The sequence below is a fragment of the Pinus tabuliformis genome, chromosome 9 (assembly GCF_031772625.1).
Source record: "Pinus tabuliformis cultivar Carrire ecotype Pingquan chromosome 9, CPIR1, whole genome shotgun sequence".
Taxonomy (NCBI): Eukaryota; Viridiplantae; Streptophyta; class Pinopsida; order Pinales; family Pinaceae; genus Pinus; species Pinus tabuliformis.
This window is the reverse complement of record NC_142307.1, coordinates 860,142,904-860,287,082: the sequence shown is the minus strand read 5'-3', so window position 1 is coordinate 860,287,082 and position 144,179 is coordinate 860,142,904.

Here is a 144,179-nt window from a genome sequence, read left to right as displayed (position 1 = left end):
GAAGAAACATTATGATGCGGGAATGAAAAATTTTAGTAGAATAAATATTTGTGATAGCCATAAACAAAATACATAGAAAATTTTAGGGGCGAATGTTCGCCCTTTGGCGAAATTAAGGGGTTTTAAATTTTTAGTGGGCGAATATTTTGTATCATAGTACATTTTTACAAATCACCTCAAATAGCCCACCTTATTTTAAGGGAGAGGGTAAAAAAGGTAAATTTAGCCCTTGAAATTAGGAGTTAAAACCTTCCATTCCCCATTTTCAAGAATAGATTTTATTTAAGTGAATCCATTAGCCCATTTTCAAGAATAAGTTTTATTTAAGTGAATCCTATGGGCCAAATACCATATTTATAAAAGAGGTATAGTAAATTAATAAAAATATAAATAAAAGAGAGATATGGTAAATAAATAAAACATTTTTTATATTTACTCCATAAGTCATCTTATATACATGCAAGGGTGTAAACAAATAAAAATATAAGTAAAGTGGAGGTATGGTAAATAAATAAAATGTCTTTTTATACCTACTCAAAATGTATGGTAAATAAATAAAAATATAAATAAACTAGACGTATGGTAAATAAATAAAAGCTCTTTTTATATTTAGTCCATAACCCTCATTCTATTTATGAAGGCTCAAGAAAGAGGTTTTATTTAAGTGAATCATATGGGCCAAATACCATATTTGTAAAAGAGGTATGGTAAATTAATAAAAATATAAATAAACGAGAGGTATGGTAAACAAATAAAACATTTTTTTATATTTACTCCATAAGTCACCTTATATTTTTGAACACTCAAAAAATGCATTATATTTAGGTGAAATCTATGGGCAAAATACTATGGGACAAATACCATGGACTAGATTGTTATTAATACCATGCAAAAAAACATTATTAACCGTAATATTAGTATTAATAAAAATAAAAATAGCACATGGTATTGACCCATGGTATTCACCAAAATGGCACATGGTATTGACCCATGGTATTCACCTGGAATGTAGCCTATTTAAATGGGGGAATTAAACCAGCATAGATCCATCTTTACTCTAGATCTACTAACCCCCGAGAGGTATCAAATATCGTGATATGCAAACTAGCATAGAGTGAAAAAATATTTGATCCCTCTCGGAGTGGATCAAGAGTAAAAATGGATGTTGTAATTTAATGTATGTTAAACATTTTAGCTTGGTTAAAATAAAAAATAAAAAATAAAATAAAAATCAACTATTAATTTTATTATTTTTTATAAATTACTAATAATAATTTTTAAGCTCCAGGCTTATGATAACCCATGGTATTGACCCATGGTAATACCAAGATCTTACAAGATTTTATAATTGAGTAAAATATTCGCCATGCCTGGTGAGAGATTCGCCAAAAAATTATATATACATATTATATTATTGATAAAATCGCCTTCCATTTTTCCTATATACCATGGAGATTCGCCCATTTATTATATATATAAATTTAGGGGGGGTTCTTAAAATTTTCCCTGACAAAATATGATCCAAGCATCAAAATTTCCAATGGCCAAGTGAGAACGTCAACATCCTTATTGAGGAATTCATATGGGAACCTCATAGAATTGGATATGTCATAGATGTATGAGAGGAATTTTTATTGAGTTTCGTATTTGGGTTTTTCTATGCCACAAAGAGAAAAATATTTCCCATTTGCTTTGTTTTGAGTTGAAACCTATCTTAGATCACGAGTCTACAATCTTTAAATATGGAATACCACTTATCACATTTCAGTGATTTTTTATCAAAGGTCGGGATCATGAGAGCATTGATTAGTTTACAATATGTGTAGTTTGTAGGATTTTTTTTTGGACAAACTTGAGAATATGAATAATGGAAATTAGATATAAGAAATTATGCTATAAAATTTTAGGTAATCTAAGATATCATGTCATTCCAATATATGAGGATATATTCCTATAATATATTAGAGGATCCTATTTTCCCCTCACAGAAAATGTTGAGTTGTTTTTTCTTTAACATATGACAAAGTGTTACATTGCAAATTGAAAAGATTGAATAAATATTTATCATTACTCTCTTTTTCCTTAGAATCTCGTGGGATATAATGTCTGCTATGGTTCAAATGTAAGTTTTGGTGTAATGGTGGATTTTTTAATGGGCCATATCATATGATTATACATTTTCAGTTCTCTATCCTATTAGCCTTTTGCCTCAATCCAAATGCAAGCTTAGTAGAATATATCAATATACTAGCTTACAAACATTATAATTTTATGGAAAGAATACACAATGTAGTTGTAAGGAGAGAGTGTATCCATTTCACTATGAAAATTAGTTGTAAGGTGATGTTGTAACGGCTACACCCACCATCCAAAAATTTTCCTTAGCTTCGTTTTGGAGCCTCCCTACCAACCATCCTCGGCAGCATGTCTTGCACTGTCATGTACACGAGCTTCAATGGTTTTCTAGTAGATTGCCAACGTGTTGATGATAGCTTGTTGCATCTCCCTCACAGGTTGTTTCTCAGTAATTGATCCAGCTGCAGGCTGTACAGCTCCCTCAATAAATTGCGCAATTCTAGAGGGTAACGAGCCTTCCCTCCAGAAATTGTGCAATCTTGTCTGCCAGCCTAATGGGCTCCAGAATCGCACAATTCTGCCAACCAACCTTCACTGGAAAAACTACACAATCTGACCCAGCAGGACTGCTCAACCCAAAAATTACACAATTCTAGGAAGCAGTTAGCTTCTCAGCCCAGAAATTGCACAATCCTTTTGGGCAGCCAGCCCAAGTCCCTCCCAAAAATGCGAAATTTTTTCCCTCAATCAAGCAGGCTGTTGCATGTGCCATTGGGTTGACTGGTTCCACCCGGGACCTAGAAAACTTGACTTGCATGCATGGGCTGCTTTTTCCTGAAATAAATAAATAAATAAATATGAAAAAAGGCATCCCTGGATTTTAGGGAGCTATTTTTAGCAGCTGGGGGTTATATGCAAAGATCGTTTTAGAACCTTTCCTCCAAGTGTCACATTTTCCTAGATTTGTGGCATGCGTGTCATGAGCCTCAAACTTATTTATTTGACACTTTAGAGCTCACTTATTTACATCGATCTTGGAGCTATGATATCCCACAACACATCCAGGAGTCTTTGACACATCCAACTCAACTATTTTCGGGTAAGTCTTCTTAACTTGTCTTTTGCAACATTTATGTCGCTTTTTGTGTTTTTGCTTGTGTGAGTGTTGTTTTCTTGATTTCTGTGAACACTTGTTGTCATTTACATGCAAATTATCTTGTACTAATACCATTTCAGTTTTGATTAGCATCTCACTATTGTCGCATGCATGAAACAATTTTTCACAAACGGTTGCTAATTCGGAAACTCAATTCACCGACATGCATGTTGTTCCATTTTCTGAATCTTTCATTCAATGTTTGCATGAACAATCATTCACTCCTACTTACATTTAGTATCACCATGAATTCACATTCACATTTGCTTTCAGTTGCTCGTCAGCGGGTTTGGGAAGCCTTGGCCCAAACTCTACCTCATTAAGACAACCTTACATAATCCTGAGAGGGAAGGCCCTACCTTACTCTCAGAAAATGCGCTTTTCTTGCCAATGACCCTCCTCCAATCTTCTATTATCCAATTCTAAGGGGCAGTGACTGCTGGCCCAGAAAATTGCACAATTCAATCATTGGGCCTGCAACCCTTGCCAACAAGCCAGTCTGGATTGTGCATTGCACAATTCCAGTAGCCAAGTAGCCTCCCAGTAGTCCGAACTACCTTTTTCATAGTTCTGGCAACCAGTCACCTTAGCCTCCAAAAAGAAATTATGCAATCCTTGCCAGTCAATCCCTAGGTATGTTGCATGTCATTCCTCAAGTTTGCTTTGGTTTTATCTGATAGATTTCTTGTCATGCATGTCACTATGTCTCTAGATCTTACAGGTGTTCATTTACCTCTCAATAGTTCAGGATCAATGGCCTTGAAGAGAGTGGGATCAAAGGACACTGACGGAAGTGCAACTGGAGTAACAGTTGAGCGAGTGTCTACAAGTTTGTCGATCTATGAAGAAAACAAGCTAATTATAGAGAAGGAAATCAAGTTGAAATTGCAAGAGGTCAATGATTCATTTGCAGGCACATTTGGGGAAGACCTTGAAGACCGCCAAGTCTATGTGAACATTCACAAGTTCGTCTTGTATTGGATTGCTTGCAGGTACCCCGTGCTCCCATTTGCAGACATGATACATTGGATCGTCTCACACACTGATCCCGAGACGATGACATTGAACACTGTCAGTGGGATGAAGATTTCTACCTTCAAGGCATAGGATTATGAATAGATATATCATATGTCGAAGCCTGTGATCACCACGGAGACACCCTTCAGCATACCCAGCAACAATGTCAACTCCAAAGATATCTTGAATAACTAGGTGTAGGAGCTAGCTAAATTCAGGATGACACCCAACCAGGTCTACAAGACAAAGATACTGCATAAGGCATCTTAATACTTGGTCATCTTTGCATGTCATGTATATGGTCAAGAGAGCATGAAAACCTTCCCATAGATTTGGGTGATTGCATTGGACCAATTGGCCAGAGAAGGAAAAGCATGCAATTGGTCTGACTTGTTGGCTCACCGGCTAAAGGAACAGGTAGCAAGAGCTCTACAACTACCCAAAGGTATGAAATCAGAAATATGCATGTCTGCCTACATCTTGGATGTAGTCTGTTCCTGTCAGGGTTTCCCGGGCATGAAGTGGGCATGGACATCGACGGAGATCTCTGTGAACACTTATTGTAAGATGTTGTCCGAATGCAACTTCCAAGGAGTTATCACACAACTGTCTGATCATTTTGTCACCCTGGTGTACAAGATGATATTTGAACAGGATCCACCTTGCATGTCGAAGGCAGCAATGGAGGCACCGATCGACATAGCTGATTGGTATGCATCACCATTCAGCTCCTTCATATAGATGTAAAACGTGGAGAAGCCTCTGCATGTTATACTGAAGTTTTCCTTGGACAAGCTCATCATGTAGGAAGTATCATGCCACATCTCGGCAGGATTGTCAGCTAGGCTGCACCAAAAGAAGAAGGCACCTTGGCCCCCTCTTCCATTGTGGATCAGGTTATACGAGATGTGAAATTTGAAGCATGCGGATGTCGATGTAGAAGAGATAAAGAAATATCCATTCGACGCCCAAAGTTACAACCTGTATGACCCGCATTGTCTTGTGAAAGACCACTACACGAGAGTATAGTTTACTTGGATCCATGGGGAATTTCATTGGGTGGAGGAGGACCCATTAAGATATTATCACAACTTCTCTAGACCTAATGAAACGGTTGGCATCACTGTAGAATGGTTAGCAAAGCATCATGAAGCAACATCCCGGAGAGTACCACCAGTAGTAGTAGTAGAGGTAAACATTCCAGTGTGCGACAAGGGCAAGAGGAATATTATCGACACCCTAGAGGAGGAAAAAAGCTGCAAGTTCCGAGCAGACCCACTTATGTAGAAAGTAGCTTTGGCAATAGAGCCAAAGAGGAAACAATGTGACAAGAGGAATGCAAAAAGGCAGAGAGAAAAATGGAGACTGGAGGAAACATAGAAGGAGTTTCATGAGTTGAAGGAGAAACTCTGAAAGGAATAGGAGCTACGAAGACACAAGAAGGAATCAGAGTAGGAATAGGTACAGCAGGGGGTGCAACATGTACAAACAGATGAAACTACACCCGTACAGGTAGTAGACTCATTAGAGTAGCTGACATTAGGTAGACAGGGTGAGCAGTTGAAGGAGCAAGACTTCGCTCAAGAGATAGAAAAATCACTTGAACAAATGGATACGTATATGGAGCAATAGGAGTTAGATAAAGACATCAACCTCATGCCTCATCACCAAGAGGTCAACCTACCAGATTCACTGCATCCGGAAGAGGATAAAGTCCTAAGTGACCAAGGAGACACTCAAATCCTTAGAGACAATTTGGAGGGAGAGATTCACAACATCTCATTCGATGAGTCCCAACATAGAGTTGTGCAATATCATAGAATGTCGACTCTGAATGATCATACATCTCCTGCGTAGTTTGAGGAATGAGTGATCGTGTCTGACATGCACCAACATCTAGCAGCATTTTTCGATGCCACCGGAGCATATGCCGAAGCCACTAGCTCGAGTGTTCGCTTCCTGCTAGTTGAGAATGAGCGAATAGCTAAGGAGCTACAGATGGACAAGGAGGGAAGAGAATTGGTTACAGAATTTTCCCGAGCAGATTTGAAGAAGGAAATATTATATGAAGTGTTGTCCCTTGACATAGTCATGTGGGCGTTGTATTCCAATTTTCGTACTATGCATAAGGTAGCTGTCCATCTCAATGGTTGGCAGCAATGATGTGCTAGGAGAGTACGTATCTTGTGAAACGTGCATACTGATGTTGATTACATGAAAACATGGACAATGAGATACAAGGGATCCCCACTACACTTGCCTAAGATGATGAAGCCCAGAGCAGTCGATCTGAAGGCACATGTTTGGAGCTAGATCCAGAACTATGAAGATCTCATGCATCTCATCACTAGTCTGCAGGCTTCCCATGCATGGGTATTCACGAGTGTGGATGTTGTTGCACATGCACATGCGATCCCATCTATTGGAACACTCAACTAGGCAAAAACAAAGGCACAGGTCCAGCTAGAGCTTGACTCATACTTTGATGAGTTGATGCACATAGCCACCAGCCCAGACTTGGTGATCAGTGCAGACACCATGCACAAGTATTTTGTTGGTCTGGAAAAACTTAGGACAATGATGTGCATGCTATCATATGATTTCGATAGAGGATGTCAAGCAGTGTACCTAGATGCCATGGAGGCAAGAGTTCGTTTGTAGAAAGATGTCACCTTAGAGTACACGGACACCATTGCAAACTACCGAACTTGGCATTAGTTAGCTACTGTCAACCACCATGAGGATGTTGAAGAGGTGGTCTTCCAACAATTTTCTGAGTTATAGTGATATCTTGCATGGCTTTCTCAAGCCTATTTTGTCTCGTATGGGTACATGTGCAGATTGTATGTAAGGTCTTGTCATGTGTAAGTTCAAGTGTCGATAGTTGGATGTAAAAGTCACAGAGTAGATGAAGAGTCATGAGGGTAGATGAACTGTCACAAAGGGGAATGTCAACAAGCACCCCACCCTTTGCTATATATAGTGCCTCATCACTCATTGTAGAGGCTTTCGGTCAACCAAGCTTCTGATAGAAGTATCTTAGAGAAAGCTTGGATAGTATTGTAACGAGCCTTGGGTTCTCCACTATGCAGAGCTAGTATATCTCTTTGGAGGAGCAGGTGGTTGTGACTATAACGTTCTGCTATTGGAACTAGTGGTTGGACATGGATGTATTGTATGACTGGAACTTATACTTCTTAATATAACATAGCCAACATGTTTCATGCATATGTCGTATTGTATTCTAGCTATCTTGTTTACTCTAAATGATATATGTATTTGTTAACTTACACATGCATGTATGGACTATTCTATATAAGTATGTATGAATCTTACTGAAATGTGTTGATTGGTTTAACCATCACTTTGGATTGCTCGCTAACCTACTTTCCAGTTTGTGATGCATCTTCGCTCATGCGTTCCCTTCCAAGCCGCGTACTATTATAGGTTTCCAAGGGGCGCACTCACCCCACTTTCCTTGTGTTAGAACAGTTCATACACCTTCTTTGACTCACCATAGCTATCACACACTTGCTACCAACAGGGACATCTTACTTGCTTCTGTGCGAAACCGCGGTCAAGGTGATACCATACGACCCACTGTTGGGACTACTATACCAAACAGTTTGAGGTGTAATTTGGAATTCTTACTGGGGAGACCCCCAGACATTTTGGCAAGTCCAACACTGTCAACAGGTGAGAATGTATCCATTTCACTATCAACATCTTGCCTTCTTGTAGATTTTTTTTAGTAAAAGAAATACATGGGAAAGCATATTCAAGAAAAATATAAAGCACTTCACTTCCTTTACCAAATTGAGAATATTTCTCAAAACTTGTATACAAGATACTACTAGGGAGAATAACTGTAATGATAGCAATATAGGATGTTGATTTTTGAAGTGAAAAATATAAAATAACTTATTTTTTAAACTTGATAATTACTTCCAATGATGTGGATGATTATTCATCACTTCAATGTATCATTAAGTAATTACACATTCATAAATTCAACCATAAGAAGAGTGAAGTATTAGAGATCATAATGCACAAGAGAGACACAAGATTTTTACCCTAGGAAAACCCACTTGGGGGAAAAACCAACAACCTTCTTCTTAGAGAAATATCTATTTCAATAAGAGATACATCAAATTCATAGACAAACTGACCAACATAGTAGCAAGATCATCATTCACCAAGTGCCAAGACAACCATTCAATATCGAAGGCAGAATACCCTTCAATTATGTCCACAAAAGCATATGCAATAAGATCTGTCATAGGTCTTCGAGAGGGCCAATTTTTTTTGTTTGTTTCAACCTCAGAATCTAGATGATGCCACAAAATTAGTGCCTTAGAACTTCATATCTACCCCAAAAGCTTGTGCCACAAATAATTTGTATTAGCCAGAGAAAATATGCTTCATATTTCTAAACAAAACTCGATTTCCTCAGTCCACAATAGCAAAGTATAGAAGATAAGATATATGCTTATGTTTTAGGCATCCAATTATCCTTGACTTCTTCACATAGAATAGAGATGATAAGATGATTCAATATGTTCCTTGAAGGGATATGAATAGGATACTTATAGCCTTCCAATCATGTATATGGGTGTCTCTCATGGGCATACCAACATGTCTCTTGTAGGGCCAAATTGGTCATCTTGGGGACACAAATTTACTCTTTAAAAAATTAAATTTTCTTCTTTTTTAAAGGTTTTAAAGAACATGCATTTCATACTTTTCTTTTGATTTCTTTTATCACAATCATGAATAACATACATAATATAATATTTATTTTTTCACAAAATATAGTTTGTATTTTACAAATACAAATTGTACATTATGAATACCGACCATAACTACAAAACTCAACACTACCTCGTAGCTAGGGAGGTATTCACAATGACTATCCAGATGTTCTTTATTGAAGTATTTCTCTAAGAAACAGAACAACTGATAATATCATCATCTAAGATAACACTCTTGACCTAAATTAGCGTCATCATTATACAATAAATACCACAACCTATGTTAGCACTTTCTAACTAATGATACTCACTCAACTAGTCACCATGATGCGGTGAGCACCTCACCTCATGGTTCTCTCACTAGTCCAGGGTTACCATCACTAACGGTGACACCCATTCCGCAACTCCAAATGCCTCACTCTAAGCTATGATGCTAAAAAGGAACTTACTCCATTGAGTTTTCGAGCCTCGGGGACCATTCCTCTTAATAATGTTCGTCCCTCATGTTATCTCACCAACAACCTAGGCAACGCTCTTGTTTTCTAATCATCAACAATTTAGGTTGTGATCCTATTGTCACTAATTCACTGAGCAATGCCCCTATTGTCCACTAGTCAAAAATTTGGGCCATGCTCCTATTGTCACTAATACTCTGAGCCATGCCCTAGTTGGTGTCACATCATTACTCCATATCACTAATAGAGGGGTTCTCCACAGGTCCAAGCTTGTCCCTAAAGTATACAAACTTCACATGGGATATAGGTTTTTTCATCATATCAGTTATCTTCTTATCAGTGGAGATATAATCGAGCTTCACTACTCTCTTCTTGTACCATGTATTGGTACTAGATCTCAAAGTGTCTTGACATGTCATTAAGTTTTCATTTGCACTTAATTACACAAAACGATGGAGCCATACTACTTCTCAACTTTCCAATCACTTTGCAATATACTCAGCCACTGAGTGTAACAAATGTCCGCTTCATCCAAAATATCATAATGGAGCCCAAATTGAAGTAGTATACAAACACTCTCTAACTTCAACAATCCTTTCCCAATGTAAATTTTTATAGTTGTACTCCTATATTTGAGACATCTTTCAAACCATAAATGACTATGCCATGACTAATTGTACCATGATGATACTTCAAAACATGTTGAGCTACATTTCTTGGCTCAACCATAAATTTATCTACTTACTCCACTTGATCAATCATCTTGGTTACATCAATTACCCTAATTGGATATTCTTTCTTAAATAGATCATGTCATGGTGACGCTGATTTTTCTCCCTCTACAATTGATGATATCAACTCTCTAGACAAGATATTTCATCTAGAATTTTAAGTTCAACTCCCTCTAAAGCTAATACAAGGGTTGGCGAAAGGCTTTACTTCTCCCTCTAGAGCAAATTTTCCAGTCAACACAACTCCTTCTGACACATAAGCTTTTCTTCTTTAATTAGAAAACAGATTATATAGGATCAACCTTGATCCATAAATCCAACAGGAGTATGTACAAGCCTTTCCTTCTTCTTACAAGCACAAGATTTCTTCATATACCTCACAAGCTTTAGGTAGCTCTTACATACACTTATTCTTTCTTCAAAGAAGATGATCTCTACATCCATCAGATGTAGTAACAAAAACCATAATGGTAATAAAATTTTAATAGAAATGTAACTGACAAAAATGTCCTTTCATAGTGCTCTCCCTCTTACTAAGGTAATTCTTTGTTTTGTACTTAACTTAAGTTCCCATCATGTTGGAAGTCATCACTGACTTCTTCTCAGCATAGATCAAGAAACATTTGAATCTTGTTGATATGTTTGTTCCCTCTAAACCCAAATCCAAACTAGGAAAATATCTCTCAACACAAATCCCTATTTCTGGAAAAATCCTCTTATCAGAATTTTGCTTTGTTCTTCATCTACTACCATGGACTAGGTAGATGACAATATTCATTAGGAGGCAATGGAAGAACAATTACAATCAAGTGAAATATAAAAGGACAAGAGAATACTAGTAAACATAAAAAACAATAATAATAATTAAGAAATAGAGATATAAAATAATTTTCTTTGAGAGGAATGTTGGCTCCCTCTTGATCTTTGGTCTTCCTTCATCCATCTGCAACTTTTCTAGCTTCATCCACATTGTTATGATTTCATTCGTTTCTTGCCAAAACTAGGGTTTTTTCTTTCAACAGAAACAACCAAACCTAGGGTTTGTTCCTAAACCCTTTTTACTTGCTATGGTTTACTAATCCTAGAAGTCCAAATGTTTAAAACCTTAGACTATTTTTTATAGTCAATACTTCTAAACCCTATATTTTCACTTTACATCTTCATATGACCAAAAACCTAGATTATCCTTGATGCCTGTAAACCAAGAAATATTGTAGCAATAGCAATATTTAATCTTTTGTCTACTTTACTCTTAATCTCAAAGTGCAGAAAATGGATTCCATCATTCTAGACTGAATATTTGTTCTCAGAAACCAAATGTCCACAACAGTAGGTGCCTAAAACAAATATGTTCTAGAAGTTTAGTATTTAGCTTCAATTCGTTTCATTCAATATTCATTTTTATCAAGGAATCTTTCGAGCTTCTCACAATTGAACAGGGGGATAATCTTCACAATACCAACTTCTAGTTCCAAAATCCTTTTTAACTCCCTCTTGCTTAGAGATGAGTGATGTCCATTTTACATAACTATATCATTCAAGTGATGGCACCGAGGGTCTTATAGTTCAATGATGGAGGTTATTACTCAGTCATATTATTAGAGGCAGGTTACAACCAATGAATCTTAATCTAGGATGCAACTATTTTATTTTATGAAATGGATTTCCCGAAACCCTAATCACATTTCTTCCCATATATGAAATGGATCTTAATGCAACTTTTTCAAGGAAGATCACAACTTCAATATTTGAATAGGGTCACATCTTTTCTACATGTAGCCATGATTTTCCTTCAGAATTTGTTGTAGCTTAGATCCCTGGATTTCTAGTACTTATCATTGTAATGAGTTCACTTGAAAAACAAGATTGTTTGTTTGGATTGGAAAATATTACATAACATATCTATGAGGACCATAAAACACATTCACAATTACCAAGACACCATTTGAAAAAAAAAAAGTCACTTAGCTTGCTTGCACACAGAGATCCTTTCTTCCTTTAAAGAGACATTATTTTGGCTCCTTGAAATGCATCTTAGCTTTGTGATCACAAAAATCAATCTTCGTTGGATTATTTGAATAGCTTATCACTATACAAATGCTCACTTAAAGCTTCAATCTTGGCACTTGAAAAAAAAACCTTGGCCTTTTGAGATTGCTTTGTTGACTTAATGAAACTTTGAGACCATGGAATTTTTCTGAGATTTTAAACTTCATCCTTTATACACTGAGCTCTGAGGTCTTACCACAAAGCTTCAATCAATCAACCTTACACAGACTCGACTCCTTAGGATTTTTCCAGAGAGTGTCTTTCGCATAGAGCATAACTCATTCCTTTGTATGGTTATTCCTGCTTTTTACTTTGGCCTGAGTAGAGCACAACTTATTCATAGGAGTATATCCAACTATAGAATTGTTTTAGATATGAGCTTACTCTTCACAAGATTATTAGTATCTCCTAAAGAATTATTTATTTTTTCTCATCCTTGATGACTTCTTTTAATGAACAAAATGTACACTTATTTTTAGATAGAGACACTTTGAGATTCTTTTGGATTGCTTCTTCCATAGTGACATTAGTTTTCCTTTGCGATTTGGACCCACAACCTTCTAAGGAAATTGCTTAAGACTAATTTTAGATTCTCGAACCGTTGAACCCTCTGAGATATCTTTCATCTTAGGATCAAAGCTTCAACCTAGGGAAATAAGCTTTGAGCATTACAAACCTTCCTACTAAAGAAAATTTCAAGCTTTATTTATTCTATCTTCAATATGAGACTTCAACCTTCTTCAAACAAAATTTAGACCTTCAAACTTAAGAATGATTCCTGGTTCTTCGAGATCTAAAACCTTCATTTCATTAAGAAGGAATACTTTCTAGACTTACTGATATTTGGTCTTTGACCTCGGAAATAGGTCTTATGTCCTCTTTATTTTGAAATTGAGTGAGGCTTCATATTTCGACCTTAAATTGAAATCATTTTATACTTGAAATTTTGATCCTAGCCTTGAGATTTCAACAATAAGAAGATCACTGACTAGGGTTTCTAGAGATAACACGACCAAATAAACCTTAGGGAATATGATGAATTCAATCAGGGATACTCTTTTGCCCACACGATGATACCATGTTGATTTTTCAAGTGCAAAAGATATGAGCACTTATTTTTTAAGATTGATAATTAGTTCTAATCATGTAGATGACTATTTAGCACATTAATGTATCATTAAAAAATTACACATTAAAAAATTCAATCATAAGAACAATGAAGGAGTACAGATCACAATGCACAAGAGAGACACGAGATTTTCACCGTGGGAAAACCCACTCGGAGGAAAAACCCAACAATTCTCTTCTTAAAAAAATGTCTATTTAATCAAGAGATACATCAATTTCATAGACAAATTGACTAGCACATTAGAAAGATGACCATTCACCAAGTGCCAAGCCAACCCTCCAAAATCCAAGACCAAATGCCCTTCAATTCTATCCACACAAATATCTGCAATAAGATATCTCATAAGTCTTCAAGAGGGTTGAAATTTGTTATTGGTCTCAGCCTCGAAATTAAGATGATGCCATATAATTGTTTATAACTTCATATCTACCACAAAACTTGTGCCACGGACTGTTCATATTAGCCACAAAAAAATATGCCTTAAACTTCTACCAAAACTAAACTTCCTTTGTCCACAAGGGTGAAGTATAGAAGTTGGGATAAAGACTTTTGTTTTTAGCCTCCAAGTGTCCTTGGCTTCTTTGCATAGAATAGAGATGATAAGATGATTCTCTGTGCTCCTTGAAATGATACTAATAGGCTACTTATAGCCTTCCAATCATGTGAATGGGTGTCTCTAATGGGAAGGCCAAGATGTCTCTTAGAGGGCCGACTAGGTCATCTTGTGGACACAAATTTACTCTTTAAAAAGTAAAGTTTTCTTATTTTGCAAAGGCTATGAAGAACATGGCTTTCATATTTTTCTTTTGACAACTATATATATATATATATATATATATATATATATAATATCACAAGCGTGAGGAACATGTTAAATATAATTTTTATTTGTCACAAAATATAATTTATATTTTGCAAGTACAAATGGCACATTATGAAGACCGACCATAATTACAAAATTCAACATAGCTACATATCTATCAATATTTGGGTTGAGAGTTTACGGTCCATTATAAATGATATGATCTGGGTACTATAATTTGGGTTGAAAAATAGGTGTTAATGTCTAGAAGGGTAGAGTTTATTTCTCCATGCCTATATAGCTGTTAAGGTCCAGATCGGTACAAGTTCATGTCTTGTATTATACTAGGGTGTCTAGACTGAAGGATATTGCCTATTTGAGAAATAAGCACAATATTTAGAAATTAACTAAATTATAAAGAAAATTGCAGTGTATCTTTGCACCTTTAAATATAATTGCTAATTATAATTCAATAACATTTTAACTTTACTTTTAATTAAGACAAAGTGATTTAACATTACCTTAATTTAATTTAATAGATATATTTTTTTAATAAAATGTTTTTTTTATAAAGTGATTATATGATATTTATATTATAGTTTAATATTTTTTTTGTCATCTTCATAATTAGTATTCATAAAAATTATAATTAATTTATAAAATTTTAAAAGGATAAAAAATTATTTAAATTCTTTTAAAATTATATATATATATAGAGAGAGAGAGAGTCTGCATCGTAATAAATATTTGGAAATTGAATTGTAATTTAGTTTGAAAATTATTAATAAAATAAATATTTAAAAAATTATTGTTAAAAAATTGTAAAAGTTTAATTAAAACTAAAAAATAAAATTATGAGTCATATGAAATTAGAATATTGTATAGCATTAAATATATTATAAAAATTATTATCAAATTTTAATATGATATTATATAAAAAAAATATTGTTCAAGATAAATTAGGAAAGCAGTGAAATTTCCAAAAAAAACACTAATTTCTCATTATTCCTAAAAATGATTTGCCTAAATTTTATAATATAAAATTATTTTTCCTTCTAAATATCTTAGTCAAATAATTTACAATTTATATATTAAAAAAAACAAAAATTCACTAAAATTTCTAAACGTTAAAATATTTTTTTATCACCAAAACTAATTAAGAATTTAAAAATATTATTTAATAGAAAAGTAGTGTTCCATAATTCGAGGTTTTTAATATTTATTTCCAATACATAAGTATTCAAAAGCAAACGGAGAAATAACATAAAACACTAACATCTTCAACCTTAATATAATATGATTTTTAAATTTACAAATTAATTATGAAAAGCTTTGTATTTTTTTAAATTTATATATATTTTTTAAAAATGAAACTACTTTTAATTAATAAAAATGTTATCCATCAAAAAGCAATGTGCTAATATAATAAACCAACATTGTAGAGTGATAACGTGCCAATATTATAATAAAACAATTTTGTGTATTCTTTTTGGGCAGATTATTTTTAATTATTTTAAATTTATTTTTCAGACAGATTACAAATTTAGCAACAAATATCAAACTAGGTAATTTATAAAAAATTAAAAATATTAGAGTAAATTAAATTTGATACTGAAAATTTTCACATAATGTTATTCAGAATATTTTGAAATGAATTATATCTCTATGTTTGAATTTTTAACATACATAATTAATAATATTAAAAAATTTGTTACTTCTAAGTTCAAAGGAAAAATGTTTAGCAACTAAAAGAAAATTAAGATATTATAAGGAGGTCATCAACCCTACCTTAGAAGATCAAAAGTATCTCTCTGTTTTAACTAGCTAAAAGAAGAAAATTAATATAGTCAAAGATTATAACGAACTCTCATGAGCTCCAGAGTGAAACGGGTAGTTGGGCAGTTCCTAAAACACCATGGATGGAAAGGATCTACTATCTTTCTGAGAATATGAACATCGATGATGAAAATCACTTTCCTCTTAGAGTGCCATGCGTATAATCACATTAGATTGAGCTTCATAATCTTTGTTGCAACACTAACATACTAATCACATTAGATTGAGCTTCATAATCTTTGCTGCAACACTGACATACTGACAACTAAATCTTAAATCTTAATCCAAGCTTTTTGAGCATAGGAATAAAATCTTAAATGAAACTAAATAATTCATTTTTTAGGTTTAATAGATCAAAGTTTGGTCTTAGTGGATGTTAACCATCAACATCATCATCATTAAATAAATTAAATTTCAAATATATACAAATTGAATTTCTATTATAAATAAATTTGTAAAATAGGTTATTAATATTAAAAAAAAAAATTAATATATTTATTAATAAACAAAATAGTATAAAAAATATATTGGATTTTAAAATTAACTGAAATAAAGTCGTAAACTATATTTTTTCTTTTAAAATATATATTATCCAGAAAATGGCATTGTATAATTTTGCATTTTCAAAATATATAACAATCAACAAATTGATTTGGAGAGGCACTTTAAAATTCAAATTCCAAGCCGATGTCTGAGTCCATGTTAAGCGATAAGGTCCACCGACCCGTCCCATGTTGTAACACCTGTCACAGTCGGTTAAGTGTAAATGCATGAATTTTGTGGAGTAATTGTCAATGCAACATACATCCCACACTTTTTCCTCTGGAAATGTCAATGTCCAGCATTAATGTCCAAATAGGAAGCTACGCCTTATATCACAGCGTCATTGTCAATGCAAATAAGGATGCAAATCAATATAAGGTCGTCCAACTTTTATTGAATTTAGGTTATCAGATTTCTAAAATATATCAGACTTTTAAAGTCACGAAAAATTAACTAATTAATCTCTTTTAATTATTAGATTATGAGATATTATTTAAATATACAATCCACATAAAAATGCCATACTTTTCCTAGAATTAGCGTTCAAACTCGAATCTCTGCCTGTATGTTATAATAAATTCCTCGTATTATTGTCAATGCAATATACTTCCCGGACTTTTCCTCGAATGTCGATGTCTGCCATTAACGTTCAAATAGGAAACTATGATCATTGCCCCGTAACAAAACAAGGGTTTGTTGAATACTGTACATCCCGGACTTTTCCTCGAATGTTGATGTCTGCCATTAACGTTCAAATAGGAAACTATGATCATTGCCCCATATGAAAACAAGGGTTTGTTGAATACTGTACAGGAATGACAAAACACAAACATGATTTTCATTGTCTTGTAAGTACTAGTTACGTTTACGATACTCTGATGGAGACAAACGATACTTCATCCATTGACTGTTATCACGCGCTTCTAAGCACCAATCAAAGGATAACAATGGAAACGTACACGCGTTGTCCAGTTCAATCCAAGTAGAATTCCCTCATCTTCTCCGCAAAACCCAAAGCAAACGGATAGGAACTCGCGTTTTTCTTTATTCGATCACATCAAGAAATCAAAGTCCGCGGACTTTGAGAGCAGTTCTCAGATTGCCCATCACATTAAATAATGCTTTGCCTTTCTGGAGTTTTTTTAGCCGAATCTAAAATATAAAGTTTTACTCTAATCATTTAAACTATATTTCTGAGTGCACATATATAACTTTTTTTTAGTCCAAAAAAAAATTGTTTTAAAAAATATCTGTTAGTTATTTTACATTAAAAAAATAATTTCTATTTTACTTATTTTACATTAAAATTTAATATGATTTGAATTATTTTAAATATAAAATTTAAGGCAAAATTGTTTGAGATAAAAATATTTTAAGAAAATTTTATATTTAAAACAAAATACAAAAAAATTATTTTAAGACAAAATTAAGATTAGAGACAAAAATATTTTAAGACAACTTTATATTTAAGACGAAAGAATTTGAGACAAAAATATTTTAAGGCAAAACTTTACTGCCTAAAGCTTTTTATTTCAGCTTAATGTCCATGAGGATATGTTGACTTTTTTAGTGTATCACAAAGTTTGTTAGGTTGCATTGACTTTTAATAAATTTAAATTAATTACAATAAGATGTGTAATTAGTTTGTTAGGTTGCATTGACTGTTAATAAATTTAAAGTAAATTACTCAATGATAAGTTCCTCATTATTATTTATAACATTTATTTATATATAAGAAAAATGGTCCATTATAAAATGTGTAATTCCTTTTCTCTCTTAAGTTAAAGTTGATCCATAACATTTTTATACATAGTTAATCATGTAAATGTGTGCATTGGTAAGACATTCTTCGTGTTTCAACATTTTTTCTTGTTATATTTATGAAGCCTTTGGCTATATCAACTACATTATTATTTTTAATGTGGTTGCACTAGTAGTTAAGACAATGGTACAATGACAATTAACACAAAACTATATCAATTTAAGACAATATTATGTAACACCACAAAATTGACTCTGACAGTATGCCCTAAGTCCATAGTATGCATGTTGTGGCACGTACGTTGTTATTTCATTTGTCATTCACATTATCTTATATAAAAAGCAATGATTTGCTGGTTCATTTATCATTCACATTATATTATATAAAAACAAAGATTATCTTATATCAAAACAATGATTTGCAGGCTATCAGGCCTACACCAACGCTGTTATTTCATTTATCATTCACGTTATCTTATATAAAATCAATGATTTGTAAGTTGGCATGCCTACACCTAGGTTGTTATTTCATTTATCATTCATGTTATCTTATATAAAAATAATGATTTGGTGGCCTCTCTGAATAAAGAGACAACTTTTCCTGGCAAGATTTTCGGACATCAATTCCTCTTTGTCCCTTCGATGTCTATTGATACTATTAGAGACAACTTGTCTGTGGAAAAATTGCATAGAGTTTCCATAAGTGAATATCACTGTTGATACTATTAGAGGCAACTTGTTTGTGGGAAAATTGTATAGAATTTCGATAAGTGAATCTACGATAATTATATTTATAATTTTTGAAAATAGATATTCAAACCAAATGAAATTTAACCATATCAATTTCTTTCTTTCTTTTATATTATATTTTTCGTTTTCCATTAATCATCTTTAATTAAATATAAAATTAGAATATGTGAATTATATTAATTTTTTAATTAATTGTAAAATTAAAATAGAACATTTTGAAAAGGTAGAATATTTTTAACTTATTTTTAAGTATTTAATTTAATGTATATTTATTTGAAAATTATTTTAAAAATTACATAAAAGTAATAAATTAAAGATAAATTGATTACGCCGAGAGGTGCTCAACAACCCAGTATGGGACAACCCAGTATGGGAGTAGATCTCGTGTAAACACGCAAACATGTAAACGTTTAACATGTCATGTTTAACATTTGACACTTTTAATCTAATATCGGCCCTATTTAAAAATCAAATTAATTATTATTATATATAAACATAATATAAATTTAAAATATAAATAAACTAGAGGTATAGTAAATAAATAAAACATATTTTTATATTTACTCCATAAGCCTCTATATATTTACAAAAACTCAAAAAGAGGTCTTATTTAGGTGAAGCCTATGGACCAAATACCATTGGACAAATTATTATTAATCCCATGAGCCAAATATCATATTTATAAAAGAGATATGGTAAATAAATGAATATAAAAGAGGTAATCAACATCTAATTATATACTAAGCCTATGGGCCAAATACCATGGTAAATAAAAGAGATATGAAAAAATAAACAAAAATATAAATAAACGAGAGGTATTCTAAATAAATAAAACATGTTTTTATATTTACTTCATAAACCTCATTATACTTAAAAACACTCAAAAAAGAGGTTTTATTTAGGTCAAGCCTGTGGGCCAAATACCATGGGCCAAGTTATTATTAATACCATGAAAAAAACATTATTAAGCCTAATATTATTATTAAAAGATTAATATTATTATATTATTAAACATAATATTCATATTAATGTATTTTTTTTTTTTTTTTTTACAAAATCGGGTGCTTGTTATATTCAAAAAAGATGGAGGAGTCTAAGCTCCGGTTTTACAATAGAAAGAGTTACAGAAGTAACTAGATACTGGATTTCATTGTGGCAGTACACATGAATACCTTTACTGCTTGCTTGTAAGGTCCTAGAGCAAGTATATATTCTTACAAATTGGGACAATAGAAAACTGGTTTTGCTGTACATTTAGACAATTATGAGATCTGAGTAGTCAATCCGCTGAGGCCTCTGGTTGGCTGTAAGAATCACAAGTTCTGCTGAAAAGTACATTTAGATAGGAATTGCTGCAAGAAGGAGGTTTGATCAAACTCCTTGACATTAGAATCACAGTCATATGGATAGAAAACTCCTTGGAATTTGGCGCTGTCATGTGGATCAAGGGATGAATTGGATCAGGCTCGCTTGATTGCATAAGAGGCTTCCTTTTTCCCGAGAACAGGCATGGCTAGCTCTTTTGTCCGCTTCCTGGTTGCTGGATCGAAGGACATGAAAAAATTGGCACTTTAAATTCTGAGACAGCATATTTTTACAGCGGCTTATGATTTGATGGAGGAAGAGATTGGATGCTTGTCTGTTGCTGTTCATTAGGCTGACTATTATGGCCGAGTCGCCAAAGACAAGGGCTTTATTGATCCCTTGGTTCTGAAGCTGCAAGAGGCCTTGAAACAGTCCCAGAGCTTCAGCTCGATTGTTACTCAATCTTCCCAGACCCCATTCAAAAGAGGACACTATTACACCTGAAGGATCCATAATGATGCCCCCTGCACCTGCGGCTCCCGGATTAGATTTGGAAGCTCCGTCAAAAAATAAAGAGTGTGCATTCTTTGAAAGAAGCCATTTACCGAACTCATCTTTTGAAAGGCGGATTTTCCATTCTAGATTGTCAGATTTGCCAATGAGTTTACGCATCTTTGTTGCTGGTATGATGCTGGACCTGTCTATCAAATTCGAAATGAAGTTCCTCTCCTCTGTCCATAAACTGTTGGGGTCGATTCTCTGAGTTAGCTTGACAGCGATTGTTTCCGTTGCTAGACTGGTGGCTTTAAGAATTACGTGTCTAGTTGTGGTGGCTTTATCGCGGAAGATCAAGCTGTTCCGGGCGATCCAGATGCGCCACAGAAGAGCGAACGGGATGGCGTTCCACACTCTTCTTGCTGGATTTTGGTTCGCTATGTGCCAGGGATAGCTTCTTCTCCAAATGTTTAAGATGTCGACAATAGAATGATGTGGTTTCCAGATGGAGGGGGCGGTAGGAGCGATATTGTTCCAGCAGTAGGCAGCGAAGGGACAGGATATAAACAAATGCTGTAGGGATTCCTCCGCCGATTGACAGTTGGGACACCTGGAGGGACCGAAGATACCTCTCTTCCTGAGGTTCTCAGCAGTTAAGGTTTTTCCATGGAGAAGAGTCCACATAAAAAATTTGACCTTTGGAATTGCTTCAGCTCTTTTTAGAATCTTCCTCTGAGCCCAGACTGCGGTGGGGAATTCCTTGCTGCTCAGATAGCTGTAACCTGCTTTGATGGAGTAATTTGTTCCTGAAGGGTCCCAGCGAAACTCATCCTTTGCGCCTTTGATGGTGGGAGCTATGCTGTGTAAGCTGCTACAGAGAGAGCCAAAACTGTCTTTGAGATGATGGGGTATGGGTGGGAATTCCCATTGAACCCAGGCTTTAGTTGAATCATTCCATTGGGAGATTTGGCTCAGATTGGTTATGCCTTTGCTATGAAGATAACGAAGAATGGGATCGATATCTGGGAGGTTGTTTATGGGAGGATTCCCCATAATTTTGTCCGAGCCTATGTTCACCGTTTCACCTCCTTTTGGCACTTTAGAGACATTTTGCGCCATGAAGACTATGGCTTTTTTGCAGAATTTCCATATCTGTGTACAGTGCCGGTTAGGGATTTCAGCATTGAGGATTTGCGATCTTGGCTGGCTGAGATATTTTGATTCTAGGACATTTTTCCACCACGCTGGTTGATTGTCCATAAGTCTCCAGATCAGCTTCCCACCGAATGCTAGATTCATAAGAGATGGGGACCTGATGCCCAGTCCTCCATTCTCAGGACATTGAGTGACCTGTTTCCAATTTACTAAGTTGAACTTTTTCTTTTCATTCTTGCCTCCTTGCCAGAGAAAGAATCTGAGAATACTATCCATTTTTCGATGGAAAGATGCTGGAGCATGGGCAAGAGAGAACTGGTATAAGGGGAGGGAAGAGAGCCCAGATTTTAGGAGAACCTGTCGCCCAGCTGGATTGAGCCACTGAGTTCCCCATCTCTGAAGTTTCCTTTTCATTTTATCCAGTGTTAAATCCCAGACTCCAGTCTTTGCTTTCCCTATGGTTACCGGCATTCCCAAATAGCTGAAGCTGTCCCAATCTAACTTGCAGGGGACACCAAAAGTGTTAGCAATATTATGTAACATTTGGGCCGAGACATTCCAACCATAAATGCAGCTCTTAAGATAATTTATTTTTCCTCCTGAGTATTTCATGAACTTGTCAAGCAGAGACTTAAATCTTCTTGCAATGATGGTGGTCGCCCCCCCTAGCAATAGGGTATCATCTGCAAATTGAGAATGATTTATATTTTTGATGCCATTTTCAAACTTGATGCCCGTAATGAGGCCTGACTGCCTCTTTTGATCAAGAGCACTGCTAAATGATTCTGCCATAAGGATGAAGAGATAAGGGGATAAGGGGCAACCTTGCCTTAATCCTCTTGAGGATTGGAAGGAAGGACCTGGTCTTCCGTTAATGAGGGGGGCGATCCAAGGCCCAGAGATACAGCATCTGATGACATTAATAAAGAGAGATGAGAACCCCATCCTTTGGAGTACTGCAAATAAAAAAGAATGCCTTACCCTGTCAAAGGCATTGGCTAGGTCTAGTTTTAGGATGAAGCCTTTCTCATTCCTTACATGACTTGAATGTATGGCCTCTTGAACTAAAAGAATGGAATCTGAAATTTGTCTGTTTGCTATAAAGCCTCCTTGGTTATCTGAGATCAGCATCGGTAGAAGAGGTTTAAGCCGAGAGGCTATGATTTTAGAGAAGATTTTATATGATGAGTTGCATAAGGATATGGGCCTGAAGCGAGAAAAATTGGATGGCCGATTCTCCTTCGGGATAAGGGCCAAATGGGTAGCATTTGTGTATCCACCTATTTTACCTTTTTTTTGAATCCACTTGAGGTATTTTATGAGGTCTTTCTTTATCAACTCCCAGTAATCCCTATAAAAGCTAATAGGGAACCCATCTGGACCAGGAGCCTTGTTGGGATGAAGGGTCCAGATTGCTTCAACAATTTCTTCCTCTTTTATTTCAGCTGTCAACATTTCGTTTAGGTCATCTGTGATTTTAGGATGCAAATGCTGTAATAAGTCTTCATACGTTTCTTCCTCTGGCACCTCAGTTAACAGGTCCTTGAAGTGCTCTGTTGCTGCTTCTTTAATATCTGCTTGCTCCACATGGTTTGTCCCTGCGCTGTCCGAGATAGCAGTGATGGTATTTCTGACTTGTCTAGCAGTGGCTTGCTTGTGGAAGAATGAAGTATTCTTGTCCCCACTTTCCAACCATACTTGTCTTGATTTGGTGCGCCATTTTTCTTCCTCCTGCCTTTTAATTTTGCTCAGTTTGTTGTACAGCTCTTCTTCTTGGAGTTTTTTGCTGTGGCAGTAATCATTTTGCTCAATTGCGCTCTGGAGTTCAGCAATTTGTAACTTTAGCTCATGCTTTACCTGTTCTGGCTCCTTGTAGTACATTTTGGCCCATTGTCTAAGCGCTCTTTGCACGTTTTTCAGTTTGCTCTCCCATATGTATCCTGGGGATCCTTCAACATGCTGCCTCCAGGTGAGCTGAATGATATTTCGGGCTGCTTGTTGATCGCTCCAATTCTGATTAAATTTAAAAGGCAGCGGACCAAGGGCGCAGTGGGTGATCAAATCGAGGGTGATTGGATAGTGGTCTGAGGCAGCAAAAGGCAAAATGGCGGAGTTAACAGATGAAAAGGTAGACAAAAGAGAAATGTTCACCAAGAATCTATCCAATCTCTCCATGATATTGTGACTGCCCAGTCTTCGGTTGTTCCATGTGAACTTGCGGTTTTTAGGAGTTATGTCTATCAGGTCACCAATGTGCATTACATTTTCCATTTGGTTCCTGAATGGGTCTGGCAGAAAATTCCCCCCTCGCTTTTCATTTGCATGGAGGATTAAGTTGAAGTCACCGCCTACGATGGTGTTGTTGCTGTCTCCTTCCAGAATGTGGTTACTTAGAGTTTCCCAGCAATTTCCTTTATCCCTGTAGTGATTGGGGACATATACGTTGAAGATGACAATCTGCTGATGGCTGTTATTGTTCCTCAGGACTGATTTTATCCAATGCTGATCGACTATCTTAGATTCACATTGCCAATCATTCTGATTCCATATTGTAGTAATGCCTCCCGAAGCTCCTCGCGCTTCACATATGCTTCCTTTGTAATTTTTATACTTTCCAATGATTTTTCTGATTTCTGTTTCTCTTTGTTTCGTTTCCTGAAGTAAAATGATGGATGGTTTCTCCTGCACTATAAGGTCTGTTAGAGCATTGATTTTAGCGGGGTGCCCAAGTCCCCTGCTGTTCCATGAGAGAATTTTGATCATTTCAAACCAATATTTCGAGAAGGTGCTCTGCCTCCTTTGTCTTTGCTGGCTACTTCTTGGTCTTTTGTGGCCTGAATGTAGGATTCTATTGGATTCTGCAGGCCTAGAGCTATGTCTTTTTGCGCGTTTTCATCCCTGTGCTGCTTTATAGTCTTTCTTCCCGGCTTCTTTTGACCATCAAAGGAGGAGCCCTGATCCTTAGAGTTGCTACGGGTAATTCTAGGAGGGAGAGGTTCAGATAGGAGAGGGGGGTGGGCACACGAATGTGGGGAGGAGGACTGATCAGGAGGGGAGGAGGGATGGGCAGAGGGATTCGAGGGGAGAGGGATCGAGGGGGAAGGATCATCTTCAGGGAGGGAAAGAACATGGAAAGGGTTAGTGGATGGAGGAGAATGAAGGGGATTTTCAAGAATGGGGGAATGAGATTGATGAGGAGGGGGAGGCGGTGGAGACTGGATGTGGGCAGAGGTATTAAGAGATGAGGGACCAGGTTCAATGGGTGCAGAGGGGCTGGGGGCAGATTTTTTTTTTTTTACAACTTCCCATTGCTGATCTTGAGTATTATTATCCACATTAATAATCTTAGTGCAGCGATTGGCAAAATGACCATACTCATGACATACCTTACATTTGAAGGGGATCTGTTCGTAGTCGAGCTGTTGTATGTGTGACCATTCATCGACTTTGATCTTGATAGCTTCTGGAAGTCCTTTGCCCAGATCAACCTCGACGCAGATACGAGCACAGGCTTGCATATTGTCTCTTGGTTCGCTTCTGTCAATATATTTGCCGACTGCGTTTCCAATGGCTCTTACAGAGTCATCTCCCCAGCAGTGTAATGGGAGATGTGGGAGACGAACCCAAACAGGAACTGCATTAGGAATGTCGAGCTCTGGGTCGAAATCTGGAGTCCACTTGTTTAGGTACAGGCCTCTGGAGTCCATAAAATATGGTCCGTTGCGAAATATCAGATCCTTGTCATTCTTTGTCTCGAAATGAAAGGTAAAGTAGCCTTTCCCGCAGAATCTAATGGCAATTTTTCCTTGTGTTTTGTCCAGCCAGTTTCTTTCCACCCACCTCTGAACAGTTTTAGGTGAGGGCCAAAGTCCAGTGAATTGTCCGATCAAACCTTTCTCGGCCAGAGCTAGAGCAGCCAATCTAGGCACAGAAGGAGGAAGGGAGACCTCCTGAAGTCCTTCTAGTTTTTTAACAAATTTGGAGAGAGATGGACGATCACGTTGAGGCGGCAGAGAGCTGACGAGAGCCGAAAAGGCCTGTTGCTGGGCGGCCTCCTCCGGCGGAGTCACCGGAGAAGCCATCGGGGGGAGAGCGCAGACCAGAAGGTCGAAGGCGGCAGGCTGCGCGCGCTAGGGTTCACCGCAGAGCGAAAAATTCAATTGAAATGTTTGGAGCCAAAAAAAAAAAAAAAAAATCATATTAATGTGTTATAATATTAATATTATTAAATTTAATAACTTTGGATTAATACAATATTAATTTTTTATATTATAATATATATTAATATATCTTGATATATATTAACTATAGATATATATGGGAGGGAAGAACAAAGATATAGAGTGATAGAGGTGGAGAGATATTAGGAGTGACAAGGGAGAGATGGAGATAAACTGAAGGAGAGGGGAGAGGGGTAATGAAGAGAGAGAGGAGGAGCGAAGTGAGAGAGGTAGAGAAGGGTAAGAGAGGGAGAGGGAGACAAAAAGACAGACGGGGAGTGGGGGGGAGGCAGAGAGAGAGGGAGAGAGGAAGTGAGATAGTGACATGATTGGAGGGCAGAGAGAGAGAGAGATGGGGAATAGGGAGGGAGGTAGGAGAGAAAGGGAGGGAGAGGAAGCATGAGAGAGAGGACTTGAGAGAGAGGAGTAGAGAGGAAGGGATAGAGAGATGGAGTTGGAGGGGGTGGGTATGGGGGTCGAGGGATGAAGAAAGACATAGAGAGTGCAAAGTGGAGATAGAGAGGGAGAGGCAAGGGAGAGATGGAGAGAGAGGGAGTGTATGTTTAGAGGTGAGATAACGAGACAAAGAAGGAGAGATGGAGAGAAGTGGGTGAGAAGCAAAAAGGTAGGGGTATGGTAACATAGTTGGAGAGAGAGAGAGAATAAGGACGAGAGATGGGACCTGAGAGAGAGGAGGGGAGTGACAGGGGAAGAGAGAGGATTGGAGAGATAGACAGACGGACAGGGGAAGAGAGAGGGGCATAGGAGAGAAAGCGAGAGAGAGGAAGTATGAGAGAGAAGAGGAGAGAGGGAGGGAGAGCGGAGGAGAGAGGGAGGGAGAGGGGGAGAGAGGGAGTGATAGAGAGATGGAGTCGGAGGGGGAGAGAGGGAGGGAAGATGAAAGACATAAAGAGTGACAAGTGGAGAGAGAGATGGAGTTTGAGGGGGCAAAGAGGGAGGGAAGAAGAAAGACATAGAGAGTTACAAGTGCAGAGAGAGAGGGAGTGACAAGGGAGAGCTGGAGAAAGAGTGTGCATGTTTGGGGTGAGATAGAAACACAAAGAAGGAGAGATGGAGAGAATGGGGGAGATAAGGAGAGAGAGGGAGAGAGGTATGGATATAGTAGCTATGTGAGAGAGGGAGAGAGAGAGAGAGAGAGAGAGAGAGAGAGTTGGAAAGGGAGAGAGGGGGAGGTAAGAAGAAATAAATAGAGAGAGAGAGGGAGGGAGATGAGGAGGGGCGGATATATAGATAGATTGGAGAAAGAGAGTGTATGTTTTGGCGGCGATATAGATAGACAAAGGGAGATAGAGATATATATGGAAGGTGAAGAGAGAGATGGAGAGAGGGATGGAGGGACAGAGATATTGAGAGATATGGAGTGAGAGAACATGTGTGTTTGGGGGGCTGAGATAGAGAGAAAAAGAATGAGAGATGGAGGGAGACATAGATATAGATGGAGGGGGGAGAGGGAAGAAGATTTACTAAACTAGATGCATTAATTTTAGTGTAGATGGTGATTTCTAATCCTATTTGATTGCTTGCACTAAATGCATTAATTTTAGTGTAGTTGTTGATTTCTAATGATATTTGATTACTTGCACCTGATGTATTGATTCTAATGTAGATTATTTCTAATCCTATTTTATTTCTTGAACTAAATGCATTGATTTCACTGTAGATAGTGATTTCTAATCCTATTTGATTAGTTTCACTAAATGTATTGATTTCAATGTAGATGTTGATTTCTAATAATAATTGATTTCTTCCACTAGATGCATTGATTTCAATGTAGATGATTTCTAATCATATTTGATTGCTTACACTAAATGCATTGATTTTGGTGTAGATAGTGATTTTTAATCCTATTTTATTTCTTGCACTATATTCATTGATTTCAGTGTAGATGTTGGTTTTTAATCATATTTGCTTACTTGCAGTAGATGCATTGATTTGAGTGTATATGTTAATTTATAATCCTATTTGATTGCTTGCATTAGATGCATTGATTAAAGTGTAAAGATTGTTTTCTAATCTTATTTGATTGCTTGCATTAGATTCATTGATTTCAGTGTAGATGTTAACTTCTGATTTGATGTAATTGGATGTATGATGGTACATTAATTTTAAAGTGATTGGATTAACATTGCACATTGATTTTAGTGTAAGCACAAAAAATTATTAACCTTGCACAATGATTTTTGTGTTATAGTAATTCAACCTATTAATATTGGAGACAAAGAGAGACAAGGTATGTTGTTTAACAGAACAACTCGGGCTAAAGATTTAAATGGTTTACGATTTCAACTGCCTTTTTCATATAATTGATACGAAATGAAAACAAAAGTAACAAAGGTGACAATAAGAATAGAAAAAGAAAATAGTTTTAGATTCATCACAATGAAGACTATTTGTAATTTGGTGCATTCTTATTATTCACATTTTATATCATTCAACACTATTAAATTGTCACTTTGCATTCAAAATTTTTATTTCATCATTTTTAATCATTAAAGTTATTAACAACATTTATCACTTCAACAAACTGAGGTAACTAAGCAAATTTAAAATTAAAATGACGAGATTAATCTCAAACATATTAAGCATATTTTAAATTATTATATTAATACTAGATGTATTTACATATTATTGATAAAATTAATCATATCTTCGATAGATTTTCCTTAGCTGGGCACGAATGAAACCAATCTAGATCCATTTTAACTCTGGATCTATCAAGCATCGAGAGGGATGAAATCTCTCAAGGTGCAAACTTTTTCTCAATTTTTGCGCTTAAAAAAGAGGTTTTCACCTCAAGAGATTTGATCCCCCTTGGTCCTTGATAGATTCAGAGTGAAGATGGATCTAGGCTGGTTTTAAAACAATTAGAATATACATACCACATTCTAAACATATAATAAAAAATAGGTAAAATTTATTTTTTTTGGTTGGCCTAATTTATAGGGATTTGAACTTTGAATCTCATGCTTTTACATAATACTTCATAATAATATGATTGTAAATTGAGTTATACTCCATGAGCTATTTTATTTTTTTTTAATTATGTGAAAAATTTAAATTACTTCAACTAAAACTTTGATATAAATTTGCAAGAAATTAGATACAATATAACGATTAAAAAAAATAAAATTACTCTCTCTCTCTCTCTCTATATATATATATATATATATTCTCTCTCTCTCTCTCTCTCTCTCTCTCTCTCTCTCTCTCTCTCTATATATATATATATATATATATATATATATATATATATATAGAGAGAGAGAGAGAGAGAGAGAGATATCTCTCTCTCTCTCTCTCTCTCTCTCTCTCTCTCTCTCTCTCTCTCTCTATATATATATATATATATATATATCTCAAAACTATGCATAAATAAATCCAAAGAAATTAAAATACAAAATGTAGTTTAGTATTTTTTGATATTAATTCATTTTTAGGTATTAAGGTTTTGGTAAAGATTTTGATCTAGTAAGTAGAAAACCATGAACGCATTATTAAGAAACCAAGTAATACTAGTAATTTATATCATTTGAAAGTAGGGAATAATGACTACATGATTTATCTTCCTCAGTTAATAGAGATGTATATAAGTAAATTATGAACGAGGCAAAAAGAGTACCTCTAACATAAACATTAATTTAACCTAAAAAGCCATTTTCATGCCCCTATAGTCACCCACATTGGAGGCTGACATAGTGCACCTAGATGACCCATCACTATAGGTTTTTGGTGCATCGTGACTCATTTCATCTAATCAATTTTCTCAATCTAAAACTACATGATTCCATACTACACCTCTCTTTTATATTTCAAAATTATTAAAGTTCATAATTTTAGCACTTATTTGAAGTATGTAGATAATCATTCCATAAAATTATGCCTTAATGTAACCAATATGAAATTGATATGAATGAAAGTAATCTTATAGAATCAAGAACCCAACTGGCCTAACAATTGTCAAATATTCAAATGTGTTACAACCAAGTGAAATCTAGTCTCATATACAAATTTAAAAATTATAAGAGCACACAATTCATACAAACCTATCCCCAAATTTCCTATTTAATTTACTACCATCAATCACAACTTTGTCACAGATCAAAATTGTTCCACTTTAGTGAGCACTCTCATATGCATGCAATGTAAGAAGAGTTAAGTGAACCGAAGGAAAACAAGCTAAGTCTAATATTATATTTCAAGTGAGATAGAGTTAAAATGTTGATGCCTTGTCAAGAAAAGCTAAGTTAAGGAAAAGAAAAATGTTTCTTTATGTTAAAATAAAGTTAGAAAAGTTTAGTTAAAGTGTCAAGTCATAATTTGCATGAGGAAAAGAAAGTTAGCGTTTGCATGATTCCATATTTAGAAATTTTAGTGCTTATATATTCATGGTTGGGTCATTGTAATGTGAGGTAAGAAGAGAGAATAGCAGAAACTTGGTGGATGTATATGGGAGAATAATTAATGAATATAACTTATTTATTGAAGAAAAAGCTTGTGTACTTATTTGTCTTGTGTTTTCATGTGTATATATGCCTCTAAATAACAAGTGGTATTAGAGCAAGGTTTAGTAAGGTTTCAAAGAACAAAAGGAGTTAAAAAGGTCGTGAGATACTTCCACTAAGAGCCTTGGTTATTGTGAGTAGCCCACAAATTGAAGTTTGCATCCATTGGTCCATAAGTATAATCTAGATCTCGTTGAGATTTTGTAAACCCAACTACTAAAATATTAGGGTGAGTATCCTACAGAGCCACCACAATATCAAGAGGAAAGAGTCATTGCCACTAACCAAAGAGGGAGTCTCCACCATAAGCTATAGCCATGAGCCTCCATAAGAATCTATGTAGAAGAGGTCAACAATGTTGCTAGTAGTTGTTGAGAGCCACCGTTAAGGTGAAGTTTAAATTTTTTAGTTTTAAAGATAATCAAGTGTATGCGACGTTCAATTCGAGAAGGTTGACACAATAAGGAAAGAATACAAAAGATAAAGGAAATAAAGTAGTCATGGGTCACAAAGCAAGACTGAAGAAAACTGAGAAAAGAAATCCAAAAGAAGAGCTAAAGTATTTCTAAGATATTATAGAGGTTCTCGCCATAGTCAGGGCATCTAAAAGACAAGTAGATGAAAGAGAAAAATTTTAGGATTAATGGATCAGGATAGATATGGTAACACTTCCAAAATTTACTTGTACAAATTTTAATTATTGGGAACTGTCAAAATTAAAACTTTTCTTTGATGTAAAGAGTTGATTGAGTATAGGTCTAATAAGCCATATAATGAATTGTGTGATGCCTTACTATCGGATATTATAAAACATGCATTGGACGATAAGTCTTTGTGCAAGGTAGTAAAAGCTACATCTTCCTAGGGTGCATGGAAGACCCTGGAAGTAGAATTTGGTATAAAGGAAAGTGACATAAAGCAAAAAATTATTTTACACTTTTTTGAATAATCAATAGAAAGTCAACTATAGGTCTGAGAGTAAATGAGCAAGACTCAAGGAGGAAAACATTGCTTGGAAAATCACACTCAAATGTGGATGGTGTCCAAAAAGACTATAAAAGTAACCACATGCACAATGTTTCATGGGTGTGGTTGTGGTGTTAAGCATGTGAAAATGAGTTCCAAGTTAGGGACTAATCAATAGGGGTGGTTATCAGGATGTTGAGTGATCTAGAGTCCTTGAAGGGTGGTAGTATGTGTTTTGATTTGTTGGCCCCATTTCCATAGCTGAAACTTGGAGGTCGAGTCATATCATATCAGAACTCAGCTCATGTTTACCCTAAAGAGACTGTAAAAGTGGGTAAATGTGGGAGGAAGTGTTACATAAATCGGGAAAACGTTATGGATAGTAGTGAACTTATCAACCCAACTGAAATCCATGATAGATCTGTTTTAGTAAAATTTAACCCAAAGAGAGAGATAAGTGGATTTAAGTGTTTGGGATTTTATAGTTCATACAAACAACATTGGATCATTTTGGGAGAGTGATAGAGTTTCTCAAGTCACCAAGGTTGCAATGAGAAAAATTGCAAGTAGTTAAACTGTGATTTGGCTTGCGTGGATTTCTGAAGCCATGATCTTGCACCTCCCAAGCCATGTTCCTACAGCCTCCAATCCATGTAGTGAACATGGATGTCTAATAAGCATGGATTTATGTTTGAACCTTGAACTACATCTGACCAAAATCAAAAGGGCATATGGATTTTGAGATAAATCCTAATGTTACATTAGTTTAAATCTCGTTTTCAAAGATTATGAGCTAAAGGGTAGTCTTTTGTGGTGTTAAGAAAATTGGTGTCATAAAATTTTGGTAATTTTGTACCTTTCTATGGTTTGTTCGTGAGATCCCTAAAGGTGTATAAAATGGTTTTTAAGGCTTTTACAAAAGAAGAGATCTAGGATGAAAATTTATGTTAATTTTCCCAATAAATTTTGGTGGGGAATGGTTTGATTATGTTGGAAGTGCAATTTCTAATATGGTTTTTTTTTTTTTTGTAGTTTAGTGCAACATGATAGTAGTAACAATAAACACTAGTTTTACCCAGTCATAAATGTTTAAGACTAAGAATGATATTGGAGGGAATACAAAGGATGGTTAGTAATGATTCTTGATCTATTTAATTATCATGTAGCAGTTGCATCCATGGTCACACCCTTTGTTCCTTCACCTAGATTTGATCATGTTAGCTACTCAAATCTAATTGGAGACTGATGGGGTCACCTAGAACCTTGGAGAAAATAAGGGATTCATCATGGATTGGAGTGAAAAATTGAACTTATGGAATATGGTTTTGTTTGGATCGAATGGGAAGTGGACTTCTCCTAGCACAATCCATTAGTAATGCTTAGAAGGGTAGAAAGTTTCTTATAGGTAGTGGTCATGGAAATACAGGCACATCGATATCTCACTCCCCTACTTCAACCCCTCATAATAGTGGAGACTTTAGCTCAAGCATGTGTCCTTAGTAATATTACTACTGCTTGTGGTGAACTCTATTGTTCAAGGAGAAAGAAAGTGCAGTGATCTTATGGTATAATTGGAAATGCGACATGTTACCTACATGGAGGATGTTTCATTGTTTGTAGCCTTGTCAATGATAGTCGATCTAAGCATGGATGCATGCCATATTTTCTCCGAGGGTTGAAGAAACATAATGATGCAGGAATAAAAAAATTTAGAGGAATAAATATTTGTGATAGCCATAAACAAAATATGATCCAAGAATCAAACATTCCAAGGGAAAAGTGACAACATTGGCATCCTTATTGAGGAATTCATATGGTAACCTCATAGAATTGGATATGTCTTAGATGTATCAGAGAATTTTTTATTGAGTTTCGTATTTGGGGTTTTCTATGCCACAAAGAGAAGAATATTTCCCATTTTCTTGGCTTTGAGGTGCAACCTATCTTAGATAATGAGTCTACAATCTTTAAAGATAAAGTACCACTTGTCACATTTCAGTGGTTTTTGTCATAGGTCGGGATCATGAGAGCATTGACTAGTTTACAAGATGTGTAGTTTGTAGGATATTTTTTTGGACAAACTTGAGCATATGAATAATGGAAATTAGATATAAGAAGTTATGCTATAAAATTTTAGGCCACCTAAAATAGCATGCCATTGTGATATATGAGGATATATTCCTGTAATATATTAGAGGCTCTTATTTTCCCCTGACATAAATGTTTGAGTTGTTTATGCTTTAACATATGACAAAGTGTTACATTGCAAATTGAAAAGATTGAATAAATATTTATCATTACTCTATTATTTCTCAGAATCTCATGGGATATAATGTCCGCTATGGTTCAAATGTAAGGTTTGGTGTAATGGTGGATTTTTTAATGGGCCATATGATATGATTATACATTTTCAGTTCTCTAGCCTATTAGTCTTTTGCCTCAATTCAAATGTAATATTAGTAGCATATATCAATATACTAGCTTACAAACATTATAATTTTATGGAAAGAATACATAATGTAGTTGTAAGGAGAGAGTGTATCCATTTCACTATGAAAATTAGTTGTAAGGTGAGAATGTATCCATTTCTCTATCAACATATTGCCTTCTTGTATATTTTTTTTAGTATCCATAAACTTCTAAGCATGTTTCAGTAAAAGAAATACATGGAAAAGTATATTCAAGAAAAATATAAAGCACTACACTTCCCTACCAAATTGAGAATATTTCTCAAAACTTGTATACAAGATACTATAGGGGAGAATCACTGCAGTGATAGCAGTATAGGATGTTGAATTTTTAAGTGAAAAACATGCAAGAACTTATTTTTTTAACTTGATAATTACTTCCAATGATGTGGATGATTATTTATCAATTCAATGTATCAACAAGTAATTACACATTCATAAATTCAACCATAAGAAGAATGAAGTATTAAATATCGCAATGCACAAGGGAGACACAAGATTTTTACCCTAGGAAAACCCACTTGCGGGAAAAAACCAACAACCTTCTTCTTAGAGAAATATCTAGTTCAATATGAGATACATCAAATTCATAAACAAACTGACCAACATAGTAGCAAGATGATCACTCACCAAGTTCCAAGGCAAGTGTTCAATAGCCAAGACATAATACCCTTCAATTATGTCCACACAAATATCTACAATCAGATCTATCATGGCTCTTCAAGAGGGCCAAATTTTTTTGTTTGTCTCAACCTCAGAATCCAGATGATGCCACAAAATTAGTGCCTTATAACTTCATATCTACCCCAAAAACTTGGGCCACAAATAATTTGTATTAGCCAGAGAAAATATGCCTCATACTTCTTAATAGAACTTGAGTTCCTCAGTGCAGAAGAGCGAAGTATAGAAGATAAGATATATGCTTATGTTTTAGGCATCCAATTATCCTTGAATTCTTCACATAGAATATAGATGATAAGATGATTCAATGTGTTCCTTGAAGGGAAACAAATATGATACTTATAGCCTTCCATTCATGTGAATGGTTGTCTCTCATGGGCATAACAACATGTCTCTTGTAGGGCCAAATTGGTCATCTTGGGGACACAAATTTACTCTTTAAAAAAACAAGTTTTCTTATTTTTTAAAGTTTTTAAAGAACATGTCTTTCATACTTTTCTTTTGACAACAATAAATAAATTTTATTTTATCACAAGCATGAAGAACATGCTTAATATAATATTTCTTTTTTCACAAAATATAGTTTATATTTTACAAATACCAATTGTACATTATGAAGACCGACCATAACTGCAAAACTCAACACTGTCTCTTAGCTAGGGAGGTATTCATAATGACTATCCAGATGTTCTTTATTGAAGTATTTCCTTAAGAAACAAAAAAAAACTAGTAGAATCATCATCTAAGTTAGCACTCTTAACCTAAATTAGCATCATCATTATCCAATAACTACCACAACCTATGTTAGTACTTTCTAACTAATGGAACTCACTCAACTAGTCACCATGATCCGGTGAGAACCTCACCTCATGGTTCTCTCACTAGTCCATGGTTACCATCACTAATGGTCAAACCCTAGGGACACCCAATCCCCAACTCCAAATCCCTCAGTCTCATCTATGATGCTAAAAGAGAATGTACTCCATTGAGTCTTTAAGCCTCAAGGACCATTCCTCTTCAGAATGTTCGTCCCTCGTGCTATCTCACCAACAACCTAGGCAACACTCTTGTTTTTCAATCATCAACAATTTGGGTTGTGCTCCTATTGTCCCTAATTGTCTGAGTGATGTCCCTGTTGTCCACTCATCAACAATTTGGGCCATGCTCCTATTTTCACTAATAGTCTGAGCCATGTCCTAGTTTATGTCACATCATTACTACATATCACTAATAGAGGGGTTCTCCACAGGTCCAAGCTTGTCCCTAATGTATACAAAATTCACATGGGATAGAGGTTTTTTCATCATATCAGTGGAGATATACTCGAGCTTCACTACTCTCTTCTTATACCATGTATTGGTACTATATCTCAATGTGTCTTGACATGTCATTAAGTTGTCATTTGCACTTAATTACACAAAAAGCCATAATACTTCTCAACTTTCCAATCACTTTGCAATATACTCAGCCTCTGAGTGTAAAAAATGTCTACTTCATCCAAAATATCATAATGGAGCCCGAATTGAAGCAGTATACAAACTCTCTCTATATCCAACAATCCTTTCCCAATGTAAATTTTTGCAGTTATACTCCTATATTTGAGACATCTTTCAAACCATAACTGACTATGCCATGACTAATTGTACCATGGTCATACTTCAAAACACATTGAGATGCATTTCTTGGCTCAACCATAAATTGATCTACTTCCTCCACTTGATCAATCATCTTGGTTACATCAATTACCCTAATTGGATATTCTTTCTTAAATAGATCATGTCATGACGACCCTGATTTTTCTCTCTCTACCATTGATGATATCAGTTATCTAGGAAAGATATTTCATCTAGAATTTAAAGTTCAACTCTATCTAAAGCTAAGACAAGGGTTGGAGAAGCCTTGACTTCTCCCTCTAGAGAAAATTTTCCAGTCAATACAACTCCTTCTGACACATAAGCTCTTTTGGTTTCATCAGAAAACAGATTATATAGGATGAAGCTTCATCCATCAATCCAACATGAGTATGTACAAGCCCTTCCTTCTTCTTAAAAGCACAATATTTCTTCATATACCTCACAAGATTGAGGTAGCTCTTACTACACTTATTCTTTCATCAAAGAAGATGATCTCTACATCCATCAGATGCAGTAACAAAAATCATAAACATCATAAACTTTTAACAGAAATGTAACTGACAAAAATGTCCTTTCATAGTGTTCTCCCTCTTACGAAGGTAATTCTTTTTTTGTACTTAGCTTAAGTTTCCATCACGTTGGAAGTCATCACTCACTTCTTCTCAACATAGATCAATCAATATTTGAATCTCGTTGATATGTTTGTTCCATTTGAACCCAAATCCCAACTAGGAAAATATCTCTCAACACAAATCCCTATTTCTGGGAAAATCCTCTTGTCAAAACTTTTCTTTGTTCTTCCATCTACTGCCATGGAATAGGTAGATGACAATATTCATTAGGAGGCAATGGAAGAACAATTACAATCAAGTGAAAAAGAAAAGGAAAAGAGAATACTAGTAAACATAAAAGCAATAATAATAATCAAGAAAGAGAGATATAAAATAATTGTCTTTGAGAGGAATGTCAGCTTCCCCTTGATCTTTGGTCTTCTTGCATCCATATGCAACTTTTTTTAGCTTCATCCACATCGTTATTATTTAATTCCTTTCCTTCCAAAACTAAGGGTTTTCCTTTTAGCGGAAACAACCAAACCTAGGGTTTGTTCCTAAACCCTCTTTACTTGCTATGGTTTACTAACCCTACAAGTCCAAATGTTTAAAACCTTAGACTATTTTTTATAGTCAATACTTCCAAACCCCATATTTTCACTTTACATCTTCATATGACCAAAAACCTAGATTATCCTTGACGCCTGTAGACTAAGAAATATTGTAGCAGCAGAAATATTTATTCTTTTAGCTACTTTTCTCTTAATCTCAATGTGCAAAGAATGGATTTCGTCATTCTAGACTAAATATTTGTTCTCAGAAATCAAAAGTCCACAACAGTAGGTGCCAAAAAAAAAATGTTCAAGAAGTGTAGTATTTATCTTCAATTGCTTTCATTCAGTATTCATTTTTCTCAAGGAAGCTTTCAAGATTCTCATAATTGAACAAGGGGATAGTCTTCACAATACTGATTTCTAGTTCCAACGTCCTTTTTAACTCCCTCTTGCTCAGAGAGGAGTGATGACCATTTTACATAACTCTATCATTCAAGTGATGGCACCGAGGGTCTTATAGTTCACTGATTGAGCTTATTACTCAGTCATATAATTAGAGGCAGGTTACAACCAATGAATCTTAATCTAGGATGCAACTATTTCTATTTTATGCAATGGATTTCCCGAAACCCTAATCACGTTTCTTCCCATATATGAAATGGATCTTAATGCAATCTTTTCAAGGAATATCACAACTTCAATCTTTCAGTAGGGTCACATCTTTTCTGCATGTAGCCATGATTTTCCTTCATAATTTATTGTAGATCAGATCCCTGGATTTCCAGTCCTTATCATTGTAATGAGCTCACTTGGAAAACAATATTGTTTGTTTGGATTTGAAAATAATACATAACATATATATCAGGACTATAAAACACACTCACCATTACCAAGACATTGTTTGAGAAAAAAAGGTCACTTAGCTTGCTTGTAGACAGATATACTTTCTTCCTTTAAAGAGACATTATTTCAGCTCCTTGAAATGGATATTAGCTTTGTGATCGTAGGCATCAGTCTTTGTTGGATTCTTTGACTAACTTATCACTATAAAAATGCTCGCTTAAAGCTTCAATCTTTCCACTTCAAAACACAACCTTGGCCTTTTGAGATTGCTTTGTTGACTTAATGAAACTTTGAGACCCTGGAAATTTTCTGAGATTTTAAACTTCATTCTTTATGCACTGAGCTCTGAGGTCTTACCACAAAGCTTCAATGAATCAACCTTACAAAAAATCGACTCATTAGGATTTTACAGAGGTTGCCTTTCACATAGATCATAGTTCACTCCTTTGTGTGGTTATTCCTCCGTTTTACTTTGGCCCGGCCCGAGTAGAGCACAAATTAGTCATAGGAGTATATCCAACTGTAGAATTGTTTTAATGATGAGATTACTCCTCAAAAGATTATTAGTATCTCCTAAAGCTTTATTCATTTTTTCTCGTCCTTGATGACTTATTTTAATGAACAAAATGTACACTTATTTTTAGATGGAGACACTTTGAGATTCTTTTGGATTGTTTCTTCCATAGTGACATTAGTTTGGATTTACGATTTGGACCCTTGACCTTCTAAGGAAATTGTTTAAGACTAATTTTAGATTCTTAGACCTTTGAACACTCTGAGATATCTTTTATCTTAGGATCAAAGCTTTGAGCTAGGTAAATAAGCTCTGAGCATTACAAGCCTTCCTACTGAAGAAAATTTGAAGCTTTATTCAATCTAACTTGAATATTAGACTTCAACCTTCTTTAAACAAAATTTAGACCTTTAAACTTAAGAATGATTCCTGGTTATTCGAGATCTGAAACCTTCATTTCATTAATATGAATACTTTCTAGACTTATTGATATTTGGTCTTTGACCTTGGAAATAAGTTTTACGTCCTCTTTATTTTGAAATGGAATGAGGCTTCATATTTCGACCTTAAATTAAAATCATTTTATACTTGAACTTTTGATCCTAGCATTGAGATTTCAACAATAGGAAGATCACTTACTAGGGTTTTTAGAGATAACATGACCAAATAAACCTTAGGGAATATGATGAATTCAATTAGGGCTACTCTTTTACCTACACGATGGTACCATGTAGATTTCGAGTGGAAAATATATTAGAACTTATTTTTGAAGCTTGATAATTAGTTCTAATGGTGTAGATGATTATTTAGCACTTCAATGTATCACTAAAAAATTACACATTAAAAAATTCAACCATAAGAACAATGAAGCAATAGAGATCACAATGCACAAGAGAGACACAAGATTTTCACCGTGGGAAAACCCACTGGGAGGAAAAACCCAACCTTATTCTTACAAAAATGTCCATTTAATCAAGAGATACATCAAATTCATAGAAAAATTGACTAGCAAAGTATAAATATGACCATTTACCAAGTGCCAAGCCAACCCTCCAAGATCCAAGACAAAATACCCTTCAATTCTATCCACACAAATCTCTGCAATAAGATATGTCACAGGTCTTCAAGAGGGCCAAAATTTGTTATTTTTCTCAGCCTCAAAATTCAGATGATGCCATATAATTATTTAGAACATCATATCTACCATAAAAACTTGTGCCATAGACTGTTCATATTAGCCACAAAAAATATGCCTCAGACTTCTAACAAAACTCAACTTCCTTTGTCCACAAGAGCGAAGTAATAAGTTGGGATATAGACTTTTTGGATTTCAGAGATCTGTGGTTTGAGTTTTTTGAATTTTTGACCGGAGAACCCACAGTACTGGAATTTTTACACCAACGTTTCGAATCCCAAATGGGATCCATCATCAGGGTAAGAGAAAGAGGATCGAATATGATAAAAAGAAGAGCCAGAAGGAAGAAATAAATACTAATGAGGGAAAAATATATAAAGGACCAGCACATGTCGGCAAGAGAGAAATTAAAAAGAAACCTAAAATTAATTTTAATAATTAGGAATTAATATTCGTTATTTTATTTTATAATTATGAATTAATATTCATTATTTTTAATTATATAAATTAATATTAATTAATTAATCTTTATAAATTACCATCAAATAATTAATGTTAATAAATTAATATCAATTAAATAATCTTTAAGAATTAATATAGACTTTTGTTTTTTTCCTCCAAGTGTCCTTGGCTTCTTTCCATAGAATAGAGATGATAAGATGATTCTCTGTGCTCCTTGAAATGATATTAATAGGCTACTTATAGCCTTCCAATCATGTGAATGGGTGTCTCTAATGGGAAGGCCGAGATGTCTCTTGGAGAGCCGACTTGGTCATCTTGTGGACACAAATTTACTATTTAAAAAACAAAATTTTCTTATTTTGCAAAGGCTATGAAGAACATGCCTTTCATATTTTTCTTTTGACAACTATATATATATATATATATATATATATATATATATATATATATATATATATATGTATGTATAGATATAGATATAGATATACACATTATCACAAGCAAGAGGAATATGTTAAATATAATTTTTATTTTTGTCACAAAATATAATTTATATTTTACAAGTACAAATTGTACATAATGAAGACAGATCTCGGTACTATAATTTGGGTTGAAAAAAAGGGTTGAGTTTATTTCTCCATGCCTTATATAGTTGTTAAGGTCCAGTAATTTGGGCTTTGGGTTGAAAAATAGGGTTGAGTTTATTTCTCCATGCCTTATATAGTTGTTAAGGTCCAGTAATCTGAAAAATAGGTGTTAACGTCTAGAATTGAGTTTATTTCTCCATGCCTTATATAGTTGTTAAGGTCCAGATCGATACAAATTTATTGTCTCATGTCTTGTATTATATTAAGGTGTCTAGAGTGAAGGATATTACCTATTTTAGCAATAAGCACAATATTTAGAAATTAACTAAATTATAAGGAAAATTGCAGTGTATCTTTGTACCTCTAGATATAATTGCTAATTATAATTCAATAACATTTCAACTTTACTTTTAATTAAGACAAAATGATTTAACATTAACTTAATTTAATTTAATAGATATATATTTTCTAATAAAATGGATTTTTTTTATACAGTTATTATATGATATTTATATTATAGTTTAATATTTTTTTTGTTATCCTCATAATTAATATTCATAAAAGTTATAATTAATTTATAGAATTTTAAAAGGATGAACAGTTATTTAAATTCTTTTAAAATTATATATATATATATATATATAGCAGTAATCTAAAATAAAAAAGTCTGCATCGTAATAAATATTTGGAAATTGAATTGTAATTTAGTTTGAAAATTATTAATAAAATAAATATTAAAAAAATTACTGTTAAAAAAATTGTAATATTTTAATTAAAAAGAAAAAATAAAATTATTAGTCATATGAAATTAGAATATTGTATAGTGTTGAATATATTATAAAAATTACTATCAAATTTTAGTATAGAGTTATATAAAAAATTATGTTTAAGATAAATTAACAAATAGAGAAAATGTTAGAGGTTAAAATTAACAAGTAGATTAATTTTCCATGTTTTTTTCTTTAAAAAATTACTAATTTCTCATTATTTATAAAAATGATTTGTCTAAATTTTATAGTATAAAGTTATTTTTTTTACGAATATTTTAATTAATATTAAAAAAAATTCACTAAAATTTCTAAACGTTAAAATAAATTTTTATCACCAAAACTAATTACGAATTTCAAAAATTATTTAATAAGAAAATAATGTTTCATAATTCGAGGTTTTTAATTTTTATCTCCAATACCGTAGGTATTCAAAAGCAAAGGGAAAAATAACATAAAACACTAACAAGCTTAATATAATATGATTTTTAAATTTACAAATTAATTATGAAAAGCTTTGCATTTTTTTATATTTATATATATTTTTAAAATGAAACTACTTTTAATTAATAAAAATATTATCCATCAAAAAGCAATGTGCTAATATAATAAACCAACATTGTAGTGTGATAACGTGCCAATATTATAATAAAACATTTTTGTAGATTCTTTTTGGGCAGATTATTGTTAATTATTTTAAATTTATTTTTTACACAGATTACAGATTTACTAACAAATATCAAATTAAACTACTATTATTATTATATATATAATTAATCAAAAAGCAATGTGCTAATATAATAAGCCAATGGTATAGGATAATAATGTGGTAATACTATAAAAATTTCTAAGGGTTAGTTTAATGGGTCAAATCATTGCCTCAATTTCATCTCTTTCTTCATTGATGTACAAATTATATTCTCTTCCACGTCCGAGTTGCTTTCAACTTGGTTGCTAGAATCCATGGCCATGAGATTCTTCTTCTTGTTATATTTCTTATTTTTCTTTCAGGTATATCTTTGGATGCAACTTTCAACACTTCTCCTCTATATTTCCATCAATCTTGCAGTGGTTACATTGGTTGCTAGGATCTTTCTACTAGTGTGTTGTGGCTACTGCCTTTTTATCTTTTACCCATTTTTCTTCTCCTCCCCTTCCTTAGAATCTTCGTGTTGTCCCTTCTTCTTTAATCCACTTGATTGCGCTCTTTTCAGACCTATTTTTTCTAGGTATTGTTCCTGTACACAAGCCTCATACACTAATTTGGGCTTGAAAAACATCACGTGCTCACGCAAATGGCGGTGTAGACCTCCCAAATACTTTAGGAGTACATCTGGGTTTTTTGGAGCAATACCCAACATTATAGCCATCTTATTGAATTTTATGGTGTACTCATGCATGCTTTGGCCTGAATTTTTCCTGAAGTAATGCCACTAGATCTACTGGTCCTCTACATACCCAATGGCATAAAATTGTGACTTAATGAGGGTTTTGAAATCCTCCCACTTAGTCATTGGAGGTTCTCCCTCCAACCTCAGGGTTTCCATGTGGCTCTCCCACCAAGACAGTGCATGGCCCTCTAATTTTAGTCAAGCGAATGAGATATTTTGCCCTTCCTCGATATGATGAATAGTGAAATAAACTTCCAGTCACTGCAACCAGTGGTTCAGCTTCAAAGCATCAATCTCACCATGGTACGACTTGATATCGACTTTTTCTTGACGACACTGGAACTAGGTTGATATTTTATAAGTTCTTTCTTCAGCTGATTTTTTGTGTCTTATTGATCTCCTGATCCACCTTCTGATTTGTTTTTTAGATTCGAACCCCCATATTCTCCAAACATCCCCATCTTATTTCTTAGGGCTTCCATGAGGAGGTTTGCATTGCGGTTTATATCGTAACTTGCTTCTTGAGCTATGAAAACCTCACCTCTATAGGATCACACGGTTCATTTACAGATTCATTTGCCATGATTAGGGTTTTACAATTTTGGACCCCGTCTACCTAGATCCCCTGCAAATATCCACAAATACCCAAAGAAACCTACTTTGATACCAAACAATCCATAAACTATCGTCGATATTCCACTAGACAGTTCATCACAACAGATCTGAAAATATTATGTTAAAAATATGATATTCTACACTATTACAGTTTTTTTTTAACTTGAAGATCTGTAAACTTAAAGATAATTAGTGCATGTATGTGAAAGGTCTTCATTTTTTGTAAATAATCTATCTCAGTCTGGAAAAGGGTTAAACTTATACTAAGTGGATGTATTTTCATTTACTTTAACGAGTTTGAAAAGACAAAGTGCTTGACATTTTTTTCATGTTTAGGGAGTCTGAAAAGAGTTGAAAGAGAACTTCTCCTGGAGGAATAGTGTTATAAAGGATAGCAACTAGTTTAGATCATGATGGAACTTCTCAAAACATGCAAAGGTCAAAATATTGGCTAATAAGATCACTCATCGCTGTTGTTCCTCAAGAAAGGTTAAAACAACTAAGTGAAAGTGTATGATCTGCGAAGAAAGTGGTGACGATGGAACGAGAAAACCAAGCCTCATCTAGAAGAATCAGGTTGATAAAAATGGCAATCGAGAGAGGTAAAATGAAAATGGTTTCATTTTTACACAGGCTTGAAACATGTGGAAACTATTCTTGAGAATACTTTAGCATGGTTTCATTTTTTCACAAGCTTGAAACAGGGGAAAAATTGTGCTTGAGAGTGGTTTCATTTTTACACAAGATTGAAACATAGAAAAACAATGCTTGAAATAAGTTTGCATGCCACCAACATAATGACTCAATTCCAGGCACAGGCCCCCCATGGTTCATTTCATTCACCTAAGTAGACTATTGGTTACTAATAGGAGGATGGAATGAACATTCATTTATGAGATCAAGTGAAATATTTGAATGGGAATTTACAAGATCCAATAAAAAAAATGAATTGAAACGGGATCTATTTAATTTTTTAATGAGCTTGACAAAGGAAAAGAACTATGCTCACTCAAACCTTGTTTCATTTTTTAAGGATCTTGACACAAGACAAGGATCTCTACTTTGGGAACCTTGTTTCATTTTTTTAGGAGATTGACACAAGAAAAGAAATTATACTCCAGGACCTTGTTTCATTATTTTGGATCTTGACACAAGAAAAGGAGCTCTTCTCCGGGAACCCTGTTTCATTTTTTAAGGAGCATGACACAAGAAAAGGAACTCTATTGCAAGACCTTGTTTCATTTTTTAAGGAGCTTGACATAAGAAAAGGAACTATGCTCTAGGACCTTGATCATGACCTATAGAAGGCCATGGATTCCAAGAGGTTCCCATCAAAAGGGAGACAAATGTTTTGGAAGGGATACATATCAAGGGATCCAAGGGAAAGATTAGGCATGAGTGCTCCCAGTACATTATGCACTACATCACCTAGTAGATCATCAGTAGATGTGGGCATGGAATAGGTTACCACATAATTAATCTATGGGAGGTGAGATACCTCTTACATATAATGAATGTATAGGGAAGTTGGATGATTGGAAGTAAAATCAAGACCAACAAATGAAACTTGATCAATGGTCACAATTCTCCCATCATGCGAGAAACACATCACTAGAAAGAGTGTGGACATGAAAATGTTCATTGCATAAACATAGTCTCGCCCCAGGAGAAAATTGAAATCCAAGGGGTCTGTGACTACAATAACATTAATACATATAGTTTTTCCTGCAAAAGTAATAGGACAACGAGGAAGGATCCCTAAAGGTTGACTGCCTCTTCTATTGAAAGCCAACAAATTATGGGTAACAAGAACAAGTTGCGAAGAACTGAAAGCTTGCCAAGTGTTTGAGGACAGAATACTAATAGATTCACCTTCATCTATGACTATGCTAGGTATGGGCACATTATAATCTTTTACTATGATCTAGAATGGCGCATAAGGAGGAAGACGATATCCTACCAATCAACTCCATTCAACGGAGGTGACCATACTACTTGGAGGGGGTGACATGGGAACGGGGAACTGCCCCTTTATGTTATGGGAATTGGAGAAATTCTCCCCTGTGCTATGGGAATCAGAGGATTTCCCCTTTGTGTCATGGGAACAAAAGGCCTTTTTCCCTGTGGCATTATAAAGAGAAAATTCCCTCCCAATTCATTAGAACATGAAGAAACGAGCAAAACCTAAGTGGTATGAGACTCACTCTATACCAGAAATGCATGATCAACAGATGATGGAATTGAGTCAACCATGTTCTCTACCAATAGTTTGTCAAGAAAATACTTATGGGATTCACATTCAGAGAGAGTGAGATTGGCTGGATTCAGATTATCATCAATCACTTCATCAACTAGTGGAGGATTGGGAGACAACTTCTAATAACCAGCCGGAAGACGAGGTTGAGAATTTGTAAGATTTTCCAACACTTTTGAGGCTTCATCCATATAAGGCCAAAGGTGAATGGGATGATTCGCTTCACATAAATTATGGGGAAACTTAAATTTACCCTTCTTCCCATTTACCTTACTATCACTATTTGGTGGTTTATCACTACCATGATCTCCATAGGCTAATGACAAAGGCTGATGTGATCCTGTGGAGAAAACTTTTAACACTTATGGAATATGAGGACAGTCTCTTAGAAGGTGATCACCCTTACAAATCATGCAAGTGAATTTCACTTTACGAGTTTTTGAAGGTTTATCAACATCAGTTGCATCAGTAGAAATGGTTTCTTAGTTGTCCCTTTGCTTATTTTGCTTCTTCTTAATCTTCTTATCCACCTGGTTACTAACTTTGATGATTTCACTAGATGAAGAGGAAGAAGGTCGAATAAATGAAGAAGGCAAAGGGTCAACGTTAGGATCAACTTGTTCAAGTGGAGGATTACTCTATTGAGAAGTGGTTTGGACATTTAGAACTAAGGAGGTTGAAAATAACCAAAATTGTAAACCAATGGTAAATCCGGGGAGTAGCACCAATATTTCGAAAAGGAGAACAAGAAACAGGATGCTTGTCAGATAGGTTTCCTTGAGTAGTGGACTCGAGAACCATCGTCACTAGTCTCAACCTAAGATCCACTAAGGAGTTGTTCCATGGGGAGGATGTTATTCCATGTTCAATTAAATGATCTTAGAAATTAAAGACACAAATTAAAAATAAAAACAGGGGTAACTAGGCAAAATGGTTTACCAAGTAACTGTGAACTATAATATACCACCTTGGTGAACCAAGGATTTACATATGGGTAGACAATCCCCATGAATGTTGTGTTTGATGTATCACAATGACAAGGTGGACTACTAGGTTACCTATGGCGGGATATAAACATATAGGAGACTTCTAAAATATACCCGAAGGTATGTGGAAGTACAGTCCATAGTAGTGTTATCTAATGAATAACCATTCGATGAGACTGTTTCCATATACTTGTCATGCGTGGAGTGCCATTCATTATACCTGAAGGTACGTGGAGAACGATCCTATAAACTTACCTATGTGGAACAAGATATCACCCTCAGATTTTAACACTAAAAAGAAACGGTAACTCCTACATTTAAAGACTGCAGAACACATCTCTAGCATAGACCTCAAGATGTGTGCCATTAAGTTTCAAATGCTCCTTAGGTTAATTGAGTGAATTTTATAAGTTTATGTTGCATTATGTTTTGTTTCAAGGCTCAAAGCACGATGTCACCTAAACACACCTATGATGCAACTAATATGATAAAAAATTCTTTTCATTTTCCTTTTAACAATGAAAGCCCTAAATAAGTAAGGGAAGAAGAAATCAATCAACAAAGCATAAGCAATTGATGCAAAAATCGATTTCCTCAACTTCACTATTCCAGTCAAAATCAAATCCATATATGCAATGAAAATAAATGTTTTTCTTTTTTTTTAATGTTTCAAATGCAATGAAAAAATCAGATGAAACAAGATTATTGATAAAAGAAATCATACAGAATATGAATATAATATAAATTTCTTCAATTCAATCAACAATCAAGTTCAATGTTTACAAATGAACTAATTGATAAGAAGAAAAGAAACAAAAGAAATTCTTACCAAAGGGAAATAAAATAAAATGCGAATATTAAGATGGATTTTAAGAGACACTGACAAAATCAAAAGACTCAAGAAAACATTTTGGACTAAAGAAGATAAAAGAGAAAGGAAAGGAATGCAATTTTTTTCATATTATTGGATCAATGCAGGTGCAAAATAGGAGACAATGCGTTGTAGTGCAGGTGCATAACCAAAGAAAGTGCACTGTAGTGCAGATACACTATATCAGCGCAGGTGCAAAATAAGATAAGGCACGCTCCAATGAAGATAACACTATATTAGTATAGATGTAGAATAGGGTAAATTGCACTACAATGTGGGTACAAAGAAGGCTCAGGTGTGTTGGGGCACTCTGCCTCAAAACAAAGAGATGCGTTGGGGAAGTTTCGGTTAAAACATGACACAAAAAATCAAATCAAGCTCAAAGAAAGGTTTTCCTAAGGTCAATAAACATCCAAATGAGCCAATGAAATTCCCTTTAAGAGGTAGAGAAGGTGATAAGGTCAAGGAAGTCATTAAGGGAAGAAATTATCCTTAATGGAGTCACCAATTTGTTATGCGGAATTTACGATTGCTGACAAAGGTGAATTCGCTAGACTTAGTGGCCTAGCATAGAACAACAAAAGGAAAAGAACATAAAGTTTTCCATAGAGAGATTAGAGTATGGAATGAATCCTACCTCTAATCTATAGAAAGCTTCCCTTTCCTCCTCATTTGTAAGCTCCAATTGTAGCTCTCAGTGCTATAATTAGAACCCACACACATGATAGTAAAAAAAAGCAATGTATCCTCAACATCTATGTAGCATAATCTAACATCTCTATTCAATGAATCAACATGGAACTTAAATACATGAATGTAAACATAACACGAGACATATAGGAAAATAAGATACTCTTTGTATTAATAGAAATAGGAGAGATTTTACAACCATTAATAGTAGTTAACATTGTAGATGTCTCCCCAAGTTGACTTGTCCTTCCTTTTCACAAAGCACACCTCAACACCAACCCTAATGCATGAAAGTGATGAATCCTTAGGTTCAAGGAAGTAGCATAAGGGCACTATCAATCTCCAAAATTTAACCCTAATATTATGGATGGTTGAAAATTTATAGGAGAAGTGTGGTAGTTTAGGATTTACCATTATGGGCTTGAGATCCACATATGATTGGAGGATGAGCTCAAGGGATAAGAGGTGAAGTATCCAAGATAGGATAAGATAGGATTCAAGCTCCTATCCATGGTAAATAGTTAAAATAACCCTTGGAAACTTTTGGAAGATGATGCTTCAATTTTTTTTTAAATTTTTATGAACTTCTAGAATCAACGCACCCGCAAAAGGGGGAAACTAGTGCTAGACAATGTAGGTGCCTAAAGGAGAAACATGCATTGAATGAAGGTTACCAAGAGGGCAGGGATCGTTAGGGCCAAAACCATTGATTTTGAGCAATTTCTTCTAGAAACTCAGACTTTTTGGAAGATTCATGCTTAGGGGTTTGTGAAGGGTTGATGACAACATGTTCATGAATATTGATTGATCCAGTTTGCGGGACTATTGAGTAGATGTGACAAAATGACCTATAATACCATTCATGATTTGATAAGTTATCAATTGGTTAATGAGTTCACGGGCTAACAAGTCTTGTTGCAACTAGATGGAGAGGACATTGAGCCTTCTTAGTGATTCTCAAATGAAGTACATAAGATATGGATTCATGACACCTAGCTGCTATGTTTACTATATGTTTGACAAAATTCCCTTCATGTATTAGGCATGTCTTAGTCAAGGTCTTGCTTGCACATTGATGTTTATACTTTTGATCATCATATATTGCATTTTGGCAAGCTTTGGGTAGTAGCCTGAAGGTTAGCCCTGAAAAAATGGCATAGATCTCGCCACCACATGTACAAAACATGAAAGTTTGATCATAAGTAAATTGAGGCAGGCTTATGGGTGTGGGTGGAGTCAAATAACCACATGCACAATGTTTCATGGGTGTGGTTGGGGTGTTAAGCAAGTGAAAATGAGTTCTAGGCCAGGGATTGATCACTAGGGGTGGTTATCAAGATGTTGAGTGATCTAGAGTCCTTGAGGGGTGGTAGTATGTGTTCTGATTTATAGGCCCCAATTCCATAGCTGAAACTTGGAGGCCGAGTCATGTCATAGTAAAACTCAGCTCATGTTTACCCTAAAGAGATTGTAAAAGTGGATAAATGTGGGAGGAGGCGTTACATAAATTGGGACAATGTTTTGGATAGTAGTCAACTTATCAACCCAACTAAAATCCACGATAGATCTATTTTAGTAAAATTTAACCCAAAGAGAGATATAAGTGGATTGAAGTGTTTGGGATTTTATAGTTCATACAAACAACATTGGATCCTTTTGGGAGAGTGATAGAGTTTCTCAAGTCACCATGGTTGCAATGAGAAAAATTTCAAGTAGTTAAACTATGATTTAGCTGTTGTGGCCTTCTCAAGCCATGATCTTGCACCTCCCAAACTATGTTCCTACACCCCCCAACCCATGTAGTGAACATGGATGTCTAATAAGCATGGATTTATGTTTGAACCTGAACTACATCTGACCAAAATCAAAAGGGCATCTAGGTTTTGAGATAAATCCCAATGTTACATTAGTTTAAATTTGATTTTCAAATCTTATGAGCTAAAGGGTAGTCTTTTGTGGTGTTAAGAATATTGGTGTCATAAAATTTTGGTAATTTTGTACCTTGATATGGTTTTTTCATGAGATCGCTAAAGGTGTATAATATGGTTTATAAGGATCTTACAAAAAAAGAGATCTAGGATGAAAATTTATGTTAATTTTCCCAATCAATTTTGATGGGGAATGGTTTGATTATGTTGGAAGTGCAATTTATAATTTGGCTCTCTTTTTTTTTGTACTTTAGTGCAACATGATAGTAGTAACAAGAAACAATAGTTGTACCCATTCATAATTGTTTAAGACTAAGAATGATATTGGAGGGAATACAAAGGATGGTTAGTAATGATTCTTGATCTATTTGATTATCTCGTAGCAGTTGCATCCATGGTCATACCCTTTGTTCCTTCACCTGAATTTGATCGTGTTAGCCACTCAAATCTTGTTGTCTGGCTCATTCTCAAACTTGATCACTAGGGTGATGACAATTGGAGACTGATGGGGTCACATGGAAGCTTGGAGAAAACAAGGGATTCATGGTGGATTGGGTTGAAAATTTGAGCTTATGGAATATGGTTTTGTTTGGCTCGAATGGGAAGTGGACTTATCCTAGCATAATAAATTAGTAATTCTCAGAAGGGTAGAAAGTTTCCTATAGACAATGGTCATGGAAATACAGGCACATCGATATCTCACTCCCCTACTTCAACCCCTCGTAGTAGTGGAGACTTTAGCTCAAGCATGTGTCCTTACTAATATTACTACGGCTTGTGATGAGCTCTATTGTTCAAGGAGAAAGAAAGTGCAGTGAGATTATGGCCTAATTGGCAATGAGACATGTTACCTACATGGAGGATGTTGCATTATTTATAGCCGCATCAATGATAGTTGATATAAGCATGGATTCATGCCATCTTTTCTCCAGGTGTTGAAGAAACATTATGATGCAGGAATGAAAAATTTTAGTAGAATAAATATTTGTGATAGCCATAAAAAAAATATGATCCAAGCATCAAAATTTCCAATGGCCAAGTGAGAACATCAACATCCTTATTGAGGAATTCATATGGGAACCTCATAGAATTGGATATGTCATAGATGTATGAGAGGAATTTTTATTGAGTTTCGTATTTGGGGTTTTCTATTCCACAAAGAGAAAAATATTTCCCATTTGCTTTGCTTTGAGGTGAAACCTATCTTAGATCACGAGTCTACAATATTTAAAGATGGAATACCACTTGTCACATTTCAGTGATTTTTTATCAAAGATCGGGATCATGAGAGCATTGATTAGTTTACAATATGTGTAGTTTGTAGGATATTTTTTTGGACAAACTTGACAATATGAATAATGGAAATTAGATATAAGAAATTATGCTATAAAATTTTAGGCAATCTAAAATATCATGTCATTGCAATATATGAGGATATATTCCTGTAATATATTAGAGGATCCTATTTTCCCCTCACAGAAAATGTTAAGTTGTTTGTTGTTTAACATATGACAAAGTGTTATATTTCAAATTGAAAAGATTGAATAAATATTTATCATTACTCTCTTTTTCCTCAGAATCTCGTGGGATATAATGTCTGTTATGGTTCAAATGTAAGTTTTGGTGTAATGGTGGATTTTTTAATGGTCCATATGATATTATTATACATTTTCAGTTCTCTATCCTATTAGCCTTTTGCCTCAATCCAAATGCAAGCTTAGTAGAATATACCAATATACTAGCTTACAAACATTATAATTTTATGGAAAGAATACACAATGTAGTTGTAAGGAGAGAGTGTATCCATTTCACTATGAAAATTAGTTGTAAGGTGATGTTGTAACGGCTACACCCACCATCCAAAAATTTTCCTTAGCTTCGTTTTGGAGCCTCCCTACCAACCATCCTCAACAGCATGTCTTGCACTGTCATGTACACGAGCTTCAATGGTTTTATAGTAGATTGCCAACGTGTTGATGATAGCTTGTTGCATCTCCCTCATAGGTTGTTTCTCATTAATTGGTCCAGCTGCAAGCTGAGCAACTCCCTCAATAAATTGTGCAATTCTAGAGGGTAACGAGCCTTCCCTCCAGAAATTGTGCAATCTTGTCTCCCAGCCTACTGGGCTCCAGAATTGCACAATTCTGCCAACCAACCTTCACTGGAAAAACTACACAATCTGACCCAACAAGACTACTCAACCCAAAAATTGCACAATTCTAGGAAGCAGTTAGCTTCTCAGCCCAAAAATTGCACAATCCTTTTGGGCATCCAGCCCAAGTCCCTCCCAAAAATGCGCAATTTTTTCCCTCAGTCAAGCAGGCTGTTGCATGTGCCATTGGGTTGACTGGTTCCACCCGGGACCTAGAAAACTTGACTTGCATGCATGGGTTGCTTTTTCCCATAATAAAAAAAAAATTGAAAAAAGGCATCCCTAGATTTTAGGGAGCTATTTTTAGCAGCTGGGGGTTATATGCAAAGATCGTTTTAGAACCTTTCCTCCAAGTGTCACTTTTTCCTAGATTTGTGGCATGCGTGTCATCAGCCTCAAACTTATTTATTTGACACTTTAGAGCTCACTTCTTTACATCGATCTTGGAGCTATGACATCCCACAACACATCCAGGAGTCTTTGACACATCCAACTCAACTATTTTCGGGTAAGTCTTCTTAACTTGTCTTTTGCAACATTTCTATTGCTTTTTGTGTTTTTGCTTGTGTGAGTGTTGTTTTCTTGATTTCTGTGAACACTTGTTGTCATTTACATGCAAATTATCTTGTACTAATACCATTTCAATTTTCATTAGCATCTCACTATTGTCGCATGCATGAAACAATTTTTCACGACCAGTTGCTGATTCGACAACTCGATTCACCAACATGCATGTTGTTCCATTTTCTGAATCTTTCATTCAATGTTTTCGTGAACGATCATTCACTCCTACTTACATTCAGTATCACCATGAATTCACATTCACATTTGCTTTCAGTTGCTCGTCAGCGGGTTTAGGAAGCCTTGGCCCAAACTCTACCTCACCAAGACAACCTTGCATAATCCTGAGAGGGAAGGCCCTACCTTCCTCTCATAAAATTCGCATTTCTTCCCAATGACCCTCCTCCAATCTTCCATTATCCAATTTTGAGGGGCAGTGACTGCTGGCCCAGAAAATTGCGCAATTCAGTCATTGGGCCTACAACCCTTGCCAACAAGCCAGTCCGGATTGTGCATTGCACAATTCCAGTAGCCAAGTAGCCTCCCAGTAGTCCGAACTACATTTTTCATAGTTCTGGCAGCCAATCACCCAGCCTCCAAAAAAAATTATGCAATCCTTGCCAGTCAATCCCTAGGTATGTTGCATGCCATTCCTCAAGTTTTCTTTGGTTTTATCTGATAGATTTCTTGTCATGCATGTCACTATGTCTCTAGATCTTACAGGTGTTCATTTACCTCTCAACAGTTCAGGATCAATGGCCTTGAAGAGATTGGGATCAAAGGACACTGACGGAAGTGCAACTGGAGTAACAGTTGAGCGAGTGTCTACAAGTTTGTCAATCTATGAAGAAACCAAGCTAATTATAGAGAAGGAAATCAAGTTGAAGTTGCAAGAGGTCAATGATTCATTTGCAGGCACATTTGGGGAAGACCTTGAAGACCGCCAAGTCTATGTGAACATTCACAAGTTCATCTTGTATTGGATTGCTTGCAGGTACCCCGTGCTCCCATTTGCGGACATGATACATTAGATCGTCTCACACACTGATCCAGAGACAATGACATTGAGCACTGTTAGTGGGATGAAGATTTATACCTTCAAGGCATAGGATTATGAATAGATGTATCATATGTCGAAGCCTGTGATCACCACGGAGACACCCTTCAGCATACCCAGCAACAATGCCAACTCCAAAGATATCTTGAATAACTAGGTGTAGGAGCCAGCTAAATTCAGGATGAAACCCAACCAGGTCTACAAGACAAAGATACTGCATAAGGCATCTTAATACTTGGTCATTTTTGCATGTCGTGTATATGGTCAAGAGATCACGAAAACCTTCCCACAGATTTGGGTGATTGCATTGGACCAATTGTCCAGAGAACGAAAAGCATGCAACTGGTCTGACTTGTTGGCTCGCCAGCTAAAGGAACAGGTAGCAAGAGCTCTACAGCTACCCAAAGGTATGAAATCATAAATATACATGTCTGCCTACATCCTGGATGTAGTCTGTTCCTATCAGGGTTTCCCGGGCATGAAGTGGGCATGGACATCGACGGAGATCTCTGTGAACACTTATTGTAAGATGTTGTCCGAATGCAACTTCCAAGGAGTTATCACACAACTGTCTGATCATTTTGTCACCCTAGTGTACAAGATGATATTTGAACAGGATCTACCTTGCATGTCGAAGGCAGCAATGGAGGCACCGATCAACATAGCTGATTGGTATGCATCACCATTCGGCTCCTTCATATAGATGTAAAACGTGGAGAAGCCTCTGCATGTTATACTAAAGTTTTCCTTAGACAAGCTCATCATGAAGGAAGTATCATGCCACATCTCGGCAGGATTGTCAGCTAGGCTGCACCAGAAGAAGAAGGCACCTTGGCTCGCTCTTTCATTGCGGATCGGGTTATACGAGATGTGAAATTTGAAGCATGTGGATGTTGATGTAGAAGAGATAAAGAAATATCCATTCGATGCCCAAAGTTACAACATGTATGACCCGCATTATCTTGTGAAAGACCACTGCACGAGAGTATAGTTTACTTGGATCCATGGGGCATGTCATTGGGTGGAGGAGGACCCATTAAGATATTATCACAACTTCTCTAGACCTAATGAAATGGTTGGCATCACTGTAGAATGGTTAGCAAAGCATCATGAAGCAACATCCCGGAGGGCACCACCAGCAGTAGTAGCAGAGGTAAACATTCCAGTGTGCGACAAGGGCAAGAGGAATATTGTCGACACCATAGAGGAGGAAAAAAGCTACAAGTTCCGAGCAGACCCACTTATGTAGAAAGTAGCTTTGGCAATAGAGCCAAAGAGGCAACAATGTGACAAGAGGAATGCTAAAAGGCTGAGAGAAAAATGGAGACTGGAGGAAACATAGAAGGAGTTGCATGAGTTGAAGGAGAAACTCCGAAAGGAACAGGAGCTATGAAGACACAAGAAGGAATCATAGTAGGAATAGGTACAGCAGGGGGTGCAACATGTACAAACAGATGAAACTACACTTGTACAGGTAGTAGACTCATCAGAGTAGCTTACATTAGGTAGATAGGGTGAGCAGTTGAAGGAGCAGGACTTCGCTTAGGAGATAAAAAAATCACTTGAACAAATGGATATGTATATGGACCAATAGGAGTTAGAGAAAGACATCAACCTCATGCCTCATCACCAAGAGGTCAACCTACAAGATTCATTGCATCCGGAAGAGGAGCAAGTCCTAAGTGAGCAAGGAGACACTCAAATCCTTAGAGACAATTTGGAGGGAGAGATTCACAACATCTCATTCAATGAGTCCCAACATAGAGTTGTGCAATATCATAGAATGTTGACTCTGAATGATCATACATCTCCTGCATAGTTTGAGGAACGAGTGATCGTGTCTGACGTGCGCCAACATCTAGTAGCATTGGTCGATGCCACCAGAGCATATGCCGAAGCCACTAGCTCGAGTGTTCGCTTCCTGCTAGTTGAGAATGAGCGAATAGCTAAGGAAGCTACAGATGGACAAGGAGGGAAGAGAATTGGTTACATAATTTGCCCGAGCAGATTTGAAGAAGGAAATATTATATGGAGTGTTGTCCCTTGACATAGTCATGTGGGCGTTGTATTCCAATTTTCGTACTATGCATAAGGTAGTTGTCCATCTCAATGGTTGGCAGAAATGATGTGCTAGGAGAGTACGTAAATTGTGAAACGTGCATACTGATGTTGATTACATGAAAACATGGACAATGAGATACAAGGGATCCCCACTACACTTGCATAAGATGATGAAGCCCGGAGCAGTCGATCTGAAGGCACATGTTCAGAGCTAGATCCGGAACTATGATGATCACATGCAGCTCATCATTAGTCTGCAGGCTTCCCATGCATGGGTATTCATGAGTGTGGATGTTGTTGCGCACGCACATGCGATCCCATCTATTGGGACACTCAACTAGGCAAAGACAAAGGCACAGGTCCAGCTAGAGCTTGACTCATACTTTGATGAGTTGATGCACATAGCCACTAGCCTAGACTTGGTGATCAGTGCAGACACCATGCACAAGTATGTTGTTGGTCTGGCAAAACTTAGGACAATGATGTGCGTGCTATCATATGATTTCGATAGAGGATTTCAAGCAGTGTACCTAGATGCCATGGAGGCAAGAGTTCATTTCTAGAAAGATGTCACCTTAGAGTACATGGACACCATCGCAAACTACCGAACTTGGCATTAGTTAGCTACTGTCAACCACAATGAGGATGTTGAAGAGGTGGTCTTCCAACAGTTTTCCGAGTTATAGTGATATCTTGCATCGCTTTCTCAAGCCTATTTTGTCTCATATCGGTACATGTGCAGATTGTATGTAAGGTCTTTTCATGTGTAAGTTCAAGTGTTTATAGTTGGATGTAACAGTCACAGAGTAGATGAAGAGTCATGACGGTAGATGAACTGTCACAAAGGGGAATGTCAACAACCACCCCACCCTTTGCTATATATAGTCCCTCATCACTCATTGTAGAGGCTTTTGGTCAGCCAAGCTACTGATAAAAGTATCTTAGAGAAAGCTCGGATAGTATTGTAACGAGCCTTGGGTTGTCCACTATGCAGAGCTAGTATATCTCTTTGGAGGAGCAGGTGGTTGTGACTATAACGTTCTGCTATTGGAACTAGTGGTTGGACATGGATGTATTGTATGATTGGAACTTATACTTCTTAATATAACATAGCCAACATGTTTCATGCATATGTCGTATTGTATTCTAGCTATCTTGTTTACTCTAAATGATATATGTATTTGTTAACTTACACATGCATGTATGGACTATTCTATATAAGTATGTATGAATCTTACTGAAATGTGTTGATTGGTTTAACCATCACTTTGGATTGCTCGCTAACCTACTTTCCAGTTTGCGATGCATCTTCGCTCATGTGTTCCCTTCCAAGCCGCGTACTATTATAGGTTTCCAAGGGGCACACTCACCCCACTTTCCTTGCGTTAGAACAGTTCATGCACCTTCTTTGACTCACCATAGCTATTACACACTTGCTACCAATAGGGACATCTTACCTGCTTCTGTGTGAAACCGTGGTCAAGGCGATACCATACGACCCACTGTTGGGACTACTATACCAAAAAATTTGAGGTATAATTGGGAATTCTTACTGGGGAGATCCCCAAACATGTTGGCAAGTCCAACACTGTCAACAGGTGAGAATGTATCCATTTCACTATCAACATCTTGCCTTCTTGTAGATTTTTTTCAGTAAAAGAAATACATGGGAAAGCATATTCAAGAAAAATATAAAGCACTGCACTTCCTTTACCAAATTGAGAATATTTCTCAAAACTTGTATAGAAGATACTACTAGGGAGAATAACTATAATGATAGCAGTATAGGATGTTGATTTTTTAAGTGAAAAATATAAAATAACTTATTTTTTAAACTTGATAATTACTTCCAATGATGTGGATGATTATTCATCACTTCAATGTATCATTAAGTAATTACACATTCATAAATTCAACCATAAGAAGCGTGAAGTATTAGAGATCATAATGCACAAGAGAGACACATGATTTTTACCCTAGGAAAACCCACTTGGGGGAGAAACCAACAACCTTCTTCTTATAAAAATATCTAGTTCAATAAGAGATACATCAAATTCATAGACAAATTGACCAACATAGTAGCAAGATCATCATTCACCAAGTGCCAAGACAACCATTCAATATCGAAGGCAGAATACCCTTCAATTATGTCCACAAAAACATATGTAATAAGATCTGTCATAGGTCTTCAAGAGGGCCAAATTTTTTTGTTTGTTTCAGCCTCAGAATCCAGATGATGCCATAAAATTAGTGCCTTAGAACTTCATACCTACCCCAAAAGCTTGTGCCACAAATAATTTGTATTAGCCAGAGAAAATATGCTTCATATTTCTAAACAAAACTTGATTTCCTCAGTCCACAATAGCGAAGTATAGAAGATAAGATATATGCTTATGTTTTATGCATCCAATTATCCTTGACTTCTTCACATAGAATAGAGATGATAAGATGATTCAATATGTTCCTTGAAGGGATATGAATAGGATACTTATAGCCTTCCAATCATGTGAATGGGTGTCTCTCATGGGCATACTAACATGTCTCTTGTAGGGCCAAATTGGTCATCTTGGGGACACAAATTTACTCTCTAAAAAATTAAATTTTCTTCTTTTTTAAAGGTTTTAAAGAACATGTATTTCATACTTTTCTTTTGATTTCTTTTATTACAATCATGAAGAACATACATAATATAATATTTATTTTTTCACAAAATATAGTTTGTATTTTATAAATACAAATTGTACATTATGAATAGCGACCATAACTACAAAACTCAACACTACCTCGTAGCTAGGGAGGTATTCACAATGACTATCGAGATGTTCTTTATTGAATTATTTCTCTAAGAAACAGAATAACTTATAGTATCATCATCTAATATAACACTCTTGACCTAAATTAGCGTCATCATTATACAATAATTACCACAACCTATGTTAGCACTTTCTAACTAATGGTACTCACTCAACTAGTCACCATGATGCGGTGAGCACCTCACCTCATGGTTCTCTCACTAGTCCAGGGTTACCATCACTAGCGGTGACACCCATTTCCCAACTCCAAATGCCTCACTCTAAGCTATGATGCTAAAAAGGAGCTTACTCCATTGAGTTTTCGAGCCTCGGGGACCATTCCTCTTAATAATGTTTGTCCCTCATGTTATCTCACCAACAACCTAGGCAAAACTCTTGTTTTCTAATCATCAACAATTTAGGTTGTGCTCCTATTGTCACTAATTCACTGAGCAATGCCCCTATTGTCCACTAGTAAAAAAATTGGGCCATGCTCCTATTGTCACTAATACTCTGAGCCATGCCCTAGTTGGTGTCACATCATTACTCCATATCACTAATAGAGGGGTTCTCCACAGGTCCAAGCTTGTCCCTAAAGTATACAAACTTCACATGGGATATAGGTTTTTTAATCATATCAGTTATCTTCTTATCAGTGGAGATATACTCGAGCTTCACTACTCTCTTCTTGTACCATGTATTGGTACTAGATCTCAAAGTGTCTTGACATGTCATTAAGTTTTCATTTGCACTTAATTACACAAAAAGATGGAGCCATACTACTTCTCAACTTTCCAATCACTTTGCAATATACTCAGCCACTGAGTGTAACAAATGTCCGCTTCATCCAAAATATCATAATGGAGCCCAAACTGAAGTAGTATAGAAACACTCTCTAACTTCAACAATCCTTTCCCAATGTAAATTTTTATAGTTGTACTCCTATATTTGAGACATCTTTCAAACCATAAATGACTATGCCATGACTAATTGTACCATGATGATACTTCAAAACATGTTGAGCTACATTTCTTGGCTCAACCATAAATTTATCTACTCCCTCCACTTGATCAATAATCTTGGTTACATCAATTACCCTAATTGGGTATTCTTTCTTAAATAGATCATGTCATGGTGACGCTGATTTTTCTCCCTCTATAATTGATGATATCAACTCTCTAGACAAGATATTTCATCTAGAATTTTAAGTTCAACTCCCTCTAAAGCTAATACAAGGGTTGGAGAAGGCTCTACTTCTCCCTCTAGAGCAAATTTTCCAGTCAACACAACTCCTTTTGACACATAAGCTCTTCTTCTTTCATTAGAAAACAGATTATATAGGATCAACCTTGATCCATAAATCCAACAGGAGTATGTACAAGCCTTTCCTTCTTCTTACAAGCACAATATTTCTTCTTATACCTCACAAGCTTGAGGTAGCTCTTACATACACTTATTCTTTCATCAAAGAAGATGATCTCTACATCCATCAGATGGAGTAACAAAAACCATAATGGTAATAAAATTTTAATGGAAATGTAACTGACAAAAATGTCCTTTCATAGTGCTCTCCCTCTTACTAAGGTAATTCTTTTTTTTTTACTTAACTTAAGTTCCCATCATGTTGGAAGTCATCACTGACTTCTTCTCAGCATAGATCAAGAAAAAATTGAATCTTTTTGATATGTTTGTTCCCTCTAAACCCAAATCCCAACTAGGAAAATATCTCTCAACACAAATCCCTATTTTTGGAAAAATCCTCTTATCAGAATTTTGCTTTGTTCTTCCATCTACTACAATGGACTAGGTAGATGAAAATATTCATTAGGAGGCAATGGAAGAACAATTACAATCAAGTGAAATATAAAAGGACAAGATAATACGAGTAAACATAAAAAACAATAATAATAATTAAGAAATAGAGATATAAAATAATTTTCTTTGAGAGGAATGTTGGCTCCCTCTTGATATTTGGTCTTCCTTCATCCATCTGCAACTTTTCTAGCTTCATCCACATTGTTATGATTTCATTCGTTTCTTGCCAAAACTAGGGTTTTTTCTTTCAACAGAAACAACCAAACCTAGGGTTTGTTCCTAAACCCTTTTTACTTGCTATGGTTTACTAATCCTAGAAGTCCAAATGTTTAAAACCTTAGACTATTTTTTATAGTCAATACTTCCAAACCCTATATTTTCACTTTACATCTTCATATGACCAAAAACCTAGATTATCCTTGATGCCTGTAAACCAAGAAATATTGTGGCAATAGCAATATTTAATCTTTTGTCTACTTTACTCTTAATCTCAAAGTGCAGAAAATGGATTCCATCATTCTAGACTGAATATTTGTTCTCAGAAACCAAATGTCCACAACAGTAGGTGACTAAAACAAATATGTTCTAGAATTTTAGTATTTAGCTTCAATTCGTTTCATTCAATATTCATTTTTATCAAGGAATCTTTCGAGCTTCTCACAATTGAACAGGGGGGATAATCTTCACAATACCAACTTCTAGTTCCAAAATCCTTTTTAACTCCCTCTTGCTTAGAGATGAGTGATGTCCATTTTACATAACTATATCATTCAAGTGATGGCACCGAGGGTATTATAGTTCAATGATGGATGTTAATACTCAGTCATATTATTAGAGGAAGGTTACAACCAATGAATCTTAATCTAGGATGCAACTATTTTATTTTATGAAATGGATTTCCCGAAACCCTAATCACATTTCTTCCCATATATGAAATGTATCTTAATGCAACCTTTTCAAGGAAGATCACAACTTCAATATTTCAATAGGGTCACATCTTTTCTACATGTAGCCATGATTTTCCTTCATAATTTATTGTAGCTTAGATCCCTGGATTTCTAGTACTTATCATTGTAATGAGTTCACTTGAAAAACAACATTGTTTGTTTGGATTGGAAAATAATAAATAACATATCTATGAGGACCATAAAACACATTCACAATTACCAAGACACCATTTGAAAAAAAAAGGTCACTTAGCTTGCTTGCACACAGAGATCCTTTCTTCCTTCAAAGAGACATTATTTTGGCTCCTTGAAATGAATCTTAGCTTTGTGATCACAAACATTAATCTTTGTTGGATTATTTGAGTAGCTTATCACTATACAAATTCTCACTTAAAGCTTCAATCTTGGCATTTGAAAAAAAACCTTAGCCTTTTGAGATTGCTTTGTTGACTTAATGAAACTTTGAGACCATGGAATTTTTCTGAAATTTTAAACTTCATCCTTTATACACTGAGCTCTGAGGTCTTACCACAAAGCTTCAATCAATCAACCTTACACAGACTCGACTCGTTAGGATTTTTCCAGAGAGTGTCTTTCGCATAGAGCATAACTCATTCCTTTGTATGGTTATTCCTACTTTTTACTTTGGCCTGAGTACAACACAACTTATTCATAGGAGTATATCCAGCTATAGAATTGTTTTAGAGATGAGCTTACTCTTCACAAGATTATTAGTATCTCCTAAAGAATTATTTATTTTTTCTCATCCTTAATGAATTCTTTTAATGAACAAAATGTACACTTATTTTTAGATAGAGACACTTTGAGATTCTTTTGGATTGCTTCTTCCATAGTGACATTAGTTTTCCTTTGCGATTTGGACCCACGACCTTCTAAGGAAATTGCTTAAGACTAATTTTAGATTCTCGAACCGTTAAACCCTTTGAGATATCTTTCATCTTAGGATCAAAGCTTCAACCTAGGGAAATAAGCTTTGAGCATTACAAACCTTCCTACTAAAGAAAATTTGAAGCTTTATTTATTCTATCTTCAATATGAGACTTCAACCTTCTTCAAACAAAATTTAGACCTTCGAACTTAAGAATGATTCCTGGCTCTTCGAGATCTGAAACCTTCATTTCATTAAGAAAGAATACTTTCTAGATTTACTGATATTTGGTCTTTGACCTCGGAAATAGGTCTTATGTCCTCTTTATTTTGAAATTGAGTGAGGTTTCATATTTCAACCTTAAATTGAAATCATTTTATACTTGAAATTTTGATTCCAGCCTTGAGATTTCAACAATAAGAAGATCACTGACTAGGGTTTCTAGAGATAACACGACCAAATAAACCTTAGGGAATATGATGAATTCAATCAGGGATACTCTTTTACCCACACGATGATACCATGTTGATTTTTCAAGTGCAAAAGATATGAGCACTTATTTTTTAAGCTTGATAATTAGTTCTAATGATGTAGATGATTATTTAGCACTTTTATGTATCATTAAAAAATTAAACATTAAAAAATTCAATCATAAGAACAATGAAGGAGTACAGATCACAATGCACAAGTGAGACACGAGATTTTCACAGTGGGAAAACGCACTCGGAGGAAAACCCCAACAATCCTCTTCTTACAAAAATGTCTATTTAATCAAGAGATACATCAATTTCATAGACAAATTGACTAGCACAGTAGAAAGATGACCATTCACCAAGTGCCAAGCCAACCCTCCAAAATCCAAGACCAAATACCCTTCAATTCTATCCACACAAATATCTGCAATAAGATATCTCATAAGTTTTCAAGAGGGCTGAAATTTGCTATTGGTCTCAGCCTCGAAATTAAGATGATGCCATATAATTGTTTATAACTTCATATCTACCACAAAACTTGTGCCACGGACTGTTCATATTAGCCACAAAAAAATATGCCTTAAACTTCTACCAAAACTAAACTTCCTTTGTCCACAAGGGTGAAGTATAGAAGTTGGGATAAAGACTTTTGTTTTTAGCCTCAAGTGTCCTTGGCTTCTTTGCATAGAATAGAGATGATAAGATGATCTTTGTGCTCCTTGAAATGATACTAATAGGCTACTTATAGCCTTCCAATCATGTGAATGGGTGTCTCTAATGGGAAGGCCAAGATGTCTCTTAGAGGGCCGACTAGCTCATCTTGTGGACACAAATTTACTCTTTAAAAAGTAAAGTTTTCTTATTTTGCAAAGGCTATGAAGAACATGGCTTTCATATTTTTCTTTTGACAACAATATATTATATATATAATATATATATATATATATATATATATATATATATATATATATATATATATATATAGATATTATCACAAGCGTGAGGAACATGTTAAATATAATTTTTATTTGTCACAAAATATAATTTATATTTTACAAGTACAAATTGCACATTATGAAGACAGACCATAATTACAAAATTCAACATAGCTACATATCTATCAATATTTGGGTTGAGAGTTTACAGTCCATTATAAATGATATGATCTGGGTACTATAATTTGGGTTGAAAAATAGGTGTTAATGTCTAGAAGGGTAGAGTTTATTTCTCCATGCCTATATAGCTGTTAAGGTCCAGATCGGTACAAGTTCATGTCTTGTATTATACTAGGGTGTCTAGACTGAAGGAGGTCCAGATCGGTACAAGTTCATGTCTTGTATTATACTAGGGTGTCTAGACTGAAGGATATTGCCGATTTGAGAAATAAGCACAATATTTAGAAATTAACTAAATTATAAAGGAAATTGAATTGTAATTTAGTTTAAAAATTATTAATAAAATAAATATTTAAAAAATTATTGTTAAAAAAATTGTAAAATTTCAATTAAAACGAAAAAATAAAATTATGAGTCATGAAATTAGAATATTGTATAGCATTAAATATATTATAAAAATTATTATCAAATTTTAATATGATATTATATAAAAAAATTATTGTTCAAGATAAATTAGGAAAGCAGTGAAATTTAAAAAAAAAAACACTAATTTCTCATTATTTCTAAAAATGATTTGCCCAAATTTTATAATATAAAATTATTTTTCCTTAATAAATATCTTAGTCAAATATTTTACAATTTATATATTTAAAAAACAAAAATTCACTCAAATTTCTAAACGTTAAAATAATTTTTTATCACCCAAACTAATTAAGAATTTAAATAAGAATTTAAAAATATTATTTAATAGAAAAGTAGTGTTTCATAATTTGAGTTTTTTAATATTTATTTCCAATACCATAAGTATTCACAAGCAAATGGAGAAATAACATAAAACACTAACATCTTCAACCTTAATATAATATGATTTTTAAATTTACAAATTAATTATGAAAAGCTTTGTATTTTTTTATATTTATATATATTTTTTAAAAATGAAACTACTTTTAATTAATAAAAATGTTATCCATCAAAAAGCAATGTGCTAATATAATAAACCAACATTGTAGAGTGATAACGTGCCAATATTATAATAAAACAATTTTGTGGATTCTTTTTGTGCAGATTATTTTAAATTATTTTAAAAATATTTTTTAAGACAGATTACAGATTTAGCAACAAATATCAAACTAGGTAATTTATAAAAAATTAAAAATATTAGAGTAAATTAAATTTGATACTGAAAATTTTCACATAATGTTATTCAGAATATTTTGAAATGAATTATATCTCTATGTTTGAATTTTTAACATACATAATTAATAATATTAAAAATATTTTACTTCTAAGTTCAAAGGAAAAATGTTTAGCAACTAAAAGAAAATTAAGATATTATAAGGAGGTCATCAATCCTACCTTAGAAGATCAAAAGTATCTCTCCGTTTTAACTAGCTCAAAGAAGAAAATTAATATAGTCAAAATTAGAACGAACTCTCATGAGCTCCAGAGTGAAACAGGTAGTTGGGCAGTTCCTAAAACACCATGGATGGAAAGGATCTACTATCTTTCTGAGAATATGAACATCGATGATGAAAATCACTTTCCTCTTAGAGTACCCCAAGTATAATCACATTAGATTGAGCTTCATAATCTTTGCTGCAACACTGACATTCTTAGCCTTTTACGATGTCAAAATTATAGTGAGTGGGGAGGCTTCTCTCCAAGCTTTTTGAGCATAGGAATAAAATCTTAAATCAAACTAAATAATTTATTTTTTAGGTTTAATAGATCAAAGTTTGATCTTAGTGGATGTTAACCATCAACGTCATCATCATTAAATAAATTAAATTTCAAATATATATAAATTAAATTTCTATTATAAATAAATTTATAAAATATATTATTAATATTACAAAAAAATTAATATGTTTATTAATAAACAAAATAGTATAAAAAATATATTGGATTTTAAAATTAACTGAAATAAAGTCGTAAACTATATTTTTTCTTTAAAAATATATACCATCCAGAAAATGGGATTGCATAATTTTGCATTTTCAAAATATATAACAATCAACAAATTGATTTGGAGAGGCACTTTAAAATTCAAATTCCAAGCCGATGTCTGAGTCCATGTTAAGTGATAAGGTCCACCGACCTGACCCATGTTACAGTAACACCTGTCACAGTCGGTTAAGTGTAAATGCATGAATTTTGGGGAGTAATTGTCAATGCAACATACATCCCACACTTTTTCCTCTGGAAATGTCAATGTCCAGCATTAATGTCCAAATAGGAAGCTACGCCTTATATCACAGCGTCATTGTCAATGCAAATAAGGATGCAAATCAATATAAGGTCGTCCAACTTTTATTGAATTTAGGTTATCAGATTTCTAAAATATATCAGACTTTTAAAGTCACGAAAAATTAACTAATTAATTTCTTTTAATTATTAGATTATGAGATATTATTTAAATATACAATCCACATAAAAATGCCATACTTTTTCTAGAATTAGCGTTCAAACTCGAATCTCTGCATGTATGTTATAATAAATTCCTCGTATTATTGTCAATGCAATATACATCCCGGACTTTTCCTCGAATGTCGATGTCTGCCATTAACGTTCAAATAGGAAACTATGATCATTGCCCCATATCAAAACAAGGGTTTGTTGAATACTGTACAGGAATAACAAAACACAGACATGATTTTCATTGTCTTGTAAGTACTACTTACGTTTACGATACTCTGACGGAGACAAACGATACTTCATCCATTGACTGTTATCACGCGCTTCTAAGCACCAATCAAAGGATAACAATGGAAACGTACACGCGTTGTCCAGTTCAATCCAAGTAGAATTCCTTGATCATCTCCGCAAAACCCAAAGCAAACGGATAGGAACTCGCGTTTTTCTTTATTCGATCACATCAAGAAATCAAAGTCCGCGGACTTTGAGAGCAGTTCTCAGATTGCCCATCACATTAAATAATGCTTTGCCTTTCTGGAGTTTTTTTAGCCGAATCTAAAATATAAAGTTTTACTCTAATCATTTAAACTATATTTCTGAGTGCACATATATAACATTTTTTTTTTAGTCCAAAAAAAATTGTTTTAAAAAATATCTGTTAGTTATTTTACATTAAAAAAATAATTTCTATTTTACTTATTTTACATTAAATTTTATATTTGATTTGAAATTATTTAAGGCCAACAATAATTTAAATATAAAATTTAAGGCAAAATTGTTTGAGATAAAAATATTTTAAGACAAATTTATATTTAAGACAAAATACAAAAAAAATATTTTAAGACAAAACTAAGACTAGAGAAAAAAATATTTTAAGACAACTTTATATTTAAGACAAAAGAGATTGAGACAAAAATATTTTAAGGCAAAACTTTATTGCCTAAAGCTTCTTATTTCAACTTAAGGTCCATGAGGATATTTTGACTTTTTTAGTGTATCACAAAGTTTGTTAGGTTGCATTGACTTTTAATAAATTTAAATTAATTACAATAAGATGTGTAATTAGTTTGTTAGGTTGCATGGGCTATTAATAAATTTAAAGTAAGTTACTCAATGATAAGTTCCTCATTATTATTTATAACATTTATTTATATATAAGAAAAATGGTCCATTATAAGATGTGTAATTCCTTTTCTCTCTTAAGTTAAAGTTGATCCATAACATTTTTATACATAGTTAATCAGGTAAATGTGTGCATTGGTAAGACATTCTTTGCGTTTCAACATTTTTTCTTGTTATATTTATGAAGCCTTTGGCTATATCAACTACATTATTATTTTTAATGTCGTTGCACTAGTATTTAAGACAATGGTACAATGACAATTAACACAAAACTATATCAATTTAAGACAATATTATGTAACACCTACAAAAATTTAAGACAATATTATGTAACACCACAAAATTGACTCTGACAGTATGCCCTAAGTCCATGGCATGCATGTTGTGGCACCTACGCTGTTATTTCATTTGTCATTCACATTATCTTATATAAAAAGCAATGATTTGCAGGTTCATTTATCATTCACATTATATTATATAAAAACAAAGATTATCTTATATCAAAACAATGATTTGCAGGCTGTCGGGCCTACACCGACACTGTTATTTCATTTATCATTCCCGTTATCTTATATAAAAACAATGATTTGAAAGTTGGCATGCCTACACCTAGGTTGTTATTTCATTTATCATTCATGTTATCTTATATAAAAATAATGATTTGGTGGCCTCTTTGAATAAAGAGACAACTTTTCCTGGCAAGATTTCTGGACATCAATTCCTCTTCTGTCCCTTCTATGTCTTGATACTATTAGAGACAACTTGTCTGTGGGAAAAATGCATAGAGTTTCCATAAGTGAATATGCCTCTTGATACTATTAGAGACAGCAACTTGTCTGTGGGAAAAATGCATAGAGTTTCCATAAGTGAATATGCCTCTTGATACTATTAGAGACAACTTGTGTGTGGGAAAATTGTATAGAATTTCCATGAGTGAATATGTGATAATTATATTTATAATTTTTTAAAATAGATATTCAAACCAAATGAAATTTAACCATATCAATTTCTTTCTTTCTTTTATATTATATTTTTCGTTTTCTATTAATCATTTTTAATTAAATATAAAATTAGAATATGTGAATTATATTAATTTTTTAATTAATTGTAAAATTAAAATACAACATTTTTTGAAAAGGTAGAATATTTTTAACTTATTTTTAAGTATTTAATTTAATGTATATTTATTTGAAAATTATTTTAAAAATTACATAAAGTAATAAATTAAAGATAATTTGATTACAACAAGAGGCGCTCAACAACCCAGTATGGGAGTAGATCTCGTGTAAACACGCAAACATGTAAACATTTAACATGTCATGTTTAACATTTAACATTTTTAATCTAATGTCGGCCCTATTTAAAAATCAAAGTAATTATTATTATATATAAACACAATATAAATTTAAAATATAAATAAATATAAATATAAATAAACTAGAGGTATAGTAAATAAATAAAACATATTTTTATATTTACTCCATAAGCCTTTATATATTTACAAAAACTCAAAAATAGGTCTTATTTAGGTGAAGCCTATGGACCAAATACCATTGGACAAATTATTATTAATACCATGAGCCAAATATCATATTTATAAAAGAGATATGGCAAATAAATGAATATAAAAGAGTTAATCAACATCTAATTATATACTAAGCCTATGGGCCAAATACCATGGTAAATAAAAGAGATATGAAAAAATAAACAAAAATATAAATAAACAAGAGGTATTGTAAATAAATAAAACCTGTTTTTATATCTACTTCATAAACCTCATTATACTTAAGAACACTCAAAAAAGAGGTTTTATTTACGTGAAGCCTATGGGCCAAATTATTATTAATACAATGAAAAAACATTATTAAGCCTAATATTATTATTAAAAGATTAACATTATTATATTATTAAACATAATATTCATATTAATATATTATAATATTAATATTATTAAATTTAATAACTTTGGATTAATACAATATTAATTTTTTATATTATAATATATATTAATATATCTTGATATATATTAACTATAGATATATATGGGAGGGAAGAACAAAGATATAGAGTGATAGAAGTGGAGAGATATTAGAAGTGACAAGGGAGAGATGGAGATAAACTGAAGGAGAGGGGAGAGGGGTAATGAAGAGAGAGAGGAGGAGCGGAGAGAGAGAGGTAGAGAAGGGTAAGAGAGGGAGAGGGAGACAAAAGGACAGACGGGGAGTGGGGGGGAGGCAGAGAGAGAAGGAGAGAGGGAGTGAGATAGTGACATGATTGGAGGCCAGAGAGAGAGAGAGATGGGGAATAGGGAGGGAGGTAGGAGAGAAAGGGAGGGAGAGGAAGCATGAGAGAGAGGACTTGAGAGAGAGGAGTAGAGAGGGAGGGATAGAGAGATGGAGTTGGAGGGGGTGGGTATGGGGGTGGAGGGATGAAGAAAGACATAGAGAGTGAAAAGTGGAGATAGAGAGGGAGTGGCAAGGGAGAGATGGAGAGAGAGGGAGTGTATGTTTAGGGGCGAGATAAAGAGACAAAGGAGGAGAGATGGAGAGAAGTGGGGTGAGAAGGAAAAAGGTAGGGATATAGTAACATAGTTGGAGAGAGAGAGAGAGAGAGAGAGAGAGAGAGTAAGGATGACAGACAAGACTTGAGAGAGAGGAGGGGAGTGACAGGGGAAGAGAGAGGATTGGAGAGAGAGAGAGAGAGAGACAGACAGACAGACAGACGGGGGAAGAGAAAGGAAGTATGAGAGAGAAGAGGAGAGAGGGAGGGAGAGGGGAGGAGAGAGGGAGGGAGAGAGAGATGGAGTCGGAGGGGGAGATAGGGAGGGAAGATGAAAGACATAGAGGGTGACAAGTGGAGAGAGAGATGGAGTTTGAGGGAGGAGAGAGGGAGGGAAGAAGAAAGACATAGAGAGTTACAGGTGCAGAGAGAGGGAGTGACAAGGGAGAGCTGGAGAAAGAGTGTGCATGTTTGGGGTGAGATAGAAACACAAAGAAGGAGAGATGGAGAGAATGGTGGAGATAAGGAGAGAGAGGGAGAGAGGAATGGATATAGTAGCTATGAGAGAGAGAGAGAGAGAGAGAGAGAGTTGGAAGGGGAGAGAGGGGGAGGTAAGAAGAAAGAAATAGAGAGAGAGAGGGAGGGAGATGAGGAGGGGCAGATATATAGATAGATTGGAGAAAGAGAGTGTATGTTTTGGCGGTGATATAGATAGACAAAGGGAGATAGAGATATATATGGAAGGTGAAGAGAGAGATGGAGAGAGGGATGGAGGGACGGAAATATTGAGAGATATGGAGTGAGAGAACATGTGTGTTTGGGGGGGTGAGATAGAGAGAAAAAGAAGGAGAGATGGAGGGAGATATAGATATAGATGGAGGGAGAGGGAAGAAGATTTATTGCACTAGATGCATTAATTTTAGTGTAGATGATGATTTCTAATCCTATTTGATTGCTTGCACTAAATGCATTAATTTTAGTGTAGTTGTTGATTTCTAATGATATTTGATTACTTGCACTAGATGTATTGATTTCAATGTAGATTATTTCTAATCCTATTTTATTTCTTGAACTAAATGCATTGATTTCAGTGTAGATAGTGATTTCTAATCCTATTTGATTACTTTCAATAAATGTAATGATTTGAATGTAGATGTTGATTTCTAATAATAATTGATTTCTTCCACTAGATGCATTGATTTCAATGTAGATGGTTTCTAATCATATTTGATTGCTTACACTAAATGCATTGATTTTGGTGTAGATGATGATTTTTAATCCTATTTTATTTCTTGCACTATATTCATTGATTTCAGTGTAGATGTTGGTTTTTAATCATATTTGCTTACTTGCACTAGATGCATTGATTTGAGTGTAGATGTTAATTTATAATCCTATTTGATTGCTTGCATTAAATGCATTGATTAAAGTGTAAATATTGTTTTCTAATATTATTTGATTGCTTGCATTAGATTCATTGATTTCAGTGTAGATGTTAACTTCTGATTTGATGTAATTGGATGTATGATTGTACATTAATTTTAAAGTGATTGGATTAACGTTGCGCATTGATTTTAGTGTAAGCACAAAAAATTATTAACCTTGTACATAGATTTTTTTGTTATAGTAATTCAACCTATTAATATTGGAGACAAAGAGAGACAAGGTATGTTGTTTAACAGAACAACTCGGGTTAAAGATTTAAATGGTTTACAGTTTCAATTGCCTTTTTCATATAATTGATATGAAACGAAAACAAAAGTAACAAAGGTGACAATAAGAATAGAAAAAGAAAATAGTTTTAGATTCATCACAATGAAGACTATTTGTAATTTGCTGCATTCTTATTATTCACATTTTATATCATTCAACACTATTAAATTGTCACTTTGCATTCAAAATTTTTATTTCATCATTTTTCATCATTAAAGTTATTAACAATATGTATAACTTCAACAAACTGAGGTAACTAAGAAAATTTAAAATAAAAATGACGAGATTAATTTCAAACATATAAAGCATATTTAAAATTATTATATTAATACTAAATGTATTTACATATTATTGATAAAATTAATCATATCTTCGATAGATTTTCCTTGGCTGTGCACGAATGAAACCAATATATATCCATTTTAACTCTGGATCTATCAAGCATCGAGAGGGATCAAATCTCTCAAAGTGCAAACTTTTTCTCAAGTTTTGCGCTTAGAAAAGAGGTTTTCACCTCAAGGGATTTGATCCCTCTTGGCCCTTGATAGATTCGGAGTTAAGATGGATCTAGCCTAGTTTTAAAACAATTAGAATATACATACCACATTCTAAACATATAATAAAAAATAGGTAAAAATTATTTTTTTTGGTTGGCCTAATTTACAGGGATTTGAACTTTGAATCTCATGCTTTAACATAATACTTCATAATAAGATGATTGTAAATTGAGTTACACTCCATGAGCTATTTTTTTTAATTATGTGAAAAATTTAAATTACTTCAACTAAAACCTTAATATAAATTTGCAAGAAATTAGATACAATATAACGATTAAAAAAAATAAAATTACTCTCTCTCTCTCTCTCTCTCTGTATCTATATATATATCTATATATATATATATATATATATATATATATATATATATATATCCAAAGAAATTAAAATACAAATTCATCAATATATGCATTTTAAACCTTCATTTTTTCTTTCTAAATGAAAAGTTAGAAATTTGATTCTTGCATATGCCTTATAATCACATCTCAATTTTCTTTTCACTATTGAAAAAATATATCAAAGAGATAAATGACAATAATTTAATTATTTCTTAGATTATATTTTAGTATTTGAACATTTTCTCATTGTAAACAAACTTTCTATTGATATAGTAATATATATATATATATATATATATATATATATATATATATATATATATATATATATACAAAATGTAGTTTAGTATTTTTTGATATTAATTCATTTTTAGGTATTAAGGTTTTGGTAAAGATTTTGATCTAGTAAGTAGAAAACCATGAATGCATTATTAAGAAACCAAGTAATACTAGTAATTTATATCATTTGAAAGTAGGGAATAATGACTACATGATTGATCTTCCTCACTTAATAGAGATGTATATAAATAAATTATGAACGAGGCAAAAAGAGTACCTCTAACATAAACATTAATTTAACCTAAAAAGCCATTTTCATGCCCCTATAGTCACCCACATTGGAGGCAAACATAGTGCACCTAGATGACCCATCACTATAGGTTTTTGGTGCATCATGACTCATTTCATCTAATCACTTTTCTCAATCTAAAACTACATTATTCCATACTACACCTCTCTTTTATATTTCAAAATTATTAAAGTTCATAATTTTAGCACTTATTTGAAGTATGTAGATAATCATTCCATACAATTATGCCTTAATGTAACCAATATGAAACTGATATGAATGAAAGTAATCTTATAGAATCAACAACCCAACTGGCCTAACAATTGTCAAATATTCAAATGTGTTACAACCAAGTGAAATCTAGTCTCATATAGAAATTTAAAAATTATAAGAGCACACAATTCATACAAACCTATCCCCAAATTTCCTATTTAATTTACTACCATCAATCACAACTTTGTCATATATCAAAACTGTTCCACTTTAGTGAGTACTCTCGTATGCGTGCAATGTAAGAAGAGTTAAGTGAATTGAAGGAAAACAAGCTAAGTCTAATATTATATTTCAAGTGAGATAGAGTTAAAACGTTGATGCCTTGTCAAGAAAAGCTAAGTTAAGGAAAAGAAAAATGTTTCTTTATGTTAAAATGAAGTTAGAAAAGTTTAGTTAAAGTGTCAAGTTATAGTTTGCACGAGGAAAAGAAAGTTAGAGTTTGCATGATTCCATATTTAGAAAGTTTAGTGCTTATATATTCATGGTTGGGTCATTGTAATGTGAGGTAAGAAGAGAGAATAGCAGAAACTTGGTGGATGTATATGGGAGAATAATTAATGAATATAACTTATTTATTGAAGAAAAAGCTTGTGTACTTATTTGTCTTGTGTTTTCATGTGTATATATGCCTCTAAATAACAAGTGGTATTAGAGCAAGGTTTAGTAAGGTTTCAAAAAACAAAAGGAGTTAACAAGGTCGTGAGATACTTCCACTAAGAGCCTTGGCTATTGTGAGTAGCCCACAAATTGAAGTTTGCATCCATTAGTCCATAAGTATAATCTAGATCTCGTTGAGATTTTGTAAACCCAACTACTAAAATATTAGGGTGAGTATCCTACAGAGCCACCACAATATCAAGAGCAAAGAGTCATTGCCACTAACCAAAGAGGGAGTCTCCACCATAAGCTATAGCCATAAGCCTCCATAAGAATCTATGTAGAAGAGGTCAAAAATGTTGCTAGTAGTTGTTGAGAGCCACCGTTAAAGTGAAGTTTAAATTTTTTAGTTTTAAAGATAATCAAGTGCATGTGGTGTTCAATTCGAGAAGGTTGACACAATAAGGAAATAATACAAAAGACAAAAGAAATAAAGTAGTCACGGGTCACAAAGCAAGACTGCAGAAAACTGAGAAAAGAAATCCAAAAGAAGAGCTAAAGTATTTCTAAGATATTATAGAGCCTCTCGCCATAGTCAGGGCATCTAAAAGACAAGTAGATGAAAGAGAAAATTTTTAGGATTAATGGATCAAGATAGATATGGTAACACTTCCAAAATTTACTTGTAAAAATTTTAATTATTGGGAATTGTCAAAATTAAAACTTTTCTTTGATGTAAAGAGTTGATTGAGTATAGGTCTAATAAGCCATATAATGAATTGTGTGATGCCTTACTATTGGATATTATAAAACACGCATTGGACGATAAGTCTTTGTGCAAGGTAGAAAAAGCTACATCTTCCTAGGGTGCATGGAAGACCCTGGAAGTAGAATTTGGTATAAAGGAAAGTGACATAAAGCAAAAAATTATTTACACTTTGTTGAATAATCAACAGAAAGTCAACTGTAAGTCTGAGAGTAAATGAGCAAGACTCAAGGAGGAAAACATTGCTTGGAGAATCGCACTCAAATGTGGATGATGTCCAAAAAGACTATAAAAGTAACCTCATGCACAGTGTTTCATGGGTGTGGTTGGGGTGTTAAGCATGTGAAAATGAGTTCCAAGTCACGGACTAATCAATAGGGGTGGTTATCAGGATGTTGAGTGATCTAGAGTCCTTGATGGGTGGTAGTATGTGTTTTGATTTGTTGGCCCCATTTCCATAGCTGAAACTTGGAGGTCGGGTCATATCATATTAGAACTCAGCTCATGTTTACCCTAGAGAGATTGTAAAATTGGTTAAATGTGGGAGGAACTGTTACATAAATTGGGACAACGTTTTGGATAGTAGTGAACTTATCAACCCAATTGAAATCCATGATAGATCTGTTTTAGTAAAATTTAACCCAAAGAGAGAGATAAGTGGATTTAAGTGTTTGGGATTTTATAGTTCATACAAACAACATTGGATCATTTTGGGAGAGTGATAGAGTTTCTCAAGTCACCAAGGTTGCAATGAGAAAAATTGCAAGTAGTTAAACTATGATTTGGCTCGCATGCATTTCTGAAGCCATGATCTTGCACCTCCCAAGCCATGTTCCTACAGCCTCCAATCCATGTAGTGAAACATGGATGTCTAATAAGCATGGATTTATGTTTGAACCTTGAACTACATCTGACCAAAATCAAAAGGGCATATGGATTTTGAGATAAATCCTAAGGTTACATTAGTTTAAATCTCGTTTTCAAAGATTATGAGCTAAAGAGTAGTCTTTTGTGGTGTTAAGAAAATTGGTGTCATGAAATTTGGTAATTTTGTACCTTTCTATGGTTTGTTAGTGAGATCCCTAAAGGTGTATAAAATGGTTTTTAAGGATTTTACAAAAGAAGAGATCTAGGATGAAAATTTATGTTAATTTTCCCAATGAATTTTGATGGGGAATGGTTTGATTATGTTGGAAGTGCAATTTCTAATTTGTTTTTTTTTTGTTTTTTTGTTTTTTGTTTTTTTTTTTTTTTTTTTAGTTTAGTGCAAAATGATAGTTGTAACAATAAACACTAGTTTTACCCATTCATAAATGTTTAAGACTAAGAACGATATTGGAGGGAATACAAAGGATGGTTAGTAATGATTCTTGATCTATTTAATTATCTTGTAGTAGTTGCATCCATGGTCACACCCTTTGTTCCTTCACCTAGATTTGATCATGTTAGCTACTCAAATCTAATTGGAGACTGATGGGTCACCTGGAACCTTGGAGAAAATAAGGGATTCATCGTGGATTGGGGTGAAAATTTGAGCTTATGGAATATGGTTTTCTTTGGCTCGAATGGGAAGTGGACTTCTCCTAGCACAATCAATTAGTAATGCTTAGAAGGGTAGAAAGTTTCTTATAGATAGTGGTCATGGAAATATAGGCACATCGATATCTCACTCCCCTACTTCAACCCCTCGTAGTAGTGGAGACTTTAGCTCAAGCATGTGTCCTTAGTAATATTACTACTGCTTGTGGTGAACACTATTGTTCAAGGAGAAAGAAAGTGCAGTGATCTTATGGTATAATTGGAAATGCGACATGTTACCTACATGGAGGATGTTTCATTGTTTGTAGCCTCATCAATGATAGTCGATCTAAGCATGGATGCATGCCATATTTTCTCCGAGGGTTGAAGAAACATAATGATGCAGGAATGCAAATTTTTAGAGGAATAAATATTTGTGATAGCCATAAACAAAATATGATCCAAGAATCAAACTTTCCAACGGAAAAGTGAGAACATTGGCATCCTTATTGAGGAATTCATATGGTAACCTCATAGAATTGGATATGTCTTATATGTATCAGAGAATTTTTTATTGAGTTTCGTATTTGGGGTTTTCTATGCCACAAAGAAAAGAATATTTCCCATTTTCTTGGCTTTGAGGTGCAACCTATCTTAGATCATGAGTCTACAATCTTTAAAGATAAAGTACCACAAGTTGTCACATTTCAGTGGTTATTGTCATAGGTCGGGATCATGAGAGCATTGACTAGTTTACAAGATGTGTAGTTTGTAGGATATTTTTTTGGACAAACTTGAGCATATGAATAATGGAAATTAGATATAAGAAGTTTATGCTATAAAATTTTAGGCCATCTAAAATAGCATGCCATTGCGATATATGAGGATATATTCCTATAATATATTAGAGGCTCTTATTTTCCCCTAACATAAATGTTTGAGTTGTTTTTGCTTTAACATATGACAAAGTGTTACATTGCAAATTGAAAAGATTGAATAAATATTTATCATTACTCTCTTTTTCCTCAGAATCTCATGGGATATAATGTCCGCTATGGTTCAAATGTAAGGTTTGGTGTAATGGTGGATTTTTTAATGGGCCATATGATATGATTATACATTTTCAGTTCTCTAGCCTATTAGTCTTTTGCCTCAATTCAAATGTAATATTAGTAGCATATATCAATATATTAGCTTACAAACATTATAATTTTATGGAAAGAATACACAATGTAGTTGTAAGGAGACAGTGTATCCATTTCACTATGAAAATTAGTTGTAAGGTGAGAATGTATCCATTTCTCTATCAACATATTGCCTTCTTGTATATTTTTTTTAGTATCCATAAGCTTCTAAGCATGTTTTAGTAAAAGAAATACATGGAAAAGTATATTCAAGAAAAATATAAAGCACTGCACTTCCCTACCAAATTGAGAATATTTCTCAAAACTTGTATACAAGATACTATAGGGGAGAATCACTGCAGTGATAGCAGTATAGGATGTTGAATTTTTAAGTGAAAAACATACTAGAACTTATTTTTTTAACTTGATAATTACTTCCAATGATGTGGATGATTATTTATCAATTCAATGTATCAACAAGTAATTACACATTCATAAATTCAACTATAAGAAGAACGAAGTATTAAATATTGCAATGCATAAGGGAGACATGAGATTTTTACCCTAGGAAAACCCACTTGGGGGAAAAACCAACAACCTTCTTTTTAGAGAAATATCTAGTTCAATAAGAGATACATCAAATTCATAGACAAACTGACCAACATAGTAGCAAGATGATCACTCACCAAGTGCCAAGGCAAGCATTCAATATCCAAGACAGAATACCCTTCAATTATGCCCACACAAATATCTGCAATCAGATCTATCATAGGTCTTCAAGAGGGCCAAAAATTTTTGTTTGTCTCAACCTCAAAATCCAGATGATGCCACAAAATTAGTGCCTTAGAACTTCGTATCTACCCCAAAAACTTGTGCCACAAATAATTTGTATTAGCCAGAGAAAATATGCCTCATACTTCTGAATAGAACTCGAGTTGCTCAGTGCAGAAGAGCGAAGTATAGAAGATAAGATATATGCTTATGTTTTAGGCATCCAATTATCCTTGACTTCTTCACATAGAATATAGATGATAAGATGATTCAATGTGTTCCTTGAAGGGATACAAATATGATACTTATAGCCTTCCACTCATGTGAATGGGTGTCTCTCATGGGCATAACAACATGTCTCTTGTAGGGCCAAATTGGTCATCTTGGGGACACAAATTTACTCTTTCAAAAGACAAGTTTTCTTATTTTTTAAATTTTTTAAAGAACATGTCTTTCATACTTTTCTGTTGACAACAATAAATAAATTTTCTTTCATCACAAGCATGAAGAACATGCTTAATATAATCTTTCTTTTTTCACAAAATATAATTTATATTTTACAAATACCAATTGTACATTATGAATACCGACCATAACTGCAAAACTCAACACTGTCTCTTAGCTAGGAAGGTATTCATAATGACTATCCAGAAGTTCTTTATTGAAGTATTTCTCTAAGAAACAAAAAAACTAGTAGAATCATCATCTAAGTTAGCACTCTTAACCTAAATTATCATCATCATTATCTAATAATTACCAAAACCTATGTTAGTACTTTCTAACTAATGGCACTCACTCAACTAGTCACCATGATCCGGTGAGCACCTCACCTCATGGTTCTCTCACTAGTCCATGGTTACCATCACTAATGGTCAAACCCTAGGGACACCCAATCCCCAACTCCAAATCCCTCAGTCTCATCTATGATGTTAAAAAGGAACGTACTCCATTGATTTTTCGAGCCTCAAGGACCATTCCTCTTAAGAATGTTCGTCCCTCGTGCTATCTTGCCAACGACCTAGGCAATACTCTTGTTTTTCAATCATCAACAATTTGGGTTGTGCTCCTATTGTCCCTAATTGTCTTAGTGATGTCCCTATTGTCCACTCATCAACAATTTGGGCCATGCTCCTATTGTCACTAATAGTTTGAGCCATGTCCTAGTTGATGTCACATCATTAATACATATCACTAATAGAGGGGTTCTCCACAGGTCCAAGATTGTCCCTAATGAACACAAAATTCACATGGGATAGAGGTTTTTTCATCATATCAGTTATCTTCTTATCAGTGGAGATATACTCGAGCTTCACTACTCTCTTCTTATACTACTTCTCAACATTCCAATCACTTTGCAATATACTCAGCCACTGAGTGTAAAAAATGTCTGCTTCATCCAAAATATCATAATGGAGCCCAAATTGAAGCAGTATAAAAACCCTCTCTATATCCAGCAATCCTTTCCCAATGTAAATTTTTGTAGTTGTACTCCTATATTTGATACATCTTTCAAACCATAACTGACTATGCCATGACTAACTGTACCATGGTCATACTTCAAAACATGTTGAGCTGCATTTCTTGGCTCAACCATAAATTGATCTACCTCCTCCACTTGATCAATCATCTTGGTTACATCAATTACGCTAATTTGATATTCTTTCTTAAATAGATCATTTCATGGTGGCCCTGATTTTTCTCTCTCTACCATTGATGATATCAGTTGTCTAGGAAAGATATTTCATCTAGAATTTTAAGTTCAAATCTATCTAAAGCTAAGACAAGGGTTGGAGAAGCCTTGACTTCTCCCTCTAGAGAAAATTTTCCAGTCAATACAACTCCTTCTGGCACATAATTTCTTTTGATTTCATCATAAAACAGATTATATAGGATGAAGCTTGATCCATTAATCCAATAGGAGTAGGTGCAAGCCCTTCCTTCTTCTTAAAAGAACAATATTTCTTCATATACCTCACAAGATTGAGGTAGCTCTTACGTACACTTATTCTTTCATCAAAGAAGATGATCTCTACATCCATCAGATGCAGTAACAAAAATCATAAACATAATAAACTTTTAACAGAAATGTAATTGACAAAATGTCCTTTCATAGTGTTCTCCCTCTTACTAAGGTAATTCTTTTTTTGTACTTAGCTTAAGTTTCCATCATGTTGGAAGTCATCACTCACTTCTTCTCAACATAGATCAATAAATATTTGAATCTCGTTGATATGCTTGTTCCATTTGAACCCAAATCCCAACTAGGAAAATATCTCTCAACACAAATCCCTATTTCTGGGAAAATCCTCTTGTCAAAAATTTTCTTTGTTCTTCCATCTACTGCCATGGAAAAGGTAGATGACAATCTTCATTAGGAGGCAATGGAAGAACAATTACAATCAAGTGAAATATAAAAGGACAAGAGAATACTAGTAAACATAAAAACAATAATAATAATCAAGAAAGAGAGATATAAAATAATTGTCTTTGAGAGGAATGTCAGCTCCCTCTTTATCTTTGGTCTTCTTGCATCCGTATGCAACTTTTTTAGCTTCATCCACATCATTATTATTTCATTCCTTTCTTTCCAAAACTAGGGTTTTTCCTTTTAGCGGAAACAACCAAACCTAGGGTTTGTTCCTAAACCCTTTTTACTTGCTATGGTTTACTAACCCTACAAGTCCAAATGTTTAAAACGTTAGACTATTGTTTATAGTCAATACCTCCAAACCCTAGATTTTAACTTTACATCTTCATATGACCAAAAACCTAGATTATCATTGATGCCTGTAGACTAAGAAATATTGTAGCAGTAGCAATTTCTTTTAGCTACTTTGCTCTTAATCTCAACGTGCAGAGAATGGATTTCGTCATTCTAGACTAAATATTTGTTCTCAGAAATCAAAAGTCCACAACAGTAGGTGCCAAAAACAAATATGTTCAAGAAGTGTAATATTCATCTTCAATTCCTTTCATTCAATATTCATTTTTCTCAAGGAAGCTTTCAAGCTTCTCATAATTGAACAAGGGGATAGTCTTCACAATACCGATTTCTAGTTCCAACGTCCTTTTTAACTCCCTCTTGCTCAGAGAGGAGTGATGACCATTTTACATAACTCTATCATTCAAGTGATGGCACCGAGGGTCTTATAGTTCACTGATTGAGCTTATTACTCAGTCATATAATTAGAGGCAGGTTACAACCAATGAATCTTAATCTAGGATGCAACTATATCTATTTTATGCCATGGATTTCCCGAAACCCTAATCAAGTTTCTTCCCATATATAAAATGGATCTTAATGCAATCTTTTCAAGGAAGAACACAACTTCAATCTTTCAGTAGGGTCACATCTTTTCTGCATGTAGCCATGATTTTCCTTCATAATTTATTGTAGATCAGATCCCTGGATTTCCAGTCCTTATCATTGTAATGAGCTCACTTGAAAAACAAGAATGTTTGTTTGGATTTGAAAATAATACATAACATATCTATCAGGACCATAAAACACATTCACAATTACCAAGACACCATTTGAAAAAAAATGTCACTTAGCTTGCTTGTAGACAGATATACTTTCTTCCTTTAAAGAGACATTATTTCGGCTCCTTGAAATGGACATTAGCTTTGTGAACGTAGGCATCAGTCTTCGTTGGATTCTTTGACTAACTTATCACTATAAAAATTCTCGCTTAAAGCTTCAATCTTTCCACTTCAAAACACAACCTTGGGCTTTTGAGATTGCTTTGTTGACTTAATGAAACTTTGAGACCCTGGAAATTTTCTGAGATTTTAAACTTCATTCTTTATGCACTGAGCTCTGAGGTCTTACCACAAAGCTTCAATGAATCAACCTTACAAAAAATTGACTCATTATGATTTTACAGAGGTTGCCTTTCGCATAGATCATAGTTCATTCCTTTGTGTGGTTATTCCTCCTTTTACTTTGGCCTGAGTAGAGCACAAATTAGTCATAGGAGTATACCCAACTGTAGAATTGTTTTAGAGATGAGATTACTCCTCAAAATATTTTTAGTATCTCCTAAAGCTTTATTCATTTTTTCTTGTCCTTGATGACTTCTTTTAATGAACAAAATGTACACTTATTTTTAGATGGAGACACTATGAGATTCTTTTGGATTGTTTCTTCCATAGTGACATTACTTTGGATTTACGATTTGGACCCTTGACCTTCTAAGGAAATTGTTTAAGACTAATTTTAGATTCTCAGACCTTTGAACCCTCTAAGATATCTTTTATCATAGGATCAAAGCTTTGAGCTATGTAAATAAGCTCTGAGCATTACAAGCATTCCTACTGAAGAAAATTTGAAGCTTTATTCAATCTAACTTGAATATGAGACTTCAACCTTCTTTAAACAAAATTTAGACCTTTAAACTTAAGAATGATTCCTAGTTATTTGAGATCTGAAACCTTCATTTCATTAATAAAGAATACTTTCTAGAGTTACTGATATTTGGTCTTTGACCTTGGAAATAGGTTTTACGTCCTCTTTATTTTGAAATGGAATGAGGCTTCATATTTCGACCTTAAATTAAAATCATTTTATACTTGAACTTTTGAGCCTAGCGTTGAGATTTCAACAATAGGAAGATCACTTACTAGGGTTTTTAGAGATAACATGACCAAATAAACCTTAGGGAATATGATGAATTCAATTAGGGCTACTCTTTTACCTACACGATGGTACCATGTAGATTTTTCGAGTGGAAAATATATGAGCACTTATTTTTGAAGCTTGATAATTAGTTTTAATGGTGCAGATGATTATTTAGCACTTCAATGTATCATTAAAAAATTACACATTAAAAAATTCAACCATAAGAACGATGAAGCAATAGAGATCACAATGCACAAGAGAGACACAAGATTTTCACCATGGGAAAACCCACTGGGAGGAAAAACCCAACCTTATTCTTACAAAAATGTCCATTTAATCAAGAGATACATCAAATTAATAGAAAAATTGACTAGCAAAGTATAATATGACCATTTACCAAGTGCCAAGCCAACCCTCCAAGATCCAAGACAAAATACCCTTCAATTCTATCCACACAAATCTCTGCAATAAGATATGTCACAGGTCTTCAAGAGGGCCAAAATCTGTTATTTTTCTCAGCCTCAAAATTCAGATGATGCCATATAATTATTTAGAAATTCATATCTACCACAAAAACTTGTGCTATAGACTGTTCATATTAGCCACAAAAAAACATGCCTCAGACTTCTAACAAAACTCAACTTCCTTTGTCCACAAGAGTGAAGTATATAAGTTGGGATATAGACTTATTTTTAGCCTCAAGGTGTCCTTGGCTTCTTTCAATAGAATAGAGATGATAAGATGATTCTTTATGCTCCTTGAAATGATACTAATAGGCTACTTATAGCCTTCTAATCATGTGAATGGGTGTCTCTAATGGGAAGGCCGAGATGTCTCTTGGAGAGCTGACTTGGTCATCTTGTGGACACAAATTTACTCTTTAAAAAATAAAGTTTTCTTATTTTGCAAAGGCTATGAAGAACATGCTTTTCATATTTTTCTTTTGACAACTATATATATATATATATATATATATATATATTATCACAAGCATGAGGAACATGTTAAATATAATTTTTATTTTTGTCACAAAATATAATTTTTATTTTTGTCACAAAGTATAATTTATATTTTACAAGTACAAATTGTACATAATGAAGACAGACCATAACTACAAAATTCAACATAGCTACATATCTATCAATATTTCGGTTAAGAGTTTACCTTCCATTTGGTACTGTAATTTGGGTTGAAAAATAGGGTTGAGTTTATTTCTCCATGCCTTATATAGTTGTTAAGGTCCAGTAATTTGGGCTGAAAAATAGGTGTTAACGTCTAGAAGGGTTGAGTTTATTTCTCCATGCCTTATATAGTTGTTAAGGTCCAGATCGGTACTGTCTCATGTCTTGTATTATACTAAGGTGTCTAGAGGGAAGGATATTACCTATTTTAGCAATACGCACAATATTTAGAAATTAACTAAATTATAAAGAAAATTGCAGTGTATCTTGTACCTCCAGATATAATTGCTAATTATAATTCAATAACATTTCAACTTTACTTTTAATTAAGACAAAGTGATTTAACATTAACTTAATTTAATTTAATAGATATATATTTTATAAAGTGATTATATGATATTTGTATTATAGTTTAATATTTTTTTTTGTTGTCCTCATAATTAATATTCATAAAAGTTATAATTAATTTATAAAATTTTAAAAGGATAAAAAATTATTTAAATTCTTTTAAAACTATATATATATATATATATATATATATATATATATATATATTGCAGTAATCTAAAATAAAAAAGTCTGCATCGTAATAAATATTTGGAAATTGAATTGTAATTTAGTTTGAAAATTATTAATAAAATAAATATTAAATAATTACTGTTAAAAAAATTGTAAAATTTTAATTGAAAAGAAAAAATAAAATTATTAGTCATATGAAATTAGAATATTGTATAGTGTTGAACATATTATAAAAATTATTATCAAATTTTAATATAAAATTATATAAAAAATTATTGTTTAAGATAAATTAAAAATAGAGAAAATGTTAGGAGTTAAAATTAACACGTAGATTAATTTTTCATATTTTTCCAAAAAAGAAATTACTAATTTCTCATTATTTCCAAAAATGATTTGTCTAAATTTTATAACATATTTCCTTACAAATATCTTAATTAAATATTTTACAATTTATATATTTAAAAAAAAAAATTTAGTTTCCTTACAAATATCTTAATTAAATATTTTACAATTTATATATTTAAAAAAAAAAAAATCACTAAAATTTCTAAACGTTAAAATAAATTTTTATCACCAAACTGATTAAGAATTTAAAAAATTATTTAATAGGAAAATAGTCTTTTATAATTCGAGGTTTTTAATTTTTATTTCCAATACCGTACGTATTCAAAAGCAAAGGGAAAAATAACATAAAACACTAACAAGCTAATATAATATGATTTTTAAATTTACAAATTAATTATGAAAAGCTTTGCATTTTTTTATATTTATATATTTTTTTAAAATGAAACTACTTTTAATTAATAAAAATGTTATCCATCAAAAAGCAATGTGCTAATATAATAAACCAACATTGTAGAGTGATAACGTGCCAATATTAAATAAAACATTTTTGTGGATTCTTTTTGGGCAGATTATTGTTAATTATTTGAAACTTATTTTTTACACAGATTACAGATTTAGTAACAAATATCAAATTGAACTATTATTATTATATATATAATTAATCAAAAAGCAATGTGCTAATATAATAAGCCAATGGTATAGGATAATAATGTGGTAATATTATAAAAATTTATAAGGGTTATTTTAATTGGTCAAATTATTGTCTCGCTGATCGAAAGGTTACAGGGCTTATTCTGGCAGAAGCTCTTGGGTTAAGTCTAATTATTCACCGGCTAGATTTCGAAGACAGAGTCCGTTCTGGCCGAAGCTTTTGGGGTTAAGTCTAATTATTGACCATGAACTAGATTCCCTTCGAAATCGATCAATCCAAACCTAATTTCTTTTTAAGCAAATTATTGCTAATTATTTTAAATTTATTTTTTAACGGTAAACCATTTTATATATATATATATATATATATATATATAATCCACATAAAAATGCCCTAGAATTAGCGTTCAAAGTCGAATCTCTGGCTGTATGTTATAATAAATTCCTCGTGTTATTGTCAATGCAAGATAGATACTTCCCAGGGTTTTCCTCGAATGTCGATGTCTGCCATTAACGTTCAAATAGGAAACTATGATTTGTCGAATACTGTACAGGAATGACAAAACAAAGACATGATTTTCATTGTCTTGTAAGTACTAGTTACGTTTACGATACTCTGATGGAGACAAACGATACTTCATCCATTGACTGTTATCACGCGCTTCTAAGCACCAATCAAAGGATAACAATGGAAACGTACACGCGTTGTCCAGTTCAATCCAAGTAGAATTCCCTCATCTTCTCCGCAAAACCCAAAGCAAACGGATACGAACTCGCGTTTTTCTTAATTCGATCACATCAAGAAATCAAAGTCCGCGGACTTTGAGAGCAGTTCGCAGATTGCCTTTCTGGAGTGTTTTAGCCGAATCTAAAACGCGACTTTTTGAAAGTCTTTCTGGCGGGTTTTTCCGGTCAAAATCCGGACAACTCCCATTAAAACTATATTTCTGACTGCATACTGAGTGCATATATATAACATTAAAAACAAAAATTGTTTTTAAAAAATCTCTTTCAGTTATTTTACACTAAAATTTAATATCATTAAAATATTAATTTCTATTTTAGTTATTTTATATTAAATTTTAATATGATTTGAATTATTTTAAATATAAAATTTAAGGCAAAATTGCCTGAGATAAAAATATTTTAAGACAATTTTATATTTAAGACAAAATACAAAAAAAATAAAATTTAGACAAAACTAAGACCAAAAACTATTTGAGACAAAAAAAATTTAAGACAACTTTATATTTAAGTCAAAATAGTTTGAGACAAAAATATTTTAAGAGAAAACTTTATTGCCTAAAGCTTCTTATTTCAACTTAATGTCCATGAGAATCTTTTGACTTTTTTTAGTGTATTACAAAGTTTGTTAGGTTGCATTGACTTTTAATAAATTTAAATTAATTACAATATGTGTAATTCATTTGTTAGGTTGCATTGATTGTTAATAAATTCAAAGTCAGTTACTCCATGATAAGTTCCTTATTATTATTTATAACATTTATTTATATATAAGAAAAATGGTCCATTATAAGATGTGTAATTCCTTTTTCTCTTAAGTTAAAGTTGATCCATAACACTTTTATACATAGTTAATCAGGTAAATGTATGCATTAGTAAGACATTCTTCATGTTGCAACATTTTTTTTTGTTATATTTATCAAGCCTTTGTCTATATCAACTACATTATTATTTTTAATGTGGTTGCACTAGTATTTAAGACAATGGTACAATGACAATTAACACAAAACCATATCAATTTAAGACAATATTATGTAGCACCTACAAAATTGATTCTCACAGTATGCCCTAAGTCCGTAGCTTGCATGCACGCCTACACTGAGGCTGTTATTTGATTTATCATTGACAGTATCTTATATAAAAACAGTTATTTGTTGTCATGCCTACACGGAGGCTGTTATTTCATTTATCATTCACGTTATCTTATATAAAAACAATGATTTGGTAGGTTCTCTGAATAACGAGACAACTTTTCCTGGCAAGATTTCTCGGACATCAGTTCCTCTTTTCCTAGCAAGATTTCCTGGACATCAGTTCCTCTTCTATCCTTCGATGTCTGTTGATACTATTAGAGACAACTTTTCTATGGAAAATTGCATAGAGTTTCCATAAGTGAATATGAGATAATTATATTTATACTTTTTGAAAATAGATATTCAAACCAAATGAAATTTAATCATATCAATTTCTTTCTTTCTTTTATATTATATTTTTGGTTTTCCATTAATTGTTTTTAATCAAATATAAAATTAGAATATGCTAATTATATTAATTTTGTAATTAATTGTAAAATTAAAATATAACATTTTGAAAAGTAGAATATTTTTAAGTATTTAATTTAATGTATATTTATTTGAAAACTATATTAAAAGTTACATAAAAGTAATAAATTAAAGATAATTTGATTACATCATCCCTCAACAACCCAATATGGGAGTAGATCTCAACGGTAAACACACAAACATGTAAACATTTAACATGTCATGTTTAACATTTAACATTTTTAACCCAGATGCGGGTGTTAATCCCAAGCATTAGAATGACAAGACGGCAAGGTGGTGGATGGGCTGGCCACATGGCCCCCTGCAACTTCCCCCATGCCACCCTGAATGGCATGCATGGCACCCTGCAAAATCCATTAAATGACTGCACAGACTGAGGCAAAGCCAATTCCCACATAACCTAGGTGAGTTTAACCATGGAGCCTACGAATGTCTCTGTTATTCCTCCCCCCCTGATTCACTGTGCATGTCCTCCACAGGTGGTAGAGCCTAATGTACGCACCATCACTAATAGTAGATGTTGGCTTTTAAGCTGTATAGATCTGGGTAATGGATTCCACCATTCCCACACCAACCTCTGCATTCTTGCTCAGGACCATAACTCCTCTGTAATTTCCCTGCACTGCTCCTCTATCAATTTATCCACTATCCTTGCTGCCTCTCCCCCTGTCACCATCCCTACCATGGTCCGCCGTCGTATGCGTAGTAGAAGAGAAGGCACAAGAGGCAGCAACTTGCGCTCTCCTGCAATGCCTAACCCGAATTCGGTTTCCCCTGCCTCCTCCGCCAACAACCCCAACCCGATTAGTTTCGCGGGGCGATATCCTGAGACTCGAAGCGGCAGAGGCAGAGCCCTGCTCCATGGCACTGGTCGTGGAGATGCTACTCTCTGCACTGCTACCTTCCCCCTTCCTCCACACCCTGCTACTCACACCACGCAGTTCTGCTTTTGCAGTCTTCTGAATCGCCCAATTATCATCACCACCGTCTCAATTACCTTCACTTGAGAAATTGAGCCGCCAGCTCCTCTGGCTGATCACACTGAGGAGGAGACCAGAGCAGGACCAAGCAACAGGAGACGGGACATCACTGGTGATCAGAAAGCTTATGAAGTTCAGGCCACCCTGCATGGCCAAGCAATTGCTGGCAGTCAGCATGTTGAGAAAGGTCGACTCAGTTACACGCAGGCCTCTAGTAGATGCAGCGGAGACACGCCAGGACCGCGTGTTGGAGCATGCAGCACTGAGGGAGGCTAACCGGTTCATGGACGTGGCGAGTCGGACGAGGATGAAAACCCGTACAAGTACGCGTGTCCGATTATGGAGGAACCAGACTTGGATGACTGATTGCCATGTGTCGAGTTGCCAGGTGGAAGTTTTGTCATGTTGATGGTTCAGTTACTATTCAATCTTATGTGTCACTTGGTCAAGATTATGATTTGGTTCAAATGTTTCTGTTATCCTGTGGTAAAACTAGTTACCCCTGTGTGGGCTATTTTTGGACTCATACTTTTTTGGACTGGTTTCCCCTCTGTTGGGGCAGTAAAAAACAATCATTCTAGCTGTGTCATAAATTTTGCTAGGATCCTCTGTGGTTGACCCTCTCTGTAATCTTTTTTTGTATCATATTAATAGGTTAAACTTACTTAGAAAAAAACATTTAACGTTTTTAATCTAATGTCGGCCCTATTTAAATATCAAACTAATTATTATTATATATAAACACAATCTAAATTTAAAATATAAAGAGGAACACTAAAAAAAATGGTAAATAAATAAAAATATAAATAAACTAGAGGTATGGTAAATAAATAAAACATCTTTTTATATTTACTCCATAAGCCTCTATATATTTGGAAAAACTAAAATAGGTTTTATTTAGGTGAAGCCTATGGGAAAAATTGTTATTAATACCATGAAAATAAACATTATTAACCCTAATATTAATATTAAAAGATTAATATTATTATATTATTAAACATAATATGCATATTAATATATTATAATATTAATATTATTGAATTTTATAACTTTGGATTAATACAATATTAACTTTGTTATATTATAATATATATTAATATATCTTGATATATATATATATATATATATATATATATATATATATATATATATATAAGATAATATATATATATATATATATATATATATATATATATATAATATATATATATATAATATATAAATATATTAATATATATATATATATATAATATATATATATATATAATATATATATGGGAAAACAAAGACATATAGTGATAGAGGTGGAGAGATATGAGGAGTGGCAAGGGAGAAATGGAGATAAACTGAAGAGAGGGGAGAGGGGAGAGGGGTAATGAAGAGAGAGAGAGAGGAGAGGAGTAGAGGTAAGAAGGGTAAAAGAGGGAGAGGGAGACAAAGAGATGGGCGGAGGGGGAGAGATAAGGAGAGAGGGAGTGAGATAGTGACATGATTGGAGGGCGGAGAGAGAGAGAGAGAGAGATGGGGAATAGAGAGGGAGGTAGGAGAGAAATGGGGAGAGAGGAAGGATGAGAGAGAGGACTTGAGAGGGAGGAGTAGAGAGGGAGGGATAGAGATATGGAGTTGGAGTGGGTAGGGGTGCAAAGGAATGAAGAAATACATAAAGAGTGCATAGTGAAGATAGAGAGGGAGTGGCAAGGGAGAGATAGAGAGAGAGCATGTATGTTTAGGGGTGAGGTAAAGAGGCAAAGAAGGAGATATGGAGAGAAGTGGGAGAGAAGGAAAGAGGTAAGGATATAGTAACGTACTTGGAGAGAGAGAGAGAGAAAGATGGGGGAAGAGAGAGAATTCAGTGGAAAATGGAGAGAGAGAGGGGGGGGAAGAGAGAGAATTCAGGGAAAAAGGGGGAGAGAGAGAGAGAGATGGGGGAAGAGAGAGAATTCGGGGGAAAAGGGGAGAGAGAGAGAGATGGGGAAAAGAGAGAATTCAGGGGAAGAGAGAGAGAGAGAGAGAGAGATGGGGGAAGAGAGAGGGAGGTAGGAAAGAAAGGGAGAGAGAATAAGGACGAGAGACAGGACTTGAGAGAGAGGAGGAGAGTGATGGGGGGAGAGAGAGGATTAGAGGGAAGAAGAGAGAGAGAGAGAGAGAGAAGAGAGAGAGAGATGGGGGAGAGAGAAGGGCATAAGAGAGAAAGGGAGAGAGAGGAAGGATGAGAGATAAGAGGAGAGAGGGAGGGAGAAAGGAGGAGAGAGGGAGTGATAGAGAGATGGAGTTGGAAGGGGAGAGAGGGAGAGAATATGAAAGACATAGAGAGTTACAAGCGCAGAGAGAGAGAGAGTGACAAGGGAGAGGGGGGGAAGACAAAATACATAGAGAGTTACAAGTGCAGAGAGAGAGGGAGTGACAAGGGAGAGATGGAGAAAGAGTGTGCATGTTTGGGGTGAGATAAAGACACAAGGAGAGATGGAGAAATAGTGTGCATGTTTGGAGTGAGATAAAGACACAAGAAGGAGAGATGGAGAGAATGGGGGAGATAAGGAGAGAGAAGGAGAGAGGGGTGGATATAGTAGTTGCATTAGAGAGAGAGAGAGAGAGAGAGAGAGAGTTGGAGGGGGAGAAAGGGGGAGGTAAGAAGAAATAAATAGAGAGAGAGGGAGGGAGAGAGATGAGGAGGGGGGATATATAGATAGATTGGAGAAAGAGAATATATTTTTTGGGGGTGATATAGAGAGACAAAGGGAGATAGAGATATATATGGAAGGTGAAGAGAGGGAAGAAGAGAGAGATGGAGAGAGGGAGGGAGGGACAGAGAGATTGAGAGATATCGATTGAGAGAACATGTGTGTTTGGGGGTGTGAGATAGAGATAAAAATAAGGAGAGATGGAGGGAGATATAGATATAGTTGGAAGGGGGGAGAGGGAAGAAGGTTTATTACACTAGATGCATTAATTTCAGTGTAGATGGTGATTTCTAATCCTATTTGATTTCTTACACTAAATGCGTTAATTTTAGCGTAATTGTTGATTTCTAATGATATTTGATTGCTTGAAATAGATTCATTGATTTCAATGTGGATTATTTCTAATCCTATTTGATTTCTTGAACTAAATGCATGGATTTTAGTGTAGATAGTGATTTATAATCCTATTTGATTGCTTTCACTAGATGTATTGATTTCAATGTAGTTGTTGATTTCTAATAATATTTGACCATTTCCACTTGATGCATTGATTTCAATGTAGATGATTTCTAATGCTATTTGATTGCTTGCACTAAATGCATTGATTTTCGTGTAGATGGTGATTTCTAATCCTATTTGATTTCTTGCACTATATGCATTGATTTCAGTGTAGATGTTGGTTTTTAATAATATTTGCTTACTTGCACTGAATACATTGATTTGAGTGTAGATGTTAATTTCTAATCCTATTTGATTGTTTGCATTAGATTGATTGATTTCAGTGTAAATATTGTTTTCTAATCATATTTGATTGCTTGCATTAGATTCATTGATTTCATTGTAGATGTTAACTTCTGATTTGATGTAATTGGATGTATGATGGTACATTAATTTTAAAGTGATTGGATTAACATTTTGCATTGATTTCAGTGTAAGCACAAAAAAAACATTAACAATGTCCATTGATTTTTGTGTTATAGTAATTCAACCTATTAATATTAGAGAGCAAGAGAGACAAGGTATGACGCTTACGAGAACAACTCGGACTAAAGATTTAAATGGTTTATGATTTCAAGTGCCTTTAGATACAAAAAGATAACAAAAGTAACAAAGGTGACAATAAGAATAGTAAAAGAAAATAATTTGAGATTCATCACAATGAAGACTATTTGTAATTTGCTACATTTTTATTATTCACATTTTATATCATTCAACACTATTACATTGTCACTTTGTATTCGAATTTTTATTTCATAATTTTTCATCATTAAAGTTATTAACAATATCATCACCTCAACAAACCGAGATAACTAAACAAATTTAAAATTAAAATGACGAGATTAATCTCAAATATATTTAGAATAATTAGCATTATTATATCAATATTAGATTTATTTACATATTATTGATAAAATTAATCATATCTTCGATAGATTTTCCTTGGTTGCACACGTCTGAAACCAATCTAGATCCATTTTAACTTTGGATCTATCAAGTGTCGAGAAGCGCCGAGAGGGATCAAATCCTTCGAGGTGAAAACTTTTCCTCAAGTTTTTCACTCAAAAACGAGGTTTTCACCTCAATATATTTGATCCTTCTTGGCACTTGATAGATTCAGAGTTAAGATGGATCCATGCTGGTTTTAAAACAATTACAATATACATACCACATTCTAAAAATATAATAAAAAATAGGTAAAAAAATATTATTTTTGGTTGGCCTAATTGACAGGGATTTGAACTTTGAATCTCATGCTTTTACATAATACTTCATAATAAGATGATTGTAAATTGAGTTATACTCCATGAGCTAAAAATATTTATTTTCTTAAATATGTGAAAAAATTAAATTACTTCAACTAAAAATTTGATATAAATTTGCAAGAAATTAGATACAATATAACAATAAAAAAGAAAAATTATTATATATATATATATATATATATATATATATATCTATATATATATATATATATATATATCTATATATATATATATATATATATATCAAAACTATACATAAAGAAATCGAGAGAAATTAAAATACAAATTCATCAATATATACATTTTAACCTTCATTTATTCTTTCTAAATGAAAAGTTAGAAATATATATATCTATATCTATATATATATATATATATATATATATATATATATATATATATATATATATATATATATATATATATATATGTATGTATCAAAACTATACATAAAGAAATCCAAAAAAATTAAAATACAAATTCATCAATATATGCATTTTAAACCTTCATTTTTTCTTTCTAAATGAAAAGTTAGAAATTTGATTCTTGCATATGTCTTATACTCACATCTCAATTTTCTTTTCACTATTGAAAAAATATATCAAAGAGATAAATAACAATAATTTAATTATTTCTTAGATAATATTTTAGTATTTAAATTTTTTCTTATTGTAAAAAAACTTTCTACTAATATTGTAATATATATATATATATATATATATATATATATATATATACATATACACACACAAAATGTAGTTTAGTATTTTTTTTTATTAATTCATTTTTAGGTATTAAGATTTTGGTAAAGATTTTGATCTAGTAATTAAAAAACCATGAACACGTTATTAAGAAACCAAGTAATACTAGTAATTTATATCGTTTCAAACTAGGGAATAACAACTACGTGATTTATCTTCCTCACTTAATAGAGATGTATATAAATAAATTATGGAGGTAGAAAGAGTGCCTCTAACACAAAAATTAATTTAACCTAAAAAGCCATTTTCATGCCCCTATTGTCACCCACACTGGAAGCTGACTTAGTGCACCTAGATGACCCATCACTATAGGTTTTTGGTGCTTCATGACTCACTTCATCTCATCAATTTTCTCAATCTAAAACTGCATGATTCCATACTATACCTATCTTTTATATTTCACGATTATTAAAGTTCATAGGTTTAACACTTATTTGAAGTATGTAGATAATCATTCCATACAATTATGCTATTGTAACCAATATGAAAATGATATGAATGAAAGTAATCTTATAGAATCAATAACCCAACTAGCCTAACAATTGTCAAATATTCAAATGTGTTACAACCAAGTGAAATCTAGTCTCATATACAAATTTAAAAACTATAAGAGCACACAATTCATACAAACCTATCCCCAAATTTCCTATTTAATTTACTACGATCAATCACAACTTTGTCATAGATCAAAATTGTTTCACTTTAGTCAGTACTCTCGTATGCATGCACTGTAAGAAGAGTTAAGTGAAGTGAATGAAAACAAGTTAAGTCTAATTTTATATTTCAAGTGAGCTAGAGTTAAAAAGTTGATGCCTTGTCAAGAAAAGCTAAGTTAAGGAAAAGTAAAATGTTGATTTATGTTAAAATGAAGTTAGAAAAGTTTAGTTAAAGCATAAGTCATAGCTTGCACGAGGAAAAGAAAGTTAGAGTTTGCATGATTCCATATTTAGAAATTTTAGTGCTTATATATTCATGGTTGGGTCATTGTAATGTGAGGTAAGAAGAGAGAATAAGAACAACTTGGTGGATGTATATGGGAGAATACTTAATGAATATAACTTATTTATTCAAGAAAAAGCTTGTGTACTTATTTTTCTTGTGTTTTCATGTATATATATGCCTCTAAATAACAAGTGGTATTAGAGAAAGGTTTAGTAAGGTTTCAAAGAATCAAAGGAGTTAAGAAGGTCATGAGCTACTTCCACTAAGAGCCTTGGCTATTGTGAGTAGCCCACAAATCAAAGTTTGCATTCATTAGTCCATAATGTAGACTTTAACCCCATACAAAAATTACTTGCATACGAATTCTAAAACACATAAAATAAATAATGCGAGAGAATACCACATAAAACACATATACACAGAGATTTTCCCCTGGATCCCAAAACCAAGACTACTAGCTTGATTTTTCGTTATGCTCCTTTCAATGTTACAATACATATTTATACATGCCGAAGCATCCAATACCATGGACCAAAAATCATCGCGTCCAAAACCATGGACCGAAAACCATCGCGTCCAAAACCATGTGCGAAAAACATGCACAAAACCATAGGTAGGTCCGCCGAACCTAATATAGGGTCCAAAACCAAAATTTTCCGAGGTGCTACCCCAGATCCCATAGAGTGGGGTTACCTACACACCTCAAACCCCCTATGACTCCCCTGACTATGTAATCGACACAATGAAGGGGTGGCTCCTCCCCCCTTCTAACCCCCCAGTTAACTACGTGGGCTAGTTGTGGAAAGAATATAACATAACCCAACATTCTCCCACTTGTTGTTCTCTTTCCACAGGGGGCCACAAGAGAGCTTAGTCATTTATCCAGCCCAGCAATGCCCATTATTTCTCTACACCAAGAGAACTTGTCAGATCTCATAGATTTTGTCAATGCATTTGTTGTATTCTTCAAAGTTTCCACCTTTACAAGCAACACCTTTTTGTCTTCTATCATATCCCTCACAAAGTGATACTAAACATCAATGTGCTTTGTCTTTGAATGATATGTAGGGTTCTTTGCGAAGAAAATTGTACTTTGGCTATCACAGTCTATCCTTATAGCTCCTTGTACTAACCCCATACTTGAACATAATCTCTACAACAAAACTGCTTCCTTGCTTGCATTAGTGGCTACCATGTATTCTTCCTCTGTAGTTGACAGTGCCACTACAAATTGTTTCTTACTCATCCAACTGACTGCACCTCCAAACAGGTTAAGCACATACCCACTTGCAGATCTTCTATGATCTAGATCTCTAGCCCAGTCTGCATCAACAAAGCCATGAATATCCAACACTCTGTCCAATCCTGTTCTTCCTTGGTAGCACAAACCATAATCACTAGTGCCATGAAAATACCTGAAAAACCTGCTTCACTACTGTCCAGTGCTCCTTCCCTGGTTTTGACATAAACCTGCTCAATACTCCCAATGCATGTGTAATGTTTGGTCTAGTACAGACCATCGCATACATTAGGCTACCGAATGCACTTGCATATGGAACATGGGAAATGTCCTCTTCCTCTTCTTGTGTCTTGGGACCTATTCAACAGATAACTTTACACCTACAGGAATATGAACCTTCATCGGTTTACTATCCTGCATATTAAACCATTGCAATATTGTCTCAACATACTTCCTCTGGTTTAACCAGAGTTTCCTCTTTATTTGATCTCTTTTAATTTCCATGCCCAAAATATAGTTTGCAGCACCAAGATCTTTCATGTCGAATTTGGAGGACAAATGGGTCTTCAAATCCTAGATAATTTCTTTGTCATTTCCAACCAGCAACATATCATCCAATACAAGACCAGATAAATAACATGGTCACCAATTAATTTAAAATACACACAATGATCTGCTTTTCTTTTGGTGAAGCCAAGTCCCCATATAAATGTATCAAATTTCTGATACCACATCCTTGGTGACTGTTTTAACCAAAACAGAGACTTCTTTAACTTGCATACCAGTTATTTCTTACCCTTCACCACAATGCCTTCAGGTTGCTTCATGTAGATCTCCTCTTCCACATCCCCATGAAGAAATGTTGTCTTCACATCCATCTGTTCTACCTCAAAATCAAAAGCAGTAACAATAGATAAAAGTAATCTAATAGAAGTTACCTTGGCAACAGGAGAAAAAATATCACCAAAATAACCTTTTTCTACCAAACGAGCTTTGCATTTCTCCACCTTTCCTTCTGCATTTTTCTTCTTCTTGAACACCCATTTAATGCCAATGGGTTTCCTTCTAGGCGGAAACTCCACCAAATCCCAAGCCTCATTTTTGTGCAAAGATGTTATTTCATCAACCATGGCCTCTTTCCAGAGTTTTCCATCCTCTGAATCTACTGCTTCATTCACAGTTTTGGGATCATCATCAATAATAGATAAAGAAAAATTTGAACAGAAAATGGATGGACTATACGTTTTTAGCTGGGTTCTTTCTCAAACTGATCGTCTCACACCCGGAGTTTGTGGCTCTTCATCTTCTGATTCCTCCTCTATTGTAAAGTTTGATTCTTCTTCCTTTAGCTCAAAATCTATCTTCGTAGGTTCCTTTGGTTGGACTTCATGTTTAATAAGATCTTTCACCTCTCTGAACACCACATATCGACTGTACACAACCTTCCTTGTTATTGGGTTCCAAATCTTATAACCCTTTAAACCATTATTATACCTAATAAAGATGCACTTTTCAGATTTACTATCCAACTTGGTTTGTTTCTCCTTTGGAACATGTACATATGCATCACATCAAAATACCCTCAGATGTGAAAGAGAGGGTTTCTTACCAATCCATACCTCTTGTGGAGTCTTATCCTCCAACGCTGATGAAGGTGATCTATTGACCAGGTAACATGTTGTCTCCACCGCCTCTGCCCAGAATTTCTATCCTAACCTGGCACCACTGAGAATGCTTCTTGCCCTTTCCATCAACGCCTTGTTCATTCTTTCTTCAACTCCATTTTGCTGAGGTGTATATGGAGTAGTCTTATATCGTGCTATACCACACTTCTTACAAAATTCTTCAAATTCCTTAGTGCAAAACTCTCCACCGTTATCTGTCCTCGGCACCTATATCTTCTTCTCTATTTGGTTTTCCAACAGAGCCTTAAATTCTTTAAACCTATCAAAGACTTCAAATTTCTTCTTAAGGAAATATATCCATGTATTCCTTGAGAATTCATCTATAAATGATACATAGTACACAAACTTACCCAGTGATGGAACCTTCACAGGTCCAAACACATCACTATGCACAAGCTCTAATATCTGTTTCGCCCTCTTACCACCAGAGGGGAAACTCACCTGATTCTTCTTCCCATATACACAATTTTCATAGAAATCAAAATCCAGAGAGCTATTACTCATACCTTTACCATGAAGTATTCGAAGGCCCTTCTCTCTAATATGTCCAAGCCTTTGATGCCACAACATCGTCTTCTCTCCAAAGACCAGTAGATTTTCTACTCCACTTTCAAGAACCACAGAACTGTTGCACCCATCAACAATAGTGCTACCTTGCAGCTTGTAAGAGTTCCAATCCGAACTCCCCACATCAATACCAATGCTCCCTAAACCATCTTGCAGGTATCCTTCTCAAACATTGTTTTTACACCTGCATCATCCAGCTTGCTTACAGAAATTAGATTTCTGGCCAATGCAGGAATATGTCAAACACCTAGAAGTGTTCTAACCCTTCCACCTTGTAACTTCCACTTTACTTTTCCGCGGCCAACGATTCTAGCCTTCCTATCATCCCCTAAGAAGACATCACCACCATCGTATTTCTCATACTCGCAAAACCACTCTCTATGGGGAGTGAAGTGAAAGGATACACTTGAGTCAATCAACCATGCCTCATGATCTACATGTGTACTTGAAGAAGCCAAGTACCCATCCCCACCTTCATCCTAGGTGGTTTTCGCCTCTGTAGAAGGAGCTTCATCAGATCCCTTTCCTTTGTTATGAGCTTTAGATTTACAGTCCCTATTGTAGTTCCCTTCCTTTCCACATTTCCAGCACACCACCTTTACAGGTTTTCCTAGAGATTAGATCTCCCTTTAGATTTATATCTCCTACTCGATGACTTATTTTTGTTTCTGTTTTGGGACCATCCTCGTACATACAAGGCATCACCATTCTATCTCTCCATATTTTTTCATCTCATCTCCTCTGTCAACAAGGATGAGACTATTTCATCAAACTGCAAGGTAGTTTCATTGCTACCTATTGTAATAACCAGACTATCCCACGAATCTGGTAGAGAACACAACAAACTAATGCACTTATCTTCATCTGAAATTTTGATATCAACAAACGATAACTGACTTACCACAGTATTAGATGCATTCAGATGCTCTATCATCGAGTCTCCATCTTTCATCCTCAGATTATACACCTTTTTCCATAGGAACAATTTTTTCACCAGAGACTTAGATTGGTAAAAGGTCCCTAACTTGTCCCACAAAGCCTTCGTCGTAGCTTCCCCTGATACATTCAGTAATACTAAATCTAAGACACATAATCGTATTGTGCTCTTTGCCTTCTAATCCAACTTCTTCCATTCTTCATCAGAAACTCCCATTGGTTTAGTACCATTAAATTTCACAATCTCTATCTTTCCACTGCTCGCCATCTTCTTTCACCACTAGAATCGATCCCGCAGATTTCCCACTGAACAGGGTCTACCAAAGGCCCGAGCGAAAACCCTCAGCAGCAAAGGCGTTCCCTTGAAGCCAAAATAGATCTGATACCAAATGTAGGTTTTAACTCCGTATAGAAATTACCTGCATAAGAATTCTAAAACATAGAAAATAAACAATGTGAGAGCATAACACATAAAACACATATACACAAATATTTTCCCCTAGATCCCAAAACCGAGACTACCAGCTTGATTTTTCATTATGTTCCTGTTATCACCCCAAGAAACTCTCCTAGGTTGTATATCAGAGATGCTTGGGAACATTACAAACTCAACAAAAATGTTGGAAAATGGTGGATGAATGAAAGAAATGCTGCATATTCAAGCCAGATAACCACTTCTACTATGCTTAACCCCAGATATGGGTGAACACCCCCAGACTACAAGGCTTTAGACCACCAATTACTCACAGTTTAAAGAAAATGTGATGATGGAGAATACTAATCACACCAGTAGATGCACAAGACCCTGAGATGGCCAGCTGCAACCTGTTAAAAGGTCTGTCAATCTATTTCTTAATGCACAGACAGGATGATAGCTCTCTGGCATTAAAACAACAGAACCCTGCATACAAATTCAATGATACAGCTAGATTCTAACACAGAGGTGGGATGACAACCCCTCTAATGCTAAATATCAACAGCACATGAATAAATACATGACAGACACAACATGGAACAAGAAGAAGAAGTGGAAAGTGAGAATTCAACAGCAAAAGAAGCTTGTATTAGCTGGAAATGAAGACCAGAAGTTGCAGGTGTCACAGAAGTTGCAGGTGTCACACTAGTTGCAGTCTCCAGAAGTTGAAGTTTACACCAAAATAACATTCATCAACCTAATTACATCTTAATTTTTGGAATATATAGAGTTTGTTCACAAAAAATCTCTGCTAACCTATGCGTGGGGGGGTCATAACTGACCACCAACCGCATTTACAATCAGATATGGGTCTCTGATACAATTTGATTGTTTTAATGGATAGAATGACATTTACTGGTACTTTGTTGTCCTTCCTGAACAGGTGAAGTATTATCTGAATAAATTTCAATAACTACTGCAGTCATTGAGCTGCTCGAGGATCATCCTTCTTGTCCTTGACCGTGTTGTTCTTTAACTGTGGTAGCTGAGGAATTCATGTGCAGATTGCCGGATAACCTCTTCCTTCTTCGCGCGCACAAAACAGGCAACACTGAAAAATACATTGAAAATGGACGAAGAGCCGAGAAATAACTCTGGCCATTGGATGGCTCAAATGGAAAGCCTAGATCTTATGGCGGGAGGCAATGGAAGACATAGAGGCATATGGATCAATAGCAGCCGTCGGATCATGAAAACGAACGGTGCAGATTGGATTAAAGAAGCCATCGAGAAGAAATTCGAAAAGGAGGATCGTGGACCGTCGGATCATGATCGGGGAGATCCGACGACTGATGAGCGACAAAGATGCGAGAGCATTAAAGAGCGCAGGGAGGGTATGGTGGTGGTAAGTGGTTTCCCCGCACCGCTTTTCAGGAGAAGGTGGTTTACGTACGAGGGTGTGCGATCCAACAGATTTATGACACATGGCTAGCGGGAAACCACTTCCCCGCGGATTATCAGATGAGCAGGTTGGTGGAGCGGGGGCTGCGGATACCGTCGGATCTGCGGGAGATGATCGGACGGTCACGGTTAGTGCACATATTTGTTGGTTGATGTGACAGGTACAGGCCCGCCGGGTTATGTAAATTTTTATTATATGCGCAGCTATAATGGATTAAAACGTTAGAGCCAGGGTTAAAATGAAAAATAGGTTAATGTGGGGCTTTATAGGGCTATTGGGGTTTTAAGAGGTTATCGATATTTATAAAGGTTTTCGGGGGTTTATAGGTTTTAAACAAAAAGAAGCCCGGGAGATCGAAAAAGGGTTTAGGCGGGGTTTACAAAAGACTATAGAGAGATATGAAAATAATGGGTTAGGGGAGAAATAGGAGAATGGAAGAGGAGGTGGAAATGGAGGTGTGGGAGTTATAAGGAGAAAAGGGAAAATGAAGGAGAAAGCATGAAAAACCGCTGCCAGCCTTATACAACCAAACCAGCACTACTCAACACCTATTTTGATCCATCAAGTATCAAAGAACATAGCAGAGCTAACACTGGCTCCTTCTGGGGATGAGATCCTCCCTGTGAGGTCTCAAGAACCTGCAGATCAATGCCTTTCCAGCTGAAAACAAATTAGCCAAAATTCCTAGTGTTCCATTGGGCATGGAGTCTACTTTGCCTGCACAAAACTGATAAAAACAAAATATCTACAGCCTTTAAGGCCAAAAGACCTTAAACAACATAAACTTTCAAAAACCGCCCATTAACTGGGCCATCAAAAACTGCTTCTCCTCCCATACTTTTTAGTATGAAGGTGTTGTTCCCTTGAACCTGTGAAATGATGAAAGGCCCTATCCAGAAAGCATCAAATTTCCCATGATTTCCTTTCTTTTCCTTTAATGCATCCCATTTCAAAACCAAGTCACCAATCTGAAAATTATTTGTTTTTGCCTTTTTGTCAAAGGCTTCCTTGATCTTTTTCTGATGTGCTGTAGCCTTTTCAACCAGTTATTCTCTAATCTGATGTAACTCTGCCAAATCAGTGATTCTCTTTACCATTTCTTCTTCCTCATTCTGCTCTTCTTGAAGGAATTTTGCCACAGGGAGAGTTAGCTGAATTGGGAATACAGCTTCAGTGCCATACACCAGCTTGAAAGGAGAATTGCATGTGGATTTTTTAATGGTCACCCTGTCAGCCCACAGTGCATACTTGAGCTTTGAATCCCAATTCTTTTTATTGTCCTCTAACAGTTTTTTAATTATCCTGATCAGAATTTTATTAGAGGATTCTGCCAGACCATTTCCTTGAGGATAATATGAGGTGGAATGAACAAGTTTAATACCCATTGAATCACACATTTCCACTAGTTCCTTTGCCCTGAAAGCTACTGCATTATCTGTGATTAGTTTATGTGGACAACCAAATCTGCTGAAGATATTTTCAATTAAAAACTTCATGACCACATTATGATCAACCTTCCTGGTAGGGACTGCTTCAATCCACTTAGTGAAATAATCAGTGGCTACTAATATCCATCTATGTTGGCCACTGGAATGTGGATTGATTTCTCCAATAAAATCCAAGCCCCACTGCTGAAAAAGTCCTTCTGCAATTATTGGTTTTAGGGGCAGGGATTTCAACTGCTGTTTTCCTTCAAATCTTTCGCACCTGTTACAAGATTTAATAAAAACAAATACATCAGAAAATAAAGTGGGCCAATAGTACCCAGCTCTGAGAATTTTATGTGCTGTGGTTTTCCAATAATGGTGCCCTCCACACATGCTGTTATGAAACTGCTACATAACTTCTTTTGATTGTTCTTTATCCAGACACCTTAAAAATATTCCAGATGGATCCCTCCAGTAGAGCAGATTTTCCATAATGCAATACTTTGCTGCTCTAAGTTTTAAAGTTCTGGCCTGAATTTGAGTAAATCCTGAAGGGATCTCTAGCTTCAACAAGAAATTAATTATTTCAGCATACCAGTTACATGAAGCTAGATTTTCAGCCACTAACTACTTTCTCTCTGTTTCAGCTATTTCCTCTTCTTCTACCTGACCATTTTCTGCAATAGCGCACAGGAAATCAATATCTAAAGACCTGCAATTTTCTTCAGCTAATAATTTGGCAAGACCCTGACCTCTGACCAACTTGGTGGGCTTCAGCTCTATATTAAATTCTATCATTTTTGCAATCCATTTTGCCCTTCTTCCATCAGCATTAGGTTGTGTTAAGACATCTTTTATTGCAGCAGAGGGTACATATGCAACTATTTTTGAATGAAAGATATAAACTCTGAAAGCTTTTAAGGATTTGATAAGAGCATATGCATGTTTCTCAATAATATCATACCTCAGTTCAGCATCCCTTAAATTTTTGCTGAAAAATGCCACTGGATGCTCTGAACCTTCTTCATCTGGCTGCAATAAAACTGCTGCAATGGTTTCTTCAGAGGCAAATGAAAACACATGAAACTCCTTGCTGTAATTTGGACTTATTAATGTGGGAGCTTCCATTATAGCTTTTTTGATGGAATCAAATGATTTTCTTGCTGTTTCAGTCCATCTTACCTCTGACCCTTTTCTCAACATGGAGGTAATATGCTTCACTAGTTCAGCAAAATTTGGAATAAACCTCCTTACAAAATTTATTTTGCCTAAAAAGGATTGGATATCCTTCTTTGATCTAGGGATAGACAAAGTCTGTATTGCTTTGACTCTTTCTGGATCAATCTGAACACTTGCAGCAGACACAATATGTCCTAACAGCTTGCCTTCATTTAAAGCAAATTGAGATTTTTTTGGATTGACTGATATTCCAAACCTCCTGCACTTCAGAAACACTTTTTTCAAATGCTGCAAATGATTTTGATGGCTGCTAGAGTAAAGTGTTATATCATCAAGGTAGATAAGCACAAATTTGTCCTTCTCTCCCACAACTGCTATATCCATAGCTCTCTAAAAGGTGGCTCCAACATTCATCAATCCAAAAGGCATTTTGGCATACATAAAAGTCCCCCATGGAGTGGTGAATGGAGTCTTTTCTTGATCATCTAGATGCACAACAATCTGATTAAAGCCTGAAAAACCATCCAAGAAAGACATTACTTTGGCTCCTAAGACCTTTTGCAGCAAATGCTCCATTTTCGGTAAAGGATAGTTATATTTCTTGGAGCATTTATTTAAATTTAGGAAATCAACACAGTCTGATTTCTCCACTTTTCTTCCTCACCACCACTAGATTGGCTACCCATTTTGAATACCTGAGAGGAACAATGATCTTGGCAGCCAGCAATTTTTTAATTTCTTTCTCAATTAGAGGAAGAAGCATGGGATTTATCGGTCTCAGCTTCTGTTTGAAAGGCATAGTATCTTTCTCCAGAGGGATTTTATGCTGAATTATGCTCTTATCATAAGTTTTCAGGTCACTATACTCCCAGGCAAACACATCAGCAAATTGCCTCATTAAATTGCAGTATTCAGCACTTTGATCAGCAGACAAATGAGTGGATAGATTTACATATATAGGCTGACCTGGACTTCCTATATCATGCTTACAGACTGCAAATTGGTCTTCTTTTTGGGAAACTTTGTAAGGCACATCATTCTGGTCAAACAATCTTTCAAGTGGAATTAGGCCCTTAGGAATATGATTACTAGAAAGCTGGACAATGTTGTCTTTACCAATTTTATTTCTAAGCTGCGACTAGGGATTTTCTAACAAGACATCATTTTCTTTGTCAATTTGCATTTCAGAGAACTCATCAATGACTTGCAGAAACCTATTTAACTCATCATCATCATCAAAAACTTTCCAATGGTGGACATTATCAGGCAAGGAAGGTTTGTACTTCATTTGGACTTCATAAACTAATCTGGGAGGCAAAGGAGGTATAAATAGACTAGCAGAGACAGCAAGGGAATCAGCAAGCTGATTTTGGGCTCTAGGAATATATGAAATACAGAAATAATCAAAAGAATCTCTGATTCTCCATACCTCATCTCTGTATGCTTTCAGCCTTGGGTGCTTTGCTTGAAATGTTTTATTTACTTGTTGAATAATCAAATCAACATCTCCAAACACCTTCAGATTCTTGATTTCTCTGTCTTTTGCTGCATTAAGGCCCAACAACAGTGCTTCATATTCTGCTATGTTGTTTGTGACTTGAAAAACTAGCTTAAAAGACAGTTGAATGCTTTCTTTCTCTGGAGACACTAGCACCACCCCTGCTCCTGCAGTCTCCCTGGAACATGCTCCATCAAAGAACATCTCCCAAATCTGACTTCCTTGCTCTTGCTTGACCTGAACTGTTGGTTTCCTGATCTGCATTGAGGCCTTTTGAGTTTCCTCTATTTGGAGAATACATGCTCCAAAATCAGTGTCCACTGCATAAATGGGATGATTTGTAGGATTCTTCTTGTCACTAATGATGTATGCCAACTGTGTTTCTCTGTGCAATCTCCTGCTTTCTCCTCCAAACACTGGGACAGTGCCATAAGATAGATCATTTTGTAGTGTCCCACGTCGTAGTCTCTTAATCCACCCTCTGGACAACAACATGCCAAACTTAGGAGGGACATCTGCTACCACAATATCCATCATCATACTCTTCATGGGCAGTTGAGTTAAGGTAATGGCCAGATCTTTAATCACTCCAAGACATTTCACCTTCCTTGAATCAAAAGAAAATAAATCATGATAGGGTCTAGTGATATCAAGGCCTAACTCTTCCATGACAACTTTAGGCATTAGGTTGTGGCTGGCCCCTGTATCTAGTAGGCAATTGTGGAGGATTTTGTCATGAATGGTCAATGAGACATAAAAATATGGGAAATTATTATCAGCAGGTTCAATCATAGGGCTGAGCACAATGGCAGGCTTGTCATCTTGCAAATTGACAGAATCAGTGGAGGTTTGTGTGGTTCCTAGCTCAAGGGCTTTAAGGATAGGCTTTCTAAATACTTCATTCTTCACCAACTCTACCAGAGGCACAACTATTTTCAATTTTTGAACTTCTGACTCAAAGTTGAAAGAAGAAGATGATTTATCAGAACTTTTTACCTCTTGAACTGGAGCTTTGAGGATGACTGGATCAGCTGCTGGTCTTCTCTACTTGATATTCTATGGTTCTGTTTGGACAACAGCTCTTTGTGCAGGATTTTCTTTGACATTCTTTGCATTCGACCTCAGGTTATATCTCTGCTGCTATTCACCAGTTTGTAGAACAGCTCCTCTATCCCATTCTTGATTGTCTTGTTCCTGCAACAATGATTGTTCATACTCAGCCAATGTCAAAAATGCAGCGCTGCCTTTATCTTCCATGCAGTGAATTTCATCCTCATCTTCTTCAAATTGTTCTTCCTCCATGACTACATTTTGGAAAGGAGCTTTAACTTTCTGTTCTTCTTTTGATTCTTCACCCCTTTGCATAATTTGTAACTGCTCATTTGCTCTTCTGAAAGGATTTGGATTTCTTGGAGCAAATGTGTTTTGCTGCCTTGTTTTCCCTGAATTCTGCTCAACCTTTAGCTTAGAAATTTCAGCAGCCAATGACTCTATCATCTTAGTCATTTTGTCTAATTTAGGCTCTGAAGATGATGCAGAAGAAGTAGAAGCCTAACCTCTCTACCTCCTTCTGTCAGCTTGACTTTTCAGTTTTTCTGCAACCATGATATTAGACTCCACTTCTAGGGCAGCATCCTACATGTCTACCAGCGTAGCACATCTTCTTTCCCTCAACAATAGGCAGAAATCAGAGTCAAAAGCATTGGCATAAGTGAGTTTGTCAGAGGTAGGAGTATGTTTTACTTCAGCTAGTATCTTACTATACATTCGATTAAATCATTTATTAAAATCAGGCAAAGATTCACCATTTTCCCTCTTCAGATTACCAAACTCAGTATGATAATGCGACAAGTATTTTTTATCTCCCCATTGCTTCAAGAACGCATCATATAATGCTTAAATATGTGTTATTGATGTCTGGGGTAATTCTCTAAACCACTTCCTAGCCTCTCCATCAAGGCTCTGGACAAAAACTCTCATCCACACATCATTTTCACTTATATCTAAATTATCAGCATAACTGTAAAAAGCTTCAAGATGTTCTTCTATTGTTACTCTCTCTGTACCAGTGAATTTAGGCATATATTTTTGATATTCTCCCATAGGCATAGGATTTAAAGGCACATGCAATACCAATGGTCCATATCTAAGAGCTACAATTCTTTCTATCCTCGTAGGTGCTTGTTGTCCTGCCATGATTGGAATATGTGGAAGAATAGTGGCAGATTGAATAGCAGGAAGTAATGTGATGGATGACAGAGACAAAGGGATGTTTTGGACTGAATGGGAACCTTTCTTTGGACTGAGATTCAAAGGGGAGCTAACTAAACAAGGGGTTGAACTAATCTCTGAATGAATTTCTTTATTAACAGTGCTGATTTCTAAATCTTCAAACTGTAAATCTTTAGCTACAACTTTATCTTTCAGAGATGCATTAGATTTCTTAGGCTTACCTAATCCTGATGCCCCTTTCTATGATGGTTTCTTCGATTTAACAGTCCTCTCAGGGTCAATTATTGGTTCAGTTGGTGATTTCTGAGGATTTCTTCGAGTATGTCTCACAAACTGAGCCAGAACTTCAATGTGGAGTCGCCAAAGTTTGGTCTTCCTCCAATGGAGTCACCAGATAGATGATTACAACCAAAAATTGTGTTCAAACCTTGTCTATAATCAAAGCTTGAAGCTGTGTCGTTCTCCCAGGGAAGCTGAGCTTCAATTATCCTCTCCCACGGCAATGGCGCCAATTAATGTTATCACCCCAAGAAACTCTCCTAGGTTGTATATCAGAGATGCTCAGGAACATTACAAACTCAACAAAAATGTTGGAAAATGGTAGATGAATGAAATAAATGCTGCATATTCAAGCCAGATAACCACTTCTACTATGCTTAACCCCAGACATGGGTGAACACCCCCAAACTAAAAGGCTTTAGACCACCAATTACTCACAGTTTAAAGAAAATGTGATGATGGAGAATACTAATCACACCAGCAGATGCACAGGACCCTGAGATGGAAAGCTACAACCAGTTAAAAGGTTTGTCAATCTATTTCTTAATGCACAGACAGGATGACAGCTCTCTGGCATTAAAACAATAGAAACCTGCATACAAATTCAATGATACAGCTAGATTCTAACACAGAGGTGGGATGACAGCCCCTCTAATGCTAAATATCAATAGCACATGAATAAATACATGACAGGCACAACCTGGAACAAGAAGAAGAAGTGGAAAGTGAGAAATCAACAGCAAAAGAAGCTTGTAATAGCTGGCAATGAAGACTAGAAGTTGCAGGTGTCACAATAGTTACAATCTACAGAAGTTGAAGTTTACACCAAAATAACATTCATCAACCTAATTACATCTTAATTTTTGGAATATATATTGTTTGTTCACAAAAAATCTCTGCTAACATATGCGTGGGGGGGGGGGGGGGGGGGGTCATAACTAACCACCAACCGCATTTACAATCAAATATAGGTCTCTGATACAATTTGATTGTTTTAATGGACAGAATGACAATTACTAGTACTTTGTTGTCCTTCCTGAATAGGTGAAGTATTATTTGAATAAATTTCAATAACTGCTGCAGTCATTGAGCTGCTCGAGGATCATCCTTCTTGTCCTTGACCATGCTGTTCTTTAACTATGGTAGCTAAGGAATTCATGTGCAAATTGCCAGATCATCTCTTCCTTCTTCACGCGCACAAAACAGGCCAAAAACACTAAACAATACATTGAAAATGGACGAAGAGCTAAGAAAGAATGTTGGCCATTGGATGGCTCAGATGGATGGCCTAGATCTAATGGCGGGAGGTAATGGAAGACACAGAGGCATAGGAATCAATAGCAGTCATCGGATCGCAAAAACGAACGGTGCAGATTGGATTATAGAAGCCATCGGGAAGAAATTCGAAAAGGAGGATCGTGGACCGTCGAATCATGATCAGGGAGATCCGAAGGCTGACGGGCGGCAAAGATGCGAGAGCGTTAATGAGCGGGGGGAGGGTACGGCGGTGGTAAGCGGTTTCCCCACACCACTTTTCGGGAGAAGGTGGTTTACATACGAGGGCATGCAATCCAACAGATTTATGACACGTGGCTAGCGAGAAACCACTTCCCCGCAGATTATCGGACGAGTAGGTTGGCGGAGTGGGGGCTGCGGATACTGTCAGATCTGTGGGAGATCAGACGATCACGGTTAGCGCACATATTTGTTGGCTGATGTGACAGGTACAGGCCCACCGGGTTATGTAATTTTTTATTATATGCACGGCTATAATGGATTAAAACGTTAGAGCCAGGGTTAAAATGAAAAATAGGTTAATGCGGGGTTTTATAGGGTTATCGGGGTTTTAAGAGGTTATCGAGATTTATAAAGGTTTTTGGGGGTTTATAGGTTTTAAACAAAAAGAAGCCCGGGAGCCCGAAAAAGGGTTTAGGCGGGGTTTACAAAAGACTATAGAGAGACATGAAAATAATGGGTTAGGGGAGAAATAGGAGAATGGAAGAGGAGGTGGAAATGGAGGTGTGGGAGTTATAAGGAGAAAAGGGAAAATGAAGGAGAAAGCATGAAAATTCGCTGCCAGCCTTATACAACCAAACCAGCACTGCTCAACACCTATTTTGATCCATCAAGTATCAGAAAACATAGCAGAGCTAACAGTTCCTTTCAATTTTACAATACATATTTATACATGCCGAAGCATCCAATACCATGGACCGAAAACCATCGCGTCCAAAACCATGGACCAAAAACCATCGCATCCAAAACCATGTGCGAAAAACATGCACAAAACCATAGTTAGGTCCACCCAACCTAATATAGGGTCAAAAACCAAAATTTTCTGGGGCGCTACTCCGGACCCCATAAATTTGGGTTACTTGCACCCCTCAAACCCCCTGTGACTCCCCCCGCTACGCAATCAGCGCAACGAAGAGGGGGCTTCGCCCCCCTTCTAACCCCCTGGTTAACTACGTGGGCTAGTAGTGGAAAGAATATAACACAACCCAAAACATAAGTAGAATATAGAGCTCGTTGATATTTTGTAAGCCCAAATACTAAAATATTAGGGTGAGTATCCTACAGAACCACCATAATATCAAGAGGAAAGATTCATTGCCACTGACCAAAGAGGGAGCCTCCACCATAAGATGTATCCATGAGCCTCCATAAGAATCTGCATAGAAGAGATCAACAAAGTTGCTAGTAGTTGTTGAGAGCCACCATTAAAGTGAAGTTTAATTTTTTTATTTTTAAAGATAATCAAGTGTATGTGATGTTCAATTCTAGAAGGTTGAAATGATAAGGAAAGAATACAAAAGACAAAAGAAATAAGATAGTCATGGGTCACAAAGCAAGACTGAAGAAAAATGAGAAAATAAATCCAAAAGAAGAGCCAAAGTATTTCGAATATATCATAGATTCTATCACCATAATCAGGGCATCTAAAAGACAAGTAGATGAAGTAGAACAATTTCAGGATTAATGGATCAGGATATATATGTTAACACTTCCAAAATTTACTTGTAAAAATTTTAATTGTTGGGAACTATCAAAATTAAATCTTTTCTTTGATGTAAAGAGTTGATTGAGTATAGGTCTAATAACCCATATGATGAATTATGTGATGCCTTTGTATTGGATATTATAAAACATGAATTGGATAAGAAGTCTTTGTGCAAGGTAAAAAAATCTACATCTTCCTAGGAAGCATGGAAGACCCTGAAAGTAGAATTTGGTATAAAGAAAAGTGACATAGAGTAAACAATTATGTTACACTTTGTTGAAGAATCAATAAAAATTCAACTACAGGTCTGAGAGTAAATGAGCAAGACTCTAGGAGGAAAACATTGCTCAGAGAATCCCACTCAAATGTGGATGATGGCCTAAAATACTATAAAAGTAAAACCCATCATGCGGACATGCATACGGATGAGGAAGACAAAGAAAAGATTGTAGAGTGATAGATTGAAGCCTCTACATGTGAAGCAGAGAAAGAGCATATATATGCTTGAGAAACCAATTGTAACGTGGATGGTAAAGATGATGGTGAATTCCTTTGTCATGAGACACATGTGGATGGTGACTGCAAAGTGAGTTGTCAATTGGTGAATCCAACAATAGACCTTGTTGATGATGGTGAAGCTTCCAATAAACAAGTGAATAACATGTGTAATATAGTTGGTATGATTGTAGTTGATGATGACCTCTTTGCATCAGAGTTTGAGGCATTTAAGTTTGAGAATACAAAAACAATTTTTCATATGAAGTAATGGTTTGTAGAGTTGAAAGTTCATCTGTCATGAATCTAGCAACAAATGATGAATTTGGTTAAGTTGAAATTGTTAATGAGCACATGCATGTTCAAATGTCTCACCACAGAGAGGATGAAAATTATGTTGATGTAATTTGTTGTCTCTCTTTTGAAACAAGGGTGTATTGTGTAAATATGGAAAGTGCCATGTTTGATGAAGAATTTAAGGTTGAAGCTACCACTGTAGCAACAAGTTATGAAGCAATAGTTATAATTTCTCATGAAGTAGTGTGAGATCTAGCAGTAATTGATGATTAAGAAGAGGATAAAGTTATTCATGATCTTTTGATGAGAATATCCAATAACCACTACAAGAAAAAAGGTCATTGGTGAGGGTCATTCTTGTGACGGACCTTTAAGGTCCGTCACCAATGTCACATATGGTGACGGTCTTTAAAAAAGAATTGTTGGAAGTGTATATAGTGATGGTCCTTTACGGTTTGTAACCAAATCCATTTTCAATGACACTTTTGGTGAGAGTCGTTAAAGGCCCGTCACTAATTCTCTCTTTGGTGACACTTTTGGTGAGGGTCGTTAAAGGCCCATCACTAATTCTCTCTTTGGTGACACTTCTAGTGACGATATTTTATTGACCGTCACCAATGATAGTTTTGGTTACTTTTGGTGATGGTCAATAAATGTTCGTCATCATTTATCATTTTAATAAGTTTTTGATGACGCTTCATGCCTATGACGAACCTTTAAGGTCCATCACCAATGTCGCATATGGTGACGGTCTTTAAAAAATCATTGTTGTAAGTCTATATAGTGATGGTCCTTTAAGGTTTGTCACCGAAGCCATTTTCAATGACACTTTTGGTGAGGGTCATTAATTTCCCATCATTAATTCTCTCTTTGGTGACACTTTTGGTGAGGGTCGTTAAAGGCCCATCACTAATTCTTTCTTTGGTGACACTTCGAGTGATGATATTTTATTGACCCTCACCAATGCTCTTTATTGTTACTTTTGGTGATGGTCAAAAAATGTTCGTCATCATTAATCATTCCAATGAGTTTTTTATGACGTTATGTACCTATTACTATATTTTTTGTCAAAATATAATGATTTAAGACCATTGTTGTGGAGTATTTTTCATTATGTGTCCAAGGTCATAGTGGTTATAATAGTCAGTCAATTTGTTAAGAAGTAATTAGTGTGTATCATTTCCCTCAATTCATAAAAATATATTATTCCTATGAGTCAACACATGATTCATCTCTATTAGGTTTATTACCTAGCAAATTTCTTTTAAATAAAGTTGCACTAGTGTGTGTAGGAACTATATTATTTAATACATAATCAAGCTCTGTCAATGCTAATAATGAGAGAGACCTAGCACTCCTCAACTCTCATGGCACACCTTAACATGATTTGGAACAATACACTAACATTCCTTAGCACCTCGCATGTCTTGGAACATCTTTGTACCTGGAACATCTTTGTACCTAGAACATCTTGCCATGAGTAGGATGCCAAAGCACATGTTGGCATGCCATAGCATAGCATAGCACTCCCCTATCATGTGTTGGCATTCCTTGTAGTCCCTATCATGCCCTGGAACACCTTGACATAATATTTCATTGACAAAAATTAGCACATGGCACACATTGGCACTTGGCATGTATTGGAACATATTATTAGTGTGCCTAGCATGCCCCTTTTGAAAAAGATAAAGTCCCACCTTATTAACCCTCTTATGTGTTCATTTCCTTTCATTTTGGCTTGGTTATTCCTTTTGTTGCCTTGGAACTCCTTGACGCATATTGGCATAGTCTGGCACCCTACAAATCCTAACATGTCTTAGCACCTAGAATGCCTTGGCACTATTTGGCACATGTTAGCACACCCTAGAACTACCTTGCACACTCTAGAACTTCTTGACATTCCCTCCTTGGCATGACAAATAGCACTGATTGACACTCCCCAACACACCCATATATTCATTCACTTCCATGCATTTTGACCTAGTACTCCCTAACACTCCTCAACATGCATTGGCACTCTCTAGCACACCTTATCACTCATAAGTGAAGAATGAAACTTGTAACCAATGTTACCAAACTCGGAATAGAAAATAAATCGATGAGGAAAAAGAGCTAAGAGTTTTAATTAGATTGGGGAAAAATCGGAGAAAAAAAAAAAAAACAGGAAAAAATCAATGAATTCAATAAATAAAAATATACACATATATTGAATTAAAAAAAAAAAAAAAAACATTTTTCATTGATATTCAATAAATCCATGTCCAAACAATTCATAATATCAATATATGTCCAAAATATCATGAATGAATAAGCATCTCATATATGTTATGAGTCCAGACATGATCCAAAGTACTGAGTCATGACTCCTAACTAGTGACTACATAGAACTAGAAGCAACTGCTTCTAAAAGTTTACAAACAACTACATACTAATTAGAAAAAATCAGTAACTAAGAGTCTAAGACTCTTAAGAGTGAGAACTAGAAGTGATTCCTCCCACTCCTCCACCGGCTTGACTCTCAAAGTTCTTCAAGTCATGTAGGCTTAAAACAGGAGCCTCCTCTAATTGGACCCAATCTACTGCATTTGTAGTTTGCAAATATATCTCCTCAAGGTCTATTGGTGAATGATCCAAACCTATCATTATCATGAGACATTGAAATGTGACTTTAAGTTTGACTTTAAGTTTGACTTTGAACTTTAAAGTTTAAACTTTAAATTCCAAATTAGATTATGAAACCTTCAAATTCAAGCTCTCACCTAGTATTTTTTTGATGCGAAGTTGTAGATTTTAATGGAAAAATACAAGGTCATTTAAGAGCTTTTGTGACAATCGGTAGCGCTTCTTAGAATGTATTTTCTCAAACATGCTCCAGTTCCAATCCCAACCTGAAGCACTGCATGCTTGGTTTAAGATTTGAATGGAAAATATCTTCAAATCTGGGGTATCATTACAAAATTTTTGCCTCTAAAGACCTAGAAAGTGGCAAGGGTTCGTGAATAGACGTACCAAATAATAAATAGTAAAAACTTAAAAAGACAACAAAATTTAATAAAACATTTAACATATAAAATAAATTTTAAACAAATTTAATGAACTGATAAAGCCTTCAAGCCTCAAAGGGTACCTGGCAACACCTTAGACCTTTCTCGTATAACACTGGTATAGGAAAAAAATTTAGGTGGTGCTCTATAATCCTATAGTTGGGAAAAGTCACGACTTTCAAATTTTGGATTAGGGAAGCACCTTTCCATGCATGTCATAAGTCCTCTGTGAACCTCCCCATCCTCATTAAATTTTCTCTTATCATAAAAATACTATGGGTTTAAGAAGTACCTAGCAGCATGTAAGGTGGAATGCAATTTCCTATACCAATATGCATCAATAATGTCCCAAAGAGGCATATACTTTTCCTCCTCATCCCCATATATTCTTTTGATGGACTCCTTTGTGAGATCCATCGCCTCATAAATGTAACCTATAGCAAGTTTGTCACCGTCAACCATCCTGAAAGTTCAAGCTTTCAAATTTAAATTAATATGAAACATTGAAAATAAAAAGAAGCTTGAAATGAAATTTAAAACATGAAAAAGTTAAAAGACTTGAAGTACCTAAGAACTATACCAAGGGACTCCATCACAGCAATAATCTCTTCGGCATCTTTCCAAAAACCATCATTAAACACAAGTGCAACAACTTCAATGCTTTCAATGGTCTTTGAATGTTTAGATGCCATCCACTCGGGTCCCAAGGACATCCTCTTCAGCTTTATCTTTTACTCAACCACAAATTGCAAAGATATGAAATATGTTGCAAATCTAATCAGTGCAGGTTGAACAATTTCCTTACCTTCAGTGTATTTTCTCATGGTGTTTAGGAAAATAATGTGGTTGTATAGGTATTTGGTTATGGATTTTTCCTCTCCACAACCTCATGTATCCAATGAACCTTACCAATGTCCTCAACCATTAAATCTATACAATGGGCAACACAATAGGTCCAAAAAATAGTGGGGTACCTAATCTCAAAAAGTCTACTAGCAGCCATATAATTAGCTGCATTATCGATGACAATTTGTACAACATGTTCTTCTCCCACTTCTTAAACAACTTCCTCCATCATTTCACAAATAAGTTGTGTAGTCTTAGTCTTGTTTGAGGCATCCACCGATTTGAGAAACATTGTACCTATTGGACAAGATACAAGGAGATTTATTAAAGTTCTATTCCCCTAATTTGTCCATCCATCACTCATGATTGTGCACCCTGACTCTACCCATGATGAAAAAAACTCAGATAGCACAAGCATGGCATCTTCAACACTTTCTAATAGAAAATTTGTCCTAATTCTCTCTAATGAAGGAGCTTTGAACCCTGGACCTGCAATAGAAACTGCATCAATCATAGCTTGTCAATAAGGACTTATGGCATAGTGGAAAGGTATGTTAGAATAGTACCAAAAGTTAGCAATGGCCTTCCTTGCCTGACTATGGATATTTTTTTTCCAACCAGTGGTATCCAAGGTAGGTTGGGAACTAGGTTTTGTGCGGGGAGAAAAAAATGTGTTTATGTTTTCACCTCCAATGTTGAATGCAGGAGGATTCATTTGGCCTTGAGTTTGACTTGAACTTGGAGGCATGTGTGGGAAACTTGGGAACTGCATTGAGGATTCAACAGAGGGAGATGACAATGGGGTAGTGGAAGAAAACATGTCAAATCTAGGAGTTCCTATTTCTGTTTTTTGCTTTTCTTTCTTTGGAATATGCTGACTCAACATATTAATGGCCAAGGTTGCTTTGTTTTTGACATTTTCGTCAATGTTTTTGCAGAGACCTATATCATGATCGGGTATTTGTGCAAGGTGGTACTTGAATCTATAAATGCCTCCACTACATTTCTCTTTGAAAAATTTACAAAGGAGCTTAGGGTCTCCAAGAATCTTGTCACAATAAGCCCAAGCAAATTCCTTCTCCCTCAGCATTGTTGTTGTTTTGGACTTGTGTTTAAATTTTGGCTTATGTTTAGATTTGGAGTTGTGCCTTCTATTTAATTTGGCTCCTGTAAAATACAATAAAAAATTAAAATTAAAAATGCCATATATAACTTCGCAAAAAAGAGGGTTGGTTTTAAAGGATATGAGGTTTTGTTAAGGATCAAAGAGGAGTCTGTCCAGCAACACAAGCACATTTCGACCTAATATATCATTATGACCTTGAAACACAATTAGGTATATATGAGGAAATGCTACCTAAAGGAAATATTATCAACATATATTGCATTGTAATATTGAATTTGCAAGTTCGTTTAGCATAAGACAACTGAACCAATACATCAATAACAGATTCTGGAAAAACAAAAATACCCAAAGGTGTGCATGCATGGTTAAAGCCTTTGAAGTCAGCAAGACATCGACCAAGGAAGGAATGCTTGATGACTTGGTCGATGGTTGGTATGAAACCATTTATTAGTGCATTTTTAAAATCTATTTAAGCCCCATTTATAGGGTTGAAAAGTCATAACCAAAGGAATACACCGAACATTCGATTGTTGAACAGTGAAACTTGAAACTTGCCATTGAAAACAACATTAAAACTTCAATATAGTAATATACCTATTATTTAATCCAAGTGCCAATGTACCTCGATTGTTGAATACTAAAGTGGCTAAGCCTAAAGGTAACACATGTTGAAGGTGACACGCGACTGCCCGAGGGTTGATATGGAGTATGGATAGAGCACACATTGGTGACTACCGGGTATGGAGTCTAGACTTAGGCTCACCTTGGTGGTTCCCTGATATTGAGTTTGGACTATGTAATAGTGAGTAGTGATTGATTACTGAAGGTCTCAACATATGAGTTTTGGGCCTGAGAAATGAGAAATAAATTTTGGAATGACTGACGTTTAGTTTTTAGCAATGCGGCATACCTAAAATTGAAAACCTCGTGCTCATCGAGTCAAGATTGAAAATCAAATAAATTGGAATCAATCGCAGGAATCTGCTTTAATCGGCAAGTCTCAAGTCAAACTTGCATTGACCATGAGTTAAACTTGGTCAACGTGAGTTAGACTCGCAAATATTTAGATCAGATCATTTAGAGAGTGAGCAGATTCCAACTCGTGATTAATCGCGATTGATCGACAAGTCCTATTTCACTACTTGTAACTAAAATCTGAACTGAAAATAGGAGATCTTACAATTGAAACTAATTATGAATTTTCTAAACTGAAATTGGCTCATCGACATCATTTCTATTTGTGGTTGGGCATGTCAATGGAAGAGATTCATTTTAAATCAGGTTCATGGAGGAGATATTTTATGGAAGATGTTTCTTTTATGTCGAGGAAGACATAGTAATATTTTTTATTCAATTTTAATAACAATAGTATCTACTTTGTATCTCCCATATCTCATTATTTTTATCTCTTGTAACTCATACAGAAAGTGGGGTAATAGTGGACATGTAGCATCAAGCTCCACTCCTTTTAATCCAAAGTTCTGCATGCAAACCTTTGTGTCACTTGCGCCACAAAGCCTTCGCTGTAAAGTGTGGAGTTAACACCTACCTCTGTAAGACAAAAGCTACACATACCTTTTGACTTGGTTTTTCCACCTTTTGTCCATTCTTTGTTTGGAGTCTGGGACAAAAAGCCCCACATACTTTTTTTCCATACCTCTATGTGAGTGTAACTTTGCACATTTTCTTTGCTTCAACCAATATCAAAAGCATTTGTGAGCTTCTTTCAAGGCATGAATACATGCTTCAATCACGGAAATTAGCAAAGTTTCTAAATCAAAAAATAATGATGGAGTTATCCTTTTCCATTTCAAATATGTTAGGATTCTATTGAGAGTTTTTTAGAGATAATTGTTAATTGGCCCTCTACTTTTCCCTTTTCCTTACTATAAACTGCATCTCTTATTACATTTCTAATCAAGAGATTTACATCAAATATTGGATCAAAGGGCCAAGGACTTTTCATAAATGATTCCTTGTCTAGTAGAAGAATCAATGGTCAACATGTCAGCTTGGCTCCAATTTCTTGGGAATTAGTAATTGTTTTGAAAAATGACTACTCTTGTTTGAATATAGAATTATGTTTAAGCTTTGAAAATGGACTTTCTTCTAAATTGATCTTAGAAAGGTCCTTATTAAAGGCTTCTCTATATCTCCTCCACTAGAATGAATGGCTTGTATGTTGAAAAGTATAGCAGAGCTCCCCTCTGAAAAGCCTAATCATCCCATTGTCACCAAGAGCTCCTCCTTTTCCCCAAATTTGACCCAAAATAACATTGAGTACTTAATTATGATCCAACCTGAGAAATTTTGATTGAAACTGCAACTCAAGAGCTATTAAGTTTAAAGTGCACTAATATGATTCATCATTCTTTCATTGAATAAGTATATTGTTTTTGAATTTGTCATTTGTGCTTGCAGTATGTGGTACTGACCTTGTTTCACTTGAAAGGGTTTTTATTCTTGGACTATGACAATGCTAGTAAGATTTAGGCCTTTTGTAGTATTTGTACCCCATGATCATTTTTGCAAGATGTATGTCCTATGTGGAAAGAAATAAGCATTTAGTTATTACCTCCTAAACTAAAGAATTGTTTCTTTTATTAGGTGCCATGTAATGTCCTCTACAAATTGAGGACAAATGGGACATAATATCCTATCCATCCCCATAGACTATAGTCCTCCACAAAGGGGGAAAAACCCAAAAATACCCATTGTTGGGCAATTTTTGGGGAAACTGGGCTTAACACCCCAAATTTGGGGTTTGGAGTAAAGTTTACTCAATTACTTAAGAATATGAAACCCCTCTACAAAATCTATAAATAAAGAAGGATTGAATTCATTTTGGATCACCAAGTGTGGATTAATTCATTTATTCTTGAGCATTAGGTTTGATCATTTTTTACCCCTTCTCTCTCTTGTCAATTTTAGTGGTGAAATATTCCACCCTAGTTGACATTCCCTTATATGAATTATGTTGGATATTGGTCTCTTGTCTTTTTCTGGGCACAATATTTTTGTTGAAGGTGAATGAATTTGGAGGACAGTGCATGATAGCTTAGTTTTGTTTGGCATAAACTTCTCTTGAAGGAAGCAACAAAGTTTCTGAGTCCTTAATATCTTGTTCTGGGAAAAGCACTTACCTTAGGCAGTGGATTCGTTTCTGGTACCTGGAGTAGCAAAACTCTTTGCTTTATTTAGTTTTTACATGAACAGTTAAAAGGAGCACTTCCATAATTATTAATTCTCATCCTTAGCTAAGGAAGCATGTTTGCATATCTCATATTATATTCACTAGCATCAGAATTTAATTGTCTTATCTATCCATGCAAGGAAGGTGCATTAGGATTAGGAGTTAAGAAAGTTGAGAAATTTTTGTACATGTTTCCAGATTCATTGTACCTTCTAGACTAAAGGAAAAGTGAATAGTAGTGTTTGAAATTTTTAGTTATTTCTTGTTTCAAAGAGTAATAAATAGTGATGTGATTTGAGTTTCAAATCTGTGTACTTGCTATTACTTTCTTCAGTGGCATGTGCTTCCTTGTTCAGAAAAACGGGTTTTTCTGTAGTATCTAGCCTCCAAATCTTCTTCAATGCAAACTAAATATCAAATCATGCCTTCGTACTCCAAATCATCTAAGGCATCACCCTAGAGAAGTTCCAAAGTAGACCAATGAGCTTTGACAGGCCAACTCCAACCCCATGTCACTCTAAAAGTGTTGACATCACTACTACAAAAATTATTCTGAAGTGTTGCATCCTACACCAGTTCCTAAGATGGATGCCCAAAGGGTTTCTAAAACGAGGCTCAACCTTCATTACCACATTTAAGACTTTTCAAAGGGACCAGTCCCTTTAACCATACCAATTTTTACACTTTCACAATTTGGCCATGTTCTTATCAATTTATATTTTGTATTGAAAAGTCAGTCCTATTTTACATGTTTATTAAATTTAGGAACAATTATAGGTCAGCTCCAACAAAATGTCAACAAATTTGTTGGTTAGGTTGGCATTTCTCCAAATACTATCACACATGTATGTATAATCACACAGTTTCCTTTTTAGATCTTGATTGGTTGAACAAAAAGGTTCGTTGCCTGAGTAATTTTGTCCCATGCCTCCACATTAGCACTCATAGATAAAAATATTCTTAATTCTTCATTTGTGTGCACAGTAAGGTCCCTTTTGGTTGCTATTTTTGATGGAGCAACCTCTAACAGTACACCTTTTACCACAGAGATGTTGTTGTTGGATAGAAATCTCCAGAGGAGTCTTACACCAAACATATAAATGGCTATTGTATACCACAATAATAAGCATTAACATATGAAGATGTGTATACCCTAAACTATGTGCATTCAATCCATTACTTTTTCTTTCATGTCAAATTTTGTTCTGCATAGTAGATGTGTTGTGGCACTTGAGTGTGTTCGCATAAAAAATTCTAAGGCCAAACACAGATTCTCATGTGTCATGGAAATTAAACATATGCCTTTTTCACCTAAGAACTACGTGTAACTCATCTTAGGGTACTCATGTACAATCTCACTCATCCCACTTAACAAGTTACCAAGACAAGGCTCATCACATCCAACCTTGGACTAAAACAATTAAGCAACACAATTTACATCTTGACATGCCATAGCACCTCACATGTCTTAGAATTCCTTGGCACTATGTGGCATGTGTTAACATCCCCTACATTCCTTGGCATGCTTCGAAACTCCCTAGCACACCGTGGCACTTCCTGACATGCCTTGGTAGTTTAGCATATCTTGGCATTGCCTAACATATAACCTTGTCACTCCCTCCTTAACACACCTAGAAATCGTTGAAACTCCATCTCACACACACTTATTCATTAATTTCCATGCATTTTTAACTAGTGCTTCCTTATGTTTCCTTGACACCCCCTAACACTCCCTAGCTCACCCTAGCACCTGAAACATCTTGGCCTACTGTCTTAACACTCTAGCATTCCTTGGCACTACATAGTATACCTTGTCACTCTCTCCTTAGCACACCTAGACATCGCTGACACTCTTGGTCACAAACTCTTATTCATTCATTTCCATGCATTTTTACCTAGTTCTCCCTTGTGTTTCCCTAGCACTCCTTATCACTCCTTGGCACATGTTGTTACACCCTAGCACCTATGACATCTTGGCATGTCACCCTAGCCTCTATCTTGCCTTAACACTGCCTAGCATACCTTGTCAATTTGTCCTTAGTACACCTAGAACTAACTGAAACTTCTAATCATAAACTCTTATTTGTTCATTTCCATTCATTTTGACATAGTTCTCCCTTGTGTTTCCCTAGCACTCCCAGCTAACACTTCCTTACATGCATTGGCACATCTTGGCTGCATGTCGCCCTAGAACTCTAGCATTCCTTAGCATTGCCAAGTATGCCTTGTAACTCCTCCTTAACACACTCAGAACTCACTAACACTCCATGCCACACACTCTTATTCCTTCATTTCCATGCATTATGACCTAGTTCTCCCTTGTGTTCCACTAACAGTCCCTAACACTCCTTGGCATACATTGGCACACCATGGCACTTGTCACATCTTAGTAGGATTTCCTAGCACTCTATTGTCTATTGGCACTGCTTATCATACATTTTCACTCCCTCCTTAGCACACCTATAACTTGTTAACACTCCCTATCACACACACATTCATTCATTTACATGTAATTGAAACAAGTCCTCCCTTGTGTTTCCTTGGCAATCCCTAGCAAGTGTTGGCACCACATCCTAGAACCCAGCACACATTGGCATGACTTGACATCCCTAACATTCCTTCGAACTTTATAATATGTGTTAGCACTTCCTAAAATTCCATGCACAGCTTGGCACTCCCTAGTTTTCATGCCCTCATAGATAACCTTACTTTTTTTGTGACATGGGAACCCAACTAAGTCATTGAAAAAATAGTGTTGTGCCTAGACCAAAGTCTCCCCTTGTCTCAAACTTCTTTTTCCATCCTCTTATCACAATCGTAGGATTTCCTCCTACAAGTCCTAATATGAAATTTTCCTAACACACTTTGTCCATGGAACACCTAGAATTCACTGACACCCCCTGGCATAATCTCTCATTCATTCATTTCCATGCACTTTGACCTAGTTCTCCCTTATGATTCCCTGACACTCCCAAACACTCCTTGACATGCATTGACACTATCTGGCATATGTCAGCACACCTTTTCATTCCTTGGCATGCCATGGCACTCCTTAATTATCATTCCCTCATAACCACCCTTATTTTCTTTTAGACTTAGGAACCCAACCAAGTCCTGCCTCAACTACAAAAACTTTACCAAGTTACATTCACTACAGCTAGACTATGCCTTGTTCCTATAATGGACTATAAATCATCTTAGGCTTCTCATGTCCAATATTAACTCATCCCACTTAACAACTTACCAAGTCAAGGCTCACATCCAACAGTGGCCATAAACCAACTAAGCAACATAGTTTACATCTTCACATGCCATAACATCTGGCATGTATAACAATCCATTGGCACTACATGCCACACATTATCATCCCCTACATTCCTTGGCATGATTTTCCACTCCCTAACAGACCCTACCACTCCCTAACATGCCCTAACACTCTAGCATGCCTTGGCACTGCCTAGCATATACCCTTGTCACTCCCTCCTTAACACAATTGGAACTTGCTAACACTCCCTATCACACAATCTTATCTATTCATTTCCATGCAATTTTAACTAGTTCTCCCTTGTGTTCTCATGACACTCCCTGACACACATTGGCACACCCTAGTACCTGGCACATCTTGGCATGTCACCTTGGCACTCTAGCATTCCTTGGAATTACCTAGCATACATTGTCACTCCCTCCTTAGCACACCTAGAATTCACTGACAATCCCTGTCACGCACTCTTATTCATTCATTTCCATGCATTTGAAACTAGTGCTCCCTTGTTTTTCCCTCATACTTCATAACTCACCCTGGCATGCATTGGCACACCTTATCACCTAGCGCATCTTGTCATGTTTCCCTGGCCTCTAGAATGCCTTAGCACTGCCTAGCATACCTTGTCACTCCCTCCTTAGCACACCCTGAAATCACTAACACTTCTTGTCACAAAATCTTAATCATTCATTTGCATGCATTATTTTCACCTAGTGCTCCCTTGTGTTTCCCTAACACTCCCTAACACTTCCTAGCACTATTTGGCACACCTTGGCACCTAGCACATATTGGCTGCATGTCGCTTTGGCATGCTACAATGACTGTTGCTTAGCATACCATGTCACTCCCCTCTTACCACACTTGGAACTCATTTACACTCCCTATCACACACTCTTATTCATTCATTTCCATGCATTTTGACCTAGTGCTCCCTTATGTTTCCCTAGCACTCACTAACACTCACCACATAGTGGCACACCCAACTGTAATGAGTTTCACTAATAGTTAATCCAAAAACCCTTCCAGAGTCTAGCTAGTTACTTGTTCTTCACTAAGATATTAGGGTTAAGTTTATTTATAGTGTTCAGTGTGAAAATATTACTAGGTGTTTTTATCGTGTAGAGTAATTATGATCATTCCCATGTACACAAGGACAACTGAGAAGTGTTTCCCATAATCATGCAAGTGGAACTTCAACATGTACATCAAGGTAACCAAAAAATATTTATCATATTTACACAATGCAAGGTGATAGGAAAATATTTACATTATATATGTGAATGTACTAAGATCATGACCATTAGCATCATATCTACATATTTACCATAAGACGAGGATCATTACAACCCCTTAAAAATAGCCATAAGGCCTTTCTCTTTTGCAACTCCTTGACCACAAGGGTTTAATTGAGAAACACATAGTTCCTTTAAAGATTTGTAAGTTGAGGTAGCCACTTTAAGCCCTTGAAGTTAAATATAGTCAAATATTTGCAATTTGTTACAATAATAAGTCCATTATGCACACTCCTCATCTTAGAGTTGGGTAGAGAGGGAGAATACTTGATTGATGCCAACCTTGTAAATGAAAACTTTGCCTACTCATTGGTTGGACACTCCACCACTAGTTGACACCACTAACGCACACCAAAAGTCCAAGATACCCATAATCTATGCCCTACATCCAAGGGCTTAGACTACACCTCCATAAAATGTACCTTCAAATTTAGATGTCCCAAAATGTTTTATCCTAACCCTAGCCTATTTGTTAGATTTTTGTAACTTTCTCCTTAACTAACATTTGTTTTTAACTATTTAATCCACTTACCATATACTCTCTCTTGTTTGCACCCACCTAGTATACAAGAACACTTATGTTTTTAATACAACCAAGTTAAGAGGGCATGTTTCTTTCTTACACTTAAATGTTTTCAATACAACCAAGTTAAGAGCACATGTTTCCTTTTCAAATTCCAAAAGTATAACATGTCTATCTCTATAAACTAACAACAAAATCATTGCATAAAAAAGGTAAGCTTAAAATTAAATTAAAATTAGATTATTATTATTATGATAAATACACCAAATATGGAAAAATTATTTTCAAACACAACCATAAAAAAAAAAGTGTTAGTTTATCAAAAACAACTTCAAACTTATTAAGCCATCCTAGATCCATCTTAACTCAGATATATCAAGTGCCGAGAGGGATCCAATCTCTTGATGTGCAAACATCTTTTTTGGCACTTGGTAGATCCAGGTTAAGGTGGATCTAGGTTGGTTATGTAATACTATATAATATATATATTTGTATCTATGTGTCTCTTTCTTATTCCCTCTCTCTATCTCACCCCCCAAACATACACATTCTCTCTCCATATCTATCTCTCTCTCCCTCCCTCTTCCTCTTCGCCTCTCTCTCTTCCCTCTATCTCTCCTCTCTCCATCGCTCCCTTGTCACTCCCTCTCTCTCTCTACCTTTCTTCCTCTATGTCTTTGTTCTTATTTCTCTCTCTATCCCCCTCTAACTTCATCTCTCTCTCTCCTCTCTCTTAGTCCTCTCTCTCCCTTTCTATGTCACCTCCCTCTATCCCCCCCATCAGTGTCTCTCTCTCCCCCATCCATCTTTGTGCCTCCCTCTCTCTCTCTTTCCCTTCTCTCCCTATTTTTATCCCCACATATTCTTTCTCTCCCCTCCTCTATTCTCTCCCTCTCTCCTTATCCATCTATCCCTTGTCATTCCCTCTCTCTCTCCACCTCTCTCTCGCTATGCCTTAGTTCTTTCCTCCCTCTCTCTCCACCTCTATCTCCCTATGCCTTAGTTCGTTCCTCCTTCTCTCCCCCCTCCAACTCCATATCTCTCTCCCCCACTCTCTTCTTCTCTATCTCCCCTCTCTCTCTTCCTACCTCCTTCTCTCTGTCTCCCCACATCACCAAGGAAAATTTTAAGAACCACCATAAATTTATATGTATAATAAATAGGCGAATCCCCATGATACATAGGAAAAATGGGAGGCGATTTTATCAATAAAATAATATCTATATATAATTTTTTGGCAAATCTCTCACCAGATTATATTATCTTATAAATTCATGGCGAATCTTTCACTGAATTATAAAATCTTCTAAGATCTTGGAAATCTTTCACTGAATAATAAAACATTGTGAGGTCTTGGCGAATGTTTTGTTAAAGTATGAAACCATATATGATAATAGGAAAACATATTAATTAAACTATAATATGCTAACATACATGTTTGGAAAAAAGAAACATAATTTTCTCTTCCTACAAACAATGTTGCAAGTTTCAACGGTCGTGTTTGTCAAGGTTCTTCCTGTACACTCTTTCATATCCTTCTATTAGTTTTGATAATATTCCACAACAAATTTCTTGTATGTGTTGATCTTGACCATCAATTATTTCAAGGTAGGAGAGATTAATCTTTTCTCTACCACTTTTATCAAGCTATGAGAGATTAATGTTTGTACACATTTTGTTTTACTTTTCTCCCAACTTTTGTTTCCTTAAGTGTTTCCATCACTACCTTGTTGATTCCATATCAAACCAATTTCTCAAATGCCAGCCTAACTATGACAAAGGACTTTACAAATTTGCAACCTCATTGTAAGGAGAAGTTGTTATATTTGCAGGGGAAATTTATAAACACTTTCATTCGCTCTCCGGGTAGTTTTTAAGCCATTGACCTTCAGGTAGTTCATCCTTCCATATGATATTTGGTCATTACATTCTGTTCTTCAAGAAATATATAAGTTATGAAAGTCATTCTACAATGTCATGAAGTTTTGAATCGAGTGAATCCCATACCCATGAACCTTACTTGTGGTCTTACGATGCAATCTTCTATTTTGAGTCATTGTGTTAAAGTCCCTCCCCTTCAAGCAGGCTTTATGCAAGTAGGAAAATGAAATATGCCCCCTTACTTATCGACCTTCCTTTCTCTTATCTGAATAGTTGTATCTTACCCAACCAACAAATGGTTCCTACCTTGAATGATGGAGTTTAATAGACCAACAATAAAATTTGTATGTAACTCTGGTCCCCACCACCTAAACACCTTATGGCCAAACATGAATGAAGGCATGTTAAGGATTTCTTCATTAGTCTTCGTAAAGATCATTTCAATTCATATTCATCATGGGTTCCGCTAACCACTCATGTAGGGATTACTTTATGCCATCACTTTGGTCAATGAATTCATTTCCAACATATTCTATGCATGGCATAAATCCCAACCCAACACTATAGTGAATAAATATAGAAAAGTGTCCAACAACTGTATCCATCATTGTGATACTAAATACTCATGCAACAACTACAGATTTCTACACTATAATGTTGAACCCAAAAACCATTACACACATGTCAAACATTCAAACTAAAAGGTACAGGTCCAAAAGCTAAGAGAAACTGAGTTTACCAAGAAAAAAATACCAAGTGGCAAGAAGAAACTGCCAGGCAGCTCAGACACAACCATAATCATGATGGTTCCATTCTTCACGTTTCAAGTTATATCTCCAGGCACTTACCTCTTACCAGGGAATCCTTTTGAATACTTGTTTGTTATACATGATCCAACAACTTCCATAACTACCCAAGATGTAAAATTTTCAAAGGAAATAAGTTCCAAACCATTGAATTATGACTACTTTTTTTCTCAATTATCACATTCATTTCAAGATCGAGCTCACTTAGAGGAGGATCTACAAAGCTCTACTTTCCCTCTGCACTTAGTAATTTACAAACTAGATAAAGAAATCATAATAAATTTAGTACCCTCAGTAATTGAGGCATGGTTTGACAGGAGCATTAATTGTATTATTGAGGTCTACAATTTCTGTTTTCTAGCATCCGAGGGGAATCTAGATCAAGAACAAATTATTTATCAAGCCATTCACTAACCATTAACTCAACAAAATTATAAATAAAACCAAGGTATTTGACATAGTTCATTAAATGAAGATAAGAAGCTTATTTGTACCAACTCAATTCACAGATGAATCTTCTAAACACCTCCAAGTTAAACTTTATTCAACTATGATCTCTGCTTTCTTCACTTGGTCTTCAAATGGCAAGAGTATCAAGGATGTCACACAGGTTATCTATACATGTAGCAATTTCAACCAAAAACAAATACATAAATAAATAAATCATAGCGTGAATTGTGAACAACATGCACACCTGGGAAGTTCCAGGGTTGCACCAGCATGAACGCCAAAGGATTTCCCATTGTCAAGCTTGTTGTGATAAAAAAAGGTTTATATGATGGGCATGACCTCAAAGTTTCAAACCTCCTAATTTTTTGCTTTTATGTTGCCAAGGAACCCCCAAAACTAGTTGTGAAGTTTTGGGCATCAAATTTGGAGTTGGGTTCAAATTGCATTGACCCAACAAGGCCATCCCTACTATTCCATTGCCCATTATGACTTGCAATGAATATGTTTGCACCTGAAACAAGAGCTATCCTCTGTGCCCACTTCAAATTATGAAAAATAATCAAATATAAGGACACATGTGAATCTAGAACTTGATGTATTGTGGATAATTCTCTGGTAGAGGTAGACATAAAAGACACCAAAAACAACACCCGTTTGAATTTGCCTCCTGCACATTTCTGACTTGGGGTTGAATTGCAGATAATATATAGAACAAGAATATCACACATCCAGGAGCAGCTGACTTGGGTTCGAATCACAGATAATATATAGAAAAAGAATATCACACACATTCGCAAATAATATATATAACAAGAATATCATCTTGGAAAGCACCAACAAAGAAAGGCCATGGATAAGTTTTATCAACCTCCAGATTTCAACCCACCTTGGAACTTTAACCTTTGGAGTCATTTTTATTTATTTGATGATGTACCTAAAAAGGAGGGATCTCCTTGTTTACAAAATTGTTATTCCTTCTTTCTTGTCCAAATGGCTCTAAAGGCAATCGGGGGCAATGATCTATGTTATTTGAGTGATCTATCATCAAATAGTCGAACAAGGAAGCCTCCTTCCAAGTACCCTATCCTCAAATAAGGGGAGAATAACAACCCATACCTCCTGAGAAAAAAATACAAATGAACACCAGCACGTGGTCTATTGTTTCCCCTTCACATTTGCATAGAGTACAAATTCCATGACCCTACCTTGCCCTATTTTGTAGAACCTATCACGTCAAAACATTATTCGTTAGGGCCAACCACATAAAAATGATGGATTTAATTGAAGATTTAACTTTCCAAATCTTCCCCACCACTAAGCTACTACTATTGCTTCATCATCAAAGATAACCTTGTAACACAATCTAGTTGTCAATAGTCATATGGCAAGATCATTGGACCATACAACTTTCTTGTGTGAAGAAGACATGGAGACAACTCTTTGCTCCTAAATGCAACCAATGTTGAGTTTAAAAAAAAAAATGCTTGATTTTGTACTGAGCAACAACAAAATATAGAGAATTTTCTTGTGACAGAGTTGCTAAGATGGAATATTCATCTAAAAACATTTACCTATCATGATGAGAAAATGCAAATCAAATTTCTTTCTTATTCCATAGACTTCAACTACGAAATCAAAAAAAACACATCAAGTTTGTTTACCCCAACACACCAATAAGTAGCAAGCCCCAACTATATAATATAAGAAATTAGTAGGTATCCCAAAGGCCTAAAGGGGATCTAATGGAAAGAAGTGACCATTGTCAGAAGTCTTCCAATAAGTATATAAATATATAAATGTAAATTTATTATTATTTTAATTGGAAATCTTTAATTAAATAATAAAATTTAATTACGTCTCTCCCAATCTAAATTGCTTATTAGCATAATTCACTACCTTCATACGTCTAGCATTTTTTAACAACATTGTAACATGTGGATTAATTTCCTTTTTGGTGCACAATCTCCACCTTTTAGGACAATATGGTGTAGTGGCCCAACCCCTAGAGATCATTATGACAAACTAAGAATAACAGAGAAGATGAAAGGTTGTACAAACCATCATATTTTTCAAACAACTAATCCAACATCAGTACCTTAAATTTTTCATGAAGATATCATATTGAGAACGTTTGAAAAATGGTGGGAAATATGGGCAGTGACTATCTCTCTTCTACGAGGGTGATGCGGAAAGAGTGATAAGATTTCACTATTTTGATTTTTTTTTGTTAAATTAGAAAAACCAATGTTAATGGAGATATTCCTATTTTTACTAAATTTTGTGAAGTGACTAAATGTAGCTTTAACCATTCACCTTAAGATGTTTTTTACAATATAATTTCCTAAGTCTATTTAATATCTTCATTATCATAAAAACCAACCTATATCCATCTTAACTCTACATCTACCAAACTCTTAGAGGGATGCAATCTATTTACCCCTCTCAGCACTTGGTAGACCCAGAATTAAGATGGATCTAAGATGACAGAATTTCCCCTTTAAATAGTTTATGCTCACATGAATACCATGAAATTACCATGGGTTATCATAAACATGAAGCTTAAAAACTACTATTAGTAATTTATAAAAATTAATAAAATCAACATTTCATTTTTATTTTTATTTTTTAACTGAGTTAAAATGTTTAAGTGACATTAAATTACAAGTTCCCTCTCAGGGATTTCTTAGTAGATCTAGAGTAAAGATGGATCTATGTTGGTTTAATTACCCCCTTTAAATGGGCTACGTTCCACGTGAATACCATGGGTCAATACCATGTGCCATATTTATTTTTATTAATACTAATATTAGGGTTAATAATGTTTTTTTGCATGGTATTAATAATAATTTGGCCTATGGTATTTGGCCCATAATATTTGGTCCATAAGCTTCACCTAAATATAACGCATTTTTTGAGTGTTCGTAAATATAAGGTGACTTATGGAGTAAATACAGGAAAATATTTTATTTATTTACCATGCCTCTCGTTTATTTATATTTTTATTAATTTACCATACCTCTTTTATAAATATGGTATATGGCCCATAGGATTCACTTAAATAAGACCTCTTTTTTTAGCCTTCTTAAATAGAAAGAAGGTTATGGACTAAATATAAAAAGAGGTTTTATTTGTTTACCATACCTCCACTTTATTTATATTTTTATTTATTTACACCCTTGTCATCGATGAAAGCCAGATTTGAAAACAAGGAGTTGTTCACAAAAGAAATTAGGGCGATTGGGACCAAATACAACCTCCCAAACCAGAAAATGGGTGATTGCAAACTAACATTGCAAAGCAGAGAATCGGGCGATTGTAATGGAATATAACTTCTCAGAACAGGCGAATTGTGTCAAATGAGTCTTTTCATAGTCTATCCACACCTTTTTTGGGCTAAAATGAGAAAAAAATTAATCTTTAAATAAAAGTTGGGCTAAATATTTGAAATGGGTGTTTTATAAAAATTTCACCCCTCTAAAATGAAAAACTCATTAAATTTCACCCTTGGGCTAAAATTCGCCCCTAAAATTTACCATGTCCATCACTCTCTCACTCTCTCTTTCTCTCTCTCTCTCTCTCTCTCTCTCTCTCTCTCCACCCTCTATCTTTGTAACTATCTCCCTCCCCCTCTCTTCCCTTCACTTTGTTTGCTATCATCACTTGGATCCTTAGTTAACATAGAGCTATGTTGGTTGTTACTAATATTTGTATTATGTAAATTTTACATCTTTAAGTACAATAGTATTCTCATTTTTAATTTTATTAAAACCTTAATTTAATTTATATGGGAATAATTTTAGTAGTCGTGAGGATAGAGGGTTCATATATATCTCAAAACTATTTACAACCCTTTTCCTATTAGCTTCAAATAAAAAATGTTATAAAATTAAATTAAATTAAAATATTTTTATTGTGAAATAAGTTATGGTTTTTGGGCATGTGGTATTGATAAGGCATGATATTGGCCCATGGTATTGTAACAAAGCCTATTTACAAGTTAATAATATCCATGGTAAAGTGGGGGTGAATATCGATGGTTAAGAATCTTGTCATATTGTTATAAAATATTTAGATTGTGAAATAAGATATGATTTTTTGGCATGTGGTATTGATAAGCCATGGTATTAGCCCATGCTATTGTAACAAAACCTATTCACAAGTTCATAATATCAATGAGAAAGTGTGGGTGAATATCCATGATTAAGAATCCTCTCATATTCTTATAAAATATTTTTATTTTGAAATAAGTTATGTTTTTTGGGCATGTGATATTGATAAGCCATGGTATTGGCCCATGGTATTATAACAAAGTCTATTTCCAAGTTAATAATATCCATGGTAAAGTGAGAATGAATATCCATGGTTAAGAATATTTTCATATTGTTATAAAATATTTTGATTGTGAAATAAGTTATGTTTTTAGAGCATGTGATATTGATAAGCCATAGTATTGGCCCATTGTATTATAACAAAATCAACTTTTTACAAGTTAATAATATCTACTGTAAAGTGGGGGGTGAATATCCATGGTTAAGAATCTTGTCATATTGTTATAAAATATTTTGGTTGTGAAATATGTTATGGTTTTTGGGCTTGACGTATTGATAAGCCATGGTATTGGCTCATGGTATTATAACAAAACCTATTCACAAGTTAATAACAAAATCAAGATATAACAAATTGAATTTTATTATTTTTATTATTAATTGAGCCAACATTTATATTTTTGCACTCATCCCCATACTTTTCACTTTTATTATTATTATTACTATTATTCTTTAACTAAGCCCATATTTAGAATTGTTTACATACTTACATCACATCTACTCTATACTCTATAAATATTGTATTTATTGTTTTTTAGGGAAGGAAATTTTAACATTTTTTAAAAAATTCAGCCTTAATTTTGATGTAACAAAGCCCTCCTAATTCCAATCTTCATTTACTTTCTAAAACAAGTAGTATATTTTCACTTTTCATAGGGCAGAGGGAAAACTAGTAGATATTTTCACTTTTCACAGGGTGGGAGGGAAAACGAGATTGAAGAGAGTTGTGAATTAAATTTTCACTTTTCATAAGGCAAAGGGAGGGAAAACTAGTAGCATATTTTCACTTTTCACAGGGCAGGAGGGAAAACGAGATTGAAGAGAGTTGTGAATTAAGGTTTTACCAGTAGCAGATTGATATCGAACCCCACCATTAGATCTTCAATCCATTAATGGCACCCAGTTATGTTTCATTTCTAACCTCGTTGCATTTACACCCCACTTTTAGTCTCCTTCCAAACAGAGAGGAGTACACACACCTCAGATCTTTGGTTCAAAATTCACTATATTTTTCATCCTTGGTTTTAAGTTTATGAGTAGCATATTTTCACTTTTCACAGGGTGGGAGGGAAAACAAGATTGAAGAGAGTTGTGAATTAAGGTTTTACCAGTAGTAGACTAATATCGAACGCCACCATTGGATCTTCAATCCATTAATGGCACCCAGCTATGTTTCATTTAAATCCTCATTGCATTTCCACCTAAATTTTAGTCTTCTTCCACACAAGGAGGACTGGTTCAAAATTCACTATTTTTTTCATCCTTTCTTTTAAGTTTAAGAGTAGCATATTTTCACTTTTCACAGGGCAGGAGGGAAAATGAGATTGAAGAGTGTTGTGAATTAAGTTTTTACTAGTAGCAGATTGATATCTAACCCCACCATTGTATCTTAAATCCATTAATGGTGCCCAGGTATGTTTCATTTCTAACCTCACTGCATTTCCACCTCACTTTTAGTCTTCTTCCACACGGGGAGGAGTACACACACCTCAGATCCCCCACCATTGGATCTTCAATCCATTAATAATTCCTAGGTATGTTTCATTTCTAACCTCGCTACATTTACACCCCACTTTTAGTCTTCTTCCACATAGGGAGGAGTACAGACACCTCGGATCTCTGGTTCAAAATTCATTATTTTTTTCATCCTTGATTTTATGTTTACAGTAGTATATTTTCACTTTTCACAGGGTGAGGGAAAATGAGATTGAAGAGAGTTGTCAGTTAAGGTTTTACCTATTCAATCCATTAATGGCACCCAGGTATGTTTCATTTCTAACCTCGCTACATTTCCACCCCACTTTTAGTCTTCTTCCACACTCAAAATTCACTTTTTTTTCATCCTTTCTTTTAAGTTTAAGAGTAGCATATTTTCACTTTTCACAGGGTGGGAGGGAAAATGAGGGAACATAGGTAAAAGAATATGTATTTTTCCTTCTTTTATGGTTTGTCTCTATAGAGTTGATTTCACTGGGTGTACATTGTATGCATCTCAAAATTTATCTTTAGGAAATCCTATTTTTATTCTTTCCAAGGAAACCTCTCTAAGGAATCCCAATGGATGTTTTCCCACATTCATGGATGGCATCCCTGGTAAACCCATTGGCATTGACTAGTGCACCTCACCCAAGGGATTTCAAACAGGGCACCTGCCAGCACAGAACTAGCCAAATACCCAGTAACATTAATGACATTTGGTTGGGCTAACCCCTTAGGCTCAATAAATCATAATTAACTACACTATTTTCCATATTAACATATTGATCCTATTTAACATATTTTTTAGAGTAACCGTAACAATCCAAGCCTGTTCCTATTTTTATTTTAGTTTTTAATTCCTTCTTTGGTGTGGTGAAAACTTTATATGACTGTATAGATGTTTATTTCTGTCAAAGTATATGTTGAAAAGTAGATGCTCTCTTACATTCTACCTTGTCTGTTATGTATTGTTGGAGTTCAGTTTCATTAGTTGTGACCAAAGAACTGTGTGAGGCATGTATACAAGGATTCTTGTGTCACTATTTATAAACTGAACATTTTCCTTAAACAAGCAAAGTAGATCCTTAATGCTACATCTTTGTATCTCAGGGAACATCCAATCCTAATAAATGAGGTAAAATTTAAGTGTTTCCAGAATCCAAATCTCAAGTTTTGTGAATTCACTCATATATGGTCTTGGAAAAGTGAAGTGAAATTTAATTATTTACAAATCTTAAGTTCTGTGAATTCACTCATATTTGGTGCTAGAATCTTTTAAGCAAACAGGAAGAATTTCTTTCAGTTGCATTCAAATTTTCTAAAGAATAATACTAAATTTCTCCCTGACTAAAATTCTCCCTCAAATGGCTTTGGGATTGAAAATTTTGTAAATATTTTTAGGGAAAAAACCCAAAATACTTTTTTTAGATTAAAGTTTTATAACACTAGGTACTAAAACAGTCTTCTATTTTTTGCTACAAATGTCTGATAGAGTCTTTCCAGAAACTGATCAGAAAATTAGGTAGATGCATTGGATGGACTAAATAATTTTTAATGAATAATAAATTAACATAAATGATATATTAGGTTGCATAAATATATAACTTAGAAGCATGAAATGAAGAAGAAATCTCAACGAGATTGACATATTCTTAATTCAGTTGAATGAGGCCAGGAATAACTTTGACTAGAGGGTATTGAAAATGGCATAATTTTGTTATGGTTGGATAGATTTAGAACTAAAAAACAACAATTTTCTTGCTTGCATAACCTGGGAAGATTTTTGTATCTCAAGTCTCAACCTTATTGAATAATATGATTTATGCCTTGCAATGTTGAGATATGTTGTGATACCACTTGCTAGTAACCTAAACACTTTGGATGTAATTTTAGTTGAGAATTTTACTTGGAAAAGATATAAGTGAAAATATAGATTAATTGTCCCTTGTGTAGAACTTCCTTGAAATTTTGCTATTGCTTGAATGAATAAATCTGAAACTAATTGTTGCGTGAAGATGAAAAATATCTCTACCAATTTGTAGTGGAATAGAACAAAAATAAAACACAGTCACAGTATAGCAAAAAAAACAAAATTTTCTAGGGAACCCAACTGGGAAAACCCTCTACTAGCTGTAGAAATTTAAAATACTATCCATATTAGACTTTGAGACACCTTCTTCAAGACCAAGTTCATCGATGCTTATTGTTTTCCATATTCATTTTCATAAGCATTACAGTTGTTGTCCATCAAATCAGAGTAGCTAGAAAGTGTCTCTTTGATTTTAGAAAGTAGATTAGGATCAACTTCATCCATGAATCCCCTAGAAGGCTCATCATAGCAAGAAGAAAGGTCTTTTTTTTATTTTATTTCATCACATGCATCCATCATAATCACTGATTTGTCTTCATTTCTTTCATAGTCAATTTCAATGTTAGATGCAAAAGGTAATTTAGTATTATATAATATTTAGGTAACCAACCTCAGACATATTGTTGGTTAATTTATGTTGTTTGAAGTTTATTGAGTTTGAGTTTTATCATGAAACTACCATAAGTGTACTAGAATGGGTGATTTGATTATCTTGATAACAATGTTATGGTTTGATTTAGTCCTTGAAAGGAACTTATAGTTCATGGTCAAAATTTCACATTCCTTTCATTTTTTTTTCATCACATATAACATATATCTTTATGTTATAGCCTCTAGCTAGATATATATAGTAACTGCCACTCAGAAGTTGGATGACATCATTTTGGAGCTTGAGCTTACTCAACTTACCTTTGTTTGAGTTGAAAATGTCATTAGATCTCATTATATCGTCTATTGCAGAGAATGAATCCAATTTACCTTTATTTCAGTTAAAAATGTAATTAGATCTTGCTATATCATCTTTTGTAGAGAATGAATCCAATTTCTCATAGTCCATTTGCTTGAGGTATAACAAAGCCACTTTAATTCATTAAACTTACTTTTCATATTCTATTTTCTAGTTGTGATTCTGCAGGCCACATCTGCATTGGAAAAGGGTCATATTAAATGAAGTGTGGAAGGAGAGGGAAGCTTCAGTTATGTCCTTTCAAACTTTCTAAAGTATGTAATAAAATCTTTAAAAAATCTCCATAGCATTTTGTACTTAAAATTTTTCTTTTGATAATGGATTATTTATGTGATCTCCCCTCTCTTACGCACAACCAGAGTCTAGACATACATGGTTTTTTGGGATATGTGGACAATGGACAGATTTACGCTAACCATTTATCTAGAAATTTGCACTGTAGAAGATCAAGCAGTTAGAGTTGAATATTTCCTTGCCACTAAATTATAGTTGAAGAGTCGGACTCCTATTTTTCAGGCATATACCTCACTTTTAAATAAATTTATTGTTGACTCTGTATAGACCTTCCATGGGAGGGCAAAGAGTGATCACTACCATTGCTTAATCTTTCTGCGGACCAAGTAAAGATTCCAAATGTGTATAGATTATATGCTCCTTGGATAATCCCAAGAGTGGCGCTATTGTAGCAACAAGAAATTCGTTTATTTTGAGTTCTACATTAGTGAATTGATAGTATATTGTTTATTCCATACAATAACTCAACAGTGTATGATCAAATTATAGTTAAGCCTGTCATAATATTTTTACTTACCCTCTTTTAGAGGGAAACTAGAGTGTGTGTCAAGCTTGCACATCACAATTGTATCATACAAACTTTACCTGGGACAAGTTTTGTGGATCTAAGCAGCAAGATACCCATTGGAATTCAAGAGGCAACAATACTACAAAGTGGGAAAGAGGTTTCACAGTTAACCTGGATTTCACATTATGGTTGGAGTTGGTTTGTTGGAAATATGATGGATACCACAACTTCCTTTTTATGACTGAGTGCAAGATTGAATCCTTCGACATATTCCTCGCTCAATTGTCATTAAGTGATGGGTTTTCTCAGAAGTGTTGCACACCTATAAACTTTACTAGTGTTGTTCTGGAGTCTTTGGAGGTGGTTATCTTTTCAAAGCACACATGTACAAGAAGAAGAGAAATAATATGCTCGGCTAATTTGAATTTATCTAACTGTGAATAGGGTGTTCACATTCATAAACTTGACGATTCACTCTACTTATTTCTAGTGAACAACTTTGGGACTTTCCATGAATCGTGAGACAATTCCAACCCCATAACTATAAATTTATTATTTAAATATATACCCAATAGATTAGAATATGCACAAGGAGAACTCCATTCTTGTTTCGAAAGAACCTGCAATCGACTTGTACCATGCTATTTAATATTTTCTATATTTATTCGCATCCTTGGTCTGTGACATAAAGATGCAACATGCTACCTTGCATTTTCTATACTAACACTCCTAAAAAATAATAAAGTATGCCCAAATATATCATTTCAAATGATCTATGTAGCTCACCTTTTGGTTTTTCAATTATCAAAGTTGTTACCTATATTGATGAGAACTTCTACAACCGATACCACAGTGACAATATATGTTATAGTTTTATCCGTGTTTCTCTGAAGGTGTTTCTCCTTCAGTAGAGCAACAATACACTGTAGTTTCCATTTAGGGGAGAAGTGTACCCAGTAGCAACCTTGGCCTGTGTGCAAATGGGTTGAATGCACATTAGACTTTATCTATTGTTTTCAAGGTGTTTCTCCTTCAACATTACTTCATCTTAGTATATACTTTCAATCTGCACCTTTAGTAGATGCATGCAACCTTGGGATACATGTTGTACATACATAGTTTTCCTATGAGGTTGTAGCAGCGATGAAAGAAGTGCATCAATTTTAGGCATATTTAGTATGCTTTTATAGTTTGACTTAGATGCTCATTTTTCTTAATTTAGGTGTTTTTCTTAGTTCTGTTTTATGCACAGATTTATCTTTAAGAAAAGTGCAGAGTAGAGAAGGGTTCTATATTTTGAGTAGGGGGCACACTTCTAGGTAGGAGGTACTCTATTCTAGGAATATATTTCCATGTAGGTTAGGTGCTTTATCTGAGAATCCCAAGAGGCGCTATTGTAGCAATAATAAATTCGTTTATTTTGAGTTATTCATTAGTGCATTGATAGTATATTGTTTATTCCATGCAATACCTCAAATATTTATACAATCATATTTAGTATGCTATTATAGTTTGACTTGGATCTATATAGCCTACCTGACCCTAGCTATCTAGCCTAAAATGCTTTACATTCTAGTCATCTCTTGGCTATGATTTCATAGAGAGAGCCCTCTCTGGTTTGGTAGGGCTAGCTACCAAACTAAAAGCATGGTCTATGGTTACCTCCGTTGATCTCTTCATCAACCTGGGACATTATGGAGGATAATAGAGGGCATGACAACTAGGGAGTGCCAAGGTGTTCTAGTGAATGTAAGGTTCCCAAGTCATGGAAAAATGCAATGCTAGTTGTGAGGTCATGATTGCCAAGGTGTGTTAGGGAATGCTAGGGCATGCTAAGATGTGCCAGATAGTATGAAGACATGTCAAACAAGCTAATATGTGCCAAGTGCTAAGGCATGCCAAGATGTACAAGGGTTCCAAGTCCCTGCCTCCTCTTATTCCATATGATATCCACTTATGACATTTCCTTTGCAATATTTGGTGCATTTGATAGTTATAGGTCATTTATAGGTTATAAATGTCTTCAGAGTTTCACTTCTAATTGAGTATTCAACTGAACATATTGATTCTCTTATACATAACTATTTTTCCCTCCACCCAATTTTCATAACTTCAATAACCATTAGGTAGGGACCTACATCTTCGATGTTTCTTTGCTTGTTTAGTAAAATATTGTGGAGATTTTAATTTATTGAAAGTTGTAGAATTTACAATTTATGAAGTTTCAAGGTATAATTTTAAAAAATATAATTATTTAAAGGGTGCTAGCTCAATGGAAGAGCACCTACTTTACAAGCAGGAGGTTGGTGGTTCGATTCCATTGTGCCCTAACATCCATATGGAATGGCGATGATCATTTTTTGGTGACGAAGGCTCTTTTGACCATCACCAATGAGCTTTGGTGACCTTTTTTGACCCTCACCAAAAATATGAAATGGTGAAAGTCAACGAACGCCACCATATATACGCATCAATAATGACGACCCTCAAAGGTCCATAACCATAAATTGTTGTTGTTGATATGAAATGGTGACGGTCGTTGTCCGCCATTATAGTCATTATTCGTGATGGACATTGAATGTCACCACAACACCTATACTTCTAGCAATGCAACTTTTGGTGATAGTCAATGAACGTCACCATATATATGCACCAATAGTGACGGCCATTAAAGATCCATCACAATAAATCATTATTGTTCATATGAAATGGTGATGGTCACTATCCGTCATTATAATCAATATTTGTGATGGACCTTGAATGTCACCATAACACCTATAATTTTGGCGACACCACCTTTGGTGACATTCAATTTTTGGTGACCGAGGCTATGGTCCATCGCCATTACTCATATGCAATGGTGACGGTCGCTATCCGTCATTATAAATCATTATTGGTGACGAACTTTGAATGTCACTACAACACCTATACGTTTGGCGATGCCACCTTTGGTGATGTTCAGATTTTGGTGACGGAGGCTATGGTCCATCGCCATTGCTCATATGAAATGGTGACAGTCATTATCCGTCATTATAAATCATTATTGGTGACGGACTTTGTATGTCACCACAACACCTATACTTTTGATGATGCCACTTTTGGTGACGTTCATTTTTTGGTGACAAATGCTCTTTTGACCATCACCAATGAGCTTATGGTGACATTTTTCACCCCTCACCAATGTCCTTTTTTCTTGTAGTGAACAACGTAATAGTGGAAGATAGCCTCAATGCAGTTGAAGAGGTAGAGAAGAAAGAAGAAGCAGAGAAAGCTCTCACTACAGAGCATATTGAAGATTTTTTTAACATTGATTTTGATCGTGAAAGTAGACAATACAACAGTCCAATTACAATTATATATGAAAGAGAAGATGAAGAAAAAGATGTAGGAAAGGGCATGGAAGTTTATGAAGATGAATAATAAATGATTAAAACAACCATTCAACAACAGAGAGAAGAAAAGATCAAATTCTAATATCAAGAAACATGGCAGAAAAAGATCGGGAATATGAAGCGGAGGAAGCATGAAAAAGTTCATAATTTTAAGATGAGTAGTTGTGGTAGTAGTCCATGAGTGAAATAATATTTCAAGAGGAAGCTATATAATATAAGCTCTAAAAGGCTAAATTATTTTTTAGAACAAATATAAAATAAGTCAGAAAAATTTCAGTAGCAACAAGTGAAGAGATATGGAGCTTACATCAAGAAAGTGCAACTGAAAATGAAGGAGTTTCAATGTTATAACATATGGAAGAAATGAAAAATAAAAAATTGAATTGTAAAAAACTTTTTGAGTCAGTTTTTTATTGCAAGCATAACATGCATAGTTGAGTCATGATTAAGTTAAGGTTGAGTCATATGGTCGTAATTAAGGGGGAGTTTTAGAAATAGTAATTACTCCCATATGCATGCAATTCATAAAGAGTAGAGTTAAGTTAAGGAAAGAAATTTGAGTATAATATTAGAAATCAAGTGAGCCAAAGTTAGAAGGTTACTGCTTTGTCTAGAAAAGTTGAGTCAAGAAAAAGAATTTTTTTGAGTCAAGTTAAAAGAAGGTTAGAAAATTTAGTTTAAGTGTGAAGTCTTAGTTTGCATGAGGAAAAGAAATTTAGAATTTGCATGAATCCACATTTAAAATTTTTGTGTTTATATACGTGTGGTTGGGCCATTGTAACGTGAAGCAAGAAGAGAGAATAATAGTAGATCGGTGGATGTATATGAGAGAACAATTAATGAATAGAAATTCTTTATTCAATCAAAATCTTGTGTATTTATTTGTCTTATGTTTGCATGCTTATTTTTGCATCTAATTAATAAGAACTTATCTCCCTACACTTTGTCGTGTAAAAAAATTGTGTCATGACTTTTGCAATGACCCACCCAATCATGCTAGACATTGGGTGATTCAACACTATCCAAACCCATATAAACTTATGCATTTCCCCTCCAATTCCACCAACTCTTCATGTTACGTTAGAACTTATAATCCAAATGGTACTTGGTCAAATGCTTGTTGGCTTAGCCAACTCTCTTGTCACATTGACAAGCAATCGTTCCAAATTGATCCTTCCATTTCAAATGGGTCAATTTTCGTATTACATAATTTTCCCAAATGATAGTTTGGCCCAACCCGTTTCAATAGTAATATGTGCTCCTTTGTTCTCACCTGACTCATGTGTTATCCCACCATGTCCACTCTAACTTATTCAACTCATTCTAATGGGTGCCTCTCTACATGCTTGCATGCTACCCTCATCTATTCATCTCATGTGCTACGCATTACCCTTGTCTTCAAACTAGACTTGTGCAATCCTCTTGTGTGAGCCCCTTGATGCTTCACATACCATAAAAAGGCAAACACATATCTAACGACTATGCTTGTTATCATTCCATCATATGTTTACTGCTCTCATTTACTAATATGATTATTCTAAGGGTCTTTCCTATCATGCTGTGTTTGTAACTCTAAATAAAATTGTGTTTTGCATTAAGAGAGAATATGAATATAGACAAGGAGAGGGATACTATTGGGTTTCATCTCCCAATGTCTCTTCGTATTTTAAATTCGTTCATTTTTTGCTATTTACATAAGTTTTCCCAATCCCAGAGATTAGGTGTCAACATTCCCCCCCTTAATGTGAAGGGATGTTGGTGAGTCAAAGCATCATTTAGAATCTTCCAAACATTTCCCTTCCAAACTCTTTGATGAAGATGTTTGCAATCTTCTCATTTGTGGAACAATGTCGTAGGCAAATTGTTTTTGCCTCAACATGATGTCAAGTCAGATGGTATTTTGTATTGATGTTCTTTGTTCAGTCATGAAGCTTTGGATTCTTAGCCAATTGTATTGCAGAAGTGTTGTCAATCAAAAGAGGAGTTGAATGTACTTGTTTTCCTACAAATCTTCCAGAATTTACCTGAGCCACACAATTTCCTTTGTTGCTTCAGATATTGCCACATATTGTGCTTTAGTTGTGGAATCTATTGGAACTCACTATTTCTATTATCTCCAAGAGACGACTCTTGATAAAATACTCATAAGATAACATGAAGTAGATACTTTAGTTTCTTTATCTCCATCAAAGTTTGAAGGAGAGTATTCAATCAAGCTGAAGTCACCCACCTATGTTTACTTAGGTGAAAAGTCTTGATTTCCCTTCAAGTAATTTAGAACTCTTTTTGTAGCGGACTAATGACCCTAACAAGGATTTTGCATAAACATGGAGAGGATTCCAATGCCAGGTAGCTGAGACTTCCTACGAGTTGTCTATACTTTGTTCCATCCTGAAATTATTTTCCTTCAATGGATGTGAGCTTCAAATTTTGTTCCATTGGAGTATTTAAAGGATTGCACTCATCCATGCCAAACCTGTTCAACAGATCTAAACTTCGGATGTTGGGTTACTTCAATACCAATATAGTAATGAGCATAGCCCAAATATTTCATTTCAAAACCTTTCCTCAGTTCTTTCTTTATGGATGCAATGTAGTTCTCATTGTTCCATTTCATCAAAATATCATCTACATACACCATAAGATACACAAATATTATTCCAAGTTTCTCGCAAAAAAAAGTT